This window comes from Nymphalis io, chromosome 4, assembly GCF_905147045.1.
Source record: "Nymphalis io chromosome 4, ilAglIoxx1.1, whole genome shotgun sequence".
NCBI lineage: Eukaryota > Metazoa > Arthropoda > Insecta > Lepidoptera > Nymphalidae > Nymphalis > Nymphalis io.
In genome coordinates, this window is record NC_065891.1 from 14,583,403 (window position 1) to 14,727,120 (window position 143,718).

The 143,718-nt window shown below is 41.0% G+C and overlaps 1 protein-coding gene across 2 annotated transcripts; it reads left to right on the forward strand.

Moving 5' to 3' along the window:
• The first annotated feature begins 70,170 nt into the window (after positions 1-70,170).
• On the forward strand, positions 70,171-109,821 carry LOC126781607 (fat-like cadherin-related tumor suppressor homolog). 2 transcript variants are annotated; one of them, XM_050506525.1, is made up of 37 exons: positions 70,171-70,507; positions 84,391-84,440; positions 87,232-90,306; positions 90,382-90,661; positions 90,739-90,845; positions 90,943-91,153; positions 91,227-91,417; positions 91,567-91,716; positions 91,859-92,020; positions 92,107-92,311; positions 92,415-92,554; positions 92,638-92,879; positions 92,955-93,386; positions 93,462-93,684; positions 93,769-93,870; positions 93,945-94,169; positions 94,381-94,908; positions 94,987-95,265; positions 95,342-95,474; positions 95,552-95,776; positions 95,861-95,884; positions 98,707-98,943; positions 99,227-99,436; positions 99,748-100,157; positions 100,274-100,730; positions 100,819-101,133; positions 101,223-101,381; positions 101,639-101,928; positions 101,997-102,255; positions 102,539-102,708; positions 103,243-103,464; positions 103,548-106,082; positions 106,157-106,772; positions 107,591-108,067; positions 108,152-108,463; positions 108,544-108,654; positions 108,733-109,821. In XM_050506525.1, exons 3-37 carry the CDS (start codon positions 87,247-87,249, stop codon positions 108,873-108,875), a joined length of 13,842 nt encoding a protein of 4,613 aa, XP_050362482.1. In that variant the 5' UTR covers positions 70,171-70,507; positions 84,391-84,440; positions 87,232-87,246; the 3' UTR covers positions 108,876-109,821. The 2 variants fall into 2 exon arrangements, with proteins under 2 accessions (XP_050362482.1, XP_050362483.1); XM_050506526.1 differs by lacking the exon at positions 70,171-70,507 and adding an exon at positions 71,398-71,409.
• The last annotated feature ends 33,897 nt before the right edge of the window (positions 109,822-143,718 follow it).

Here is a 143,718-nt window from a genome sequence, read left to right on the forward strand (position 1 = left end):
ATAGATCGACGTACCGCACCGTACCGTTTACACATGTTCTAAGGTCGACCGATACTGATTACTTTATATGAGACCCTTTCTCGAGACTACCTCCGATATACAGAATAAATAACATCTCGGTCTCAGGATTCTGAAGATCAGCGTTTTTTTACAAATTCAAAGAGCTATGAATTGAAAATACTTAGTTATGACACTATCATCTGTCACTATAGCAGTCAGTATTTATAATGTACAAATGAACAAATTATAAAGAAATTTTGCTCACGAGCTCCCTACACGCAGAAGTTATGTTAAGCGACTGTCGCGTATGCGATGTACGCGAAATGCGTATTATTTCTTGTGTACGATCGTGAAACTAAAATTAATCAGTCCAATCTGTCTCGGATCATAATCTTGTAGATCGCTTATAACAAGAAAATGTAATTAAGAGACAATGAAGTAAAAATTTTTTTTTTAATGGAACGTTTCAATACATTGTATAAAAAATATAATAAAGATAAAAAACAATTTCAGAATTCAAGATTTAACAAAAGCAAAAGAGATCTATTTACTAATATATATGATACTCACAAAAAATAAATAAATAAATTCAAACATATTTTTAAATGTTCCCTCATCAATGTCTAGAGACATTTTAAAATATTTTCGTAAAGGTGGTTCCCTTAACCACCTTGTGGAAACACTTGACTGAAAGTTTCCGATTTAAATGAATAATTAATAAAAACAAATATAAGTTTCTATATTTCAAAAATTGGAGTCAATTTTACACGTAAGTCGGGTCGTTAGCTACGTGTGTTTGCACCCTCGAGTTTTCATAAAATAACGAACCTCATTTCCCATTTTAGAGTTGGTCTGCTCTTGCTGAAAATAAATATTAATTAGCATTGTTAGAGCTGTTTGCAAGGAACAAGGAGTAAAGTACATATATTCCGTATAAGACCAAATTCCTAACGAGGAATTTCCCCGGGGCTTCATTAAATTACAAATATACGTTTACATCTTTTTTTACAATCGAGTCAATCAAAAGAAGAAAGTCATCAGACTTCAGACTCATCATCAGAAGTTTTAAGCATGAGCTTGAATTCTAAAATATAACAAAAACTTGAAGATGCATTTGCGTGCGTTATAAAGTAGCGACTAATTGGATGATACCACACATTGAAAATAAAAAGTCACAGTCGGTCCTCTCGAATAAGAATTATTATTGCATTAATTGAAAAAAAAAATTGTTGGAAGGGAAAGAAAAATAAAATTGATAAATAGGAACAAGATGTTGACTTTTATTTTCATTTTATTTAGTAATAAAATCTATTCATAATATTAGGCCAAGCACAATAAGCCTTTGTTTTTTTAAACAAAAATTGATTAAATGCTCTGGTGCATAAACTGCCCATGAAATGGCTGCGCCTTAGAAAGGAAATATTTATCAAGGAAATACCAGCAATAATAGGCAAGGATACAAATAAACAATTCGCATACTTATGAATTCCTTACAACGACACTTAAAGACACAGTTGTTGTTCATTATTATTTATTAGCTGAGTAAAGTTTAACACAAACAGTTTGCAGAGCTCGCTTAGCGGGTAACTAAACAAGTAAGTTCTTGACAAATCCTCCGTATAGTCTCCGGCACCGCAACAATCTGTCACAGGCGGGGAAACGAGGGCGTTGCGGAGGTCGGCTGTGATTTACAATCGGACACTTACAGGAATGTCGTCGACACTCGACTTAACATGCACTTGCATATGCGCATGTTCAATGCTTTGCGATTGCGACAACAGTGGCACGGTGGTTAATCTTGTTTCTTAGCATAATTGCATTAGCAGAGCGCGGTGTGAGCAGTTTTGTGTATGTGTGTGTTCAGGACTGATTCGTTCGCCGAATATATCAATTGCTTCTGTTGATTTAATGTATTTCTACACTATAGTTCGTGTTTTACTAAGCAATTCTCCGTTGAATTATTTGTAAGAGTTGAAAATTTTAATATGTATCAGTATGTCAAGTGCCCTCGAGACACAATATTTTAAAGAGTATTGTGTACGTTGTGTAAAACTATATCAATAAATTTGTGTTACGGTAACAGGAGTGCCGAGGAAGCAAAATCGAAATGATATTATTATCATATTGAGGTTTATTCAATGATTTAAAAACACGATATTTTAAACATTTCGGTCTTACTTTTGGCAAAACACATTATAATTACTTGATAATAATTACTTTAAAGCAAGTTAATGTTACAGTTTTACAATTATTTTGTATAAATTCGCTCCTGTTAAATATTTATCTACATAAGATATCAAAAAAATTAGGTACTTAAGTATAAATAAATTACAATAAATAGAACACTCTCCAACCATATTGCCATATATAAACTCAAAAATCCAGTAGGAACTACATAATATTACTTTGGGACACGTTGGATATTGTAGGCAAGTCCAGTGTAGGATTTGTAGCGGCCAGGACGCCGCAGCTCTTTGACATGGTAATCGAGTGCCATCGAGCGCACATCACATGCGCTCTTGCCGTCGCGCTATTAATTGCATTACTATGTGTACGTGACGTCGCCTTTATTGCCGCAGTTATGCTAATCAGAGGCGCCAAAGGCATATTTGAGTAGACATGAATTAAACGTCGAACGATTTTTCGTTTATCTGTATAATTCATGACCTATCTTCGTGTCAGAAAACATCGAGTTACGTCTAGGAGCAGACGATATAAGACATTTAGATCCAATCTGACCCTTGTCTGCTGTCACAGCGTGGTTTTAATGTAGGCAAAGGTTAAATTTAATTTCATGTACTGAATGAATAGATACCAACATTCAAATTAAACAAATTAAAGTAATATCACGTTTATTACGAAACAATACACGTGTGTATATGTATATGCCACGACAGTCGACTGCAATTTTTATATGCATTAAAACGAGCCGCGCCCTCGGTGACCTTCACGTGGACCCCGGAGTATGCGGAATTACAATAAAGACATAAAAATTATCTTATCAATCAAATTAATTTTAAGTGACTGTTGATTATTATTAAAAACCTGGTGACTGCCGTTGGTATAGTGATTAGCTCTTAAGCTCCGGGCCGAACCAATAAAGTTATTTACAAGTTATTGACTTTATTAGTTATTTTATGGCTCCCGCGCCTCGGAGAAGTCGGAAAGCTTCTTGTCGAGATGTGATTATAATACATCCTTTCTGAGGTAAGGTATTCCATTTAATAGTAAACTTGATTGGTGATTGATAAAAAATAGTATTTACTGAATTTCTCGCCGGCCTCTATTCGATAGAATCTAATTACGATTTATTTGTAACTTTAAATTTGATTTATTTTGCTTATTAGAGCCTACTTGAATAAATTATATTTTTATAGTTTATAACGTCTAGTTAAAGTTGAATATTTTAGAAGTACGCTCTGTGAGGCGAGACCTTTTCGAGACAACACTATCAAGTGTGAAAACATAACATTGTTGAACATAATTTTCGTGGCCCTAAAGTCCTTGGCGTAATTTAGTGGCGGTTATCACGGCGAGGGGACTTCCAGTGAAGTATGTGGCCTCAGAACTACGCACTCGGCTCAGTTTGTAGTTGCGCCCGCAACACCGCAGCTACACGCCCTTCAGGAGCGATTGCGGATGCTTTAAATATTTATGACGTGAGACTTGAAAATTTGTGGTTTCGTTCTGTCGCTTGGGTACAAGGCCTTTGATATCTCGGAGACACATTTTAAGCGATAACTATTTAGCTCATTTAGGAGACACGATGTATTCCTATATAAGAGTATAGTAATCGAAAAAAAAGTTTTATTTTGTGTAATACATGCAAACGTGCTGGACGCTTACCTGATGGAAAGAGTCTACCACCGGCCGTGGACATCTGTAACGACGTTATTGCTAAATGAATATTTTATTATTTACGACTCGACTCGACTTTGCTAAAGTAGGGACCACAGTTATTAATAGCCCATGGAGTCAGAGTCGACCCGCACACCGTGCACGAACAGAGAATATAACATAGGTAGGCCGAAAACTAAAATACACAATAGAATATTCTTGTTATTTTGTTGTTTCAAACTTGCTACCTTCGCGGCTTCCTTACATTTGCACGAGAACACGTTAAAATAAACCGTTAAAATAAAAGAAAACGCGTTAAAATAAATTTGTATAAGACTCGAAGATTTAACTAGCATTTCGCATTCCTCTCTCGGTAGTTCTCTTTAATACAATGAATTTGCTTCCGTTTTTATTTCAGTGAAACGTGTATTGTACTACAATGGAGCGGCACGGAACAATAGCGTTAATTATATTTATATTGTGTTTAGAACCTGAAGAGAAATTTAACAAAAACGAAAAATAATAATTAAACAGAAGACAAATACAAACAAGGTGAGCTTTGACGTACACTTTGGTTTTGAGCGAGTGAGTTGTTTGTAGGGTTTTGAGATTCATCCCCGCAATCCTGTATCCCTGCAATAATATAATATTTGTTGAGGCCAAAGCATAGAATAACTAACGCGCAGTGTACAGTAACAGAGCTTGCGCTGGACCACGGAGCGCTGTTGTGATGCAACGTTCTCTGATGCAATTAGGGCCAATCAACTCGATGTAGCGCCGCGCCGATTTACATTCTAGTGTCACATTAGCCTCGACTCATTCACTCTGAATGCGAAATCACCTATGATGATCATGTTAAAACATTACTTAGTTGAAAAATGTAATTCAATATTTCCGTTAATAATTTATGAATAATGAATAATCTTGAAAACATATATTTGCCATTTTTGAATTGGGCTTAGTTAACTTAAGGCCTAAGGTCAGCCTTCCTGCCAGTTTTCATTTTGCAATCTTCAATGCTGCCATTGAAGATTGCAAATATATATATAAATTCCAAGATATACGTATAATTTGTCCTATCTTGCAATAAAACGACGTTGTCGGTTACATTCCGAAGAGATTGGATAAACTAGATATAAAAAAAGAAATTGGAACTAACGGTGTAACTGACACATAATGGTATACATACAAACGACAGTCCATTGATACGCTATTGTGTCTATGTGTGATTAATATGTATAAATAATAAATACAGATAAAAAGTGATATTAAATACCTAGTAACGTTTCTGAAAAAGTATGTTTCTGTAATAACCGTGGGTCTCTGTATCCCCGTACGAGGCTTTTGAAGTTTGCCTGCCACATGTCGGTCTCTTCTGAGAGAGACGTTGCCTGCCAGCATTGTTGAAATGTCGAGTTTCACGAAACATTAAAACCATAGCTTTATTCTCGACAACTGGTAACATTGGATTTTTTTTTTGTTTTGCCTTTCATCAAACCAGAAACTCACTAGACCTGAATTAGACGAATTCCAAAGTTGGTGCTGGTAACTTTAATAGCATTACGACTTCAAATAAGAATTTTTAAATTAGTATAACACTTAAAAAGTACAGATCTTGCAAAAATTTTGAAGCGTATTAATGTAACTTACGCAAAGTTAGTACGAAGAAGAATAATAAATGAGATGAATTATTCTTTCGAGTTTAAAATAATGTGGTCATTCAGATATCTCTTTGAGTGAGACAACTGAGACTTTGCATACTCGGAACTCAGAGTTTTGAGGCTCATGCGGAATCTAAAGGAGGTCTGAGATTTCTCAAAGGAATAAATCTTTTCTTTTGGGTACTATTGACGTATATATAGTACATGCCTGCAGGGATCTATGTACCTGCTTTCCTTAAAGTTGCTAGAAATATTTTATAAGAAATATAATATAGCCAAAGGAAATAACAGGGACGAGGTACGAGTCTTGAAATTACATTAAGAAACGATAGTGAAGTTGAATGAGAAGTAGTCCCTAAAGGTCACGATTCAGGGCGAGTGAAATTGAGGATTTAACTAAATATTTACAATCTAAAATTAGCTACAGCTGTACTGATCATAACCGCGTCGAAGGTAGAGGAACGAATGCAAGCATTTCAACGTTAAATTGCAACTACAGTTCTCTGGGCCAAAAAACAACATCCCTTTTGTCACCATTTTAACTTTTACTCCAAAATTTAAGTTTTAAAACTGTAATCTAAAAACAAAATAAAAAAGTATTTGAAAATATGTTTGTTGTCTTCTAATAATAAAGATTTCAAATTCAGATTCAGGTGAAAATTACACAACTGGTTGGTTGACAAATATTTTTATTTTATAATCAAATTCCTGCGATAAATGTCAAATATATTTATTAATAAATGTTATTAAATAAAATATAACAATATAACGAAATATTATAATAGTGTATTGGTTTTACAATTGAACGATACATATTTTTTTAATATTTAGTTAATTTTAGCTTAAAATAAGTTTTTAATGTTTCAGTTAACTGATGAATGCCACAATTATGTTATTAATACATTCACTATTTCGTTCGCAGTTGTTAGTGTGGAAACCTACATTATAGTCTATCTGCTATGTATTCTTCTCGGTAGAATCTTCATTCCGAATCAATTATAGCTTTATATTAATCTTGTTTTATTTTTTGACGATTGACGATTCAAAAGGTAATAGTGTCCAATCGACGTATTTTCTTAAACATTGTTTGATAAAAAGAGAGGGAGATTTCAAATTTAAATATTTCAAATCTCCAAATATTTAAATTAAAATAACAATTTAATTTAATTACCAAAAATTCAGGTAACTTAATCTGTTTATATAGTATATACTAGAGAGATTGCTCTATGTAATAGGAATACGCAACCTACGCAGCATCGAACGCAGCGGGTGATGGATGATCGCTCCACGTTATGCGACTTCTTTACGTGTGATGAATCCTCTCGTAATCCAATACTGTCACCATCGAATATTATTTGCATCAATAACACGTCTTGATAAATGAACTCCATACTCGTGGTTTTGTATTACACGAAGAAAAATGATTTCTGATTTCCTGTGCAATGAATCGATTAGAAAGTATTCCAACTTAAACATAAAAGTAATAAAAGTGAAATGAGCTTGTGCGTAAAGCCTGACCGCCTGCAATGAACACATATAAGAAAATATAAGACGCTCGGGAGACGATGTTATCGTGAGCATGACAATCGCTTCTTGCCAATGTGTATCACATTTCAGTAACAGCCAGTGAAGGTCCCGCTGCTGGGCTAAGCCCTCTCTTTTTTTGAGAAGTAGGTATGACATTTGTTTTTTTTAATCTACAGTAAAAAATTTCTTGAACCGCTACATTCTAAATATCGTATTTGATCGATTCGTCGCTAGTGTTATAAAAAAAATATGATAACAAATATAATCTCAAAATGAAATATCTAAATGCCCCATAATAGGTTTAAATCTATAAATATCGAAAAACAGGGTTCTTACACTCCACAAACACCCTGTCTGTTCTTAAACTAAAGTCGCAAGTGCGATCAAAGCTCCGGCTGTGAATGAATGAATGTTAAATTATAGTATTTAAATGATTAATTAGTCCGATCTATTTCATGAGTGTTTAATCACGTTTCGAAGGATAGCTCGTCCGCGCAAACTTTGCCAATTACATTAATAACTCCTCGCCGATCCCGCTCATAAAACTAAGAACTGAATTCATAAATACGACTTGACTCCGCAGCTGCATCTTTTATGGGAGCCCAAGCTGGGATTCGAATCGGATTTGTAAGAGAAGTTCATTTAGAAAAGTATTATTCGTTGTTTATAAATTACGAAGCTTACGAAGTTTTGCAACTTTTTAATTTGGAATGAAACAAAATGATTATTTACAATCATTAAAACAAATAAATCCAATATTATTTAAATTTTATAAAAAAATGTACATGAATTAGTTTTTCGAATCGAATTACTTATGTTTCGTTCTCATATTTTGTCACATTATTTTTATATAATTATAACGCATCATAAATTTTAACGATTTCACAAATTAACGTTGCATAAAAAATAATTTCCATTTACGGTTTTAATATCGTCGTTGATATATTTACGTAGGAAGTCGTTTTGTTTATAATCATTCTATTAAATAATATAATAACTGTTAAATTATTATTTAATAAGATTTTCTTAAGAAAATAAAACATGATCCAATACACCCGGTGATACACAACAGCTCGTCATTCTACGTGCCCTAACCTGTTTGTTTGTGTTTGCTCCCATTGATCGGCTGTCAGCCGATCAATGGGAGCAAACACTATTAGTGCTCGGAAACAAACACTGCAAGTCACGCCATAAAAAATGTGTAACGTTGTAAGCACGTCTTAAGTAGGTCGCTGAATTCCATTCGGGCTATTAACGTTATAGTTCTCGTGACGCTCCGTGAGCGCCTTGTACCAAACACAGGCAGAACGTGCAATTCGTTCGCGTTCGCGTTCGATGCATGAAGTAAATGTTCGAAGACTTTGCTTACACTTTTCTTAAAGAAGCTTATAATTGTGTCATATAAATAAATCTAAGATAACAATGTCTCGTATATACTTACATTGTGTTTCGCCTTGACCAAATCTCGTCTCCCGTGTTTTCCCGCTGTCGGTGTAGGGGTGTGCAGTTACGGTGTAGTTTTAATAAAACGCCCCTTATATTATTTTTCAATTTTAGTGCATAGTTTAGAAATCGATATATTTTTTTAAATATTATTCTTGTTTGTATTTATATTTTGTTGTATGACACTTGCACACAGCCTTTATTATATAAATTTAAACATGTTAATGTATACATATATTAATATATATGCATAAGCTGACCCAGTCTTACTATACAATTATCTATATAAATTGTAATTAATCTAAATTAAAATATTCGTATGTTATTATGAGTAGAAAATCACCGTCCCCGTACCAGGCTGGTCTTAATTGAGGTGAATTACGGTCGTAAACTGTTCATTGGAATATCGCGTGTAATGTCATATATTTTTAACATATGATAATGTCGTATGTTCGTGAAACGATATTGTTAGGCGACCAGCTAAAGATATAGTTGTGTGAAGGGTTATTAATCAATACATCAAAATAAACTTTACCGAATACTTTAAAACGGATCAACTTTGGGTCCCTTTCTATTTTTATTCTAAATATCTTTGTTACTGTGTTAAAAGTATTTGTGAAACGTATTCTTTGGTTATGACAACCCCGCGAACCCCTGACAACGTCTATGCAAAATTTCATTAGGGTCGGTTGAGTATCGTAGACGTGAAATAATAACAAACAAACAAACATATAAACTCTTACTTTCTCATTTATAGTACTAGTTAGGATTTTAATATTTAATTATATTATATTTTGTTTGTATTATTTGCCGTTTATGAATTAAAATATACATTATATTAGCACAGTGAGTATATCTTGACCTATCTCTAAGACAGATTACATTAATTCTTTATCTTTATTCAATCTTATATCTGTTATTGGCTTTGTGCAAGCCCATAGCCCGTAGGTAGGTACCACCCACTAATCCAATATTCTAACGCCAAACGGCAATTTACTTAGTATTGTTGTGTTCTGGTTAGAAAGATGAGTGAGCCAGTGTAACTACAGTCAAAATTTACATAACATCTTAGATTCCAAGGTCTATGGGCGGTTACGTTTCTAACGGCTATATTTCTTACTTGTCTATGGGCGGTTGTACTATTATTAGGAATCTAATATTTTAAAAAACATTAACCACACAGACAAGTAGTTAATAAAAATTTAAACAAATAATAAAATGAGGAATATTGTTTTATTTCCAAATTGAGAACAATCACTGTTGCGTGTCAGTAAAGCTGACTTCGCACGTGGGTACACTCAGTGCATTAACTGGAAAAGATAATTCAGTGTAAAGGCATTTTGACTTTTACAACACTAATGAGATAATCTGAGCCGTCATTGACGTTCTGTCGCTCGCACCCCTGTCTATATCTGGTACACTGAAGTTGGCCATATGTAAAGCCAGCTTTAAGTGCTGGACGTGAAAGTGAGCGAACCATTTAAAATTGCATTTCGTTGTAACGAGACCGCGCGCGTTTTTGAGTCGACGAATCCTGTTTGCGAAGTTTAAATTAGCTTCCAGTTGCGTTTATTTCAAGCGACTCCTTGGAGTTGCCACAACAAACGTAATATTTAAACTTTCAATCCAATCGCGGAAGAAGACAAAACTAATTTAAATGAACGCCCCGAAAACAATATCTCAAGATTTTTTGCGGAGTGCAAAAGTTTTGTGAATCGAATTTAAATTCAATTTCACTAACTAGCGGAGTTTGTGCGGACTTTTTATGGAGGTTGACGGTGATTTAACTGCTTATAGACTGCGAATGGGCGTAGTCGCTACCGACGCAAACGGTGTTGTGAAAGGATCTGATTTATACATGTCTTACGAATGTCCCTTTACGTTTTCACTAATATATATAGTATATATATAAGTATCAAATTATTAATTGGGAAGAACTAACTAGTAACTCATCCTTTTTGTATAATATAAAGCATAAGTGTGATTTAATACACAAAAAAGTGAGAGAGAGTGGTCACCGCGTTAGATTCGGGCACTAGTAGAAATACAAACCACTTCTTACAAAGCGCCGCCAACAACGGGATTGAAAATGTCTTGTCATGTCACCACACAGGCTTATACGGCAGTATTGCTGCTAACTGGTGATTGGATGACGGCCCCCAAATGAAGCTCGACAAATCCCTAAAACTGGTCTATACTTTGTATAATTATCATCGTAAAACCTATCAGGAATACGGTATGTTATAAATAGTTACTTCAAGCTCATTCAATGTACACTTACCAAGCTCTATAAAATATAGTTACTTTAGCGACTTTGTATAATGACTATCGATGATAATATTATTTTAATATTCTGCAAACTAAGTTAAAATGAAATTTGTTCTTTATTAAATAAATTTCAAATTCGTAGCAATATGTTACAAGGAAATTAGGTTATGTAATGAAGGCGCTTATGTTCGCTTAACCATTTTTGTGTTATAAACATTATAACATCAAAGTGTATTTACAAAAGTGTCATTATGTTTATTAAGATCTGGTTCGTTCTCGTCTGAAGGTGACTTACTCGTATATCGCAACTAGCGACCCGCCGTGGCTCGCTCGCGTAACGCTGAGCTGACAGACGAGCACAGTCCCGGACTTTCATTTACAACTGTCTGAGAGACAATTCCAATTCCTCCGTACATTATTTTGAACGGACTTATTAATCGATGAACTCATATATTTATAATACTAATAATATATGCCTTTATTGCAGTTAAAATAAGAAAAACTAAACTTAGCCTTATAAATAATCGTTTAGTAATCGTAACTAATTGAAGCCTCTTCCCAAAATTCTATTAATAAAGATAGGAATCGAATTATGATCTTTGTTAACGAAGTGCAAAGCACCCCGAGCGCGGTTTTCGATATTAACGTAGACACATAACTTTTGATTAAGTTAAAACACGTGAGCAGTCGATGACGCTGCGTAATTTAATAATTCGTATGCGCTGTTACAGATAGTTTGAAGACATAAATAATTATAAGCACCTCCCAGTTATTGAACGGCTCATACCGTGGAAGCGAAATTAAATTCCGGTGCGGGAGGAGTCGTGGCGTCGAGTCGATATTAAAATATTCATCGCGCCGTGGGCATCGCGAGTTGTTCGAGTTCGGGCTGTCGAAACGACACGCACTGGGTCACTGCGCTTATTTTTTATATTGGTGACCTTTAAATTCTGATATTTTAAATATATTTTCATGTAGTACAGTTAAATTTAAAAAAATCGACACTATTAAAACCACCAGAATTCAATAAATCTTCGGATCAATTTGAATCAATAAATCGAATTCTTAAAGTATTCTAAATACACAAATGCCTATATATATATATATATATATATATATATATATATATATGTATGATCGGTTAAACGCCTTATAAAAGGCCTAAATAAAATAATACCTTTACGCCCGACCGCCTTGTGCTCGTGACCACGACAGATGCAACTCTGTCAAAGTGTCGCGCAAAATAAAATATAATGAATAATATAAATACGATAAAAACTTTCCCGAATCCTATATACAAACTGCACAACACGCGCCGTGAAAGTCATAAATGTCATTGCTGGCAAAAGGCAGACTTCGAAAAGTGTTTCCTGAAGTTTAATTTTTAAACTTTAAGCGCGAGTAGGTAGCGTGTTTCGTATCCACTGACGATCATGATATGTGTGCTACTATAATTATAAAAAGTTGAATTTTAAGAACAACGCATATGGAAGTGAACCAATCTTAGTAAATGTTACAAATTTTGCCGGGTCATGATGAGATAATGAAGATCAGATGGCAATCAGTGCGATCTCTGGCTCAGTGCCAGCCACGTTAGCCGGTAACATTCCAGAGGTCAACTCGAAGCCGGTCAGGGCCGGCCGCAGTAGCTTATTTATTAAACGCTTGCTTTGAGCAGCGGGTCAACAACAAAAACTGAATTAGGTCGGTACCGGCAGCTCAGCTTTAAGATGTTAAGCGAATTTACTTTAGGGCATATTTTTGTCACAAATTTATTTTCGTCTTATTTCACTCTTTACGATTCTCATCAAATTTAAATCATTCGTAACAGGAAAAGTGGCCGCCTCGATAAAAGGGGCCCATGTTGGAGGACCAATCAGAAAGCATTTTAATTTGCAAAACATCTCGAATGTTCAAAGAGAATTAGACTTTATTATCTTGCTTATAATAAACGTATTTGACTTGAGCTTTTTAATTTGGTACGTTTATTTTTTATAATTAAGATAAATTTAGTTGAGCTTATTATTTAGAGCACACAACTGGTTTAACTCAACTTTAATACATTCTCAGCTCCGTTCTGAACGTATTCATTGATATTTGCTCTTCTCTCCGCAACGCTCTCGGGTAACTTTTTGGTTCCAAGTGAATTCAATATAAAAGTTTAAAGGCATAAAACATTCTAATACATATTTTAACGAAGAATAAAAACGGAAATTTCATACGTAAGCCTGAATTACTCGATGCATATAATTATAACTGTAAAGAAAAATAATATAATTCTATAGCTAATAAATCGAAACTGGATAGCAATCGCTTTACCGATAGAATGGAACATTGCCAGCGCGAAGTTCAAGTGCAGGCGTCGGTTGAAGATTGAAATGTTTAAAAAAAGATAAATACCAACATTTGAATACATTAACTGGAATGTTCTGTTTTATTTTCTTTTATTAATTTAATAAATCAAACACAGCTAGGACACATGCGGTATTTGCTTGAATTGTGGTCTAATATCGCAGAGTGTAGGACAACAAGCATTAATCTAAACTATTGAGCACACTGCAGCGCTGAAACTAAGACTAAATGAAATTCCACGCATCGCCCGTTCGTGCTGATTCGTGATACACGACGCAATCTCCTTCCCGAATATCTTCACCGTTTTGTAAACTTTATGAGATTAGACCTAACAAGAGCAATGCAACTAAACCCGCTGATTTATAAGTCAATAACTATGATAACTTTTGATTACATTTGACCCCCTTGTTTCGCTCACTTTCGATATAAAAATCAACCATTAGCTACGTTTTTCACTGAAACTTTTCGGAATAAGTTTGAACGAATTCAGTATGAAGTAAAGGAGCTAGTCCCCAAATATTGAAATTATTATAACGAGACAGAAGCACCGTCAGCGCCTTGTGCGATATGTATTATGTAGGAATAGTGCGACTCCAGCTTTAGAATCAGACACATTGAATATTTTTCTTTAAAACAAATCACAAAGAGAAACGATAGTCGAGCGTGAAGCGTGAATTTTTGCATGAATTGCTCGCCAGTATTGCATAAGTTTTGATCTAAAACTTTAAAGAATACTCCCAAGTAACGAGTCAGTCGGAAGGAAGACGGAGCCTTGTTTGAAAGAACCGACTTTATCATAGAACTTCACGACTTCACATGTCATCAGGAGTTTCATATTACATCATACATGAACAATATTTATTTCTGCTCTACTTAAATCTTTTATAAGCACGTTTACAGCTTTTATAAGATAAAATCTAAGATAGAGATATTTGATAATCCCTGGGGAACCTTTTAATATTCCGGAAACTGCGTCCTCCATATTATTATAAGATGACCGGCTCGTGTATTATGTAAGTCAAATTCATATAAAAAGTCAGTACATTCCGATGTTTGTCACATTATTTATCCATATTGTTTTTTAATTGTCTTAAAACAGCTTAAAACTCTTGTTTAAAAAAAAAGATCTTTTGAGAGTTATATACAAATACAATAATTAATTAATTATACCTTTAACTTTAAATATTTTAAACATTAAATATATTAAACCACTCCACTCCTTATTCATAATGTGTATTTTAGACAAAAATAATTACACTTCACATTGTTTAGCCTTTTGCCATCTTCAAAGATGTTATGATAATTGGAGAAATGAACAAAGCTCTTTGGGTGTTTTTAAAGCAAATTTCATCGCAAGCAACGTAACGTAACGTAACTCAATAAACGTCACACGTTCCCTTATATTATTCCACAGATTTTCCTGGCAAATGAACATAACGAGTTCGGTTCAAGTTATTGTCGTCCTTGTGTTCGTCTAATCTGCTGTCGGGGTGTAAATCGAGTTGAGATGCGTACGAAGGGCCGAAGTAGAAGGAGCACCTGTTGAGTGTCCGTGACTGTCACTGTCTCATCCCACGTCACGCGTCGCGAGTCTTCCTCACAAGTTGCTTATCACGTCCCAAGTCCTTTGATACTGTACACTAAATTTATTTACTTAATTCTCGTATCAACGAACCACCAATCATTTGTAACTAAACTAACGGAGTGTTCATGTTATAATTACTTTAATTCAAATTGTGTCAGTCTATTAAGTAATTCGTATATAAACTTACCCTGTCTTACCTTCGTTTTATATTTAAGCTCTGATTGTTTCAGGCCAAAGACACGCACACATAGACACACAAACTCTCATTCTTTCTAATTAATAATGTTAGTTACGACGCATCTACATACGACATACGTCTAAGCCATAAGAGTAATAGATTTAAGAGGAAGTAATCGTTGTAATGCAAATTTAAATGTAATTGCAGGTTTTAATTATGAACTTAAGCGTCTTATTATGAATTAAAAAATATTTAAACTTAACCGAGAAATTAATGCATTACGACACGATGTGTCCAGTTTTGAATTATTTTATTTACCTTTTTTAAGTAACACTGATGTTTTCTTTGGATGAGTTAAGAAAACATCAGTTTGAGATCAAATTTTACGTTTATGCGTAACGTTTCAAAGTAAAACTTTTTTAACGATAAGGCTCTTATTTGTTTATAATTATAATTTATATTTTTTATGCCTTACTGAGTGATAATTGTACAACCATTTCTGTAACACTGTTGACAAACACTGTTAACAAGTAAATAAATAAAATCTTACATTAACTGCAAATAAAGTTGTTTAAAATAATGATATTTACTTATTATTTATAAAGTACATGTAATAAATAATCAGACATACATTTTTATTTTTTTATTTTATTACATTTGACAAAAAATAAATTACTCGCTTACCATCGTCGGTTTTTTCAGGTCGGGGTATTCGCTTTTCCGAAACGGTACCGCCGTTTTACTTTGACCATTAATAAGTATATGTAAAATTGATTAAAGGAAATCTTTTGCAAACTGTAAGGGATTCATATCCATAATTGTCTATCTCACAGAGACGAGGCTGTTGTTGAGACGATCTCGACACGTGACGTGACACCTGAAGAGCCTGACTTGTGCCGCGGTGCGCTGAACTACATACAACAAGTACAGCTAGCAACTTCTCGCTTCCCATTACAATACAGTCGCTGGCAGAACGCCAACTCACCGACATTTCCTTCAATGAACGATAAAAGGCAAATTTATCGTTTGAAAGTATTGTGTCACGAATACATAATTTTTCCTTCTACATTGTAAATCTATTTTATTCATTTCGCCCGTCCACGAAGATAGTCAGTGGAACACTTGGATATAGTAAATGAAAACTAAAATAGTTTTTAATAAAATTATTCGATGAACAATAAAAATCTTTTTCGTTTTGATGTAATATTATATATGACCAAATAAAGCTATCAAATAGAGCTGTTATTACCCCTCCGGGCTTATCACGATCGTACAAATTACACGAAGTAGTAATTAATCCATTTGTAATTAAACAAGTCGTAGTTTGCAGTTACAAAATTTCTAATTACCCAGATTAAGTTACCGATGTTATCGATAGCACGCCAGCCGACTCAAAACACTTCTCACTTTTTAAATTGTAACAAAACTGCACAACTAAATTGAAAAAATAATTACACTTTCATTACATAATCTATCTCACGATCTTTGAGGGTAGTAAAGGAAATACGCTTTGACGGATTGTTTCTTTACTTAACTTATAAAATCGGAAGCAAGTCTTCTATAGAAGAAAGGTCTTAAATATGCAGATTTTTTCATGACATAACTGTACTGTAAAACTGGATTTAAAATAATTATTTATTAATATGTTATAATAATTATTAGCAATTCGAGTAATTAATGTCCGTATTATAGTATGACGTAATAGATAATATTCAGTCTCAATTTATTTCTCGTTCTTCCGGTTATAAACGACCCTTATAAGTTTATGTCGAAAATTATACCAATTATATTTACTTTCAATAACGTTAGATATATTTGTTAATCACCAACGACGCCATACCTGTGGACAATTATATTTCTGAATATCGATAGTTAGAAGTACAAAGTGATAATAAGTTATATTTAACAGATTTATAGGAATAAGTACCTCATATATATGCGTTAAATAACTAATTATGACAATTAATTGCTTTTTCGACCCCATTTGGGGTGAAGTTATCCCAAACTTTCGCTTTCAAATTCAACCATTTGGTTAAATATTAAAGCACCATAATCGAATTTCGCGAGGGCTGTTTCGAAGGAAAATATAATCAGGCGAATATTCAGCGGGTGACGCATTCGTCAATTGGGGATAACAGTACGTAACAATAGGGTCGCATCCCTCGCATAAAAAACTCATTTCGTGACAAATAGATGTCGGTTGGGCTGGAAGATGTGGGCAATTTGAAAACGCGACCGAGCGACCTTCCCCAACCGACACCGCTACGGAATGTAAATATCTTCTTCTGTAATCAGAGCCAGTTTTATACATATAATTCGAATTCCACAGAAAGTCGTCATAAAAGCAGGAAGTAGTAATACAAAAATACGCCTGTGTAAAGATCCGGGTCTATATTTTATCGCCAGTCTCTTGGCGAACCATCAAAAATCACGTCACATAAAACGGTATGTTGTGAGCCTTTAACGGCGCAAAGCTGACGAAAAAGATTTCGCTGTCGAAGGAAATAAATTACATTTAGTAATTCCTTTTCCCGAATGATCTCATTCCTTTCCTAAAAGCTTAAAAATTGTTTCTATTTATCACATATATACCAAGCTTTAATAGTGCCCCAGGAAACATTATTGTACATAATTGAACAAAACGCGTATGGAATCTAAATGATCCGTACAGAGTACCCCAGGATGAGAGAAATCTTTCACTTTAACATCATAAAAATGAGAAGAAATTGCTTTTTAAATGTTAACATAGAATTATTATTATTATTAAAAGAAAATAGTAAATGGATAGTTTAAAAATATCATTAAAATAGAAAAACATTCAAGCTCGCTAACAGCTAGCGCGCGCTATTACATATCAACGCAACGATCCCAAATATATTATCCCAAATATAATATTGTAAAGAAGAGTCGCTCCAACAATCAATTACATAGTGTTAAACTCAACGCTACGACCAACGCGTATATAATTTAGAATAACCTAATATTTATTGAAGTTAATTTGATTATAAATTTTGTTATATGTTATTTAATTTCGTGATATGATTTTTACAACTACCGACATTATAATGATTTAACTTTTGTATAAAAAGCGATGTATTTACAATGAACGATCATAATTATTGTTGAACTCGAGCAGGGTGGTCACTCTGCCTGTTTAATAAATATTGTTTATAACAACACAACACTTCTTTCGCTATCCTGGCCTACCTTCTGTTTCAATAGGCTTTTAATTTTTATTTTATATTAGGTATTATAAAACCCAACGTGGAAATCCTTGGGGGAGGCCTTTGTCCAGCAGTGGACGTCTTTCGGCTGGTGATGATGATGTGATGTGATTATAAAACAGATTGACGTGAATTTAATAAGAGTTCGTAACATTTAAATAAAAATGATAGTCGAAATTGCTAATAATTAATGTTGTAGGACTTAGCGAAAAATCTAGATAACCGTGATATTACCATTAAAATCTGAGTCTGATGCTGTCTAAAAGTCCAACTAGTAAGACTCCTTTAATTATTTTTACGCTTTATAGAAACTGCTTTTTGATTGTTATAAAATAAATATCTAATCTATTTAGAATCAAAATTTTCTTTCAATAGTTTTCAAGTGGTATCTATCGGTCGTGCCGTTTGTTCTCTAAGATCCTCAAAAGCGCATACGCTGAGATAATGCTCTTTAAACTTGAATGTTTTGTGACCCGAGAAGCTGAAACTCTGAATACGAAGCTAACGTAGATAAAGCGTTGAGGATATTCTCAGAATCCGGGTTTACGACCTTTCCCGGGAAAGATAATAAGACGTTTCGGATGCTTTATAAAGTTGTTTTCAAAAGGATATATATTGTGCCTCGTCTGACAATCGGATACATGATATTTTATAGCCTTCCAAAACACCAACCCATTCTCCATCTTTATTTTTAAATGCTTAATAGTTACCTTGACACATTGTCTATATTTTATGTAAAATTACTTAAAACTATCGCTCTATATCGGTAGTCGGCGCTGAATGTAAACACTTTCGCGATATATTTGATCATTCTGTCAACATCAACACTTTACGGGATCCTCGTGAACAAATTATTCAATTCAAAAGTGATATTATAATAATATATAGGAACAAATACCGTGGACGGTAACTCATTTTTTTTTCTCAGGATTATAACTATGTATACTTTCTACAAGTCGATCAAATATTTTTCGCAAAATTGTTTAGCATAAATACAAACATAATATGTAAATAAGGGGGTTTGTCTCGATGAATTTTGAATATTTCAAAAACCATTTAGGTAATATTATAAGATATAAATATATACTGTTGAAGTCATTAAGTAAGTAATTCACCTGATGTGTGAAATTTGAATATTGCTGACGTAATATAAGTAAACTGCGAATGATCATTATGTATGTAGAGGGGCCGCTTGGATGCTCATTGAAATTCATGAAGATGTCAACAAAGCGAACGCTAATCGAGACCACTCCGCGTTCTTCGATCCAGGAACAATTACTACTGACGGAACTTTGTGGTTCAACGAATTTAAATGCAGTAGAATAGCGAAGGGAACGATGCTATATGTATGCTCACTAGTCTAATATCACTAAGTCGCGTGATCTTCAATAATAAGCGTGGCATTTACAAAGTTGTAGTTAATTCTTAAGGTCATATAAGCTTAATCACTGATTATTAAAATTAAAAAAAAAAAAATCTTATTTAAGCTACCTTTCTATGAGCCTTCAAATTAGGCATTAATTAAATTAATTGGGAATTTATTTTATAAAACGATCGACTGCTGTTGTCGGCAAGCAAAAAGCTTCCAAGATTTAAATAAAAAACTGTATCTATGTTTTATAAAGTTGGCGTTTCTTTTCCAAGTACATTTTACAAATTAACACAATTGAAATATTACGTATAGGTAGAAATATAAGTATGTTTGTCTACTCACTTTTTCGTGTTTGTTAATATAGTTTCATTTATGGTTTATACAAATAAACCTGACCACGCATCGTAACAAAGATAGTTAAAAGTGTAACACTTACATATATAGACAACACAATTATCGTCAGAAAGACGCTGCATGTAGCAGTTTGATAGCGCCGCTGTGGGCTGCCTGGCTGTCTGCCCCTCGTCGACTCGGCGCTGGCTCGCCGGGGGTTGGCAGCTGAGCGCTAATAAGGCCGATAATGGCTTTTACTTTAACGTTGTTTTCTCGCTTAGAAGTAATATGCTATGAAGCGTCCACTAATTATCTAAGTTTCGCAGCCAAATTGTCCCTTGTACCTAACTAGATATTATGGTACTTTCAGCTTTAGCACCATTTTATTGTACTCAACAAAACATTAATATTTGTATTAAGTTTTACTTAAGGTTTTCTTTCTCGGAAGTAACTTTTGAATGTTTCGCTTCAATGACGGTCATTCTGAATAATATGTTTCCAAATCGTCGATAGCCATCCAGATATTGTTTTAGCGCAATATGTTTTACTCGAAGCAATCGGCTATCTAATTGGAAATTTTGTATTCATTGCAAATTCATACACAGAAGGCCTCGCGCATCCTATTGAGATTGCTTCATTCTGTATTCATATCTAAACTTCTCACTGGTCCCTTGTTACTTAAGGAAATGAAAAAAGTTGACAATTCCGGCGTGGCCAGCTTGCTAACTTGTCCATACGAATGTTTACGGGAACCAGTACGTACCGCTGGCGAGGCTCACCGCGGGTGCGCTCGCAAAGTTTTTTAATATCCGCGGCGACTCGACTATTGTTCTATAAACATCTCACTATTTATGGACCAGTTATTACAATGCAGAACGGCTTCCGAAACGGGCTATTCAAATAAATAGTACTTCAATTTTTTCTTGAAAATAGTGTTTAAAAAGGCTTTCAAGCGTATAAATGATGAGACCATTATGTGTTGTTAAGTTATTTATAAAGCATAATTGCGCTTAACCTTGCGCGAGTCTGTTCCTGACTGAATACGTTAAAATAATAAGTGCATTATTAAAGTTTATTATTCAATAAAAAAACATGACGAAATTCAACTTGCTTTTATCTTCTTTTATTTTATGGTAACGCGAATCATTAGAGCCGAAATGTGAACTGTGCACCGGTAAGTAGGTCAACTGGCGTGCTTGTGCAAATGACGTTTAAGAACATAAGCGCTACATTTTATATTTATGCGGAGAAGCATGATATCGAAGAGGATGAAAAATAAACTGAAAAAATTACGTGAATCCAAATGCGTGTGCTACAAACGATCGTGACGTGTTCACGCATATTTTAATAGCCTTATAAAATCGGCCTTGACTATTGTGTCGTGTTTTATTTAATCACTATTTAACCCCGTTTCCTAAGTTACAATACATTGTTGGTGCTAAAATCAATAATGTACGATTTCACGTTTTCTTTGTCTATTGACGAGCCGGTTGGCGTGGTTGGTAAATACTTGCCTTTTCACGCCGAAGGTTGTGGGTTCGATTCCCACCCAGGACAGACATTTGTGTGCATGAACATGTCTGTTTGTCCTGAGCCTGGGTGTAATTTTCTATATAGTTATGTATTTACAAAAGAAAAGTAGTATATGTAGTATATCAGTTGTCTGGTTCCCATAGCACAAGCTTTGTACAAGCTTAATTTGGGATCAGATGGCCGTGTGTGAAAAAGTCCCAGGATATTATTATTAGAATATTATTCAAAAGGAAATGACGCCTGTAAGTGGAAATAGCTTTTTTCACTCTTCAAGCGAGGGAGCAGTGAGACAGCGCGCAGCGCGTAGTGCCGCGGGGTCCGCTAACAATATGGTCTCAATTTAACAAAATTAGACAAAATCTGAGGTGCCCAGCATTTCATTATCATTACAGCGTTGAACCCCAGGTCAACAATTTATGCTCATATCTTAAATATTTTACATCGGATTGTTTCATATTATAAAATTGTGAAAAATACATAAAATGCAATCAGGATGTTCTATGAACCCGGAACGTGATAGTTCTCAATTGTTCTTTCGTCCTCCACATTTTTCTGTTTGTTCTTCTTTCCTCTTGTTTCATTTCCTTCCTATTTATTCTCCTTTACCTCTCCTATCGCCATTGTATTGATACTTTTTGGAGACATAATATGAAAAATTCAATTTCGAAAACTTTCTACCGGGAAAGTTAACTAAAGCAAACCCGCGCGTCGACTATATTTCCTTTTAATGACATGCCATCAATAAAACTTGCGAACACATCAAAGTCGAGCAGCGATAATCCCTCTAACCTGTTGCAGACCGTCGCGGGCAAACGCCTGCATTTACATCGACACGAGTTATCAATAGTAATTGCTCTCGAGAAACTGAAATGCTGCGAAATGAATCGCCGCAATACCACAATTTAAATGGTTTCTGTTCGCTTCACTGAAAAAATAAACACAGAAAAACTCGTTTGGGAAAAACGATTTCAATTCGCTTTTAATTTTCGTACCGAGTGTACTTCGCCGAGGTTCGCTCCAAATATTATTTTCAATGTTTATATGTTTCAATGAATCGGACATCGCAATAAAATCTAGAAATGTAAAATATACGGGATAATTCCTTAGTTATTGAGCCTCACATAAGGAAAATTTGGTATTATTTACAATTAATAGCTTTTTGTTATTTCATAACAGCGATTAACACAATTTAATCAAACATAAAGTGTACAACTTTAAGTTTTTTATTACGGCTATGTATAAACGGACACTTTCAGACACTGTTATACTTGTTGCTTGTATTGTACTTGTATTGTTCATACCATGAATATATGTAGATCGAATATTGAATGTTAAATTATTGAAAACAAACGAAATGACTTCCTCGAGTTTACGATTGCGAGCGGACACTGGACGCGCGCGGACGCATGCGGACGCCCCGCAGCGCTGTCAACTAACATGCTTATCGCGCGGGTTTATGATAATTGCTAAAGCATTTCGCAATTTTTCTTTTATATTTAAAGCCAAATAGTATTACAATAATAAAACAGTGTCTGCTACATAATCGTAACCCTGAGGTACGCGTAACATTCATGAGGTGTCATCAACGAGCTTCGTAACAAAAATGTTTTACGACTCAATAAAACTGGAACACTTGAGTGCAGTGTGTCGATGGCGTAGTAAAACTTGTGAAATTGAAGCAACACTCGTTGTTACGGCACAGGACATGCGTTAGTAATGCGCCCGCAGTCACGGCGGATTAATTGTGAGGTGTCGTCACGTCTAACTGTATATATTCGCGTTTATTCGCTGTATTTATTTGCTGTGTATATTTCGCGTTTGAACTCTACTATCACTTACCAAATATACAAAAAAATATATATTCGTATTGACATAGATTAGAAGTTTGCGACTATCTGACTCCCTAAACCGATTCTGATCAATATATTGAATATGTGAGTACATATGTTCTTACTAGAACTTAATTTAAAGTTAAGACAAAACGTATTTGAACGTATAGCGATAAGGAATAGCGAAGTGTAGGCTGATGGGGTAACAAGTCAGATCAATTCTACCTGCCGGTGCGGTGGATACGTCTGAATTAGTAATAGTAAGCGAGTTGTACTATGGGCTAAGAAAGTCGTTTTAGCCATAATATAATCGAAGTACTAATACATTAAAATAAGCTAATATTTTAAGTTTATTTTTTTGGCATATATAAGTGGTGTACTCTTAGTACAGCGAAAGTATTAAATGGCATTGCAATTGGAAATTTACAATCAACCTCTTTACTTATAAGACCATCAATTATCTCTCCACCTTCACCTACTCCGCTAGTATGAGGTGCACAAGGTGTCACGTGTTCTCTTCTTATATGTTATTGTAAAATAAAATTATACAAATATGATTATAATCAATAAGATAAGGTTATTTTAAAATCGATCGGCGTCAGCCGACCACACGATTTAATCCGAATAAACGAAATTCATGAAAAAATATATTGTGAACAACCGATTTAGATTTTCTGAAAATTCGGTAACTATACGGTATATCAGAAGAAAAAATATGAGATTACCTTACCTTTGGGGACCTAGTGAGAATTAAGCTTAAATCGGTCTAACATTTTTTTGAGACATAGTTAAACATACAGGAAATAATTTAGATAGATTATGAGAATATACAAACACCCACACCAACCAGTTACTTCATATAATATGTATACAATCATAAAATATCTTTTATTATTATCATAGTGGAATGCTACGAATGAACACTTTCTTTTTATTGTATTTCTGAACAAAATATAACGGAATCACGACAAAAGAGGAAACTCGGGGGCAAAAGTCCGTTATTATTCCATTAGTAACATTTCTATGTCATCAAGACATTATGCGGTGTCCCCTCGGTATCCCCTCCACTCCCCGGCCGTAACTCTACCCGGCTCGTGTATATTACTCGGCTAGCATGAAAACCCTGTCGAAATTGATACCAAGTTTTTCGTGTAAGCCTCTAAGATTCTATTTGCTTTCCACCCTTTAACGCCCTCTGGGATCGACCCAAAGTCTATACGCTCAACGAAAACATTATTTATACCCATACCTCCGATGAGTTTCAAAACAACTAAATTTAATTACATTTTAATCTAAAGTAAACAAAATAATGAATTTCATCTAATCGCTACTTCCATTACGGGTGAGCGACATCGCGCCATCCGAAGAAGTGCATTAGAGATCAGTGTGGAAGTTAGCGGAACGATATTACGAGTAGTAAAGGCAAGATACGGCGTGTACGTGGAAATAAATGGGCGCACAACAAAATATATTCGTAAAGTAATCAGTATCGAGAGGCGAACGCTCCGGGACCATCGATAACTTACTGTCTGCTAACTCAATCCTATTTATTTTATGGCGCGGAGCAGATAAAGAGAAATTACGTGGAGTAAAAAACATTACAATGTAAGGAATTAGTTTTCCTCAGTTCTTCTGCACAGCAGGCGCGCAGCCCCTCTAGATACACATCGTCTTCTCGTAGCTGAGGCTCCACGCGAGCACACATCGGGGACTTGTTCAGGATGATATTGTTTGACGAGCAAACAGGCCTTTGTAACGATCGAATATGTCTCCGTGCTCAAACGATAACTTTGATATTTCTAATTTAGTTTATTCTTGACTGGAAACAAAACACTTATTAATTTTAAAATAAATGTTAAACTGTCATGAGAGTTATTGATATTTTTTTTAATAATTAATTATATTTATTTACATGATAAACGCTACTTGGTACATTACACGATATAATAAGCCGTACAATGTATGACAATGTCTAAATTATTTGACAGTAAATTTTTAAGTCGATTGTTTTTACGCCTTATTTGTTAGTTATTCATAGTCGGGGACAATCAACCATTGGATAATTGTTTGATTCCTCGTACTCACTCGTCAATCATTAGGTTTATTAAATTAAAGATTAAAATTAACTACATATTCGTTAAGCCGAGATGGCCTAGTATAAGCCGAGATGGCCTAGTGGTTAGAACGCGTGCATCTTAACCGATGATCGTGGGTTCAAACCCGGGCAAGCACCACTGAATTTTCATGTGCTTAATTTGTGTTTATAATTCATCTCGTGCTTGACGGTGAAGGAAAACATCGTGAGGAAACCTGCATGTGTCTAATTTCAAATTATGCCACATGTGTATTCTACCAACCCGCATTGGAGCAGCGTGGTGGAATAAGCTCCAAACCTTCTCCTCAAAAGGGAGAGGAGGCCTTAGCCCAGCAGTGGGACATTAACAGGCTAACTAACTAACTAACTAACATATTCGTTAGTACTATAATTTATATAAAGAAATATATAGTGTAAATAAGTAATTACAGATCCCATTTGCAAGTAATGCAATGGGTTTGATTTAAATTTGAAGTTTAAATTTCAACAAATGTCAACGGTTTGAAGTCCTCAGAGTAATATTAAGTGTTATTGTAACGATTTCCGTGTCTCTGTGTGATTATATCAATATTATGTAAGTGTGAAACTATTTTTATTTTACTGCGAGGAAAAACATTCACATATTAAAGTGAATGTTTTTCCTCGCATTTGGGGTGTTAGTATATTACTTACAAATATGTAAATACTATATACACACACGACACTAAAAATGTTAGACAAATATTTTAAATATGTATTCCATTTATTTTCATTACGGCTTCGTTGTATATTTAGGAGGAAATTACCCAAATCGGCAACAATCATCCGAAACGGAGCTGACGGTAAGCTCACATTCGTACCGAAGTTTCCTTTGTAAATGAACACAAGCACGAGAGCCTAAACAAAATGCGCTGCTAATCCTTTTGTTGAAGTACGTAGGTGCCAACTCGCCGCCCTTCTATTTTGAACTTTATTACACTATAAAAAGGTGAAAATTAACAAATATTGTACATCGCACGCGTTGGTACTTTGCCAAATGAGAGAACATTAACTATAACACCCGGCCCCACTATCTTACATAATAAAACTTTATACCATGTTTGGTGACATTATTCGGAACTCTATTCAATACTTACTGATCATTATAAGCGATTCCCGACTTTATCATTTTTAAATAATGAGATTTCCACCGGTGTTGATTTACTGTATTATATTTAAAATAACAACATAAAATTAATACAGACCTCGATAATAATGGAATTGTTTGTAGATTATTGAAATGTATGAAATATAGTGTAACATTTAAAACTGGGTTCTGTAATTGGATACGTTTCTATTAATGTCTTCGTGTGGTATTTATTAATTAAATATTTAGTAACCGTATCCAAATAGCTTATCAATTATTAAATTCTTAACAATTGCTACATTTAATTTGGAAGACAGCCCTGGTTTTAATTACAGAAGTTGGAATCAATAAGGATGGGAATTTGATCTTAATACCGGATCTCGACGATCAGTTTTCAGATAATTTCACCCTGGAGCAAACTCGAAGAGCGAGGCTTTTAAAGTCTAAATAGATAAAGTTGAGCTAAGTGTGAGCTTTGTGCACGATAAGCAGCGCTGAGTGCACAACTCGGTACGAGGATGTCAGAACCGAAAATCCGCGTTGTTGTTTCTATATTATTACTCACATTTCCCTCCAGGCCACTCATAGCTTTGCTGAAAGGCTATAAACAAAATGTTTTTGTTTTTGAAACAATGCGTTTATTAAGAAGGCCGGGGGTCGCGACGTTTTTTTAATACAATATTCATCATTATTTATACCATTATTAATTACTTAATAACGTATTATATTACGGCTTTTTAATCGTGAAGAAATTTGAATACGTTTAGGTAACACATTACAAAGTCGCAGGTAGTAGGTCGATGATTCCAAGAACATCAAACGAATTACGATCGCCATTGACGGTGAACTAAAGAAATGTCATGGAACAACATAACTGGGCGTAATGATAAAATTGTATCGTTATTCTCTTCGGAGAAATAGATCGGCATGTAGACGTATGGCGGGACCAGCCATAGTAAGTAGACCAATGCAATATATACTCTATTCCCTTACAATTAAAGCGATATTCATGTAACTCATGAATACTACGTCGCAATGGTATAATGAGACAACATGTGACGAGGCTAGAGGTCTTAAAAGGCGGTTCCCGCATCCATACTTTACATTATGTTTCTCAATCAAAATAAATTTACTTTTATAATAACTGTACGACTAAAGTTGATTAGTTTTTTCTTAAACAACGGACACGGTAACGAGTTCTGTTCATTTTGAAGGTGCTTTAGTAAACTATTAACTAAACATTACTTTATATCAAATATTTCATATCGCAATGAAATGTAATGTATGCGTATGGATGCTACGTACGACAGAAAGAATTAAAATTTTTAATTAAAGTTCGAAAATACGAGATATAACGCCAACATTTTACCAACGCGAGTCCCTTACTACGTCCATGACTTTCTAATAAGCTCCAACGCGGTCCCCTCGCGAGGAGTCACTTAATTGCTTTCATTTCGTTTATTGGTGTGCGACATTGCCTTTACGAGCGGTTCCACCCTCTCGCGTGTCGCGACCTACTGAGGGCACTTGAGAACCCTCTTAGAGGTAAAGCGGCAATGATACTGCTGAACGTTGAAAGATCACGTTCAATGATATTCGATCTAACGCTGACTTTATCGAGTCGTTATGCAAGATTTACCATTATATTTATATAATAAATTATATTTTGTACAACTTTGTTTCGACATAACACATAATATGATAATATGAGTAAACAGCAAACACATAGCGAACGTCATGTCACTAACGAAATGCAATACATGTCTAATAGCTAACTTATTATAGTTAGCTAGGCTAAATAACCCGTGGATTCGATTCCTTGCTAGAGTCTATTAAAAGGTATCGTTTTTGTCTGGTAAGGAATTGTCAGAAGTAGGCCAGCGTTAGGAAGCGGCGTTAGGGTTGCACTCCCGTGCCTCTGAAATCTCGCAAAACCGTTTGTTGTAATGACTTATCTCTATACAGTCGTAGTTATTGAAGTAAGCTTTACAATAAAACGTTTTTGTATCATCACTATTTTAACTCTACCGTCGCTTCGGAGAGCAGTCTCCAACGAGAAGAAACGGTAAGAATTCGCGTAGTTTTTTTTTTATAAATCATATTTACAATTTGGTTATGTCTACAATAATTATTATTGTTCCCGATTAGTCCTGCGCTGGAACCCGAGCTTAAGTCCGAGCATATTTCCAATCCAAAAAGTAATTATTTTTAATGCGTATTAATATTATTGATTAATTCTGACGTAACAAGTTTTTAAATTTAGAAAATGGTATTTTTTTATATTTTCCGGTACTTAATTTCATATGCGTATACAATTGCCCCAAAACATTCTCTGTACCTTACGCAATCGGATAGCAGTAGGTACAAGCTTATTTTTATTTCTAGTATTAAATATAAGTTCGAGGTAATATATTTGAACTGTGTTTGTCTCCTGTGCAAGTGCTATTATACTGCACATGTGTGCGTGTGTGGCTGTGATTTGGTCAGGGCATTATTTAAAACCGGATTTTATCATAACAACATATCTTACAAATCAGGAAATATCCTAAAGTTGTTCCCGTCTTAAGTTCACTACTTCATCGATAAAGTATACAACACAGCGTGACCAGACGATCTAGGTCACGTTAGTTGCCAACTGAGAGAGCACAAAATAGTTTCATAAAATAAGTTTTCCACGAGACATCCTGAGCCCAGACATGAATCTGATAATATCTCTAACTAGCACGATATGTCACGCTCATTAATATTATGAGTAAATATATTTTGTTGTTTTTCATATTCACAATTACTACAAAACCTTTCTCAAAATGGACATATCGTGCTGATAGCTTATTGTTTCAAAAGAGCTGTGTGTTTATTTGATGTATGTTGTATGAGGTGTGGTAAGCTGTGTAGATTTTGTTCGTTGAATTCATTCATTGACTTTTGTGACGAAGCTTATATTCATTGTGTCGAGTCTGTATCTATTATTATACATTTATTATTTCAATTGAATCCACATTTTAGTTCAAGACAGTGTTTATATTTATTTTTCGATTTATATTGATATATTTCATCTCAATATTTTAATTATACGTAAGAAGAAAGTTAAATAAAGATCAACAAAAATATTTATTTTTATTGAAATATTGTTTTATTTTGCTTATTTTTTTTACTTTTTGGTAAAGTTAATTGAACTTTTGTTTACTTTGTTCGTTTGGATTGATAATAATCTAAATTACTTCGTCATCTAATGTATCTAAAATATTTATAATTGGAAATTGTTTTAGTTTATAAATTATTTAATGGTGTTTTTATGTTATATAATTACAGTTATGTAATAAAGATTATATATAATAGAAGTTTCTTTATGTAAAAATTTAACTTCCTTTTATCTAAAAATTTTAAAAAAGTGACGTAATTTATGTCGATGTGCTTGGAACAAACAAGAGCATCAAAACATTACTTCCTAATGGAACATTCATTAAAAATACTCGTAATCATTTTGTAAATTTGTTTTTTTATTTGCTATCGTAGTTCCGATACATCAAGAGTTTTGTTATGAGATTACACGAAAAAAATGAATAACGCATGCGTTACGATGTCGTAAATAATAGATGATAAATTTGCGGAGTTTGGTCGGAAAGATCAATTGACAAGGTATTAATCTATTGTTATAATATTAATTATATATGTAATCTACTTCCAGTAAACTTTTGTAAGGCCTGCGTTTAATACATTCACTCATAAAAGAAATTTTATAATTTCTTATGTTATAAAAAAATCTTTATAGGCAAAAACTTATAAATTACTTACTCCTTACAACTCCGTAGCGTATCCCACGCAGTAGTTGCAACGATGTAACGATGCAACTGAAGAGGAAAGTCCGGACCCGGAAGGTTGTTACAGCTCAATACTACAAGCCTTAAATGGCCTCAAAAATAAAGACAATACAGTGTTCAAGGCGCTCAATGAAATCATATTTACCCTCGGGGGCAGCGACTATGGCTTTTTTCAAAGAGGCATATGTATATTAGTTCAATTTTATTATTACTAATCATATTATTAGTTATAAATCAATCAATTATTTTAAGCATCGCTACTACAGGTTATAATTTGAACATAGGTGTTAAGGTATGTATACTGGGTCTAATGTATTACGGCATTTTTTAAATTTTATTTTAAGTTATTTATATTAAAACAATTAAAATTAAATACAATCACTAAATTAGTAAATAGTACAAATTTTATTTTTAGAAGTACTAGAAAAATCAACATGCAATTAAAACCTAGGAACTAAAAAAAATAGAACGCACAAGACAGTGAAGAACAAATAGATTAATGTTAGAAAATGTTTTATATGTAACTATTGGGTATCGCCTGGAACATTATTATTTAGAAACTTACTTGAGTGAGATAAATGGTGGTTCATTAAAACTTTTGGGTATTTGTAGTTGCTACTGACAAGTGGCGGGCTATTTCAAAATTAAATTAATTTAAATGTTTCACGCTATATGGACAAAAGAAAATCTCAGTTATTCTGCGAATTTATTATTTTTTACATCGCAGGTGCAACAGATGCTCCTATTAAAAATTTACATTTCATAAAGCAGCAACTTTTTATCTCTACTCATGACGACACTGAGCTAATCCCACGCGAGCGAACGTCAGCTGTATTCAGTTAGTTAAAATTGTATCCATTATTTTTGTCACCGTTCTTAATTTTCGACGCACATACAATATAATCTAATGTTACAACTCGAAAAGAAATATTAGACACTGATGCTTCACATCGTCAGGCGCTCTAATTAAGTATTACTGCGCCAGTGAAAGACATGACGATAATATCAGAACAGCCACCGTCTCCGAGCAATGTGGCCGATGACAGCTCGACTAACATCGTGTCGTCGGAACCTGTCGTTTCTACTTCATTAAAATATAGTTGTAAGAGTAATATGACTGATTTGTTAATTAAATCCACTTGTCTCGCTCAACTGATACAAACAAGTGAGATGTTTGAAACTAACTGTATCTAATCCTCTCAAAAAACTCAGTACGTTTAAAGACTTCACTAGAACTGATTTCCCTAACGGCAGGTAATCAGGGGTAATCGTTTTCTTCGTATTAACGAGATCCGTCAACTCTAGTTGATTTAGCGGGAAGCCGATCGTATTCCGTATTCCATATATCGCAGGGCGTATGTAAATGCGGCGTGGCATGCGGCCATTACGCCGGCTCGGAACAGCGGCTCGGTGCGGGCGCATTTTTCACGCTAAGCCGCTGCAGTGGCTCGCCCAACACCGACACCCAACAGCGGTACATTATGACAGCACCGTTTAATGCCGTTTAATGTACAACTATGCCCATCGGTTAGGGCGCTATTCGTATTGTCAACATCTTGTAAGCCTTTGATTAAAAAGCTGCGAGTCTTAAGCTTTATGCTTACATTATAGTTATACTATAACTAGTAAAATTAAAGCAATTCTATCGCCTACCGGTGGTACCGCCAACCAGCAATAATTATAATTTTTGCGATTCAGTTGGAAGGGTGAGTGAGCCAGTAACTAGTACAGAGAAAATTGGCATTGTAAGGATTGATTAATATTTCTTGCAACTTACACTTCCTATGTCTATTAGCGGTGGTAAAAACTTACCATCAGGTGACCGGTACCATCAGCCCCTCTGAGATAATTTAGAAGAAGTTATAGTGACTTACTTAGAATAGGTCGAATTTTTTTCGAATAACTGCGAATGCATCGTCGTATTGCAACATATTTAAAAAGAAAGGTCGTAATTTAAACTTTAAAATTTTATCAAAATAGCTTTAAATAATTACATAGGTCTTTAGCATTATAGCTTACGATAAGCAGACGGTCAACTTGTTAAAATATTATTAGTAGATATTTTTTATTTAAGGAAGACAGATAATTATATGAACACAACTCGCAACATCTTTTACCGCTGTTTTTCTTCTTATATATATTTTGTCTTTTATTTTTATTTAAATATTATTGTCTTGAACGTTTAGTGAGCTTAATGTCGTATTCGTAATGTTGTACACACCTATGTATATACTAAGAATATCAGTGAGTATTAAAACATTTACTGTATATTAGTTCGCTAATGTACATTGTAAGTATACAATTTAAAATAAATAAAACTTGATTCTAGCTATGTACATACTTCTTGTGTGTACCGTTCCTTACGACATTCCTCATGCTGGACCATTATGTTATATCCCTTATGACAATTATTACTGACATTCAACATTAACGGTAGAATTATCGATTAGTAGGTGGTACCTACCAAACAGTCCTTCCGTCCTGTGTGCACTTAAGTACTAAATAGTGAAATATAATAAAAAAACAAAATCAATCTATTTTATTAAAAAATATCCATAACATTCGCGTTGAGATACGGCAAACAATTTATGATACACGTTACGTTATGTTTTCAAAGTGAACCTGACCGGTGTCGGTGCCGTGTTTTAATAAGCGATCCATCTTGGCACTGACGCACCGTTTGACATTTCCAGCAGAATAACGAGGGATCGCGATATAAGCTGCCGACAGTCTATCTGCAGGTATCGAGGCTAAATAGACCAGCCCGAAATGAGCCGCGTGGTTGCCAACCAGGACGATGCTTAAGTCGACGTTTATTAAGATTTAGGTCGGGTTTTATAACTAAAAGGTTTTTATAAAGAAAGTTCAATTACCATTTTAGTTATGAACTATATTATACAAATAAGCCTAATGGTAGTTGCAAAATATGTCATAAGCAGGTAGACAAACCCTATTAAAACACAGTCATCTTAGCTAACATGAACAAGTAATAAATAGGATAATAATTAAGAGTGTGTGATTTTATGAAACCGTAGCGAAGTTCATCATCAAATAACTATTGACTGACTGGCAAACGGTGTAACTAAATAAGACCACGCGGTGCTGTGACACGGGTAACTAGTTGCTCGACACACGCGGCGGCGCTCGTCACACGCTCGCGCCCCAGAGGAAATCAGCGCGCCAGCCAATCTGCCGCTTCCGCGTCAATTCTACTCCTCTCTACTATGTCACACACACGTCAACTAATGCCACTCGCGACATGATATTCCGTACATTATGCTACCGCGTCCACTTCTGCAACGCGGTCTACCGGAATTATTCACCACGCGTCTCCGTCTGCATCAGAGCGGTCGAGTCTGTGGTGTCGTTGGAAATATTTATTCTAGTTCATAAAGATACAATATATAAAATATCGAATACGTTTCATTTTGATAGAGCTTTCAAAGCTTAAAACATTTAAGTTAACTTATATAATAATATTTGTTAGAGCGAATAAGCGTCTCGAATTTATATGCAACAAAATGTATATAAAAGAATGTGCCTCCACATAAACCTTCTGCAAAATGTATATTTTGTAGTTTATGATAGTGTGCCAGTGAATGTGTCTGCTGCATTCCGACCGCTACACGCAGTAGTAAACACAGGCCGAAACTTGGACAATATTTTCCGATGAAGAATAAATTACTTTAAATAAATAATTTGTTTATTTTTCAATGTATAAATATATTATGTTATACTTATTACATATGTAATATATACATTGCTTTTACTATTTTAAAAATATACATATTTCCATGTTCAGCACAACACACCGATGTGTCTGATACCGGAAATGTTAATGCTCTTATTTATTTGATACGCTGTACAAAGACGAATTGCATCTCGAAGCAACGCCTCCCTTATAATAAAAATTGCCTCCGTCACACTCCGGTCTATAAACCATCTCTAATGTAGATAATTAAATGAGCTACAGGAAATCCTTACTGATGGAAACGAGGGTTTTAATGTTAAGCGACTCGTATAATGTCCGTTAAACGCTAAAGTTGAAGTTTCAAACTTTATACTAATACACTAAAACTCACTTTTATATAATAGATAAATAAAGTACTAATTTTTGAAGAAAAATAGGTTATTCTTCAAAAATTAGTAATTTTGACAAGTGTACCTTTATTTATTAGAATTAATTAATATTCTCGACATTTCTGTTCGCGCAATACCCCGTGGCTGTCGTTTAGAATACAAACGGCACGAGATAGCGACGGGACGAGCGCAGGAATCGCGTCGTAAGGTCATCATTTGAGTTTGGTATATAATATACAAGTTCCATAAACACGTCGCCGCGCGGCGCGCGCTTAATACTTCAGTTGAGTAACGGCCATTATCACAAGCACCGCTAGCGTAAGCCGTCGCACACGACTAACTACAATAAGCCCCGGTTTTCAGTCAGTGGCGCGAGTTCCGCCCCCGAGAGAGACATTAAAGCGAAGCACGGAAGTTAGGAGTGCAATAAAATTTGCAGAGCTTTGAATTTGATACAGCACTCAGTGCCGTCATTGAAATTGTTTTCTAGAGCATGTCCGACAATTATTCTCCAACTAAACGACAGCTTTAATTTCGTTTTGAAATGCAAAGTTCTAAGATACCTTTCGTTGATGTTAGAATGTATATGTAATTCGAATTTTAGTAGATTAAGCCATATCGTGCCTTAACCTACAAATACATATTGAAATAAAATGAACACGTCTTCTTCTAGCTAATAACAAGGTCAGATAGCTGATTGTAGATTTATCAGGAACAGAAGAGAAATAGAATTGAAAAAAAAGTCTAAAGTCAATGACTGAGAAAAGGGCTCGTCTGTCGGATTAAATAGCCATTTGCGGTGATCCATCCCCGCTGTCACATGTCACTGCCTGCCATCAATGTCGCCGTATTTGCCACAGGTTTTTGTCGTCAATTACTTGATTGCTCCTCTTAAAACCCACGCATATTTTTGTAAAAAATCTGTCATAATTGTAATATTTTTATAATAATACTAAAAAAATATCATTATACATTCATCGTAGCACCCAAGTCTATTTTCTCGACTCAGCGCCGAATGCAACAATTTATTTACTGACATGTATTTATTATACACCATGAAAAACTTTGCAGTGCAAGCCACATTATACCATGCTTCTAAAGACTCTAAAGGACATATTAATTAATTTTAGTTTCGGAGACAAACCGTACTTTTTTAACGATTTAATTATAATATTTTGTTAATTATTACATAAAACTAAAATAAAGTATCTCCTTCAGACATCACCAAGATTGCTTGAGAGCGCTTAGATTTTTAAAAGTGCTAGAACATCGAGGGGTATTTTAAGAGACACAAGACGACTAACGTTTTAGTAAAGACGACAGGCAGAGAGTGACGCAGGTGAACTTTGAAATTTACTATTGATCGCTTGTATAAAGATCAGGTCAAATAATGTTTTAAAATTATTTTTACGAAAATTTGAAAAGCATCCTGAGTTACATAAATTACAAACGCTTATTATACTTTCGTATCTCGAAAAGCACAAAAACTCCTGTCCTGTGCCTGAACTTCTCTGTTCGCGTCAGATTTACCGAATTTAAAAAAGCAATACCACTTTATGTGATCAAGAGTAAGCAACAATAAGTAGTTTTTGTTTTTCAGCGTTTTTAGTGTAGAAGTCGACCCGAGGGAATATACACCAGAGAACGGGCAGTAGCGTCTCTCTGAGTAATATGACTAACTTACTGCAATCGCCAATCCGTCTGCCAAGCGTGGCGCTTATGGCATATCCCCTCAATGATTCGCGTAACTAAACCACGACCCCTAGTCCCCGGCAGCCCTGCTATTCCTAACCTCGGTAACAGCTGTAGTAACGGCGGAGCAGGGGGTGTTAAGAATCCCCGGCAGATTTCGTGTTACCAACACCGACGGCCTCTGGCCCTGGCAACATATAACACGCGTAACTGCGGACCGACGAGAAGATCATCGAACTGGAGGAAGAACTGAGCAGGTTACACTGGGATATCGTCAGATTATCCGAAGTCCGAAGACAGGGGAAGGATACGATGATCCTGGAATCCGGTAACCTTCTCTATTTGCAATTGGGCGATCAACTGTCTCAAGGTGGTGTCGGGTTCATAGTCCACAAGTCCCTCGTTAACAACGTTGTGAAAATCGAGAGCGTGTCGACTAGGGTGGCGTACCTTATACTCAGAATCACCGGTATTCTTTGAAGGTCATACAGGTATACGCGCCGACTTCGACACACTCCGACGATGAGGTTGAGGTCATGTATGAGGATTTATCTAAAGCCATACATACCAATAAGACTCATTTCACTGTTGTAATGGGGGACTTTAACACGAAACTGGGCAAACGATTCGGTGATGAGTTAAAGGTGGTACCACATGGAATTGACCGCAACCCTCGGGGACAGATGTTGGCCGACTTTATGGAGAAAGAGGGACTCTTTATGATGAACTCCTTTTTCAAGAAGCCAGGTCAACGTAAATGGACCTGGGTGAGCCCTGATGGGAAAACCAAGAACGAGATAGACTTCATCTTGTCGACGAGAAGACAAATATTTAATAACGTCTCCGTGATCAATGCAGTCAAAACTGGGAGTGATCACAGACTAGTAAGAGGCTCATTAAATATCAATGTTAAACTCCAGAGGTCCCGACCATCACCTCTTCAAATCCGAAATCCCGAAGCCCTTCGAAGATTCTGACGGCCCCAGCTGATGCTGCCAGCTATCGGCTGATCAACAGACAGATTTCAAAGTCTCTGACTCGCGACACTCGCCAATTTAATACAATGCGCATTAAAGGGGCCATCGAGCGGAACAAAGGCTCTAAAGTGTTCGCCAGATATCTGTCTGTTGGGCAGAGTCAACTGATAAGGCTGAAAACTGAGGATGGCAGAATAGTCATGTCAAGATCTGAGCTGTTGGAAGAGGTTGAGAAGTTCTACGGTCAGCTATACACGTCAGCTCAATCACCTGTCAGTAGTCATGCTGCAGATCCCAAGCAAGACTAACCCGACAACTAACCCGACTAACCCGATTTCAGTGTAGTACTGAAGATTTTCAGGACGTCAGTCTTTTGGAGATTAGAATGGCTCTTGAACAACTCAAAAACAACAAGCCACCTGGTGATGATGGTATTACAGCCGAGCTTCTGAAGGCGGGTGGTACACCGATCCTCAGGGCTCTTCAGAGGCTTTAGCACCATAGACTATATATATATATATATATATATATATATATATATATATATATATATATATATATATATATATATATATATATATATATATATATAATAAGTTATACTGAAGACTGAGGAGTATAACCAGCCACTTTGCTTAGCGTTTGTGGATTATGAGAAAGCCTTTGATTCGATCCAAACCTGGGCCGTGCTGACTTCTCTTCAAAGGTGCCATATTGATTATCGGTATATCAGGGTGTTAAAGTGCTTGTACGAGAACGCCACCATGTCGATTCGAGTCCAGGATCAGAACTCAAAACCTATCCAGACAGGGAGACGTGATATCTCCGAAACTGTTTACCCAAGGGAAGGTGGGGTCCCGGCGGCCACTTCCGGGGGGTTCGAGGGCCCTTCCGTCCGGCGGGTCAGTGTATTTTTTCTTTTGGCAACCACTTGGGAAAACACGCCTCCACACTTTACCCACGTGGCAATACGTCGCTCGCTTCACGTCTCTTTTCCATTTTTTTCCCAAATGGTAGCGCAATAAAACAGAAATAACGGTCGTACAGCGGTGCACACAGCGAGCCTCAAACAGCGAGGGTATGGTGGGGATACCCTCGCTGTTTGAGGTCGAGTTCTCTAACATCCGTGGACTCCACACTAACCTCAACGCTGTCCACCACCATCTCGAGACAGCACGGCCAGCAATGTTGTTTCTCACGGAGACACAAATACTCCGTCCTGCCGATACCAGCTACCTTAATTATCCCGGCTACACGCTTGAAGAATCCTTCAAAGCGAAAGCCGGAGTATGCTTGTTCGTCAGGACGGATGTTTGCTGTCACCGACTGCGCTGCTTGGAGGACCCCTCCTTCTCCATGTTGGTGGTACGTGTGGACCTGGTTCGTCAGAGCCGAGTCTACGTGTGCCTCTACAGATCCCACAATGGTGACTTGGAGACAAGACGATTATTTGACCATCTTAGTCGGGTGGCAGATGCTGCGCAAGAGCAATTTCCTAACGCGGAATTGGTGTTTTTGGGGGATTTTAATGCTCACCACGAATCATGGTTAAAATCCCTCAAAACTGACCATTCTGGAAGGACTGCTCATGCTTTTGCTCTCACACATGACTTGACCCAGCTGGTTGATCAGCCCACCAGGATCCCAGACATTGATCGGCAAGCACCTACTCTACTGGGCCTTCTGTTGACTTCTCACCCGGTGGAATATCAGGTTGTGGTTCAGGCTCCTCTTGGCTCTTCGGATCACAGCCTTATATCTACCAGAGTGCCACAGGCCAAGCTGCCGCCACTAGCGGTATGCAAACGTCGCGTTTGGCACTATAAGTCGGCAGATTGGGACGGTATGCGCGATTACTATGCGTCGGTCACTTGGAAGGAACGTTGCTTCAGTGGGAATGACCCGACAACTAGTGCCGTTGCTGTTGCTGACGAGGTCATGTTGGGAATGGAATACTACATTCCAAGCTCAGATCTCGTCAGTAGGGGTACGCGTAACCGTTGGTTCACTCGTGAATGTGCCGATGCTGTATCATCTAAGCAGGCGGCATATCGCAAGTGGATCAACGGCTGCATTAGCTGGGCATCTAACATTGACTCACTGAAAGCAAACTACAATAAAAATTCCAAGTCCTGTAGAAAGGCATACACGAGAGCGGATGCACAGCGCATTGTACAGATTGGTCATGACCTTGTTTCGCATCCTAGGGGCTCCCGTAGCTTCTGGCGTCTGACGAAGTCTGTGCAAAACAATTTCTGCCAACCTTCGCTGCCACCGCTAAGAAATCCGGACGGATCGCTAGCTCACAGTCCGCAGGAGACAGCCGATCTCCTGGCTAAACTCTTTGCCGACAATTCCGTCATCGATGATTGTAGTGTGCTGCCACCTGCAATACCTTCATGTGGCCATACAATGCATGACATCACAATCAGGCAACGTGATGTGCGTGCGGAGCTGCAATCACTTGATGTACGGAAAGCTAGCGGTCCCGATGGAATACCAGCCATAGTGCCGAAAAAGTGCGCAGCAGAGCTGTCTCCTGTGTTAACGTGCCTGTTCCAACTTTCTCTCTCTTCGGGATGTGTGCCGGAGGCTTGGAGAAGAGCTAATGTGCAAGCGGTTCCCAAAAAAGGGGATCGGTCTGACCCGGCAAATTATCGGCCAATTGCTATCACCTCAGTACTTTGTAAGGTGATGGAACGGATTTTAAACAACCAACTGAACCTAGAAGATCACTGTTTAATTAATGATCGTCAGTACGGGTTTCAACCAAAACGGTCCACAGGTGATCTTCTAGCGTACGTAACACACCTCTGGGGTGAAGCTATCGACAATCATGGAGAATCGTTGACTGTCAGCCTCGATATCTCCAAGGCTTTCGACAGGGTCTGGCACAGAAGTCTTCTCTCCAAGCTGCCGGCATATGGTCTGCCTGCTCTGCTATGCACCTGGATAGCCAGCTTCCTACACAAGCGTAGCCTTCGTGTTTTAGTTGATGGTTGCGCTTCACAATTCTTTGTAGTGAATGCTGGGGTCCCCCAGGGATCTGTGCTATCTCCCACACTCTTTCTTTTGCATATCAATGATATGCTCTCTCTTGGGAACATACATTGCTATGCAGACGATAGTACAGTGCATGGTGGATACCACGGACGCGCAGTGGCTGGGCGAGCGGAAATTGAGGAGAGGCGGAAGGATCTTGTCATTGAACTCGATAGGACGTTAGAGCTCATCGCCAAATGGGGCTCTGATAATTTTTTTGAGTTTACTACCACTACCACTTACCATCAGGTGGAGTAGTCATTGCCCTCCCGGCGAATATAAAAAAAAAAAAAAGAAAAACGTTCTGCACTAGCCGCCTTCGCCTTGCTGGCCCGCAAGATGCCTCTTCACGCCTCGTTTGAAGGAACCCGGGTTGTAAGAGGAGGGGAACACGTGAGCTGGTAAGGAATTCCATTTTTTGGAAGTGCGACAAAGAAAGGAGTTGCCAAATTTCTTTGTTCGCGATGGAATTGATGTCACAGTTAGGCGGTGACATCGAGAACCAGCTCGCGTGGACTTAAGAAGGAAGGGAGAAGCAGGAATTAGAGAGAATAATTCCTCAGAGCACTCGCCGTGATACAATCGATAGAAAGCGCTCAGTGCTGCTATCTCACGACGCAATTGTAAAGGTTCAAGGGTGTTTGTGACCTTTACGTCGCCAATAATGCGTACGGCACGTCGCTGCAACCGGTCCAAGGCCTCAAGTAGGTACTTAGCGGAGCCATCCCAAAGGTGCGAGCAATATTCCACGCAAGACCGTACCTGTGTTTTGTACAGCAGGCACAGTTGTTGTGGCGTGAAAAAGCGCCGCACCTTGTTCAGAACTCCGAGTTAATTCCTATTCTATAAAAAAAAAAAAAAAAAGTTTCCGTGAAGCTGTTTTTATAACAGCCTCGATGTAATCCCTTGGACTAAGGTCGCAGCGAACGTCAATCCCCAGCATGGCGATTTTGCTTTGCATCACCAGCGGAGTACCACAGAGGGAGGGAAGAGGGGAAAATGTTGACTTTTTCGCCGTGAGAGCGCATACCTGTGTTTTCTTGGCATTAAACTCAACAAGATTATCAGAGCCCCATTTGGCGATGAGATCTAACGTCCTATCGAGTTCAATGACAAGATTCTCCCGCCTCTCCTCAGTTTCCGCCCGCCCAGCCACTGCGCGTCCGTGGTATCCACCATGCACTGTACTATAATCTGCATAGCAATGTATGTTCCCAAGGGAGAGCATATCATTGATATGCAAAAGAAAGAGTGTGGGAGATAGCACAGATCCCTGGGGGACCCCAGCATTCACTACATAGAATTGTGAAGCGCAACCATCTACTAAAACACGAAGGCTACGCTTGTGTAGGAAGCTGGCAATCCAGGTGCATAGCTGACCAGGCAGACCATATGCCGGCAGCTTGGAGAGAAGACTTCTGTGCCAGACCCTGTCGAAACCCTTGGAGATATCGAGGCTGACAACCAACGATTCTCCATGCTTGTCGATAGCTTCACCCCAGAGGTGCGTTACGTACGCTAGAAGATCACCTGTGGACCGTTTTGGTCGAAACCCGTATTGACGATCATTAATTAAAGAGTGATCTTCTAGGTAATGGATCAGTTGGTTGTTTAAAATCCGTTCCATCACCTTACAAAGTACTGAGGTGATAGCAATTGGCCGATAATTTGCCGGGTCAGACCGATCCCCTTTTTTGGGAACCGCTTGCACATTAGCTCTTCTCCAAGCCTCCGGCACACATCCCGAAGAGAGAGAAAGTCGGAACAGGCGCGTTAACACAGGAGACAGCTCCGCTGCGCACTTCTTCAGCACTATGGCTGGTATTCCATCGGGACCGCTAGCTTTCCGTACATCAAGTGATTGCAGCTCCGCACGCACATCACGTTGCCTGATTTTAGTGTCAGGCATCGTATGGCCACATGCAGGTATTGTAGGTGGCAGTGCACTACAATCATCGATGACGGAATTGTTGGCAAAGAGTTTAGCCAGGAGATCAGCTTGCTCTTGCGGGCTGTGAGCTAGCGATCCGTCCGGATTTCTGAGCGGTGGCAGCGAAGGTTGGCAGAAATTGTTTTGCACAGACTTGGTCAGACGCCAGAAGCTACGGGAGCCCCTAGGATGCGAAACAAGGTCATGACCAATCTGTACAATGCGCTGTGCATCCGCTCTCGTGTATGCCTTTCTACAGGACTTGGAATTTTTATTATAGTTTGCTTTCAGTGAGTCAATGTTAGATGCCCCGCTAATGCAGCCGTTGATCCACTTGCGATATGCCGCCTGCTTAGATGATACAGCATCGGCACATTCACGAGTGAACCAACGGTTACGCGTACTCCTACTGACGAGATCTGAGCTAGGAATGTAGTATTCCATTCTCAGCATGATCTCGCCAGCAACAGCAGCGGCACTAGCTGTCGGGTCATTCCCACTGAAGCAACGTTTCTTCCAAAGGACCGACGCATAGTAATCGCGCATACCGTCCCAATCCGCCGACTTATAGTGCCAAACGCGACGTTTGCATACCGCTAGTGGCAGCAGCTTGGCCTGTGGCACTCTGGTAGAAATAAGGCGTTGATCCGAAGAGCCAAGACGAGCCTGAACCACAACCTGATATTCCACCGGGTGAGAAGTCAGCAGAAGGTCCAGTAGAGAAGGTGCTTGCCCATCAATGTCTGGGATCCTGGTGGGCTGATCAACCAGTTGGGTCAAGTCATGTGTGAGAGCAAAAGCATGAGCAGTCCTTCCAGCATGGTCAGTTTTGAGGGATTTCAACCAGAATTCGTGGTGAGCATTAAAATCCCCCAAAAACACCAATTCCGCGTTAGGAAATTGCTCTTGCGCAGCATCTGCCACCCGACTAAGATGGTCAAATAATCGGCTTGTCTCCAAGTCACCATTGTGAGATCTGTAGAGGCACACGTAGACTCGGCTCTGACGAACCAGGTCCACACGTACCACCAACATGGAGAAGGAGGGGTCCTCCAAGCAGCGCAGTCGGTGACAGCAAACATCCGTCCTGACGAACAAGCATACTCCGGCTTTCGCTTTGAAGGATTCTTCAAGCGTGTAGCCGGGATAATTAAGGTAGCTGGTATCGGCAGGACGGAGTATTTGTGTCTCCGTGAGAAACAACATTGCTGGCCGTGCTGTCTCGAGATGGTGGTGGACAGCGTTGAGGTTAGTGTGAAATCCTCGGATGTTAGAGAACTCGACCTCAAACAGCGAGGGTATGGTGGGGGTGTGCACCGCTGTACGACCGTTATTTCTGTTTTGTTGCGCCATTTGGGAAAAATAAAATGGAAAAGAGACGCGAAACGAGCGATGTATTGCCACGATAGGGATGGGCAAAGTGTGGAGGCGTGTTTCCCCAAGTGGTTGCCAAAAGGAAAAATACACTGACCCGTCGGACGGAAGGGCCCCCGAACCCCCCCGGAAGTGGCCGCCGGGACCCCACCTACCTGTCACCAACCGGCACGACGGTCCACCCCGAGATTATGCGTGGCCTGGTGGGGCAGCCTCACGAGCTGGTTAGGCACGCTCGGGCCCCTGTACTACGCCACGGGCGGCCAGCGGAACAGCCGTTTCTTCGGGTCTCCCTGTCCGGCAGGTCAATACAGTTTCCCCCGGCATTGGTTCAACAGCCGTCTCCAATTGGACCAACACCCATCGCGGCAATACTCGCTCGGGCTCTGGCTGTACGCTGGCTGACCTCGAAACGCGGCTGCAAGCCACTTCACGAGTTTTTCACCATGCGTAAGGTGGTAACAAGCCAGGCGGATGTTAGCATCCTACCACCAGATGAGCAGATGGTCGCTCAGATATCCCTTAGTCGCCTCTTACGACACCCATGGGAAAGAGAGGGGCAGTGAAATGTATTCTTTCTACGTCACTGCACGGATAATATTTTCCCGTCTGTACTGGCCGTCGTCGCGTTTGGACTCTACTACCACTTACCATCAGGTGGAGTAGAGTCATTTGCCCTCCCGGCGAATATAAAAAAAAAAAAAAATACCACGGTAGAATGCGCAAGCAATCCCTCGGTACTCCTCGTAATGATGGAGAGGGTACCGCTCACTTATAGTAGGTGTTCCGATGTTCAGGACTCATTCGGCACCTTGGACACCGGCGAGTCTCACGTACCGAGTCCCACTGTGCCCGCGGGGGAAACATGTAAAGCGTTTTTCCAGCAAAAAAAGGCTGGCCTATATACAATATATAAATTATGACAACTTTTTATCTTAACCACTATCGAAACCTCTTCTTTGATTCCAATTTATATTTATATAAAATTATACACATTCAACCAAGCTATCGACATAATTCCTACCCCATCGACGCGTAAATATTTTTCATGAATGCGCTGTCGGGAGGCGTGGGCGAAGTGGCGGTGAGAGGGCGGAGGGCGAAGCTCCTCAATTATGCACATTAAGTCGCGCGTCGATGGCCTGCGTCAGCGTTACGACGTGCCTTGTTGTCCATTACATTAAGTTTAATAGACCCGAAACAACGCGCTATTAGCCTTTCTCTCGCCGAACTCCCCGAAAAATATTACTTCTCAAACTGGACTGTTTAATTTAATTTATTTCTTTATATAGGTCTTCTTAGTTTCAGCGAGAAGATAATTATATATGATAGATAAAAGAGAGATAATTGCGGCTACTACGACAGTAACTGTGCTTGAAATCAAATGAGCTTTAATCATAAACATGTAATCGTTGTTTATATCAGCCATTTTATTTTGCAAGCGCTTCAAGTAACACGAGTGAACAGTTTGAAAGTTTACAGTTGAGAACGTGAGTACGTGCGTACAATTATCTTGTTGTGGAGGTCACGGTGGCGCTCGCGATTCATAGCGCGTGACGTCACATATACACATATATTGTTACAATAAAGGAACTTTGGATAAGAATCATTCGTTCATTCGTCATCAGTCATCATTATTTATTTTCACATATTTTACAGTTTATTTATTAACGAAAACAATGTTTGAATAGTAATTTAACATGTGAGCAACTTATAACTCAGAGCACGAACCTACTTCGTCTCTGTCTCTATTCCGATGGGGGTATTAAATCACTGGTAAGTACCTGCAGACACCGGGGATTCACACCTCAACCACATTCAATTACACTCAACCGCACTCAACCACACCTATTTTCCAAAGCTCTCATACGAAAGTAGTAAATTAGGTCGCAGGTATTAACTGAGGGCTCTACATCCCAGGCCTTAATGGCCGTAGTATAACGAGCGTAGAGAGTCTAAATCTCGATAAGATTTTAGTAGCGCCGCATCGCCGGAGCGCCGCACTAACTTCCGCCTTCACCCTCGAAGCCTCGAACAACTGCAACGGAGCGACTTTGCTAAATAATTGTACTGGTTTTTGAAAATGGGTTCCTTGATCCCATTTACGAGTGGGCAAACAAGAAACTGAGAAGTATTTTATTCATCCTCATTATCACGCGTCGGAATAAAAACGTAATATGTATCACTATGATTCCATGAAAAATAATATATCGCGAATGTACACGCACTAATCGCATCGGAGAATAGCGACATTATGCGTTATCACCAGCCGAGGCTTCGCGTTGTAGCGACTTGCGAGGAAAGCAAATTATGGAGATTACCTACGGGCCGCGAGCGCTCGAGTGCGCGCGGTGGAGTCGGCTCGTTGTTCGTTAGTGTAGCCCTGACCGTGGTGCTATTTTTGCCGTCATTGATTTCCGCCGCGTCCTTGCCGCTCACTACTGACTGAATAATTTGCATGATGCTATAACACTATCTCTAATTCCTGACACACATTCGTGTTTGCCGACTTATGATTTGATAATGTGCCGCTTGAGGCTAACGGAATAGTCTAGAACTTTAAAGAAGGCTAAAATAATTGTTAACTGTTTCAGGCGGAAAATATTTATATGTTATGATTTCTGAAGACCTCAACGATTAGACAGAGTTCTATATTTCTCTTTTGCCCTCAAACCTGACCGCCGTGAAGAAGCTATAGATGCTCGAGCATCCCCTCTCCGTACCCCCACTCCGCCTCTGCTCATTTCACCGTGATGCCTTGTTAGCCTTTGACCCAGCTCTATGAAGGATACAAATAATGGAACATTTATATGAGGCATAGTATTATGTACGTTTTACAGATGTGGTGTCGTGAAAGAGTTATGAAATCAAATTCTAAATGTGCAAAGAAACTGGACGAGGATCGTTTCGTTAAAAAGAAAATAAAGGCAATTAGAATCGCAGTATAACGTAACGTAACATGACGCAACGTAAGTAATAGGAACACAACATCTAGAGGACGATTCAATTTAGATGTAAATTATTTGCGCACAAATAAACCCAACATTACATACACATTTAAGCTACGGAATTGAGAGTAGGTATGATATGTATGTATAATATTATGGAACCGAAATAGCGCAGTACTTATACTTAAAACATGTGAATCTTAACCGAAGATTGCGGATTCAAAACCAGGCAAGCACATAAACTTGTTTATTCATCTGGGGAAGACAATATATGTATCGTAAAGAAACCTCGATGTGTCGAAAATATGTATATGAGTATTTACAAGCAGGAATAGGAGCAGCGTGGTGAAATAAGCTCAAACTTGAGAAGTCACCATGCATCTTCACCAAATTCATCATCAACCGGTGCTCAACTGGCGGATGTTGCACAGGAGACCAATTTTGTCAGTGAACCTGTGCCCACCACCAGTGGCGTAAAAAAACGTAAAAAATGGAGTATGGAAATGAATAAGTTCATCCTACGTACCTATCTATATCTTACAAATTTAGAATCAGACACAAATTCATATCTTTCTTCATTACATATAAAATTTTTAGATAAATATCCACATATGGAAGTAAGCAGACAGAGAATTGGTGACCAACGTAGAGCTATTATACAAAAGAAATTATTATCACAAGAAACCATTGATCAGATTTACGATGAAGTTAGAACAGAATTGCAAGTAATCCAAACTCAGATACAACAAAACGCCACAAATCTTAAAACATCCCTTAACACACTAACAGTAAAACGTATGAAATGGACAAATGAACGCAATGAAGAAATTATTAGGATTTATTTCAAAATAACACAATTACAAACTAATAAGACCGCTTATAGAAAACGTTTGTATGAACAGTTTATAAACTTATACCCAGAGTTTACACACATTACAGAGAAAGATTAGCGGATAAACGAAGGGCAATAATAAATAATAAATATATTAAACAAGATAGATTAACACTGATTAAACAACAAGTAGCAGATGAATTACATTATACACACACACTAACGGAAGACACAGATAATGAACATTTACAAACAATAGAACAAAGTAATATTACACACTACGATGCATTCAAATCTAATTCAGAAACAAACTCACAAGCTAGGAAAATGCAAAACACTACAGTTACATGCACTGATTCCGTTACATTAACCCCTATCGATGAACAAAACGTAGAAAGTATCACCCACGATCATGATATGACCTTAGAAGTAAACACTGAAACAGAGAACACATTCGTTCATGCTCTAGAACATTTTTGTGATACTGAACCAACTAGCATACCATACATTCCTAAACAAAGGACTTCTAAAAAGGTTTCATTAATAATGAAATACATAGATACGATGATACTGACAAAATTTGTAAACACTGATACTGATTTTATCACTCTAAAGACAATAATTTACTGTGCAGCATGGACAGCAGCTAAATGTAATGGGGCAAGAATGACATTCTTAACACAAAACAGCCATCAAAACAAATCATACAGAAAACCTAGCTGGCAAAGAAGATTAGAAAATAAAATAAGGAAGTTGCGAGTCAATATAGGCGGGTTAACACAATTTATTAGAGGAAATAGAAGTCGAAAAGTAGTAGCTGCAGTAGAACTCATAAAGACACAATATCAATCACACGCACAATATGAAAATACAAACACGCATATAGAACAATTCTTAGATACCTTAAAACAGAAACTCAATGCAGCAGCTAGTAGACTTAAGAGATATTTGACGTGTACTGCCCGTAAAATAGAAAACAAAACATTTAACTAACTAACAATGAAAACATGAAAAAATTGACTAACAATGAAAAAATTTTCTATAGAAATTTATTATCTAACTGCAAAGATAATGAGCAAAGTCTAGAAATACCTCCCCCTGAAATATTTCTACAATTCTGGGCTAAGACATGGGAAAACCCCATAGAACATAATGAACATGCAGACTGGGTTAACGAAATAACTACACATATTCCAGAGATGGAGTTCAACTTCATACCAATAGAAACATTTATAGATGTCATCAAACGAATGCACAATTGGAAATCCCCAGGCTCAGACAATATTCACAACTATTGGTACAAGAAATTTAGTAGCACACACTCATACATACATAGGTACTTAAATACATTCATTCAATCACCACATTTACTACCGAAATATATAACTCATGGAATCACATACTTAGTATCTAAAGATAAACATGATAACACAAATCCAGATAAATACCGACCAATAACTTGCTTACAAACCATATATAAAATTTTATCAGCTTGCATAAGTGAAGAAATATACAAACAGAAAAAATAGCCAAGGTTGTAAGGGCAGCTTACTTTTGATGTAATCATTTTAAATAGTGCGGTAAAATCAAAAACAGATATCCATACTATGTTTATTGATTATCAAAAAGCCTTTGATTCAGTCCCGCATAGCTGGTTATTGTATGTCTTAAAATTGTATAAAATAAACCCAACCCTTATATCATTTCTTAAAAATTCGATGCAAAACTGGCAAACTGTATTAAAAATAAAACAATCGTCCATGAAATCTCTAACTACTGAACCAATCCGTATCCAACGAGGAATTTTTCAAGGAGACGCTCTGAGCCCCCTCTGGTTTTGCTTGGCCTTAAATCCTCTTTCACTCTTGTTAAATAAAACCAATACAGGATTCACACTTTACGGTAATAACACTCAATATAACTTATCACACCTCATGTACATGGACGATATAAAACTCTACTCCACTGACAAAAACACGCTGCTTGAGTTAGCAAGCATTACGGAACAGTTCTCAAAAGATATTCATATGAAATTCGGAGTTGACAAGTGCAAAATTCTGTCTATCTCGAAAGGAAAAATCCTTAATAATAGCTACACACTCGAAACTGGTGAACAAATTGAACCAATGGATGAACTAAGCACATATAAATACCTTGGTTTTAAACAATCTAGGCAAATACTACAAACTACGATAAAACAAGAACTGCTTACAAAATTCTCGCACCGATTAAATCTCGTATTAAAGACACACCTTAACTCTAAAAACACAATAAAAGCTATTAACACATTTGCCATACCCTTACTTACGTACTCTTTCGGAATAATACAATGGTCAAAAAGTGACATAAAAAATTGCAGCGAACTATAAGCACTCACTTCACTAAATATAGGAAACATCATCCAAAATCTTGTATTCAAAGGCTCACGCTACCACGCAAAGAAGGAGGAAGGGGAATAATAGACATACACAATTTACACAATAAGCAGATACTCTCACTCAGAGCATACTTCCATGATAAATCCGAACACTCACCTCTACATAGACACGCCATAGAAATAGACAAAAAATTTACAACATTAAACCTACATGACAAAAACACTCAAGTAAACGAATATATCATAAGTACACAACAACAAATGTTGGCATGGGCTGAAAAAACACTGCGTGGGAGGCACCGAGCCTATTTGAACCATCCCCACGTCGACAAAGAGAAGTCGAACGAATGGCTCAAACGAGGTGAACTGTTCCCTGAGACCGAAGGTTTTATGCTCGCCATTCAAGACCAAATAATTGCAACTCGTAACTATAGGAAGTACATAATGAAGAATAATAATCAACCTACTGACTTATGTAGACAATGTAACGCAGCCTCTGAAACTATTCAGCACATAACGGGGGCTTGCAAATCTCTCGCACAGACCGATTATAAGCATCGACATGATCAAGTGGCTGCAATCATACACCAACATTTAGCATACAAATATAAACTTATAACAGAAATGAATCCATATTACAAATATAAACCGGAAAGTGTATTAGACACTAGAAACCACAAAATCTACTGGGATATAACAATAATAACTGACAAAACTATCTGTTATAATAGACCAGATATTACCGTTCATGATAAAATCAATAGAATCGTTTATCTTATCGATATAGCCGTTCCTAATTCACATAACATACAAACCACAATATCTGAAAAGTTAAGTAAATATCAAGATCTCGCCATAGAAATTAAAACGCAATGGAAAGCACAAACAGCACACATAGTCCCAATAGTCCTATCATCCACAGGTATCGTGCCAAAATCCTTGACACAAAGTCTGATCCCAAATTAAGCTTGTACAGAGCTTGTATTATGGAAACCAGACAACTGATATACTACATATAATATTTTTCTTCTATAATACATACTTATATAGATAATTACACCCAGACTCAGGACAAACAGACATGTTCATGCACAAAAATATCTGTCCTGGGTGGGAATCGAACCCACAACCTTCGGCGTGAAAGGCAAGCATCCACCAACCACGCCAACCGGCTCGTCAAAATTATTTCACATTTTTGGGCGAGTATTGTTTATAAGGCTGAGTTGTTGATTTTAAGGAAACTACACATAAGTGTATGTTATATCTTCTTCATTATAGAGTAATGCTAAGTGTAGACATTTTTATATAGTCGTGTTGCCTGACTTCGAAGATCTTAAGCACAAATGGATATCCGTGGCTCTCCCGCGTCCCGCGTCACGCCGCGAGAGTTAAGAGATCACAACATCCGCCTTACTAACGAGCGACATTTCAACTTGAGCATACAAACACCAGACAAACATTCGCAATTTTAAAAGTTCAGCGCCCTGGTATTTACATAAATTCATTAAATTTTTATCAATCATAATCATATTTTCTTTGTAGACATATAAGCGAGTAGTAAGTTACATTCAATTCGAAATCAGTTGTCACGTTATTGATAAAAGCGCTACCTTGTACGTAAAAGTAAATTATATGTGTAAGAGCCCCTGCGAACCTGCCATAGTAGATTGCAATTTAAATCATCCACGTTGTTTTTGTGTTCGAGTAACATACCCACATCATTAAAACATAATATTATGTCAATATTTTTATAAGTCTGACGGATAAAAGTTAGACATTATAATACACAACAACCTTGTTGTTACCGTCAAAGATTACCGTTACTATAATTCCATGTTTCATATTAATTAGAGTACTCTTTTGTGCGTTGTGAGTTTGATTTTTCCAGCGTTTTATCGTTTATATCTGAAAGTTTTCTTAAGAATTTTATACCAGGCTTTATTCTCTGAATTATTCCAAGCTCGCTAGCACTGTAGCAAAAGATTGAACCTTTTTGCCCTTTGATTTTCAAAGGGAACCTTCCATTTTACGACGACTATATCTCACATAACTATTCAGTATTTGAGCTATTCAGCGTCGATTCAAATCGAACCATTCACCTTTTATATTGGTATAAATGTTTTCCATTGCTATGACGGCGGTAGAAATAGGTCATATTTCCACACAATTGCTGTTATTACCGCATTGTTCGTCGTGAAAGTTCCCTACGCACGCACGGGGACGCGTAGAAACGTGGGTAAGAACGTGCCCGCTCATCAAACGTGCCGCTAGCAGCTGCCGCGATGCAACCGTTATTCTTATCGGCCTCTCTCGACCGATCAAAATCTGCCCTGACACACTAATACAATACCTGCAAACTAACTAATATGAGCATATACACATGTACACGCACACTTACGCCTTGAGCTTGATGTAGATGCGGGTCGATCCGAGTGGAATAATAAATTAAGTCAACAGTTAAGTGTAGTCGCGTGTAGTGACGCTACGCAAGCTAACCCATGAGAGGCGGGAGGTACTCGTACCATATGGTTAATATGAAATTCAATTAGCAGCGACGCTAATTACACTGGAATAGTTTGCTTCATAAATTTTTAACCGTTTTATTTTATCGTGAACTTGCGAATTAAATTCTAGAAGTGAACTACTAAATTATGATGTCACAGACCAAAATAAAATGTTTTTAAAATGCTGATTTTTAGGTAGCCTCATATTGTATTCGTTGCAATCACTATCTTCATTTACTTTTCTATTTTTTTTTTTTATATGCTCCGGGATGGCAAATGACTACTCCACCTGATGGTAAGTGGTAGTAGAGTCCAAACGCGACGACGGCCAGTACAGTCGGGAAGAATGTTCTGTACTAGCCGTCCCCGCCTTGCCGGCCCGCAAGATGCCTCTTCACGCCTCGTTTGAAGGAACCCGTATTATCAACGTTAGTATCTTACTCTTTAAGGCTTAAAAATAATTTCTATTATGATTTATTGTCCGTAGTAACTAACCACCTGACTAAGTGCTGGGAAGAAAACTACGTCCCTCAGGATATGCGAGATGCTAACATTGTCACTCTTTAAAAAGGCAAAGGCGATCGTGGCGACTGCAACTGTTACCGCGGAATATCTCTTCTTAGCATCGTCGGTAAAGCCTTTGCCAGGGCTATTTTAGGCAAACTACAAAGGCTCGCCGACCGCGTATACCCTGAGGCACAATGTGGTTTTAGGTCCCAACGGTCAACTGTCGACATGATATTTTCAGTCAGACAGCTATAAGAAAAGTGTAGGGAGCAACATACCCCCCTAGTCATTGCATTTGAAGACCTAAACAAGGCTTTTGACTCCGTGAGCAGAGAAGGGTTGTACTCGGTTCTTGTCAGAATTGGATGCCCTCCAAAACTCCTAAGGATAGTGCAATCGTTCCACGAAGATATGGAAGTCACCGTCCTGCACAACGGCAACACATCCACGCCATTCGACGTACGCCGTGGTGTTCGTCAAGGTTGTGCACTGGCCCCCACCTTGTTCGGAATATTCTTCTCGGTGCTTCTGAAGGTTGCTTTTGGAGATGAACAGCAAGGCGTCCACTTACACACGCGAACCGATGGTAGGCTGTACAACATCTCAATGCTCAAGTCCAAACGCCACAGAGAGGACCTATTTGTAGATAGTCTCCTCTTCGCTGACGACGCTGTCTTCGTTGCTCATGACCAAGCTCAACTCCAGAGTCTAATGGATAAATTTGCCAGAGCGTGCGACCTCTTTTCAATGTCCATAAATTGCAACAAGACCGTTATTTTAGCGCAAGGATGTTTAAAGCAACCAGTCATCTTGCTTAACGGCGCACCTTTACAGGTGGTTAACAAATTTTGCTACCTTGGGTCGCATTTGTCGAGCAATCTCTCGCTTGATGCAGAGATTGACTTCCGCATCGACAAAGCAGCCTCTACGATGCCGCTTGAATCATCTGTCAAAGATGCAGAGGCCTATATATAACTAAAACACGATTAAATTGGCTCAACGCATATGCACATCTGTGTATTTAATTTGTTATATAAAATCAAGTAATATCATTGTATCAGATAACAAGTAAGGTTTGAGAGATGTAATGTACAAAGTTATCTCGGAGCTGATCGAGTATAAAATACTTGTTACCTCGTGTCGTGGCTTACGCTTTGGCGCGATGTGAAATGTTATTTCATCTGAATAATATTAAACGTTGCTACCTCCGTCTTGTCTCCTCTATCACTATCTTCATTTAACTTACACACTTGCATTTAATTAAATAACCTTCGCCTAATGACTTTAAAGCGTTAGAAAATCGGCTTAACCAAGTACTTCAACTTCCCGAAGCGCCCGACGGAGTGGAAGCAATACTCTTAAGATGTACCTACTTAGTATAATTATGTTAACTTTTTACGAGTATGAAAAGTCAGTAGAGAGTCACTTATCGTTGAGGTGTTCTAGTGGGATGAGATAAATCTAGGTACATAATAACAATTAAAGACAGAATAGTCTGTACACAAACGATTTTCTTTTTTATAACGACGAAGACTCCCAGAAAATATTATTAATCCTGTCTGTGCAATTTTAAATGTTTATATTTATGCCAAACGTCTGAAAGCATTCAAAATAAATAAATAATAATATTATTATTTATAACAAATATGAATATGGCCAAGCTCGGTTCACGTGTGTTGAGATTTCATTAAAACATAAGCCTTCTTCTTGTATCAAAGATCCAATTAACTTAATTTTACAATTTCGATACACTATTTATTCTGGATGTAATTGAGAATATATTATTTTAACATTAATTTTATTACAACCAAAAGAGGTAAAATATAAGCCCAGAATAATATTATGTAATTTCAACATTTATAAAAAAATCATCATATATGAATTTGTTTGAACAGCTGCATTAATTTAGGCTTTTATTACGAGATGTTGATCAACTCCGGCGCCCACGCCTCGCTGCGTTCATTGAACCTCGCCAATTAGCGCGAGTTAGCGATATGCGCTCGGTGGTCCCTCCACTGAAGATCTGTACAATGAAGTACAGAGAACGTTAGGCTTCTATGGCAACATACAACAGACAATTAAGTAATTCAGCTAACATCACAACAATTACAGCTGTTAAAATAGCAAGTACTATTTTATTTGTGTTAGGGTTTTGTGCATGCCGTCTGAGCAAGTACCACCTACACACCATTTCTTGTAATATCGTAAGACGCAAGAACTGTCGTCGGTGTCGTTCTATATACAAACATTAGCAAGCAAAATGTTTATCCAAAAATAGTATCCATAGAATCCAACCTCTAAAAATACTACAAGTACGAGTATGACGATAAGTTACCGAGACTCGGTAAGTGAATACAGAAAAGTTGCGGGGCGAAGCGAAAGCTTGCAAATGCAGGAACGATAGAAAGCACAAAGTGCTGCCGAGAAGCAATTTGCAACAAGAGCAGTGCATTAAACATTAAACGCACTCTCGCGACTTATGAAACGCCCGTAATGATATGTCTGTTGCAAGCGGAGTCGCGCCGCGCCGCTCGCCGCTCGCTAGCGACAAACGAGTGAGAAGCGCAACTCTACCGTGAGTGGAATAGGAAACTTTAACTTCCTCTGAGCTTGAGTCATTATTACATTCCATATAACGAATAAACTGAGTGTAACGCTCACAACTTTGAAAATCTTGTTTGTATAAATCATGGGATGAAACCCAATTTTTACTTCGAATAATAATTTTCTTGACAACAGTGTTAATGCAGTTGACATAAATTTTGAAATAACAATTAGTCTAGTTACTGGTGGTAGGGCTTTGTGCAAGCTCGTCTGGGTAGGTACCACCCACTCATCAGATATTCTACCGCAAAACAGCAATACTTGATATTGTTGTGTTCCGGTTTGAAGGGTGAGTGAGCCAGTGTAATTACAGGCACAAGGGACATAAAATCTTAGTTCCCAAGGTTGGTGGCGCATTGGATATGTAAGCGATGGTTGACATTTCTTACAATGCTAATGTCTAAGAGCGTTGGTGACCACTTACCATCAGGTGGCCCATATGCTCGTCCGCCTTCCTATTATATAAAAAAAAAAAAAGTCATTAAAATTTGATGAATGAAAATCCGATTAGACTGAAAAATAGCCAAACTATATATTTAATTTATAAATTTACGAAGCTAACATAAATTTAGAAATGTCACAGCTGGACTAAGACCTCCTCTCAGTTTTAGAAGGCGGTTAGGAACTTATTCCACCACGCTTCCGAGCAGGAAATTAATTATAAACAAAAATTAGGGACATGAAAATTAAGTGGTGCTTGCTAGGTTTTATATCTGCGATCGCCGGTTATGGTTCGCACGTTCTAATCACTGGCGTGGGTGTATCTAATGGAATATAAATTAATAAAAGTAAATTCGTTGGCTCCACTTCCTGCGTACTCTATCTATCACTGACTTCTATTTTAATGTTTACAATGTAAACATGTACTTCTGATATATATGGTGTATATACAAAAGAAAGGTCAAACAATGCTCAGCAAACTTAGAGACTTAGAGACTTAGAGACTTGAAAGCTGGAGGCGACCTTCGATCTTTAGATAGAGCCCCATTAATACAAAAAGTGTAGTTTTTATTTTTAAGGATTTAGGCGTTAATCTCTCAATCTTCGTTCTATATTCAATAGAACTACTCAAAGTTTTATTATTTTCATCAGAATAAGAAAAATAACAATAATAATGACGATTCTCGATAAGGCAAACAGGTCGCCTTAAACGCAAAATACTTTTTAATATCCGCGTGCGATACCGCGACGGGTGCTAGTGCATTATAAAAGTAAAAAAAGTGACTAACATTTTAATTAGTTATGGAACCTCCAGTTCCCGAGATACGGCAAGTTTCCTCTTCACAGTGATGGATAGTAATGGTCCTTTACAAATTCCGTCGCCTGCAAAGCGGACGGAGCGTGAATCAGACGTCTTTTAGCTCCGCAGTGAGTTACGAGGTGTTTGGTTTGTCATTACCGGCGAGTGAGTTCAAATCGGTCGCCGTGAGCCGCGGCTTCCGAGACTATTTATATCATTCTGTAGCGGTTCTAGACGCACTCGTATGCGGTAGCTCCGGAATAATCGCGATTATACTCTTATAGTACTATTGATATTCAGATAAGCTGTCTATCAACTAACGACTAAAGTTCTTGCGGTGAACACAACATGGTCCTAGTTTTGGCTATTAATAATGTCATATAGAAGCATTTCATATATTTAATATTATTCACCTGTTTCATAACGTCTGTTGATATAGCATCACCGTATGCAACATTACACTCCTTCAATATCAACTCCATCGTATGACTTGTATACATACTCGCATATCGACAAATTTATAACAAACTACCGACTTTTATTTTATTAAGGCTTTCTTAACCGGAACTTTAATATTTATTTGATATATTTCAATATGTGAACGTTACATATAACGAGTGGTATAACGCAATGTTTTGGTTTCACTTTCATTTATTTGTTGTAAGCCGTTTTACAGGAATTACGAATATAATTACCAAAGTCATATATGTGGCCTTTGACTTAGATTTTTTTATATCATTTTATATAGTATAATAGTTAGGCGGATGGGCAAATGGGCCACCTTTTTGTAGGATCGCACATAAACACTGGCGCTGTAAGAAATATTAACCATTCCCTACATCGCCACCAACCTCGGGAACTAAAATGTAAAATGTTACGTTTCCTAGTACCTGTAATTACACTTGGTAACTCACCCTTCAAACTGGAACACAACAATAGTAAGTAGTAAGTTTGGCGGTAGAATATACGATAAGTGGATGGTACCTACCCAGACGGACTTAACTTGAAAACAATATTTTTTGCAGTCAATATTTTATAAAGAACAGATTCCCATTACTTTATTTTACTTCATTTTAATTAATAATTTGTTCGTTTCAAGTTTCAAGGTTTCGTTAAGTAGACGAAGCATTCGTATGCAAATCATGCATTTGTATTAGCTTCTGCTCATACATAACTAGATCAGAACTCATCCAATTAGCGTTCGACCTGATATTGTACTGGTTGCCTCAATTACCATCAATTAACGATGCACAACCACTAGAGCGCTCTTCAATACCCACCCCCCGCACTCCGAGGCAATGAAAACAAAACGCACATCGCTGTATTCTTATAATCTAAGAGAATTCTTCTCGTCAGTGATGTACTGTATCCGCGTAACTCGCTGCGACCATGAACGCTCCGAGACCGAGACCGTCAGCTTCTCAAGTAACAGATGTTACATATTTATAAACAACATTACAGAATATTAATTAGTTGACGTGTACAATTATACACGAGGTAATTACTTTTTATTACTTCGGTAATATTACTCATGGTAATCATTTACGCTGTGTACGAGATTCGTTTGTTCTTTGGATTGCTATTTCTGTAATCACTCGTGTTTGCTTAATATCAAAATTCTTACAAGGAACATGTTCCTTCCGCGGCAATAATAATACAAGTACTTTTGTCACTTGTAGTTTACTTTTAAAGAGATAGATTCAATGAATAGAAAGTAAATTGCACTTGTTATGAAGCACCGGTCTTACTTTTAGCACTTGGTTCGTTAAAGATTATAAAGAAAAGTCAAAGTGTATTTCCTCTCCAACTTCCTTTTCACAAAACGATCAATACACCAAATATTTTAGTAATATTAAATAGATCTATGATAAAATAAACAAAGCGATTACTTATAAATGTTGTTATTTTAAATTGTATTGAACTGACTTGAAATGAAAAAGGTGATTAATTTACATAAAAGGTTAGCTCACTGAACTAGTTTATACAGTTAAGTGAAACACAGTAGTTCATTTCTGAACTTGGTGCCGACTTCAGGCAGTTGAGTAGTTACGAACCCTCTTATAAAAAACAGTTTTGTCATATTATAATTACATTTTCTGTTAATATTTAAGTCGGTTTAATTATGTTTTTAAAGTTACTTATTAGTTCCTTTCCGTTTATGCAAATCGTGTTTCACGCCAACACCGAATATGATAATACACAATTCGATTTACATGTCACATTCTGCAATATATTGGACGGTTATTGTTTGAAACTAGAAACATTGAACCCCGACTAAACAGGCGTACGGTAATAGGTATTATTAATTATTCAGATATGGATTAGCCCTCGAGCACATCGAGAGGCGAGTCATATAACATGTTAGAATAATAAACGCATCGCACTCGTAGCCCTGACAAATATATTTAATATTCATTTGCATCAATACTCGTACAGGTTTGTGCATTTCATTCGTATAAGTATTCTCGCAAATGTAAGTTATGAAAAAAAAAATTAAAACAATATACACACGTATTTGTGCATTTGTAAATAAACTTCTGTACTACATAGATTAGTGCCAAACGTGGCTGTGTGTATCTTTAGACACAAGCATACTTCCTTTTGCCTCAGGACTTCTGGGAGTTATTTTCGATGAAACCGACATCACAGCGATCCCTTTCGGCCGCTCTCCCTTTCACTCCTCTCGCGTTGCACTTATTAACAGAGCGGTGTCTATAATTACGTCGTCAACGCGTGTTACTGGCTCCGGCACACGTGTCGCGGCCCGCGCCACGCATCTTCACCGCATGACATATTGTTACTTTTAATCACGCATCCAAATCTGAAATGAATTTAATAATTTGTGCATACAACATTCGAAATAACTTAAGCTTTTAGTGCATTGACACGGCCGTACCGTGGAGCCGTCTGATCTAGTAAATATCGATTCGATTCCTAAACCCGAGCAGTGTTCCGGAGCGCAATGCTAAGGGCAACAAAAACTTTCATTAAGCCGATTCTTACAAATAACGAAAGTAGGTTGCCGTCGACGATATCGTCTTTATAGAACACTCCGATATAACAACACGGCGAGTTATAGTGTTACAATCTTATTTACTTTGCACTGTTTGTTAGATAAAGTTACAACCCCAAACCAAACTACATTCTGGTGGGTTTATGATATTAAACAACGATTATTCTTATATTCTCGGAGCGAGGGACGGTGATCGTCGTCCTAGCGTCCTCGCGCTCGGCGCTCGGGCTAAGCGCGTGGCGGCGGGCGGTCACGCGAGGCGCCGCGGCCGTACATTACAAATCTAGCCTAATTGCACACGTCCGCTCTACTTCTACAATTGTACACACGCCCAATTACCGACATCATCATGCTCGCTATTGTTTTTGCTAAATATTTGTCAGTTTTGCTTCCCGGAAGTAGCGTGAAGGAGTGACATTAATTGTGGTTGAAACAGTTGTAGTTTTACGTGTCCTTTTTACACAAATGTTTCTTCCAACATAAAGAACATATTCATTACTTCCCAAGTTACAAGTAAATCAAGAAACCAAATTATTGACTTCACCTCCATTACGTTTTTAGCCCACGAGGTGTTAAGCCAGGGGATAAGTAAGTTATACTTTACCCGATAATATTATTAGGAAAATCGTTTGTTACGGCCCGAAGGCGCAGCTGTGGGCCGGCTCGGTCAATATTACATTATATAGCGGATCAATGGCAAAAAATACTTTCAGAACATGCAGAGTTAGCATCTGAAGCAAAGAAATATTTATGTTTTAATTAAACACCGTTAAGATTAAAACTACTCCACGACCGTTAAAAGAGATTATAAGAATAAATATGACTACACCTATCAGTTTCGTATATTTATATGGAAACTTCAATTTAATTTAATCTTGTAAAATGACGACTATAAAGTATATTTTGATTTATAAAGATAATGCCCTGCCTGACTGACTCTGTCAACACACAGCTCCGTCCGATCGATTCGTAATGTAGGAACGTACTAAGATAAATGTTTCCGTAAACGTTATAAAAACGTGTCCCGCTGAAAACGCATTACTTTATATTTTAGTTTTCCGCGGGCAAGCAGTGACTTGTAGTGCTACAAGTCAGTAAAGTAAATAAATTATGACTTTATATGTACTTATAAATTATAAAACCTTACCTATATATATGCTTTTTAAAATGAATCATTACCATATTTGATCTCGACATCAGATTTGTTCCGAAATCATAAGCGGCAGGTAGGAGATAACACAGATACCCCCGACGTGCGTCTGAAATAAATTCCATTTCGGGCCCTGTATGTCTTTAGTCAGCGCAATCACTCGAGCGCCGCCGTCAGACGTGTTACTGAAGTACGAGCAGTTTCTTTCATTTTAATGTTCGTTGCAGATCGAAGTGAAGCATCGTTGATCTCTCTGCATGGTCATTTGGCAATGTACGTCGTGCGAACGATTCATTCGCAACACGCGAAGCAAATCCTGAAGTTGCAAGATTTGGGATTTCGTGATCAACGAGCGTGACCGGCGCTGACGCGTCGCACTTTTTGTCCAACTTTTATTGCTTCTCCAAGTTTAAGCTTTTTGTAATCGCCCACTTCGAGTTTATACGCCAAAGGGTAAGTTAAGTTACTTGGAGCGCCTCGAGTTTTACTGAAGTGATAAAGTTTATACATGTTTATATTTTAGTATCATGGGGAAGCAATTACTCTATCGATGTGAAAAATACAGGAATAGAAATTTTTCTTTACTCGCTGCCTCCGAGTAGCACACAGAGGGAGTTGTTGACTTAGTTGAACTATAGTATCGGTTATTTTATTTTTCACTAAGAATATTATTTTTTCATTTTATTAAGTTATAAATATTTATTTACATAATAAAAATACCTTCTGTACAAATCATGACTGCGTAGTATGGTGACCCGAATGCTAGCAGTATTTCCTGTTTGCATCGCAATGCCGATCCTCTGAGCTAAAAACGAACCATCGCCCTGTCACCAGTAGTGGAAATAAGACGCCGAGTTATTAAGTTAAAACAACACGTTAACTACCAACCCATGAATCCCTTACTACGACACGATATAAATTATAAACACAAATCAAATACGTAAGAACTCAGTAAGGCTCGCCCGCTCGCTTAAGATCCACGTTCTACCCACTAGGCCATCTCGACTTAAGACTAACTATACCGGATATAATGCTGGTATACCTACAATATGTAGACAATACAAAGGACTTGCAAAAAGCAACAACTTAGATATACCGATTGCATTATTATTAAAAAAAAAAACAATTCGTAAAATAAACTTATCTTATTGTTAGAATCGATAGGATTTTATTTGTATTTTTAGATTTTTTGTTTATTTTGTTTTTAAAATGTTATTGCTTATTATAAGAAGTTTGTTGGTTTTACTTCTTTAATTATCTTTTTCAACTTGTAATGTTTTTATTTTAAATTTTATTGTATTTATAATATTACCTGATACTTAGTTATATAAGATGGATGCTGCGGTTTCCTATAATGGAGGGAGCACATGGACACTACTAGTGTAACGTAAGTTAGTGACGTGTATTCCTTATTGGAGGTCCTAATAAAATAGAACAAAACTATGAAGCTAGCTAAATAGTACAGCAACGCGGCCTCATACTGATTATGTCTCTGTTTTTTTTCACTTACTCAAAGTTCGTACAACTCGCCGGTTTGTTTCATCTCAGTAACGGGCCCGCTATTTCAGAAGCTAATGACAGTACTACACGTGAGGCTGCGAGCAGCGCGCCACAAACAGCGTGTATCCAATGTAAAGTAACTCAATCCTTCTCTTCGTGTATTTATATCACTTGTTTATATATTGTAATGTATACCATTACGACTGATACACTGAGTACAAGACACACTCCAAACCCCAGTTTATATAAAGCTTCAAATCGCTTTCAATTTGTTTTACATATATATTTCTATCCTATCCCGACGAATTACAATATAAAATCTAGCTTATTTAATTTTTAACTTTGTTAATTCATCATTTAATTATTTTTTAAGAAATATTAATAAACAAGGTATACTAATATATATTCAACACAAGATATAGCGTGGAGTTTGTATATTCTATTTTGTTATATAATCTGTATATATCCTGTCGTATTTAATTAATATAATCTGTAATGTGATTGGTGGAGAAGAGTTGCTACTGACATTGAAATATAATATTTATCTTTTAGAGTTAACCCAGAATAATTACGAAGTGCAATTATCCTGCAATGTACTATACGGTCACTTTAAGCGGACTTGGTAATATAAGCAGATTATATGTTAGTTAATGAAGAGATTTTTTGTGCATATACTTATATAAAGTTTTTAATTAAAGTGGAAATATGTGGAGTAGCTATTGTATTAAACAAGGGGAGCTTCTAAGCTTCTCGCGCTGCTAGGAAGAAATGGAACCGCTTAGAGAAATAGGATATTTAATTTAAACTATTTAATATGGAAGATATATCAGACAACGGAGGGCGATGAACTCTGAGTAAGTGGGTAAATCAAATAAATTAAATATGAATATCAGAGTGGGTGCGGTGTTTGATATTTACTTCACGCGGCGGTAATCACTCGCCACACTAAACCTACTTAGCTTTATTACCTACGAGCATCGATAGCGCGATTGTACACGCCCGTTTATTACACGGCGGTAGTTCAACGAATCGGTAGATAATGGTCGACGGAATGCGTCTGCTATCTCTTGATAAGATAAATGATAAGGCGCCGGCGTTCCCAATTCCTACTTATTAAAATAAAACAAAATGGTAACGTCTGTCGATCACAATCAAACATTGAAATAAATAACTGTTTTATAAAAATATATAAATAATGTTCGCTATAAAGGCTACTTTCTGTTTCCGAACAAAGTTTTATAATAATTTTTCTTCTGTCTTACCTTTGGTTGTAAAAGCATTTTATTCAATGTCGTCTTTTCCAACAAAAAACGGCTCTTTTTTAATTTATAAATCAAAGACGAACAAATGGCCAACCTGATGACTATACTATACTAACTATTGTTTACACCGCCAATGCGCCGCAAACCTTTGGGACAAAGAATTTACGTTGTGCCTGAAGTTATACTGACTTGCCATTAAGATTTATTTATTTATTTTATTTATTTATTTATTTGGGAAACAAACAATTTTAAAAACACTGTAATATAAAACAAAAATCACAAATCAATCAAGTTTCCACTTAAAGCAAGATGTCAAAAGTGGTCGCACTTTTCTATTCTACCGCCAGGACGACACCACCAGTAAAATTTTCTAAACTTTTTTTAAGCTATCTTTTCAAATACATTTATTTATAATCCCTATTATTCAAATAACCAATAGAGCAACAGAAGCGTTAGCTAGCTAAGAAAGCGCAAGTAAAATTTTCATAAAAACAGTATTTATTTGACTAGCACTCACTTACGCCTGAGTATTTGATGAAGTAAACGTCGCGAGTCGGAGCTAGCTCTGAGCTGAGGAAGTTTGCCGAGTACTCGACACGCGAAGGCATCAACTATGATAATATTATTTATGCGACTTGCGTATCCCTTGCCACCGAATATCCTATATACTAGTTTACGATGTTACGAAAAATAAAGTGCGTTTTTCAGCTTCTTATTATTTATGTATGTATATTTATGTGCAAAGTTGTTTGGCGAGGTAATCTTTTTAAAGTATATATATACATCCTTATTGAAACGATTGTAATGAGTTCAGTAAGTAAGTTGGTGGTCAAGTAAGGTCAAGTTGGAGAGGGGTTGGCTATTCTGTTGATCCTAGATGATGCGGCAGATAACTACAGTTTGAATCGATCACACTAGCAGAAGTTGCTTACATTCCTTCAACATAAAGAAAAAGCTGATGCTCTCCAAATAGCTGCACAGATATTCGTTAATAAGAACATTTTTGTCAATTCATCTTTCTAACAAAAAAATACTAATCATAATCGGTTTATTCTTTGAGGAGCTACAACGAGTTTGTCGTTGATACACACGTAACGATAACACCTCGCTTTTTGTATCGGGAGTTAAAAACAACTCATGACAATTACAAGATGTTAATACGTATAATATTAGTGTCTTTTGACGCAGGCGACACTTGCTTTCAAGTAAAAAAATATAAACGATAATGGGCCTAATGAGTCAAAACACCTGCATCTTATGCAAGGATTGTGGGTTCAAGCGCGGCCAGCACCACTGAACTGTCATGTGCGTAATTTGTGTTTATAATCGTTTTCGTGCTCGGCGTGAAGGAAAATATCGCGTGGAAACCTGTATGTGTTGAATGTTTTACTCGTAGTAGAGCTTTGTGCAAGCTCGTCTGTGTAGGTACCACCCACTCATCAGATATTCTACCGCAAAACAGCAGTACTTGGTATTGTTGTGTTCCGGTTTGAAGGGTGAGTGAGCTAGTGTAATTACAGGCACAAGGGACATAACATCTTAGTTCCCAAGGTTGGTGGCGGATTGGTGATGTAAGCGATGGTTAATATTTCTTACAATGCCAATGTCTATGGGCGTCGGTGACCACTTACCATCAGGTGGCCCATATGCTCGTCCGCCTTCCTATTTTATAAAAAAGAAAAAACTGTCGCATGTGTATTCCACCAATCTGCATTGGGGCAAGCGTGATAGAATGAGCTCCCAACCTTCGGCTCACGGGAGAGGTGGCACATTTACAGGCTGTTACTTTACGTTTTATGTTTTTGAAATGTTTCAGCCCGTATGATTTTGGCATTTAAAAAACAACTAAAATAAATCTGTGAAAAATGTGACCTGGAGGTGGAATATCGCTCAGAATTTGGGTACTAAATTAAATTTGATATTTTGGGATGTTCGGCTACTTGCCGAGTTGGACAATGTTGCTAACCATCAACATTGAACATAAATTCGCCAATATCCACGGAAACCTAATTTAAAGAAGTATTTCATTTCAGTTACCTTCCGGTCAGCATATTAATAAACCAAAAATTTCCACAATTATAATTTTTAGTTAAAATAAATTAATAAATTACAGTAACCAAAATTTAATTTATTATATATTTTGTTTATGGATGTGTAAACATCTTTGCGCTCGGTAGGCGGTAGGGGCTAACTGAGACTTCGAGCTTCAGATGAGTAAACGCAAGATTTCGAGCGTCAGATGACTTCAGCGTAAAATTTGTTATTGCAAGTGCGTTAAATGTGCGTGAGATCGATACATGAGTTCACTTGCTTACACATCAATTCCCGAGAGTACTTTGGCACTCACACCATTTGTTATATATAATCTCATTAAATAATATAATGTGCGCGGTCTTATTTGACCGGTCAAAAAATAGTTTGGTGTACGAGTTGCGCGTAGTGCGTTCTGCGACTTAGTCTGGCGTCTAGATATGTGAATATACATATATAATATTTTGTCATGTAGGTATTGTGTTTAAATTACGTAATAAGTCGATTACCGTTTCTCCACTGCTTGCTTGTGTACTGTTAACTATTGAAGTGAAAAAAAAAATACAATTTTATATTACTCATTCAGGATAATAAGGAAATATTTGATAAGTTTGATAATTCCATTTCTCGTTCCATGAACGATTACGAGTACAAGTGTTGACTATCTCTGTTATGATGTTACGCAGAGTTGTTTTATTCATAACGTTACATATTAAATGACTAATACACTATAGCTCATACCTCACTATAACAATGTTTTTTTTACTAGTTTTAGGCTCTGTTTTCAGTGCTCAGTAATCTGTAATATAAATAATAATATAGCAATAGTCGGGTCAGCCGATTTAAAATAACCCCCTCCCTATTGTTATCGAACAGAAGGCTTCAAATATTTTATGTAGGATACATAACGTATATATTTAATAGCCCTTATATTTTTTTTATTGAATAGGGAGGTGGACTAGCATATGGGTCACCTGATGGTAAATGGTGACATTTCTGACATGACACAAACATTTCTCTAACAATGCCAATGTATAGACATTGGCATTGTCAGAGGAATGTTAACCATCGTTGCGCCACCAACCTTGAGAACTAAGATGCTCTGTCCCTTGTGCCTGTAATTAAACTGGCTCACTTAACCCTTTACGCCAAAGCACAACAATATCAAGTACTGCTGTTTTGCAGTAGAATATCTGATGAGTGGGTAGTACATACCCAAACGAGCTTGCACGAAGTAACAACACCTGCCACCACTAAAAACATTAACTGAGACGAAATAAACCGAAATAGATATTATTTAAATTTAAAAGTTACCAAAATCACACATACGCCTCGCAGCCGGCGCGGATGCTGTAGATAATAAGGTAAGAGCATCTGAAATGCTCAGCCGTGAGAACGGTTGAAATCGCATTGGTTTTTTGAGGCCGTCTGCCATCTGTCCAATTTATTTACGTACTCGTTCCCGCATCTACCTACCTGTAGCTACCCGCGGCTCGGGGGTCGCGTTTGGCCGGCCCACTTGCCGTTTAGCAAAAATGCGAGCAGATAACAATGCCTCCGAGACATTTTATTTATCAGCCGCGAAATTATGCTTTATTGATCATCATTTGTGCACTAAGACTTAGATCGTAGTAAATGAAACGTTTGCACAATGTCCGGGATGTAATAAGCGATCGCTTCAATAATAAAACTAAAAAAAAAAAGAAATGAAGGGTTCGTGAAAGCAATAAATTAACTCGGCTATCTTCCCTAAGCTCAAGTGCGTGATAAAGGTTGGAGCGAAAATGTCTGCAAATTTCCTAAAAACCACAGTCACGCCGGCGAGAGATTTAGCTACTGAGCGAACTTCAAGTAGCAATTACTTGTAGCTTACGATTTTTATTTTTAACTAGTAAATAGTACCTGTTTAAGTACATTAAATATTATCACATACCTTATTTGGTAAAAATATGTTCTCTATAAACGTTTAAAAATATAAACTAAGTATCATCGGAACGAGAGAATGTCTTAAACTAATCACTATCGGCCTTGGGTCCTTCTAAATGTTGTTTAGCACGTGATTAGTAAAACAATGCTGTGACTTCTTCTTTCGAATGTCAATAATGACAGGTACGGAGAAACAAAACATACAATGAAACAGAATACTCGCTGTGTATATCATATACCTAAAGCAAGTTGAAATTGAGCTTAATGTGTAAATATTTATTGAGTGTAAACTCCACATCCACAAAGTCACGCGACGCACCCGCAATATTTTGTGTTAAATTAATATTGTATGTATTGATTATATATACTAATTAATAATATTATTTGATTCTTATTATTTAATAAGTAACTAAATTATTATAAGGAAGAAGGTTCCTTTGTCACGAGTATTTTCTTAAATAGACTTGAAGATTCGATCTTTAGAAGTAGAATAAAATCAATATTTGCCTTTGAGTTAAGCAATAGTTTAGAGCTGGTTATAGTTCCAAGCAAAAACACAAACATGTGATGAGGTGCTAATAAAGTATATTATAATGTTGAAGTACGTGAGATAAGGAATGTCTTAAGTTTCATTGTTTTTAATGAGCTCTATGAGGAATTGCGACTGTGTGTCACCCGTTGTTATTAATATTAATCGTGAATCAGTCTCCTTCCAGATAACGAGTGGCACCACGACGCCGCGAGTCGGCGCTCGGCTCACTCGCGTCGACGTTTCAATAGAAAGAATTGATTACTAACCGATTTGTCGCCGTATCGTCTTACATCTGCTAATGTAAAGTCAACATCGCCGAATGTGACATTTAATATATTACATTAAATAGAACATTAGTCGCGTCTGGTTTCATGTCTGATTAAAGGGGAAAATTTGTTGACGCAACTATAAGATGTTCAAAATTTAAATACAAAATCTATTGGAGTGAAATTTGATCCAAAATGACAAAACCCTACTTATGAGCAGGCTTAAAACAAAATTGCTTAACTTGTATTTGATTTCGCAGTGGTAATCCGGTTAAAAGCTAAAAATAAAATATTGTGTGTATAAATGCCTTATACTTTCTAGGGTTGACATTATCAAAATAATAAAATGTTGTCATCATAACTTTATTCGTCTTCCAACTGCTATAGGTTTTAGAGATAAAACTGTTTAATGAATTATTTGTAAACTCAAAACCTGTTAATAACAATTAACAGTTTTTGTAAACTTATATGGGATTCATATCCCATAATGTTTGCATCTTAAAACAATCGCTATCGCTATTTTTCGTTTTATCTTATCGCCTGGGAACACAACTAATTCTGCTTTATTCAAATTATTCTTATACATACATTGTATTAACAATAATAATATGTATATTAACAAATACAACTTTTTAATAATTATGTCTAAAAAAATATCTTTAATTTTATATCCCATTGAGATTTTTTTCAAACTTTAGATAACCTATACTTATTGTACTTTGGATTTCAATAACATTTATGCAATCTGCTGGTCCAAACCAATTTCTTCCGATGCGTAATAGCATAGATGAATATTGCTTAAGGGCGCGGCGTAAAGACAACACTGGACGATTCAGAAGTTCTCGTAAAAGTTTATTGGATTAAAAATATTTTCATTTGATATGATAGTTGCGAGCAGACCAAATTAAAACATATTGAAATCCAAATAATTTAATTTGTCAGACCCTCTGCCGCTCTCAATACAACTTATGTGAGTTGTACTGAGAGTGGCTGGGGGGGGAGGATTTATGAACGTTAATAGTTTCCATTAGATTTGTATTTATTGCACTGATAACAAAGTTTGTTGGTTAAAAATCTTTAACAGACATATTACTTATGTCCGGTTTGAGTCCCGTACAGTAGAAAAGAGCCACCCCGTCTAAGGACGGGTGTCGTAAGTGCCGACTAAGAAACTTTTTCATCAGTCGAGCACGACGATTGTGTTAATTTAACCAAAGCTGTTAAGTATACCAAGTTGAAATCAACAAAACCACGATCACACGGCAAGGATTTCCTTGACCTTATCTACATTCTGAAATTATGTTAATGACACGTTGTGGCAAGCTATTGCTTCTTTCAAATTATATTGGAATATAAGGACGATTGAGCGAGAGTCGCGCTCCCTACTCTCTGTCATTGTTTATTAGTTGGTACATCAGGGAATCGGGTGCAGTCGGGCGGAAACATGCAGCGAACCGTGATACGACTGCTCAGGATCTCGTCCGCAGAGCTGCAGCCCCGAACCGTGGCATATGGCAATCGTGTGAGTGAAAGTGATCAAATTATTACAATATTCAAAGCAATTAAAGTACACAAAAACGTCGTTTATGGAGCAATAGTATCTCACATAATATTTGAGTCTAAACATTTTACTAGTTCGGGAGAAATTTCGTCATATCCGTCTTACTTAAGATCGGCGCCCACTCACTGTGAGCGACGGTGACTGGAACCCACCTGTGATAATGCAGCGAGTGCCATTCAAAGGCCTGTTAAATGTGTATTATTTCTATCCGACTCACGCCTGCCTACTCGCCGTCCATTCAACATTCGCCTACGAAAACCTCGTCTCGTACGCAATGCGAAAATCATTGCCTTGCTCATTCCGAACATCTTGTACTTATTTTACTATTGTAATAGTCTCTTGTGGAAAACAATTAGACTTACTTAAGTTTGACTAACATTTTTAATATTTAAATTGTAAAAAAAAATCGATTATTGTTTCGTTTTTAATTCATCGTATAAGATGTAAAATTGTTTTTAAAATTTTGTACAATTGCGATGCAATTTGCCTTTCACAAAACTGCACGAGGAGCCAACCAGCCTACTCACGATATGAGAGCGGGCAAAAAGCAAGTTTATAGGGCAAGCTGCGGGGCAGGTCTCTTCGCCCCGCGCGCCCGCCCGCTACCCGCGCCGCCGCTGCCGCGAGCGGTGCAGTCCAGTCAGCCGATGTACGTCTGTTGTGGTATACGTGTTGCCGTTCGCTCTACACCCCCCCCTCCCCCGCTCTCAACAGACGCGATCTTATCCTCGACTGAGTAAGGTCGTCGTTACTTGTAAAAACTTAACAACTTGGAAGTGTTCACTAAAGTGCTCGGTGAATGAAGGTGAAAAATCAATGTGTATTGGTTTAAAGTGTATTGGTTTTACGGCAGTACTAGCCGGTTCTGTGTACAGTGCCGGGCGGCCCTGCGGCCTGTCAGTCGCCTGTGCTTTCTAAACGAACCCGAGAGCAACGGTTGTGACGGTTCAATTTCGAAAACGGATATTTAAAGTGAATTAATCTGGCTTTATACAGGTAAGCCAATAGCATGCAGATGTATCGTTTTAATTTGAGAGGCTTATATACAAGGCCGCAACAGTTTTTATACAAATCAACATATTATACATCAGGGTAACATATTTTAGTTACAACATTTTACTTCCTTAAATTAAAAGTAGAAATAAGAAATCCTTCTTCACCAACAAATATCAAATCACCGATTAAACTTTTTAGCTATGACAAACTTCCAAAAGCTGAGGAAATATAAAATTAGAGTAGTAACTGTTTTCAAGTAATGATCAGCCTACAGTAAAGGTACATAAAATATCCATGACTCAATATCCAAACTTGTTGAAACTTGTAAGAATTTAGTGTTTTTAAAATTTTTAAATCGGCGACCAGCAACATACATTAAAATAGTTTAGGCTTATATGAACTTGAATTGGCCATAATTATTGTAATCAGTCTAGAGAAAAGTAATTGATTTGTTTTTATAATTGCTAAGCCGTGGAAAGCGCGTCATGCGATTTGAGACTGCTAGCTAACGAGAATTGATTACCAAGAGGCAGTGTCAAGCACGAGCAGGAGTGAACTAGGTTAGGTGGAGTAATCAAATGCCAGAGTTTGTGTCAGCGTTATCGGCTATTATCGCTCTTTGCCAAGCTGTTCTAGCTAAGTCGATCAAATTTCAGTTCTTTTAGATTACAAGAAAACGTTGACCTAATGAATCACATTCCATAAGTATTCACTTTAACCATTTGAAAGTTTTAGCGTTCTGAAACTTTCCTTATTTAAAATTAGATAAATAAGAAATAAGTTTCAAAGGTAAGGAATAGATACACTTTGCCAGTTTAACATTGAAACATATTATTATTTTCAGATTACAAAATTGTTCATAAGGAATTCAGAGCTGGTAGAAGAAATGTTGATAATTAATGGTTCGAAAAATCTTACATTTTACATTTTTGTTATGGTCATCCTAAGGCGTTACACGTAGCGTAGCTCACACTTGATAAAACTGCCAAAGATTATTATTGGTAATCTTTTTTATCAATGTTCATAATTAAATAGGCTGTAACCTTATTTTAAAGATATTCAACATTTTTTTTATCAACGTAATTTTTCTTATAATCTACATATATCTATTCCGAGGATACGCATTTAATATATTTTGAAATAGATTATTATAATCAATTTTCAAAGCAGCATACGTGACGATCGTCTTTATTTGTGCTCAAAGACAAAGGTCGATTTAGTTAATAAAGTCAATTATATACAAGACGCGGCATGTACTGGCTCTTGAAACAACGACATGCCACATGCATTTGAGGAGCGTTGCAAATTTAAAAACGACGTCTAGAAGATTTATGTTCTGTACCCACATGTCCTATTATTTTTTGTTGTAAACGGTTAAACGTATCGATTTTCTTCTAAAAATAATTATGTATATTAATTAATACAAGAAGCAAACATAAATTTTCTACCTCTGTTACCTGACTATACTAGCTTAATTCTACCGACTGACTCCGTATACATTTAACAACCGTTAGACCGTGACACTGTTAAATTAAAAAAAAAACTTATCGAAAAAGCTTTTGGTTAAAATAATCCCGTTGAGTTTCCTTCGCAGATTTTTCTTAAATAATTTTGCGAACCGAAGGCCGTTTGTTAAGGCCTGTAAGTAGTAACAGCCTGTGAATGTCCCACTGCTGGGCTAAGGACTCCTTTCTTTGAGGCCTGATATGTATAATATTCGTGGATAAAGAGCGGATAAAAAATAATGTTATACAAGTCATACCAAAATGTTTTTCAATCAATTTTGTTTATTCTTCCGTATACATGAAATACTTATTCATCTGATATGCTTTAAACTTGAAAATCATCGTAATTGATAATTTGAAATGAAAGCTAATTGATAAATATAGCAATAATCGCGCTTTTTTATTGTCTCTAGGAAAACTTGTAAAGATACAACATTAACAAATTCCACTTTTTATGGGGTATTTGAAGATTACAAATGTCCGCAGATCAATCAGTCGAATGAATAAGTCATAATAACTACTTTTAATATTAATAAGTTTTAAAAATGTATAAGAAGTGTTCTGTAGATTGATTATCGTAATGTGCGACACTGTATTTATTGCAATAAATGTTTGTGTTTCGTAACATCTCTAAAACAAAAACAAATTAAAACTTAATCCATTACAGATTAAGGTCTGTTTTTGTTTAAATAAAATATAGTACTTATATTATAAGCAATCTACTATAGACTTAACATTTACTATTTATATTTAATCAGACCCTGGAATTTACTTCGATAAGTGGCAAGAATTTCGAAGGACGCCCTGCAGTTGCATGTAATCAAACACAAGGGCAGCCATACAAAGCCGCCCACTGTCCATAAATAACGTGCTTAGTAAAAAGCTCCCTTTATTAGATACCATATGGTGTTTTGTTAGGAGGAATTGAATTTCCTCGTAGAATTATACAAAGAATAGTAATCGTTCTTATCAAGGGTTCAGAATAAGAATATTGGATTTTAGTTAACGAGTAACGATATTATCATTTACAAAAGTATCGTTGGATGTTATTGGCCTTATTTGTGGATATTATCTTACCCTACTATTTAAATGTTAGTGCAATGATAGATAAACTTTACTTTATATTTAAAGTAATGGACTTGCAGTTGCCAGTGCCCGTATAACGAAGTGAGTTCCTACCTGGTACCATCTACTTTATCTACTATTCTACCGAAAAGCAATACTTCGTTTTGTTGATTTCCGGTTTATAAAGTGAGTAAATCTGTGAATATGAAATAACAACATCTTAGTTACCGTAATCGCGATGATTGTTTAAGGAATAGCCACCGGGAATGGCGAAAACTTACCGCCAGGTGGTCTTTTTGCCCATCCATATTGCTTTGTTACGTTTAATATGTTAAGACCTAGAAGTAAAGGAAGACAACGAAGAAATTCTTCTATTCTATTTTAGATACGGACTAAACACATTTCTCAAGCGTTTGATTAATCGGTAAATGTAAAATTCATTCAAATGCAATAGGTGCCATCCTATCAGCCAATATTTATCAGTTTAAAACTCAAACCAATTCACTAAGTCTTTTCAAATCACTTGTCGAACACTCGAGATACATATATTGATAGTCCTGACCTTACTTTAATCATATACTCTTTCTTGGAACAAAAATATATAAAAACGGCTACATGCCCATTAGCAAAGAAAACTCCGCAAAGAAAATACTGGAAACACTTACATCAAAGAGAATTGCCACAAAAGCATCCAAGTTTCAGGTGAATTACATTATTTAAATAAAATAGACAATTCAAACGGAGGGATATGCAGCAGCTGTTTTCGGCGACTTTTTGAAGTAAAAACTAACCTTGAGCCGATCTAATTTATTTACCCTTTGCTTTGATCATTGAACAAGACAAACGTACTCACTTATATACTCGTACAAATATATTGTGTATATTAGAGATATTAAGACGATTCCATCTCATTACAAGTAGATTTATTCTTAGCAAAACTGTACGGAGATTTTTATCACTGATACTCATGAATTAAAGTTAAGTATTATTTAAAGGATATAAGTTGAGTAATTATTAATATTTATATACAATAATGATGTTAAAATAAAATATTAGAAATAAATTATATATAATAGCGAAGGGAAAATAACGACAAAATATAATAAAGTCACTGTTATAAGTGAACACAACTATGTGAATCTATATCATAAACATTTAACAATTATTGTGAAAATGTACTTCGTATTCGCCTGCCTTTAAACAGTAAAATTAAGAAGGGAGGAAATTAAGAATTTCCGCACTAACGGTCAGTATTCAGTTCAACAGATGTTCATAACAACAGGCTAGTGTTCAAAGAACAAGTTGATCATCTCCCCCTCTTCCCTTCCTCGTCCCGATCGCGCTCGGCGCGGGCGCCCGCAGCTCGGCACCACCTTGTCGTTAGGTTGTATATACTCAAAAAAGATTTCAATTGAGCTCATTGTTTATTTTAATGAGGTCTCCAGGCGGTCCTATCTGTGACACACCGTTTCATGATCTTAACGATCTTAGACTAAAGTTACCGGGGAATCCCGGACAACCATTGCTCAATGTTTTTGACACGCAGTAAATTATAAAAAAATCATATTAATTTTAAACATGTGTGCAAATAAAAAATACCTGAAATTACTTATTATACATAACACTTTTTGGATAAATATGCTTGGATTTAAGCTCGGATTTATTTATATATTTTAAAAAGAGCAACTGCTCTAACAACCGTCATTGTGGTTCCTTACCGTTTCTTCTCGCTAGAGGCTTGTAAATAATATCAAGCGACGCGTTACATAGAATTGATCGCTTGTTTGGTTGACGCTCGTCGTTCTAAAATATACAAATGCTATTGATTATACGCATATCCATGTTAGTAATTATATACATAAGACAGTATTTTTAGTTATAAAATATTACTAAAAATATAAGAACCAAACACGCGGACCTGCAATATGTGCTCGTATTAGTAGTGATGATGATGTCCTCCTGACCCATTTCGGCCACAACCGATCTCAAGAGAGATTAGCTATTTGTGGAGGACATATTATAGTGCACAAGTGTGTGCGCAAACACAGATGCTCTGTCTATTTCGTCAATCCCTAAACCGGACCGAGGAATCTGCGGCCTTATATCTAAAATTGCAATGCCACTTAATGTTTTCATTTACCAAAAAAATCAATTAATATGCTGACTTAAATTGCTATGTATCAATGACTTTCTCTAATAAACAAAATCTATAAATGACATAAAGTAATATGTATTCACTTACGCGTTTGGGTATTCAATATTCATGTAATAACACTTAATGCGTATAATAGAAGGGAATTTGATTATGCATGCAACCCAGCGAAAGCGGTTTAACTCAGGTAGGTGATGTTAAAGAGCTCAATATGGCGGCGGCCATGCAAGTTTAAGCACACCAGCGTATACAGTCGCCTATATGTATTGAGGGTGAGCTTGTGTGCGTAAGAGCAGCTGTGACCCCGCTCACTCCGCCTGCACCCCCCGTCGCCTGCGCCGACCCTACGGGATGTTTACCGCATACCTGAGCCTTGCCAGTCCATCTTCTGCTCGTCTCTAGTCACAATAATAATAATATAGACAGAAAGAAATACCTCTCGTCGAGATAGATGTAACGGTTGTAGCATTTATCTCGGCAACATGAATCAGTGAGCTACTTAGCGCGTATCTCTATTGGAGGCGCGGTGCGACGCGAAGGTTAGGCCGATGACCGGCGCCCGCGGCCGCCTGCCCGAACCGCTGACATCATCAACGATTCTTCGTAAAAAGCCAGTACAGTAAATTGACTAATATCATAATATGATTACTGATGTTGTGTGGCGCCAATCGCTTGTGAAATAATTTTTGAAAATATTTAAATTTAATCTAATTTCGACCCAATATCGTCGGCGATAAGCAACAAAAAGTATAAGATTAATAATCGTTCACAATAAATAACTTAGAATATACTTATTTATGCGCCCCAACTGTAATTATTTTATACGATTTACATGGAGATACTAATTTATAAGCCATAATATGCAGATGCAAAATCTAAAGAAAAATTTAAAACTAAAGAGGATATGAAAAATGGGGCCTTTTCGCAGATCAGCAATATTTTGAAAAAATATTTAATAGTAATTTCAGATATAAAGCCAAAGTGCCATAAAAAACGTAAACCGCCATTATTGTAATATGATAATTATAAATTTGCATGTTATGCAAATCGGCTTATAAAGTAAACAGTAGGCAGACAAACAATTGACATAACAATCTTTTAAAGCACAAGACGGTTTTTATATTAGTGCTAAATGCTTTTAATGGGGCATTATTAATAAGGCTAAGGATTTTTATACATAATTGTTGAGCGAAGTAACCTACCGCTCATGAAGACCTCATAACACATTTGCACAAGATCAAGATTTGCCGACACACTTGATACTAGAATCAAGTCGCCAGTTTAGACAGAGCACTTTTCATTATATGATGCCTGAGTTTTGGATACAAATACTAAATTTCATGACATACTTGCGGTGGTGGCTCAACGTGTCCCGTAGCTTGATATTAAATCGTAGGCCATAATGTACTAAGTACATTTGCACTATACTAGTACATAGAAAATGACTCGTCTCCAGATTATAGAACAGGGATAAGTAACTACGTTACAAAAAAGGGTTCATTGGTAAAAAAGACAAATAGTCGTCGTCTTTAAATTATCTATACGTATAAATAAAGCTGAAGTGTGATTTCAAAATAACTGCCTCTTTTACAGTTTATATGGCTATTTGCGATTTACCAAAACAAGCATTTTTTAAATGTATGTCTTGTCTTTATGTCTGTTTGTCCAGGCTAATCTATTAAACGGCTAAAAATTACAAATTGAAATAACTGAATTATTACAAGATGTATTTCAAGGTACCTTTCAATGTACCTCAACATAACCCTCAATTCCTACAGATTTATTTTAGGATATGCTCGAGGAGAGGTAGTTTTCATTCCAATAATCCATAAGCATATATCATTCGAATTTTAAAGTATATAGTTCCCTCTTAAATGGTAGTGGTGGTTTTCATGGGGAAGCCCATGAAAATCGTTGAACATGGCCGGCACTGAATTTAGTGAGAACTGTTATCACGTGGAATTTTTAAGTTGCATACTTCAGAGTGAGCACTGCGAGTAACTCAGTAATTTTAGCCACAAAAAGAATCTGCAAACGTCGTTTTTTTGTGTTATATGTAGGCGGACGGTTAAATGGGCCACCTGATGTTAAGTGATCACCATCGCCCGTAGAAATTTGCGATGTATGTAATATTAACCATTCCTTACATCGCCAATGCGCCATCAACCTTGGAAACGAAGATGTCCCTTGTGCCTGTAGTTACACTGGCTCACTCATATTTCAAACCGGAACGCAACAATACTAAGTATTGCTGTTTAGCGGTAGAATATCTGATGAGTGGTTGGTATCTACCCAGACGGGCTTACACAAAGCTCTACCACCGTTCATAAAGAGGTGCTTCGATTATTCATTATTAATAAAGTTTTCTTTGACTTGAATAGTTTTGTTTAATCTGAGTTTGATAGAAAAAAAAAATATATTTAAAGTGTTGCCTTTATCCAACGGCGTGGATGGATGACAGAGATATTTAAGCAACAGAATCGTAGATGGAAAAACATGTATCAAATAATTTTTTTTTCAACCCGTTTGATTAAATATAATAAGTACACTACAGGAATTCACAGTAAGTTTACAAGTTGATGATTTTTAAAAGAATAATTATCGCTCTAAAATAAAAAAAAAACCCTTAATATACTTTTTTCTAACCAGAATGACATTTCATGCTTCTAGCAATAAAATCACAGACCAATCCAAATTCCAAACAATCATTTATCCTTTACTTATACTTAAGTGCGGGCAACTGCTAGTTATGTAATAAAGTTGATTGCAAAAAATGAGAGCAACACTTAGATTTATATTTTATTTTACAAAACTTTAAAAGAAAAATAGCTTGTCAAAGGTTACTAGTAATATAATATTGTAATATGTGCTGTCTTGCATTTAATCCGGCAACTAATAAAAAAATAATTTCCGTTCAATAATTCGACATTACTGACTTTTTGTAAATAAATGTTTGAAATTATTTGGACTTGAATTCAGTTAGCAACGCGCGATTTTAGTTAGTGGCTCCATATTAGTCACGAGTGGCTGCACAAACGACGTTTTTAGGAACAAAAGCTGAGAGTGCGGCCGGTAACTCAGACTAGAGATGCGCATACGCATATTGCACGGTTATAATTATCGTTATAGCTATATATTATTTAACTTTACTGTATGTATAGTGTATTTCTCTCGTATTAATTACTACTCCGTACCGCTCAAACGATTAAGCTGAAATTTTGCAAACTGGTTTTATCTCGGTGACAAAACAATCTATTAGGTATATTATTTATGTTAATTTGTTTAATGTAAAAAAACGTAATGAAAGTGTTAATTATTTAGTTTTATTTTATCACTTCATATCTGCAACTTACATAGCACTTTGTTACATTTGAAATGTTTGCTAATATTTTTTTTGTTTGTTAACAAGTGTTTTAAAACTTCTTACGTACTTACGTTTAAAAGACAGTTTTACTTATCATTATTATATAATGATGTCAGAAAACAACTAAAACAAACGGGTGTGCCTTTCAATGAGCAATATAACAATAAAGATTTGTGTTGTGAGAAGCGAGAGCGTGCCGCCGTCCGCATGCGTGTGAGTCACGCGTGACGTCACTAGCGCACTGCGCCTGAGCGAGCATTAACTATCGACGTCACGCGGTTTGCGTTTAATACAAAAAGCATTTGAATCTAAGTTAATGCGTCATTTCATGTTAACTTATGCGTACAACGCTCCAGTGCTCGCGGGTCACTAAGTCGGTGTAATATAGTCAGCTGATCGCAATCGATTGACGATTATTTATCTATACCTATAATAAATATCTTATGTCATCGTTTTACATTAAAAAATATGTATTATTTTTCTATTTGAACTTATAATTTTTTTTTATATGCGCCGGGATGGCAAATGACTCTACTCCACCTGATGGTAAGTGGTAGTAGAGTTCTAACGCGACGACGGCCAGTACAGTCGGGAAGAATCTTCTGTACTAGCCGTCCCCGCCTTGCCGGCCCACAAGATGCCTCTTCACGCCTCGTTTGAAGGAACCCGGGTTGTAAGAGGAGGGGAACACGTGAGCTGGTAAGGAATTCCATTTTTTGGAAGTACGTCAAAGAAAGGAGTTGCCAAATTTCTTTGTGCGCGATGGAATTGATGTCACAGTTAGGCGGTGACATCGAGAACCAGCTCGCGTGGTTCTTAAGTCTACTTGGAAGGGAGAAGCAGGAATTAGAGAGAATAATTCCTCAGAGCACTCGCCGTGATACAGTCGATAGAAAGCGCTCAGTCCTGCTATCTCACGACACAATTGTAAAGGTTCAAGGGTGTTTGTGACCTTTACGTCGCCAATAATGCGTCGCACGTTGCTGCAACCGGTCCAAGGCCTCCAGTAGGTACTTAGCGGAGCCATCCCAAAGGTGCGAGCAATATTCAACGCAAGACCGTACCTGTGTTTTGTATAACAGGCACAGTTGTTGTGGCGTGAAAAAACGCCGCATCTTGTTGAGAACTCCGAGCTTCCGTGAAGCTGTTTTTATAATAGCCTCGATGTAATCCCTTGGACTAAGGTCGCAGCGAACGTCCATCCCCAGCATGGCGATTTTGCTTTGTATCATCAGCGGTGTGTCACAGAGGGAGGGAAGACGGGAAAATGGTGACTTTTTCGCTGTGAGAGCGCATACCTGTGTTTTCTTGGCATTAAACTCAACAAGATTATCAGAACCCCATTTGGCGATGAGCTTTAACGTCCTATCGAGTTCAATGACAAGATTCTCCCGCGTCTCCTCAGTTTCCGCTCACCTAGCCACTGCGCGTCCGTGGTATCCACCATGCACTGTACTATCATCTGCATAGCAATGTATGTTCCCAAGAGAGAGCATATCATTGATATGCAAAAGAAAGAGTGTGGGAGATAGCACAGATCCCTGGGGGACCCCAGCATTCACTATATAGAATTGTGAAGCGCAACCATCAACTAAAACATGAAGGCTACGCTTGTGTAGGAAGCTGGCAATCCAGGTGCATAGCTGAGCAGGCAGACCATATGCCGGTAGCTTGGAGAGAAGTCTTCTGTGCCAGACCCTGTCGAAAGCCTTGGAGATATCGAGGCTGACAGCCAACGATTCTCCATGCTTGTCGATAACTTCACCCCAGAGGTGTGTTACGTACGCCAGAAGATCACCTGTGAACCGTTTTGGTCGAAACCCGTACTGACGATCATTAATCAGACAGTGATCTTCTTGGTAACGGATCAGTTGGTTGTTTAGAATCCGGTCCATCACATTACAAAGTAGTAAGGTGATAGCTATTGGTCGGTAATTTGCCGGGTCAGACCGATCCCCTTTTTTGGGAACCGCTTGCACATTAGCTCTTCTCCAAGCCCCCGGCACACATCCCGAAGAGAGAGAAAGTTGGAACAGGCGCGTTAACACAGGAGACAGCTCCGCCGCGCACTTCTTTAGCACTATTGGCTGGTATTCCATCGGGACCGCTAGCTTTCCGTATATCAAGTGATTGCAGCGCCGCACGCACATCACGTTGCCTGATTTTGATGTCAGGCATCGTGTGGCCACATGAAGGTATCGTTGGTGGCAGCGCACTACAATCATCGATAACGGAGTTATCGGCAAAGAGTTTAGCCAGGAGATCGGCTGTCTCCTGCGGACTGTGAGCTAGCGATCCGTCCGGATTTCTGAGCGGTGGCAGCGAAGGTTGGCAGAAATTGTTTTGCACAGACTTGGTTAGACGCCAGAAGCTACGGGAGCCCCCAGGATGCGAAATAAGGTCATGACCAATCTGTACAATGCGCTGTGCATCCGCTCTCGTGTATGCATTCCTACAGGACTTGGAATTTTTATTGTAGTTTGCTTTCAGTGAGTCAATGTTAGATGCCCCGCTAACGCAGCCGTTGATCCACGCGCGATATGCCGCCTGCTTAGATGATACAGCATCGGCACATTCACGAGTGAACCAACGGTTACGCGTACCCCTACTGATGAGATCTGAGCTAGGAATGTAGTATTCCATTCCTGACATGATCTCATCAGCAACAGCAGCGGCACTAGCAGTCGGGTCATTCCCACTGAAGCAACGTTCCTTCCAAGGGACTGACGCATAGTAATCGCGCATACCGTCCCAATCTGCTGACTTATAGTGCCAAACGCGACGTTTGCATACCGCTGGTGGCGGCAGCTTAACTGTGGCACTTTGGTAGATATAAGGCCGTGATCCGAAGAATCAAGTGGAGCTTGAACCACAAACTGATATTCCACCCTCCCGGACAGAAGGGCCCCCGAAAATATCCCCGACTAAGGGATATCTGGTCGCTCAGATATCCCTTAGTCGCTTCTTACGACAACCATGGGAAAGAGAGGGGCAGTGAAATGTATTCTTTCTCCGTCACTGCACGGATAAGATTGTAAATCGAAATATAACATTGATAACATTGTAAATCGAAATATCTAAACAAAATTATTGGTTAAAAAAACCTTATGACTGCGCAAGAGATTATAGTGCACAAGTATGTGTCTGCGGTTTCCTGATAAAGAGATCTATGTTATGGCATCCAGACATTTATCATCATCATCCGTTACACGCAAATACTGTAAGATTTTGTTCTTTACTTTGTTGATACAGTGTGTTTTCTTAAGAACATCGGACAGCTTGGTTCACTACCACTGAAATGTTTAAAAATGTCACTTTGAAAAAATGCAACAAATTTTAACTGTTCTAACATCGGAAGTGTTATGAACAGTGGTAATATGTCAATACACTTCATTGGAGTTATCATAATAATTTTAATGTAGGCTACACAGTGGCCGAAGAATCGGATTATTCAGCACGAAATGAATAATCCGGTCACCACTACGATTATCTGCGCCCGACATCACTGAGATGCAGGCAGCCTGAACGGGAGACCTATTCAAACCACAAGCGTCAATACCATATTAAGTACGCTTCTATTTAGGCAAACTATATGAAACTTTCTTTAATTTAAGTAAATGTATAATTTAAGAAAAAAAACCAAATTGTTATAAATATAAATGAAAAAAAAAAATACATCCGAGCTCACTGTGTAATTAGTAAAGATTCGCCATTAGCAGTAGTGACGTTATATTACGCTAATGATTGTTCACAGTAACAATACTTTTAATTTGAAATACGGACATATTTAGTAAACTAAAGAGTTGAAGACACGACTCGTCCCCGCGAGCGGGACCACAACAATAAATTCGTTCCTGTACTCTCGCTTGTTGAGTGATTAATCTTCGCCGCAGAACATTCGTGATACATATTATATGAAAATAAGATGTCGTTAACAATGCAGACTACCTGCTTTAAAAATGTTAGAGCTCGAATAACAAGAGCACTTCAGTCGTCCTGCAACCCGCATTACGCTTAATCCTCCGAATAAAAGGAGATGTATTATGAAAAGACTTCCTTTCTTTTGAAATGAAGACAAGAGTGGCGAGCGAGGCCCGGAGACATACCCGAGAGAAGAGACGCGCTTTCATTGTTGAGGTTCCTTGTTCGCGTTCGCATTCGAGCGTTGAACTAAATAACCTGACGTTTTCAGGTACGCGTCTTGTAATGTCTGACTCACTCATAAAAAACATACGAGATACAAGCCGACGACATCTCGCGCCCTGACATCGCACGTGTACAATTATATTGCGATAAGTATTGAACAAAGAAATCTATTCGCCCGCACTGCACATAGACGTCCTATAAAGTAAACTGTTTCAAGTCGGTGCCAGCCCAAAAAGTTAACTAATACGTTTCACATAGTACTCACTTACATATAAACCACTTCACCGGGCTGACGCGGTCTGTTAATCAATAATAAAGGTTTGATAGTGAAGGTCTCGGCCCCGACTTCGAATAATTTTAAAGTACATTTAAGCTTTTTTAATAAGAAACCTTATTTGAGTTATTATTTTTATCTTATTATTGCAAAAAATAAATAATGGTACCGAGAAGTAGTACGGGATGAGGAAGCTGTTGTAAACATAACATAATCAAACTGTTGGGTGCTGCTATATACTTGAGTGACAACATTAGATGGCGTTACAATTTACAATTTAAACTCAAGTAAAGTTCATTAAATCCTGTGATGAACTGAAACATGATCTATTTATTTATATTTCAACTGCACAGCAGCTTATAGTGCACAATTGTGTCCGCAAAACTTTTATCCCTCACACTCAGAGTCTAAACTCTGGCAACCTCATACGACCGTAAGATTAATTTTTAAGCATTACGTTCTTTTCGATTGACGGCAGAAACATTTTTGACGGTGAAATCCACTATCCAATAACCCGGAAGTATGCAGCCTTATAAGCTAGCTTCTAGACCGACGACTTTAGTGTAATAGATGTGTGTATATCGTTACTAGTATCGTTGTGACGATCAAAAGCTGAACTCCAATGCTAGTGTAGCCGAACCCCATCCTCTTTGCACTCTTAACAACTGGGAGGAAAAGAGGGTGGAAACTGACCCGTTTTACGCACAATTAAAAGGCCACTGAAGTGAAATAATAGATGTTTTCATCCGCGAGGGAGGCGGAAGTCGTTGACGTCGTTTAGGTTCGGAGTGTTATAACAAATTAAGAAAGGCTAACGACGTTTTAATACTTATTAATTAATTGGGTGCAAACTTTTTCTTAACTTACCTTATATTTTGGAAAAAAACATGATTAAGATTAAATAATACTATCGACTTATAGTAAACATCTTTTACTATTTTATAGGACGAACATATGTTTTGCTTTTCAGAAATATTCAAATCCATCTAAACCAATTTTATTATTTTACCTTAAGTGAAAACATTAATAGTGTGTATCGTACATGTGCACTTTATAATATGGATCTTCTTCAACGCATCAGGAGAAAAGCATATCGGGACTAATTTGAGTTTGATAGCATGTACGACTGTACTTAATTGAAATATAATTAATTATACCCACTTTTAAAATTGTATACATTATTAATATGAACTTATTCCTTGTCACTGACATCAGATACTTACCAGTACATAAGAAACATCACCACACATTTTACACTACTTATATATATAGTGCAATATAGATATGGAGGATACGATATCTTCTAGAATTATTATCATCATCTCGCTCATTTAATATTATAAGATAACAGTATACAGAGACCGTTGTGTTTTGCAGGTTCGCGAGAAGTGAGCGCCGCGTCCGCGTCCTCACAACTCACACATGAGGTAAGATTTGGTAGGAAACATTGTTCATATTTTTATATTATATTATATTATAGAATAGGAAGGTAGAGGAACATATGGGCCACCTGATGGTAAGTGGTCCCCAACGCCCATAGACATTGTTAACCCCTCTCTGTCCCATGGGTGTCGTAAGAGGCGACTAAGGGATATCTGAGCGACCATCTGCTCATCTGGTGGTAGGATGATAAACATCCGCCTGGCTTGTTACCACCGTACGCATGGTGAAAAACTCGTGAAGTGGCTTGTAGCCGCCTTTCGAGGTCAGCCAGCGTACAGCCAGTGCCCGAGCGAGCATTGCCGCGATGGATGTTGGTCCAGTGGAGACGGCTGTTAAACCAATGCCGGGGGAAACTGTATTGACCTGCCGGACAGGGAGAACCGAAGAAACGGCTGTTCCGCTGGCCGTCCGTGGCATAGTACAGGGGCCCGAGCTTGCCTAACCAGCTCGCGAGGCTGCCCCACCGGGCCACGCATAATCTCGGGATGGATCGTCGTGCCGGTTGGTGACCGGAAGTTGGGGTTCCGGCGGCCACTTCCGAGGGGGTTCGGGAGCCCTTCCGTCCGGCGGGTCAGTGTATTTTCCCTTTTGGCAACCACTTAGGGAAACACGCCTCCACACTTTGCCCATTCCTATACTGGCAATACGTCGCTCGCTTCACGTCTCTTTTCCATTTTTTTCCTTCAAACGAGGCGTGAAGAGGCATCTTGCGGGCCGGCAAGGCGAAGGCGGCTAGTGCAGAACATTCTTCCCGTCTGTACTGGCCGTCGTCGCGTATGGACTCTACTACCACTTACCATCAGGTGGAGTAGTCATTTGCCCTCTCGGCGAATATAAAAAAATAAATAACCATCGCTTACATAGCCAATGCACCACCAACCTTGGGAACTAAGATGTTATATCCCTTGTGCCTGTAATTACACTGGCTCGCTCACCCTTCAAACCGGAACACAAAAATACCAAGTACTGCTGTTTTGCTGCAGAATATCAGATGAGTGGGTGGTACCTACCCTAGACGAGCTTGCACAAAACTCTACCACTAGTGAATATATAATAAGCGAGAGTGCCTTTTAATATCCTGAAAACACGTGCTATTTGTTATGATCATGTGCAGTAAACGATTTCGTATGTACACGTACACAAGTAGGTTAACTCTATTTTCCTTACTCTCATCCGCTCCCGTTGGGCTAGCGACTCTGATACGACCAAAAAGACCCAGGGCTTAGATCTTACTCGCACTCGGCCACTTGTGGCCACAGTCAATTTTCAAACTATGAGAAATTTCACAGTAACCGATAAACGCAGATTATTTTTATGGATTCGACCCGAGATTTGAACCCAGTATCTTGGGTCTATGGTCGGCATCGGCGCTTATCCACTTAGGTAGTCTCCATCATAATAAAAATAAAAATGTTTCGTTTTTAGGAGACTTAACAAAGAAAAAACAACAATTCGGATTTTTTTGATGTTCTCGTAGTCGCTTTCTTAGCTTATTGTTAACGAATTTTAGTAATTATTTTTAATGGAATAGATTATATTATGGTTTAAAGGTGACGTAGCCTCACACTGAAGACTCGACTAATTTGCAATTCTTACTTTTGAGATATTATGATATTGTATTGTTTGCTAATGGCTCTTAATTACTTTTTGAAATTGACAGTAAAACATACAAAGTTGACATAACAAATAATTTGGATTTGGACCTTAAATAAAATGTTTAAAGTTTACCGTACTATAATTATAAACATAAGCGTTATAAGTTGATATTGACAGCGGAAATCCAAGTGTAACAATTTTCTTTGGTATCGCTTTAGCTGCGGCGGAATTATTCTTTATCACCCCTAGTAAGCGTTATGTAAAAAAAGATTAATAAACTTACAAATACATTTTTTTTATATATATTTTTATTTAATAAACATTCCTGTGTAATTTATCGATTCGATTCGCTTCTTCGCGTTATAATGTGCGACCTAACCGGTGGTAACCGGTGCTAACCGGTAAATATATAAAAAATACTCGTACGAGCTACAAATAAACTTAAAGAGTAAGAGAGAGTTGTCATAAATCTCTGCTGCACTGTTAAGCATTTATCAAATGTGCACAGAAAGGTGCGTAAAGCTTTAAAGATAATAAGTCGTGATAACGAACGAGGGAACGATAAGCTACGAGCGTGATAAGCGGAAGTCATCGACCGAATTTCGCCCCTTGAGTAAGAAACCTTCTTAAGTAATAATTAAATGTGCCTCCCGTACTTGTATGTTAATGAAAATGAAAAAATATGCAATAAATAACTTATTTTCGTAATATTTGCACCATACTACTAATCCTAATAAAATAAGCGGTGAGCTTAGAGAGTCGTTATGAGATGATGTATAAGAAAAGTATTAGAATCAGAGCACAGTTTGCTCAGAAAAGTCGTTTATTTATAAAAAAATATTATATGTTCTGGACATTTTTGTTTAAATGGTCGATAAAACTGTCAAAAATCTAGTTATTGTTGCCATGCTAAATTTTGTATGAGAATGTCTTATAAAACGTCTAAGGCGAAGTAAAACCACAGACAACTTCACGTAAAAATAATAATATGTACAATATTGGTGTATAATTTTAATCACTGCTTAAAAATAACTAAAGAGATTAAATAAAAAAAAAATTCTTATACATGTTCCTCAACAAAAGTATTAAGCGTTGGATTATAACATTATAATTTAGAAGATAATAATGCATGTGAAATAATTGGTTATTAATTTCATCAAAACTATTTTATATTTCCAGAATAAAGAAGGCGACATGCAGAGCGCGCGTGCGCTGCTGGTCCTGGCGGTGCTGTACGGCGTGCGCGGCGCCGGCCCAGGCCCACCCACATCTCTCGCAGCGCCGCAGCCGGTATTGCAGTTCGACTACTCACTGTACAACGTGAGCATACCGGAAAACAGCCCACCGAGGACTTACGCATCCCAGCCACCTGCCGCTGATCCTTTGGGCTTGCGTTTACCTGGTCCCGAAGCACGGGTTCGCTTTCGTATTAGACACGGTGATCGCGACAAATTCTTTAAAGCGGAAGAACATGTCGTAGGCGATTATTGTTTCCTTTCCATTCGTACACGCGCTGGCCTCTCTGATGTTTTAAACCGGGAGCGACGAGACAATTATAGATTGGAGATACGAGCCACTGCGCAACTTCCTAATGGTCGACAGCTTGAAGCCGATACGGTGATAATTGTAGAGGTGACGGACGAAAATGACCTTAGTCCTCTGTTCTATCCGACTGAGTATGAAGCAATAGTTCAAGAAGATGCACCGTTACATTCTAGTATTGTACGTGTTTCCGCCGAAGATGCTGATCTTGGAATTAACGGCGAAATATATTACAGTCTTGCAGAACCAACCGATCGGTTCGCCGTACACCCTACAAGCGGGGTAGTAACTGTAACACGAGTCTTATCAGTTGTGGAAAGTTCACGCTACGAGATAACTGTGCTAGCGCATGACCGAGCATCTTTGATCACTCGCGGTGACAACGCTCCCGCAGCTCGAGCGTCCTTAGTAATACGTGTTATTCAAGCAAATCTGCACGCGCCTGAATTGCGAGTTCGTCATCTACCTGAACTTATAGAAAACTCGACAGCTGAAATATACGCAATTGTAGAAGTTAAAGATCAAGATACTGGAGAGCATGGCCGCATTATTGGCCTAGAAATAGTCGATGGTGATCCAGATGGTCACTTTCGGGTACGAAACTCAGCGCAGCAAGGAGAGTATGATATTGTAGTGCATGCTCTTCTTGATAGGGAGAGCGCGCCTCATGGCTATAATCTAACACTTCGTGCAACAGACGCGGGAAAGCCGCCCCGGTCTTCGTATTTAACATTACCAGTGTTATTGACAGATACAAATGATAACGCGCCAATCTTTAGTCGTGAAATATACGAAGCAACCGTGCCTGAGACTGCTCCACCAAACACACCTGTTATTCGGCTAAAGGTAAGCGATCGAGATGAAGGCCGAAATGCAAGAGTATATATTGAAATAGTCGGTGGTAATGAAGGTGGCGAATTTGTGATTAATGCCGACACTGGTGTTCTCTACACTGCAGTAGACCTAGACGCTGAAGAAAAATCTTTATATACACTTACTGTATCTGCTATAGATCAAGGCAATGCCGGAACACGCAAACAATCTTCGGCGAAAGTGAAAATTGCAATAGTAGATGCTAATGACAATGACCCTGTCTTCGAACGAGAAGAAATAGAAGTGACCTTGGTGGAGAATGGTCCTACCGGTGCAATCGTCGCTCGAGTTATTGCACGCGATGCCGATTCCGGTGAAAATGCTTACATATCATATAGCATTGCCAACTTACAACCGGTTCCTTTTGAGGTTGATCATTTTTCTGGCGCAGTAAGAACTACTAGGCTACTTGACTATGAAAGCATGCGCCGTGAATATGTTTTACAAATTCGTGCCAGCGATTGGGGGTTACCTTATCGTCGCCAAGCGGAAATGAGACTAACAGTACGACTTGAAGATGTCAATGACAACCGTCCTCAGTTTGAACGTGTTGATTGTGTTGGGTATCTATCACGACGTTTATCTATTGGATCTGAAATTGTAACACTTTCTGCAATTGACTTTGACTCTGGGGATGTAGTTTCATATCGTATTATTGGAGGTAATGAAGATAATTGCTTCTCTCTTGATTCTAGCACTGGAGTCCTTGTGCTCTCTTGCGATCTTAGTGACATAAGAACTGAAACACGTGTGCTAAATGTCACTGCAACCGATGGAACGCATTTTGCGGATGCATCTACTTTAACATTACACTTAGTCAGCGGTAGTGGCAGTGGAAGTGGAGGCGGCATTGAATCCAACTCATTAGAATGTCGTGATACGTCTATAGCACGTCGCCTAACTGAGCTATTAGCAGCTGCTGAAAGAAGCAATGCACCCATAGATTTTGCAGAAGATTTCCCTCTAGCTTCTTCTCGTTACGGAGAAAATTTACATTACCCAGAGTTTATTGATTTTCCGGTGGAAGTAAAAGTTAATGAATCTGTCGCATTGGGTACATCCTTAGTTCGGCTTAAGGCTCGTGATAGAGATCTTGGATACAATGGCCTCTTAGTATATGCCATTTCAGGTGGCGACGCTGATTCAGCATTTCGTATTGACCCAGATTCGGGAGAGCTCAAAGTTATCGGTTATCTCGATAGAGAACGAGAAAGTGAATATTATTTAAACGTAACCGTGTATGATCTTGGTCACCCACAACGCACTGCTTCTCGACTTCTACCTATTACAGTACTTGATGTTAATGATAACCCTCCAAGATTTGAGAAGACACTCGCGAGCTTTAGAGTAACAGAGAATGCTATCAATGGAACAGCAATATTTCATGCGAATGCAACTGATCGTGATGGTGGTGAATATGGGCACGTCACGTATAGCCTAAGCGGAGGAGGTGAAGGCGAGTTTTGTATCGAACGCGAAACTGGGGTGATGTCTGTTTGTGCACCTCTTGATAGAGAACGACGTGCACTCTACGAACTTACGGTACGAGCTACGGATGGGGGTGGTTTGCGTGCTGAGGCATTAGTGCGCGTTGCTGTAGATGATGTAAATGATAATACCCCACGATTTGCTTTACCAGCATATAGTGCTCGTATACGTGAAGATGTACCAAACGGTACTTTAGTTGCAGTACTTGAGGCGTTTGATCCTGACTTAGGAGCTGGAGGAATTGTCACTTATTCTTTGCCTGATCAATCACCTGACGACATTGTTTTCACAGTTGATAGCACTTCTGGTACGCTACGGACAGCTAAGCGATTAGATTTCGAAGAAAGACAGGTAACTATTAATGATTCGTTTTAGTATTTAAATTGAATCTTAAAACGTATACTTTTTTATATTACGAACTTATAGGTTTACGGCGTCACAGTGCGTGCAACAGATGGTGGACGACCGGCATTGTGGGCAGAAGCTACGCTCATTGTAGAGGTCGTTGACGTTGATGAAAATGCTCACGCGCCTGTTTTTGCTGAGCGACAAGCATTCGCAGCAACGGTGTCAGAGGACGCATCTCCAGGCACTATAGTCATCACTGCGACAGCTACTGATGCCGATCCACCCGGTCGTGATTCTCGTCTTGCATACTACATTGTCGCCGGCTCCGGCATGGCACTATTCTCGATTGATGATTCAGGTACATAAATTACAATAATTTACTGTTATTCTTTCATTGTTTACGTTAAAATTTACGTTTCTTGCTTATTTTTGCAGGTGTAATTAGAACACAAACACCACTCGATCGAGAAACAACACCGCATTATTGGCTAACGATATGTGCACAAGATCATGGCTTGGTACCGCGTCACGCTTGCGTTCAGGTAAGCAATGTGTTCTTGTTGTAAATAATGAAATATTACAAGTGAAAGACCAACACTTATATAAAAGTTACAAATCGAAATGTTCCCCAATGAACAGGTTTACATTGAGGTAGAAGATGTAAACGATATGGCACCGTGGCCCGAGCAGGCAGAGTACGTCGTCACCGTCGCGGAGCACTGTGCTGCTGGTACACACGTGGCCCGCGTTCACGCGATCGACTCCGACGCTTCTCCCGTCCCTGCCAAGTTGCGATACTCGATTATCGCCGGTAACCCAGATGGACTCTTCTCCATAGATGAAGAAACAGGTGAACCTACTATACTTCTGTCGTTTTATTTTGTGTTAATAAATGTATAACGTAAAACGTGTTACTCCGATAGGTGAAATCACGACAACGGGTCGCACGCTCGACCGCGAGGCGGCGGCGGCGCACGCGCTGGAGGTGGCGGTGGCGGACGGCGCGCTGGCGGGCGCGGCGCGCGTGCGCGTCTCGCTGCTCGACCTCAACGACCACGCGCCGGCCTTCACGCAACGCTTCTACGATGTGCACGTGCCTGCACAACCCACGCAGGTTCGATGATATCATAACGGATACAATAGCGACATTACGACGTCATCAAATCAATAAAAAAATATCTTAATTATGTTTCACTAACCTAAGTATTTTATGTGATCACATTCACCCAGTCGATTACCGTGACCTGTTAATAAACTTTTTAGGATGATGAAGCAGCTTCCTTTGAAGCTGAAGAGAACAGCTCGGAAGCGGAGAGCGAGGCGGAGGCCGAGGACGAAGATGAAGGATCTGGTGTGCATCTTGTCTGGGATACGTGGGAAAAAGCTGATCCTGAAGGGACCTATATCACCACGGTAAAATATTACTTTGTAAATAAACAATATTAAATATATTTAATGGAAATCACTTATTGCTAATTGAAAGTACGATTATACCAATCGAGCTGAGTAAATGTCGTCGTGATTGAGTGTTCACCTTTAAAACTAACTCGTGCAGGTGGCAGCTCTCGACAGCGACGCCGGAGAAAATGGAACAGTTCTATACAGCGCTCGCGCGCGTGGTGTCGCTCGAGGCCTGCTGCGAGTGCACGCGCACTCCGGACGAATATACGCCTTGCCTCGTTTGCCTCTCACCGCGCACGCCACCTACGATCTGACTGTAATTATAAATTTGACAATATTTATCAACAGAGATGTTAGTCTATTTACGTGTTCGTCGTAACGTGGCCGCGGTCCCGCCGCCAGGTGCGAGCGTGCGACGGCGGCGCCGAGGCGCGCTGCAGCGCGGCGCGCGCGCGCGTGCGCGGGGCGGCGCCGGGCGGCGGGCGCGCGCCGCGCGTGCGCGCCGTGCCGCCGCTGCAGGCCGCCGAGCTCGACGCGCCCGGCTTCCTGCTGGCGCTCCTGCAGGCCTCCGACCCCGATGGCGACGCCCTCTACTACGACATCGTCGGTCAGGCGTTCACTATTAATTTGTCTTGTGATACGTAATGCTTTATGTTCATTGCTAAATGATCGTTTTGCCTGTATTATATGACATATCTCTTCAATTTTAGACGGTGATCCCGGACATCAGTTCTATGTGGGTCGCGAGGATGGTAGCCTAGTCTTGGCGCGACGCTTGCTCTGGGAAGAACGTTCTCGATACTCGCTCAACGTATCCGTGAGCGATGGATCGAACACGGTTTATACGACGGTATGGTGATAATTTTTTTTTTTTACGACCTGATAGTATTCGCATTCGTAGAAGTACGTACAATTTTAATAATATTTTTTTAGATAAACATTACCGTAATCAATGATGCCAACGAAGGCGGCGTTACGTTCTCACGAAGCGAGTACGTCGTGGAGGTTTCGGAATCTGCGCGTGCGGGCGAGGCGCTCGTGACACTGCAGGCGTCGGCGGGTGCCGCAGCGCGACTCCTCTACGGGTTGCACGCCGCGCGCGCCCCGAGAGATCTATCGCTCTTTCGCCTGAACGAGCTCACCGGCGTCCTGGAACTCGCTCGTCCGCTCGATAGGTACTTTTGATATATTCTTACCGAGCATGGTTCATGCGAGGAGTACCGACTACAATATATATTATTTCGAGACAGAGAGACTTCAGCCACCCACGAACTGACAGTGTGGGCTCGGGACCAGGCGCCCCGCGCCTCCGTGGCCTTCGCGCGCGTGACGGTGCGCGTGCACGACGCCGACGAGCACGCGCCCGAGTGGGGCCGCCGCCTGTGGGAGGCGCGGCTGGCGCGCGGCGCGGCGCCCGGCGCGCTGGTGGCGCCGCTGCGGGCCGCCGACCGCGACGCGGGCGACGCGGCGCGCGTGACGTACGCGCTGGTGGGCGGCGACGCGGCCGGCCTGTTCGCGGCGGACGCGGCGCTGGGCGACGTGCGGCTCGCGCGCGCGCTGCCGGCCGCCGGGCCCCGCGACTACACGCTGCACGTGCGCGCCTCCAACCCGCCGCCCTCCGCGCGCTCGTCCACGTTGCCGCTGCACGTGATCATCGTCGAGCCCGATGACGCGCCACCTAGGTGAATTATCGGTATCTTGTCGACGAGAGTAATTCACGTTGCACATGGTACTCTATTATAATTTTTTTTCGACAGGTTTCTCTCAGACGACGTAGTATGCGAGGTATACGAAAACGAGCCCGCGGGGACGGTCGTCGCCACCTTGGAAGCGCGCAGTTCTTCCGCCGTCTGGTACACACTGCAAGGCGGAGAAGGTCAATTCAATTTGAATCCGGCCGCTGGGGTGTTGTCTCTCGCTATCCCGTTGGACTATGAAAAGCGAGAGATCTACAACGTCACCATCGTCGCCCTCAATATGGTTAAATTATTTTCAGTGCTATACATTTCCTACTACATTATTTAAATTTGATCTTGAGTACTCACGTGTTTGTCTCATAAACAGGGGGGCGGCAGTGCGAAAGCTCACGTAACGGTACACGTACTGGATCGAAACGAGTTCCCACCGGTTCTTCTTCGTCGAGAATATCGCGGACGCGTGTCAGAGGTTGGAATGCGTTTCCATTCGCAATACTGAGCTTATTTAGTACTAGAATCGTCTAAGTATAACGGCAACAACAGGCGGCCGGCGCGGGCGCGCTGGTGGCGGACGCGGAGGGCGCGGCGGGCGCGCCGCTGGTGCTCGCCACGGCGGACGGCGACTCGCCCGCCAACCGCCAGCGCGCCTACGAGGTGCTGGAGCCCGCCGCCGCCGCGCTGTTCCGCCTCGACCCCACCACCGGGGCGCTGCAGCTCGCCGCTCCGATCGACTATGAACAGCAGCAGATCCACAGATTCACAGTTAAAGTACGCCCTGAAACTTAACCCGGTTTCTTCTGATTTCGAGATTTATTTTAAAAGAAAAAGTATGTCACTTAAATATTGGTGATAAAGTAAATTCATGAAAATTGTTTAATTAATAACGGGTGGTTTGAGTACGCTTGCTATGCTAGTCCGATGTAACAAACTTTAGAGACATTATAATTTGTTTAGACAAGACTGACATATTTTTTTACAGGTCGTCGATATGGGTAATCCAAGGTTGCCTTCGGACAGCGTCGCCCGAGTGACGATCGAAGTTATAAACGTAAATGACTGCCCTCCCACGTTCGCACAGGCGTCGTACGAATCGATAGTTTTGCTGCCGACGGCGAGCGGTGTAAGCGTGCTCACATTGTCTGCGAGTGATCCCGACGACCCGAATTCGCTCGCTTCGCTCAAGTTCGACATTATCGATGGAGATTCACGAGGCGCCTTCGCGTTGTCGCCCACTGGCGAGCTCAGCGTAGTGGAGCCGAGCGCGCTCGCCGGATCGCATCGACTGCGAGTGCGCGTGTCGGACGGACTCTACTCGAGCACGGCTCGGGTCGAGATACGCGTGCGCGAACCGGATAATTCGGGGCTCGCCTTTCAGAAAGCGGACTACTACGGCTCTGTGGTCGAAAATTCCACCAAACCTGCCACTATCATCGTTCTCAACGTACTCGGAGCCGCATTGAACGAGCACGTCGAATTTCGAATACTGAACCCGGTCCAAGGATTCGAGGTACTATTTCTTGTAACTTTTCGAAATATACTACCGTAACGGGACACGTACATAAATGAAGGCGAGCGACTCGAACAGGTGGGCACGACGTCCGGCGCGGTGCGCAGCACGGGGCTGGCGCTGGACCGCGAGCGGCGCGACGCGTACACGCTGCTGCTGCAGGCGCGCAGCGCGGACGGCGCGGGCGGCGGCCGCGTGGCGCACGCGCGCCTGCACGTGTCCGTCACCGACGTCAACGACAACTGCCCCGTGTTCGTGGAGCGCCCCTACGTGGCCGCCGTGCTGGCCGGCGCCGAGCCGGGCTCGCCCGTCGTGCGCGTGCGGGCCGTCGACGTCGATGCGAACGACAACGGCGAGGTGATCATATTAGAAAAGAGGTCGTCGAGTGTTCCCGCGGGAACGTCGACGCTCACTGGAGCAATATCGTTCGCAGGTTCGATACGAGATGAAGCGCGGTCACGGTGAGCTCTTTCGCGTCGACCGACGCACCGGCCAGATTACTTTGAAACAAACCCTGGACGCCCACAATCAACTGTACACGTTGGTGATCGCCGCGTTCGACGGAGGTGAGTGGCGCCTCCGGCTGGGGCGGCGGGGCGGCGGGGCGGCGTGCAGGGCGGGGTGTACAGTCTCGTGCGCGCAGGGACGCCGGCGTGCGGCGCGGAGGCGGAGGTGGCGGTGCGCGTGTGGGGCGGCGGCGCGGCGCCGGCGTGGCCCGCGGCGCAGGCGGCGCGCGCCGTGCGCGAGGACGTGCCGCCCGGCTCCGCGCTGGGCGCGCCGCTGCAGGCGCGCTCGCCGCTCGCCCGCCGCCTCATCTACACGCTGCACGACGGCGCCGCAGACCTCTTCGAGATCCACTTCGACACCGGTGAGTCCCCTCTCGTGGCCGCTTCCTCCTGGATAGCTGCGATCCGCGGTCCTAGCGTACTAACGTGTCGATTTTGTCCCGCAGCGCCCGACAGAGGGAGTGGTCCGTGTGAGTATTGGCCGCGAGTCACGTAATCGTTTTGTGTTTATCGTGTCGTGGGGCGATACGGCTTTTGAGACGCATCGCCCGACGATACGCGCTCCTTGCTAGAGGTAGAGAACCTCGAATTCTCGCCGTTTTCTCATTTCACACCTCGTTTATATTTTGAATGCATGACTTTGTGTATTACATGTATGAAATAATAACGATGCATAAGCGTATTGTAGTAAGCGTATTGCTCCTTTAGAATGAAAAATGACACACAACTTCTAAAAAAGTACGTGTTTAATACTTCGAATAATTAAATGACATTGCTACATTCGTGCAAAGTTAACTTCAGATTTAACATTCGTTTAAAATAAATTTCTGAATTCAAAGTCACGACTATAATATGTTCCTCAAAGCAAATTTAAAAAGGATTAAAATTTGCGGAAACTGATTACTGGGAATTTATTTGCTATTATCTATACAAATAATTAGAATTATAGTGAAGTAAATATATAGTCAATTAGTTATAGTAAAGCCTCCTTATATACTATATTAGGTGTAGTATTTCCATTTGCTAGAACAACGACATCTTCGGCATTACTTACACGTAAACATGTTACATATAGTTGGTCCCATGGGCAACTTTATTAAACTCTGAAACTAAGGAATGTATAACGTTAAAAATAAAAAGTAATAATCTATAAAATTCAAAACAAAAATATTACTTATGAAGTTAAGACTAATAGAACAAAATTATAACCGAGTTAATAATTGCAACCTAAAGGCCCAAAGTATTTAAAATTACCAATATAAATTTTAATAATGACATTAAAGGAAAAAATCTAAACAATACGAAACCACAACAGAGTAACGACAACTTAATTTGAACGAAACGCGATGCTAATATAACGGCAGAAGGTCACTCGACGCCGAAAAATCTGGACACCGCGATTCAGCAATTGACGTATTTAGCCGCCGCACATTTATTGGCCACGACCGCAACATATATTATTATTTTAACAACAAAAATACCATACATTTTTTTAACTTTTGATAGATTCCACCGATTTTGATGAAATAAAGACTAAAAGGAATGAACACTTTTTATAATAATGCAGTTATTACAATTTGTAATTTTTAGCCGTTTCCAAGATTAGCCCGGATTCTGCTTGAGACAAGCAAAAATAAAATAAAATTGTTGTATTGCGAATTATCAGCAAATAGCCATATTAACAACTACACACAACTACAGACAGACACTTCGATTTTATGTATTTGTATGTGGATATATAATATTAAATAAATTAATACCATGCATCGCTCTTCGTATCTGGTTTTATAACGCCTTATGGTCTTGATGGATTCACAGGATGTGGGCCAGCTGTGACAAAATCCGGAATACGTTCGATAGCATACTAGACTATTATACATGTTAAGCTGCTGTTAAGTTTCGGACAGAGCAATATTTATACTGTAGTAGTAGTAGTAGATGCTATTTAATCTATATGTGATTGTTTATTTTTCTTTCATTATTTTTGTTACTAACATAAACCGTGTTGTTATTGGCTCTGTTGAATAAATAATTTGTATAGATTGCACACGATCTCTTCTGCAAGACGAAGGACGTTTCGATATTTATTGCATTAACTCAAAAGAGAAATCCATAGATCATTAATTATACTGTGACGTCTCCGCGTCATTCAGTCCACGCGTATGCTGCGGGGCTAAGTCTACTCGCCAATATGAGAGACCAAAAGTTAGTTACTAATAGGCCAAATTATAAAAAATATGTAAAATGTTATGTTCATTTCCGTAACCGTAACCGTAACAGCCTGTGAATGTCCCACTGCTGGGCTAAAGGCCTCCTCTCCTCTTTTTGAGGAGAAGGTTTGGAGCTTATTCCACCACGCTGCTCCAATGCGGGTTGGTAGAATTCACATGTGGCAGAACTTCAGTGAAATTAGACACATGCAGGTTTCCTCACGATGTTTTCCTTCACCGTAAAGCACGAGATGAATTATATAAAAAGCCGAGATGGCCCTGTGGTAAGAACGCGTGAATCTTAAGCGATGATCGTGGGTTCAAACCCGGGCAAGCACCACTGAATTTTCATGTGCTTAATTTGTGATTGTGATGTTCATTTCATTCCGAGCGAAAGGATTTGAACCGTAAAATAAAGTGCCATTCATAATATCCAGCACTAGCGGTTCATACATGGGTTGATGTTGATCGTACAAAAAATATTATCTACATTATAAGCGTCGAAAAATCTTTTCTTATTTTTCCTCTTGAGCTGGGAGACAAAAACACGAATAGAGTAAAGTGATAACTACTCTTTAAATTCATACGAGATTCAGAAATTTCCATTCGATTATAATATAAAATTCATAAAGTAGCCTTTCGCACTTACTGGCTGAGACGTTCAGTTTTAAAGTTGTAAATTATGTTGGCATACGTGTTTATTATCGCAAAGCATAAATTGACAATGTCCTTTAATGTTCGATTCAAGGTTACCTAACTTTCATTCTAAGGTCGTTTTTAATTTGAAATAGAAAATATTTCGCTTCTTAAGTACATAATCCGCTAGCTTATGTCACTAATATAGTTTCATTAAAATTATTCACTCGCTGTATATTTTGCAACACTACACCATAATCTCTCCGGCCCCTCCCTCACAATCATTTCATCGCATCAGTTTCGTTACACCGTAAACGAATCTATTGCAGCGCGCATCGTCTCAAACAAATAAATGTAACGTCGCTTGCACTCGTTATTCATATGGCGCTTCAACCCATCAAACCGAGTAGTGTATGGACTACGATGGCATCGGATTTGTGACGCAGGCTCGTTGGTGGCGCGCGCGGCGCTCGACTACGAGACGGCGCGCGAACACGCGCTGACGGTGCGCGCCACGGACGGCGTGACCGGCGCCTACGCCGACCTGGCGCTCTCGCTCACCGTGCTGGACGTCAACGACTGCGCGCCCGAGTTCGACGACGACGAGTACCGCGCCACGGTGTCCGAGGCGGCGGCGGTCGGCGACCTCGTCTTGCGAGTGCACGCGTCGGACGCCGATAGCGGTATGAAACTTATGTTTTGAACTAAATCATTCTTGTTTATTTTTACAAAAATGCTAAATATTACGTGACTTATCCTTTGAAGTAATTTTATACGAAAAATTGTATTTTAATATTTTTTTATGAATCGCTTAAAGCTTCTAAAACTATTTTAGATTGTTCTTGGACAAAACTTTAGGACTTTTTAAAAATCATAATAGCCAGAGCAGAGCCGCTACCCCATTATTCTTTTATTTTACCGGCAGATTATAAACTGAGGTTTTTAAAAGCTCTGCATTGACTTAAGGTGCCAACGGCGAAGTGACGTACTCTTTGTCTTCGTGGGGACCCGAGAGGAGCGAGGAGGAGGCGCCGTTTACAATCGACGCGGCGTCCGGTGACGTGCGCGTGTCGTCGCCGCTAGACCGCGAGCGCCGCGCCGCGCACCACCTGCTGCTTACCGCGACTGACTCGGGCCGACCGCGAATGCTCACCACCGCACATCTTTTTATTAACGGTAAGTCTTGTGTAAAAATAAATGAATACTCATTACTAATATATAAGTGTTTACGCCGAACTAATATCGGGAGATCAAACGGTAAATGAAACTAAGGAAGAGCTTTCCACTGTTCACACTAAAATTTATTTTGTCTGATCGTTTAAACCACATCACTTTCACATTATATATATTCAGTAGCGAATCTAGACAGCGCGATTCAGGAAATTGACAGATTTTATTACCGCCATCTGTCGCTACCGTGTAGTCATACAATCTATTTATTATACAATAAGTCCACTATTCTAACGTTTCATCGTCGCTCGACGCAGTGGAGGACGTGAACGACTGCGCGCCGCGCATGGAGCGGACGGTGGTCGCGGCGCTGGTGTCGGAGGAGGCGGCGCGGGGCACGGCGCTGGCGCGCGTGGCGGCGTGGGACGCGGACGAGCGCGACGCGGCGCGGCTGGCGTACGCGCTGCAGGGCGCGCCGGGCGAGCGCGGCGCGCTGGCCGTGCACGCGCGCACGGGCGTGCTGTCGCTGCTGGACGCGCGCGCCTGGCCCGCGCTGGCCGGCTCGCCGCGCTCCCTCAACGTGTCCGTGTCGGATGGCGCGCACGCTGCCTTCGCGAGGGTCAAACTCTCACTCGCACCCGCCAATCGGGCTCCACCACATTTCCCTCACCTCGTACACGAGGCACGCTCCTTAGAGAATCAACCCCCTCCGCTTCTTCTGACTACGGTTAGTATTCGTTATGTCTCGTGACGCCGCCGTCGTGTGAGTCCGAGTCGTGCAGAACAAAACTGATATCTAAAGTTAAATTTTATTAAATGACAAAAATATCTTCGTGATTGTAGGTGAAAGCGTACGACGACGATGCAGGAGAGTACGGGACTGTCACATATTCCATACCATCGGCTAAACTACGCGAGACGTTCACGATAGATCCGACCAGCGGAGCTCTGGCGACTCGAGTGCCGTTAGACCGCGAGAAGCGTGCCGAGTGGGAAGTGCCGGTGACGGCGAGCGACGGCGGCGGTCTGCTGCGACACACCACCGTGCGCGTGCGCGTCGCAGATCTCAACGACAACCCGCCCGCCTTCCCTCTGCGGGAGTACCGGGCAACCGTACGGCACGACCGCGCACCTCTAGTTCCCTTCCTCACGCTAACGGCTTACGACGCGGACGCAGGAGATAACGCGCGCCTGACCTACTCAGTCTACGAAGGAGAGTTGCGAACGGACGCCGCGGGCCTATTCGCCGTCGACCCACTCACCGGTGCCCTGTCCTTCGCTCGCAACGCGTCAGCTTTCGGTGAGACTCCGAAGTCAGAAATAATAAAACAAATTCTAATGCAAGTTGTAAGCGTTACATAGTCGTTTTCTCCTCGCGCGTGCTCTAGCGTCGCGCACGGTGCAGGTGTGGGTGCGCGCGCGCGACGGCGGCGGGCTGGCGGGCGAGGCGGGCGTGGCCGTGCGCGTGCTGGCGGCGGGCGAGCGCGCGCCGCGCCTCGTGCCGCCGCCGCCCGACCTGTTCCTGCCCGAGGACGCGGCGCCCGGCACGCTCATCGCGGAGCTGCGCGCGCCGGCCGGCCCGCTGCCCGCGCTGCGCCTGGCGCCCACGCACGTCCCGCGGGACCTGTTCGCGCTGGACGCCGCCGGCCGCCTCGTGCTCGCCGCGCCCCTGGACCGCGAGACTGCCCAGGAACATGTCATAGGTTAGCTCTACTGTTATCGTATACTTTCAGTTGTTACTCTCATCTCTGTGGGGAATATTGTTATTTTTATATTTTTAATATTCTTATAGGGATCATAGCGGAGGGAACGGGGAGTCCGGCTCCGGCGACGATGGTGCTTACGCGACTGCACGTTTTGGACGTGAACGAACACGCGCCGAGTTTCCACTCGCAACCTTACGTCGTGCATCTCGCTGAAAACACGCCGCCGCATTCCAGTGTCTTACAACGTAACGTCCTTTTTTAGTAAATTATTAGTAATATTCTAGTAATATTTGAACTCCACGCAGTATAGAAATACGTACATATACATAGATATTCTAAAAAACATCACATCGTTTTAAACATAACTACACGGCGTTAATTGAACCAAAATAATTAAAAATTAAATTATCACTCTACAAATAGATCTCGATCCAAACTGATTGCACCAAAAAGATTCTTGTCACTGACTTCAATTCCTACATGCGCGTATCGAATCCGCTAGTGATGGCGGACGATCCGGACTCGGGCTCCAACGGCGAGATCAAATTCTCTCTGGGCGACGGCGACGCAGACGACAGCGGGCAGGGCGTCCCGTTCGCCGTGGACGCGCACAGCGGCTGGGTGACGACGACGGCGGCGCTGGACCGCGAGGCGCGCGCCGAGTACCGCCTGGCGCTGCTCGCCGCCGACGCGGGCGCGCTGCGCCGCTCCGCGCGCGGCACGCTCGTCGTGCGCCTCGTCGACTACAACGACTGTCCGCCGCGCTTCACGCAGGACACCTACTCGACCGAGGTTTGGACTCCGTTCGATCGTTGCCGGCCCGTGGAGGTCCGCAGACGGCTGATGCGACCGTGTCGCAGGTGCGCGAGGACGCCGCGGCCGGCACGGTGGTGACGCGGCTGGCGGTGCACGACGACGACGTGGCGGGCGCGCCGCTCAGCTACTTCGTGGCGGCGGGCGACCCTCGCGCGCGCTTCCAGGTGCGCACGTCGGGCGAAGTGTTCGTGGCGCGCGCTCTCGACCGCGAGTCCGAGCCCGCTTACTCTCTCTCCATCGCCGCCACCGACGGCAAGTTCACGGCTTACACCGCGGTACACATTGCCGTACTCGATGTCAATGGTGATTATATTCAATTACAGAATAATATATACTTTATTATACACTACAAAGATAATTGTATATATATAAAGAATATGTAACGAAATAATTGTATTATTTCTTTAATGTTTTCCAAGCTTGCCTTCATACTGGCATTTAAGTTTCGATAATAGTTTATATGTGATAGTTATAAAATTTTACAAATGTCGTTAAAAAAAGTATTTGATGTTTTAAAAAAGAATTATTTAGTATAAAAGTTATTATTCATTACCGAGTGTATAAAAGTCCCTATTTCGACACGCAGACAATCCGCCTTACTGCGTGCGCCACCGCTACCGCGTCCGCCTGCCCGAGGACGCGGCGCGCGGGACGCGTCTCATGACTCTGCTGACTCGCGACGAGGACGAGGCTCCCAACGCACGCCTCCGTTTCTTCCTCACTGGTGATCACGCTGAAAACTTTTCTATAAACAAGGTCATTATACAATTTTTTTTTGTTATAGGTAGCCGGGCTGGCAAACAGACCATTCGATCCACCAAGTGATCACCACCGCACATAGACATAGGCGATGTAAGAAATAACATTGCCAAAGTGTTACCAACCTTGGGAACAAAGGTGCTGATGCTATGTGCCTTTGGCCTGCTAACGACTGGACAACATATAAAATAAAATATTAAGTATTGCTGTTTAGCGGTAGAATATTTTATGAGTGGGTGGTACACACCCAGACGGGCTTGCACAAAGCTTAAATTATAGATCATACAAGTTTTAAAATCAAATTGAAAATTTTCTGATATACTTTTGATAGTAATGATAAGTTAAAAATAATATCACAATTTAAGAAAGAAAAATATTATTTATATGAAAGGAAGTAAATAATACGTTTACTTAAATCAACTTATAGAAAATACACTGACAACTAATGGGTTATATACAGGAGTTTCCGTTTACAACCAACCAACATAAAATTATTACTTGTATTAGACTACATAATTATTGTTTTTATAGGAAACTGGCGTCGTAAGTGTGGCGGCTGCTTTAGATAGAGAAACTCTTGCCATTTACCGTTTAACAGCACACGCGCAAGATCGCGAACGATCCGAGTGGGCATGCAGCTCTGAACTAGAAGTCGCTATAGACGACGTCAACGACAATGCACCACGATTTTCCGCGTCGATATATAGCGTCACTTTACCTGAAGATGCCGAGCTCGGAACTCTCGTCGCGAAGGTACTAGTGTATAAATTTTACTTAATATTGAACTCCTCTTTCATATGTCTGTCTATCTTAAGACTAAAAGTTAACCGTTCTAGGTGCACGCTACGGACGACGACTTAGGAGAGAACCGACTAGTGCGATATTCGTTCGTGGACGAAGTAAACGATGCGTTCGAATTAGCAAGCGACAGCGGTATAATCACCCTCCGCTCGCCGCTCGACAGAGAAACGCAAGCCGAGCACCGCCTGGTGGTGCGCGCCACGGACGGCGGCCGCCCGCCGCGCTCGGCCACGGCCAGCGTGCGCCTCACCGTCGCCGACGTCAACGACAACCCGCCCGAGTTCGAGTTCGAGCAGTACCGCGCCGTCGTGCCCGAAGTCGACGCGCCCGGCACGGAGCTTCTGCGCGTGCGCGCCACCTCGCGCGACACCGGCGTCAACGCTGATGTTTATTACTCGTTAGTCGGTGGCGACGATCGTGAAGACTTTGCGATACAGCGAACTAGCGGCGTCGTCACCATCGCGCGTCCACTCGACTATGAGCGTAGAAAGGAATACTTTTTAACGGTTCAAGCCGTCGATGGTGGATCTCCTCCGCTTAGCGATCATGCTACAATTAATATAACCATTACTGATAGCAATGACAACGCACCTGTGTTTTCACAGGCTTCGTACGGAGCTCGGGTACGGGAGGATGCAAGTATTGGATTTCACATCGTACAAGTCATAGCCGATGACGCAGATGCCGGTGCGAATGGTCGCGTCGCTTATTCGATAGCACGTGGCGATCGCGATGGAAGTTTTAGTATCGATCCTGATACTGGATACATTTCAGTTTCGGCAGCGCTAGACCGAGAAACAAATCCAGCTTATGTGCTGGAAGTACGTGCTAAAGACCGTGGAGTGCCAGCTCTCGAGGCCACTGCTGTGGTCAATGTTGAAGTTTTAGATGCCAACGACAACCCTCCCCTTTTCGAGCAGAGCAACTACACAGCAATTGTGCAAGAAGATAAACCTCTCGGACATACTCTCCTCAAGTTTGTTGTCCAAGACGCAGATTCACCGCCGAATGCTGCTCCTTACACTTTTGATTTTCAATCTGGAAATGAAATGGGTGCTTTTCGACTAGAACAAGATGGCTACCTACGATCAGCGACGCGTTTTAACCATCGTATCAAAGATCGCTATGTACTACAAGTGCGAGTGTTTGACAACGGCACGCCGCCACTTTTCTCCGACGCATGGGTATACATAAAAGTGATTGAGGAGTCTCAATATCCACCCGTTGTAACTCCTCTAGAAGTCATCGTCAATTCTTATCTTGACGAATTCCCCGGCGGTGTTATCGGTCGCGTCTTCTCATCTGATCGCGACGCATACGATTCGGTTTCCTACGCATTGGTTCCAGTTGACGGAGCACCCTATCCTGCGAATGATTTATTTGAAATAGACCCTCACGATGGCACACTACGTGCCGCACCCAGACTCGACGTAGGAGATTACCGTCTTAATATTACAGTCAACGATGGAAAGTTTATTGGCTATGCGATCGTTAAAATCATGGTTTTATTAATATCGGATGAAATGCTTGCACAAGCTGTCGTCGTTCGATTTCGTGAAGTAACAGACCGTGATTTCGTTCTTAGTCATAGAAAAGGATTCATCCGAGCCGTAAGCGAGGCGACCGACTGCGAACCGAGTGACGTAGTCATTGTTAGTGTACAACCCTTTGGAGAAGATATTGGAAACGAACCGAGCAGAACCCGACGCCAAGTAGCACAAGATTTGGATGTAGCTTTTGCGGTGCGAGCACCTGGCACTGATGGATTTTTACTGGCGGACTCATTACGCCGACGATTACACGCACATCTGGAGCGTTTAGAAGAACGGACTCGATTAGTTATAGAGGAACTAGTACGTGCCGTTTGCGGTGGTTGCGTACACGGGACATGCACCGAAAGAGTTGAATTGCGAGCCACAACCACTCGTGCGGTAGCTACCGACGTTTTTTCTTTAGTGGCACCACCGTACAAACTTCGCGGCGAATGTTCCTGCACGCGAGGTTACACTGGTGATCGATGCGAGCGCCCGTATACAGAATCTACAGATATCGTTAACCCGACATGCCATTGCGACTCCTCAACCTGCGATCCAAGTGTGGGACAATGTTGCGAAGGCGACGACTGTCGTCCACCCGTTAACGTCGCACATTTATCTGGCGACGGCTACCTCGCATATCGATTAGAACGGGGCGTCGTCGAAGGATCGCGGCTACTAGACGACGAGTTAATAATAAGTTTTCGGTTTCGTACTCGAAGACCGCGCGGCACTCTCCTGTACGCGGCGGGACGGGTAGACTTCGCAATTTTAGAAATAGTAGAGGGATACGTACAATTTCGTATGGAGCTAGGGGCCGGCGAAGCGAAGGTCCGCGCCGGCGGGCCCGTGGCGGACGGCGCGTGGCACGACGTGCGCCTGGAGCGGCGCGGCGCGGGCGCGCGCCTGGCCGTGGACCGCCGCGCCGCGCGCGCGCAGGCGCCGCCGCGCGCCGCCGTGCTGGACGCGCGCGCCGACCGCGTGCTGCTCGGCGCCGCGCTGCAGCGCCACGCGCACGCGCTGGCGCCCGAGCAGGTACGCCTCGGCCAGGCCAGCGGACGCCCGCACGCGATTACATTCTATCGTTCATTTAAAATATTCCTCCGCAGGTCACTTACGGCTTTCACGGCTGTATTACGGATATAAAATTGAGCGGTGCGTTTTTACCGCTGGAGGAAGGCGGCACGTCCGACGACGGACGGGCACAGCTGGTGCGTCGGGTGCGCGTGCGCGTGGCGGCCACTTGCCCTCCCCTCCCGCCGCCCGGACCCTGTGCCGCCCAGCCGTGCTACAACGGTGGCACGTGTAGAGAAATACCAGACCTTCTGGAAGATCCGGCGAGCACGGCGGAGGCCTACGAGTGCTCGTGTCACGCGCGGTTCCTAGGCCGGCGGTGCGAAGTAGATAGCGACCCGTGTGCGTCCCAACCTTGCCTGCACGGCGGGTTCTGCACCGCCGAGGGCTCGGGCTCGTTCCGCTGCGCGTGCGCGGCGGGGCTGTCGGGCGCGCGGTGCGAGCGCGGCCGCTGGTGCGCCGCCGGCGTGTGCGCGCACGGCGGCTCGTGCGAGGAGGGCGAGTGGGGCCCGTCGTGCCGGTGCCGCGGGTACTACGGCCCGCGCTGCCAGTACGACGTCGATGAGTGCGTGGGCGAGCCTTGCCTCAACGGCGCGACTTGTCTCAACGAGCCGGGTTCTTTCCGATGCCTTTGTCCGCCCGATAAGACAGGTTAGTTTTTCAATGTCACTGATTTATTAATTGTTGTGCTCAGTGCTCGGCTTATTACAGACAGTTTGTAATATTGTTTGAAGTGTATGGTTACTGCTCCGCTCTTTGTGCTCGAAGACAGAAAATCTAGTTATAGCTTATAACCTCTTAAATAATCAATTTTTAGTTTGGACTGCTAGATCCTAAAAAATATCAAATCAAGGCCACTTATATGGGTGACGAATTTATTTTGATTTCTGACAAAATACACGTATTCGTAACAAAACCATCATCATTTCTCTCAAAAGTTCTTGAGCGTCTTTTGTTTTGACAACTCAATATTTTCGAGTCTTCCCACAGCCTGCTAAATGCATTTAGATCAAGCTGTTGTACGGTCACTCCAGACTTATGACATCATATTACCTACCTATGGATAAATTGCAAATTATGTAGTGAAAACTAAAAAGTAACCATTTTTATGGTTAAAAACAGGAAAAAAATAACGACAACTGTGATTAAGTTCATAGTCACAAAGAATAATTATTAAAATAAATAACAAACTATTATAATTTTATACGTCACGTTATAAAAAAACGTTGTAAAAATATTACCAATTACAATTTTCAATTCGACCCAGTTGTTTTATATCTCTTTACTTCAAAAACAGCACGAGATAAATTTTTATTTTACTCGTACGAAGTCGAAACGGACAGCTAGTTATATATAATTATACTTTTTACACAATATAGTATCTTTATATTACGCATGACAATTATTTTGATTTTGACTATTAATTGCTAATTGGTAGAAAATTGCTATAACTTTTACAATAAATACAGGTATGAACTGCGGTAACCCGTTGTACTCGGACGCAGTAGTAGCAGGCGAAGCTGCAGGTGGCGGCCGCGCCCTTCGCGAGCTGTGGTCGTGGGCTCTGCAAGAACGCTGGCCACTCGGCGTCGCAGTCGCTGCGCTGCTTTTACTATCAGCCTTAATACTGCTGCCCTTCTTGTTGCGACGCACGAGACGCCCCCGAGTTCCCCCCGCGCCGCTCAACAGCGCCATCGAAAAACTTCCGCCGCGCGCTTCCAAGCTCTCTAATTTAGAGGCGGTGCGTCGCGGCCGACCCGCTTCATGTGCGGAGCCGCCGCCACTCAACAACATCGACACTCTTCGCTCGTACGGCTCTGCCGGCGACGAACTCGAGGGCATCCCTCCCGATTATCTCCGCAACCTCAACATAGACCCGGTCGATCGGAAACCCTGGTCGGAACAGATGCATCTGCACACATTTGTCGATAATAAAATTTATAACGGTAAGACCTACTCCTTTTCAAGATCAGATCCGATGTCAATCGCAGTAGCGATCGAAAGGAACTAAATTAACTGTTCGCTCGCAGATCTGAAAGGATGCAACACGCGAGTCCGCGTCCCGTCCCCGGCGGCGGCGCGGCGCGGCGCGGGCGAGCCGCACCTCGTGGGCGGCTACCACTGGGACTGCTCCGACTGGTGCGGCGGCGGCGGCGCGCTGCCCGGCATCAGCGAGGTGGCGGGCTCCGAGCGCCCCGACTCGTCTTCACCCCCCTCGCCGCCCTCGCCGCGCTCCCCGCGATCCCCACGATCCGCGCGTTTGTCGCCGCGGAGGACCCTTCCCCTTCCTCTCGATACCGATTCGGCGACAGATGACCATGAGCCTTTACGGTTTACGGACGGTGAGTACTTATTCTAGACTCGATACCCGTGACTTTACGATTCGATTTCAATTAATCGAGTACCGTGGCCCATCCCCCAGCCTCATCGTATTTGCTGAACGTGGACGAGTACTCCCCGGCCGGAGACGAGGGGACGCTGCGCGCCCGTACGATTCGCGAACCAGACGCCCACAGCCTCATCACGATGCTCGGTGAGCACTCGAAAGGCAGCGGAACGGTGCAAGTAATAAGACACAACACGGAAAAAATGTTTTTTGTAATTATTCCAGAGGAGCGGCATTCACTGCTAGGCGACGAAGGATCGTGCAGCGACCTGTCCGCCAACCTGTGCGAGATAGAGGACTCGGAGGCGGAGGAGGCGAGCGCGCCGCCCGCAGTGCCGCCGCCGCCGGCGCGCCACACGGACGTGTGACGGCGGCGCGCGGCCCGCCAGCCGCCCGCGCCCCGCGCGCGCCCCTCGCCCCCCTCGCGCGGCCTCTAGCGCGAGCTCGGCGAGTGCGTCGGCGCACACTCGCAGGACCGGACCGATTGACGTTCAGTGCTTCGTATTCGCTGTACCTCCGTCATCGTGGGGACAGTGATCATCAAATTTATTGTAGACAAATTATAACTGACTTCGAAATAGTGTATAACACATAAATGTGTGTAATAACACTTTAAACGGTGTCGTTTAAAGTGTTACTTAATATTTTTCTAAAATATGGGAATTTATCGAATAACATATTACGTTGTAACCACTTGAAAGCTGACTTCCGCACTATATAGTGGACGACGATGTATTCGTTTGGAAAAATTGTAATAAGATCGATGTTCAGTGTTTTGCGTTAGGTGTACGTGACGCAGATATTAGTATAATTGTACACTGAGTAGTTAGACATTTGGCCTTCCGCCGCCGCGCATGCGCCGCCGAGCTATGCGTAAACTTGTGACTATGTATAAACTTGTAAATATGTATCTAATGTAAGAGGAACCGATGTTGTATTTATGTATATAATGTAGGCGTGGCCGTGAGGACGAGTGTGGGCGGCGCCACGGTGGCGGGCCGTATCGTTTTGTACGATTAAAAATATGGTGCTCCGACTATAATTTCATATCATGACTTTAAAGTATGCATTTACAAACCTCTCTCCTTCTAGGTTAGCCGTTATCTTAAGGAATCTATTTTTATATGTGTACAGTAAGTAGCGTAGAGCGGCCGCCGGCGAACCTGACTGACTGCAAACGATCGCCGCGCGGTGCGCATCAATTTTGTTACTAAAATTGTTCACAAATTTGAACGATTAATAATTTATTTAACTATTGTTATAAGTTTTGACACAACTAATGAAGCGAATAAAAGTACAAGTAATACTTAAAACTACATGTGTTTCATTATCCTTTAGTCTATAAATAATTTAATTGGTAAAATAAACCGCTTCGCCTTCGTCATAATCTAAAATCTAGTTTAACGGGATAAAGGCTGTGATAAAGGTTATAGAAATAACAAATATTCACAACACACTCATCTTTTCGTATTTATGATATGAATGTGATTATTATTAATCTAGGAATTAAAGAAAAACAATTTTTTTTTAAATGATTGTTTTGGTTATGGTAATTCACAAATCTACACACGCGATAGCGTGTCAAGCCAAGTTCAAACTAACAGAACTACCGAGCAGCACCCTGTGTAATATAACACGAACCATTTGGAGCCACTTTTGACCCCTGCGTAACTCAAAAACTATTTCACGTAAACTTGTCAAATTTGGTTCAAATATTGAGACTTGCGAGATATATATGTAATCCAAATTTCATAAACATACAAACGGTTATTTAGATATTAACGTCCAAAAATCGTCATTTGTATCACTAACTGACCTATACATCAAAGCTCTAACCCAGTTCCAGATGACCTAGAAAGTTCAAATTTGGCACCCAGGTTGGGTGAATACAAAGGAATAAATCAGAAACTAGTAAATTTTTATCATTTTATTATAATTTTTCAATTAATTTCTATTAGGAACACTTACTATAACAATATACATATAAATATTATAGCCGTCGCTAGTTCTAAAGCTGTAAGTTTTCATTTTATTCTTCCGAAAATTTGGCTTGCTGGTAGAAACTAGCCATCGAACATAGGGCTCTTCCATGACTATTTTAGTAGGTACTTAATAATAATTTGTATATGAGAACTAGCTAAGTCTAGACCTTAGGCTTTAATATATTATCCTAAGTTATAAGAAGAAATGATATTTTAAGTTTTTATAAAATATTTTATGTTGTTATAAAGAAATTTCAGGACTGACCATTGAACTTGGCTCTCATTTCACATTTATGTTTTCAATGGGTAGCCATATTAACTTCAAAATGGGCAGTTATTTTGCAATTACAGACAGATCCTTCAACTTCATTTATATGAATAGATAAATAGTAAACATCAGTATTATAGTTAATATCTTTAAGGTGTCTAACCTAATACCTACATATCGACAATTATATACAGCTATGTATAACTCTCGTATTATATACCGTAGGTGATGTGTTCTGACCCCCATCTCTATAACTTTAAAGCTACGTCCAGTAACCGAAATGAATCAGCTTACTCAACTCAGTAGCAGCCCGGAGTCTGAAAGTTGGAAGTGTGTACACTAACGTGCCTCGGAAAGCACGTAAAGCCGTTGGGTACTGCGCCTGAACTCTTTCCGGTCGTGTCGGATTGCCGTCCTATCAGATTATGAGAGTTAACGAATAGAGAGTGCACCTGTGTTTGCGCACTCACTTGTGCACTATAATATCTCCTGCGTAGTTGGCTAATCTCCCTTCAGATTAGCCACCGTAGCCGAAATCGATCTGGAGGACATTATAATACTTTTTGTATATATGGAATTATGATTTATCACCTTTTTGAATATAGGGAAGTATGCCTTATATACTTATCGTAACTGATAATGTCAATGTGTCAAAAACAAAATGTCAATGACAATGTATGAAAGTGAAACTGTCAAAGTCTATGTGTCAAAGTCAACGTGTCAAAGTTAATCTGTGAATATCAATCAGCCATAGTCAATGTGTCAAAGTCAATCTGTCAGTGTCAAAGTCAATCTGTCAAACTGTCAATGTCAATGTATCAAAGTCAATGTTTCAAACTCAATCTGTCATCTGTCAATATCAACAATCAAAGCCAACGTGTCCAACTCAATCTGTAAATGACAATCAATCAAAGTCAATCTGTCTATGTCAATGTGTCAAACTGTCAATCTATCAAAGTCAATGTGTCAAAATCAGTATCTCAGTGTCAACTGTCAAAGCCAATGTGTCATACTCAATCTGTAAATGTCGATTTGTCAAAGTCAATCTGTCAATGTCGATGTATCAAAGTCAATCTGTCAAAGTCAATGTTCTGTCAAATTCTAAGGTCTGGAGTTTTGTGGCCAGTGTCTGGTCGCCAATGAGCATAGCACGACGATCCACTGAATTCAAAGCTTCAAGCTGGTACTTAGCAGAGCCGTCCCATAAATGGCTGCAGTACTCCATGCACGATCTGACTTGGGCTTGATATAGAGTCAGAAGCTGTTCCGGTGTGAAGTAATGCTTGGCCTTATTGAGAATTTCAAGTTTTTTGCCAGCAGTTTTAGCTTTGGATTCAATGTATTGTCCAAAGTTGAGTTTGGATATTAATGTAACTCCTAGAAGCTCTATACTGTCGGTGATGGGTACAGATACACTTCGGAAAGTCGGAGTCAGATGGAATGGACTCCTCTTGGCGGTGAACAAACACGCTCGAGTCTTGGTAGGATTAAATTTGACTTGGTTATCATCTCCCCAATTCGATACCTCTTCCAATGCCAATTGATATGTTCTACCAAGGCCTCCCTGTGCTCACGAGTTTCTGCTGCTTTAGCTCTACGTCACAGTGCTGTCGTCTACGTACCCAAAGATACCGGGTTTCAGCAGATCGTTTATATGCAGCAGGAAGAGTGTAGCGGAGAAAATTGATCCCTGAGGAACACCGGCATTAATCGCTATTAGATCAGACGAGAAGCCATCTAGGACAACTCGAAATGATCGTCCACTCAGGAAATCTGATATCCAGTTGCAAAGGCCAACAGGTATCCCGTAGCTAGGAAGCTTGCTCAGAAGTCCCTTATGCCAGACCCGGTAATCTGTCTATCACTCCATCCATACAAAATAGCACATAACCACATTAACCTTAGTTAATCTATTACTTATTGTCCGATTTATTTTAGATGGGTCGAACTCTGGGACAACATTAGAACTTGAAAAGTGTTCCTTACTGTAACTACCATTTATACTCTGAATAATATCGGTAAATTTTGAAATTAACTCACTCGCTGAATCCATCCACCTTCCACCAGTTCAAGATCGATTTCATGTTGCTGGTCTCAGTGAATGATGTCACTCCCTGCCGACATTATACGTTCTTTGACCGCTACAACGGTCTTGGTCCTGGCTCCGGGATCGACAGCGACTTCAACTTCGATTTCTCCCACTTATCTTCTTTGTCGATTGCGGCGCAGTGGCGTGCAAACAGTTCTGCTACAGGCCACCCTGCTTCGATGTATTTTGGCAATGCTTAACCCTGGAGATATTGACTGACGATTTTGTTCCATTGAATCGTTCATTATTCTTACTGAAATATTTAAAAATATTTGGACATAATTTGTTACATAACAACACGATAAAAGGTACGCAACAGATTTGCGCGTGAAGAGCGATCCCAATTCTGAATTTATTAGCATCTACTATTCTTTTTTTAAAATAAAACCAGACATACACGTCACTAAGTATATTCATTTTTGTAAACCACATTATAATATTATACATTAATACAGTAAATATAAAGATAGTACAATAACCTCACTTTTAGTTGTTTTTGCTACATAAATGTAATGTAAATCATACCTTTCTTAAAATTACATAGCTTACATAGTTATGATGAGCTGGCTGCCTTCTCTAGCAGATCCTTCTAAGCATATAACGGCGGCTGCACACCATGATCGTGCGTCGGAATCACGTTTAACGGGATTAAACTCTGGCCAACTCACGTTTTTGTTCTCATTTGGAGATTTCAATGTTTGAATCAACGCTTGCATTTGTTGATTCTGCATTTCAAACAGTTTTTTTTTTTTATATGTCCGGGATGGCAAATGACTCTACTCCACCTGATGGTAAGTGGTAGTAGAGTCCAAACCCGACGACGGCCAGTACAGTCGCGAAGAATGTTCTGTTCTAGCCGTCACCGCCTTGCCGGCCCGCAAGATGCCTCTTCACGCCTCGTTTGAAGGAACCCGGGTTGTAAGAGGAGGGGAACACGTGAGCTGGTCAATGAATGAGTCGCCATTGCGAGTCATTATGGTTGGTACCGTGAGTAGATTCATTTTCACGATTTGATCCCACTTCTGATGTCGGAGGGGACATCAGGTCTTTGATCATTATCGTCAAACATCATGTGGGCGTGCAGTGGGTTATCGTGAAATGATCAACTTTAACTTAATATAATCACACTTTATTACACTTTACAATTAATATCACACACGAAGTACTTTATGGAACAGTAACACAGTTCCGTGACCTCACTCGACCGATGCTTTGCAGAGAGTGTTCTGCCCGGACCCGAGCCATACCATCATGACTCTGTCGAATGCACACTGAAGTTCTGCCGAACCACACCAGAGTCGAGTTCACAACCGTTCGTGCGCCTTTCGTTCCATTGAGTGTCCGTACGATTGACCGGATGCGACATACAATTGATTACGCCTTATGTTTAAAAGTTTATAATGCATTATTCCTTACGTGACAAAAGTCTTAACACAGTGATGTGAGTGACATCGAAAAATTGACTTTGACATATTGACAAATTGACATTTGACACTGACAGCTTGACTTCGACAGATTAACTTTGACACTGACAGATTGAAATTGACAGATTGCCATTGACAGTTAGGCTTTGACGTATAAACTTTATCACATTGACATTGACAAATTGAGTTTGACAGATTGACTTTGACACATTGACATTAACACATTGACTTAGACAGATTGACTTTGACAGATTGACTTGACACATTGACAAATTGGCATTTGACACTGGCAGCTTGACTTTGACACTGACAGATTGACTTCGGAAAATTGACTTTGACTTATTGACAATTTGACATTTGGCAGTGATAGATTGACTACGAAAAATTGACTTTGATATATTGACAATTTGACATTTGACAGTGACAGATTGACATCGAAAGATTGACTTTAATACATTGACTTTGACAGATTGACTTTGACACTTTGACTTCGAAAAATTGACTTTGACCAGATTGACTTCGAAAAATTGACTTTGACATATTGACAATTTGACATCTGACAGTGACAGATTGACTTCGAAAAATTGGCTGACATATTGACAAATTAACAAAGACAGATTGACTTAGGCACATTGACATTGACAGATTGACTTTGACATCTACAAATTCATTTCGACACATTGACTTACACAGATTGACTTCGAAAAATTGACTTTGACATATTGACAATTTGACATCTGACAGTGACAGATTGACTTCGAAAAATTGCCTGACATATTGACAAATTAACAAAGACAGATTGACTTTGGCACATTGACATTGACAGATTGACTTTGACATCTACAAATTCATTTCGACACATTGACTTAGACAGATTGACTTCGAAAAATATACATTGACCAGATTGACTTTGACACATTGACTTAGAAAAATTGACTTTGACCAGATTGACTTCGAAAAATTGGCTTTGACATATGGACAATATGACATTCGACAGTGACAGATTGACTTTGATACATTGAATTTGACAGATTGACTTAGACAGATTGACTTCGAAAATTTGACTTTGACCAGATTGACTTCGAAAAATTGACTTTGACCAGAATCCACTTTGACACATTGACTTAGACTGATTGACTTTGACACATTGACTTAGACAGATTGACTTCGAAAAATTGCCTTTGACCTGATTGACTTCGAAAAATTGAAATTTATTTATTTATTTTATTTTATTTATTTATTTATTTGAGAAACATACAGCATAATATAATACATAAACATTTGCACTTTTACATTCAAACATGGAGCAAAGCCAGCAAAGTTTGCACTTTTACATTCTAATATGAAAAGTATTTAAATTGTAATTTATAAAGCAGAACAAATAAAAATATAGGAATATTAATCACAATTACAGTTTTTTAAGGCTTCTAAGAACTTAAATAAATTTTCCTTAAAGATATCTATTTATTATAATATTTTTTTAATCTTTCTACTCATGTTGCTATAATTATGTGTTAATGTATTTTTAAAACAAATATTGTAATTGTTGTGGCTACTTTAAAAAGCTTCACATGTTAGCTATTTTCACTAAATTGTTTTACATTTGTCATTAAAACATGTAGTAGCTACTAGTGGTCCTTAAAATAAATAAAATAAAAAATAAAAAAAAAATTATAATTGTCACATGCTCTTACCAAAAAGCGATTTTTAGCATAGTTCGTTCTACACATTGAGACATAAAAGGTATGTTTTAAACGGGCAATGGAATGTGAACACTTGAAATAAGTATTGTTGACTAGGTACATTGAATCGACAAAATTATTTACAATTTTATAAAGAAAAACCTGATCTTTGCATTCCCTGCGTTTCTCAAGCGACAAAATATTAAGCTTATTAGTAGTATTGGACCCAAATTTACGCGTTAATCTTCTAATAAATTTATCCTGTACATTTTCGATAGCCATAATATACTTAGAGTATTGTGGATTCCAAACCGTTGAAGCGAATTCCAAATTAGATCTTACATATGAATTATACAGCACATTAAATGTATTGATATTTTTAAAGTCTCTTCCCTGGCGAAATATGAAACCCAACATACTGTAAGCTTTTGTGATAATTTTGTTCACATGTCTGTCAAATTATAAATTAGAATCTAGAAGCACTCCATAGCTAAAAGAACAACATCGAGAAACTCAACAAGATTAGATTCAACTGATTTTTTATTCACGAATCCATGTTGTTGGGTAATGAGCAGAGGTTTTATTAAAGGAAAAAAGTATCGCAAATAATCTTCTCAAATAATTTAGGTATGATTGACAACATTGAAATTCCACGATAATTTTTGACATTATGCTTATCTCCATTTTTAAAAATGAGAACAATAAGGGATTTTTTCCAAACAGGTGGTATTATGCCCGAATATATGGATTTGTTAAAAAGTAGATGTAAAGGAATTGATAAAGGTTTACTGCATTGTTTTAAAAATATAGGAGGTAATCCATCAGGGCCACTGCCTTTAGATGAGTCGAGTTTTGAGAGATATCTTTCAACGGTACGGCGTGATACATTAATAGTACTAATTAAGGACTGAATACCATGCTTGTTTAAAGTATCAATATCGGGTTGATTCACAACATTTACTTCAAAAACTGATTTAAAGAAGTTGCTAAATAGATTAGAGATGGAAGGACCGTCGGAGCCAACAGTATTATCATGAAACATGGTGTCAGGTATGTAATTACTACCTTTCTTTGATTTTATAAAAGAACAAAATTTCCGGGAACTGTGATGAATATTATCTTCAGCCCTAGCGATAAAGACATCATAACACTTTCTTTCCATTAATTTAGTTCTGTGTCGAAGGTCAGCAAATTTGTCATAGTCACTAATATGACCATAAATTTTCCATCGTTTATGTACTTGTAATTTCTTTTTAATCAATTTCATTAAAGACTTATTAAACCATACAGGATATTTATTGATATCGTATACTGTTTTACTAACTATTAAATAAAACTTATCTACTGCGTTAATTATATCACATGTTTCGAATTGTTTCACCCAATCAATATTATTTAACTCATTGTTAATTGCGTTGTAGTTAGCAACATAAAAGCGACGAACAATTCGAAGAGCATAACGTAAATTAGAATCATTCAACATAATATCCATCAACACAGAAAAAGTCGGATGATGAGCGTCTTCAGGCAAAGATAATGGTGTAGCTCTTTCGACCAAACAACTACAGTTAGACAGAACGAGATCCAATAGTCTATTATTACCATTAAAAATCCCATTATACTGACACCAGCCAGAGAAGCAAATAAAAGCAAATAGTTGCATAAGTAAATTATTTTCGGATGGGTTTTGGATAGCTAATGTATTTTCAGAGTTATGTGACCATACAATATCTCCTTACTGGTGGTAGGGCTTTGTGCAAGCTCGTCTGGGTAGGTACCACCCACTCATCAGATATTCTACCGCAAAACAGCAATACTTGATATTGTTGTGTTCCGGTTTGAAAGGTGAGTGAGCCAGTGTAATTACAGGCACAAGGGACATAAAATCTTAGTTCCCAAGGTTGGTGGCGCATTGGCTATGTAAGCGATGGTTGACATTTCTTACAATGCCAATGTCTAAGGGCGTTTGGTGACCACTTACCATCAGGTGGCCCATATGCTCGTCCGCCTTCCCATTCTAAAAAAAAAAAAAAAAAAAAATGTTGAAGTCTCCTACAACAATATATTTATCGAAAGGGTTATTTAAATTTAAATCTGATAAGAACTCAAAAAATGTGGTTTCAGAATCGCACTGGTGATGATTTTGAGGGAAATAACAACAGAAAAGCCGTACTTTTTGTTTACTTGAACCATGTCCGACCACTATATCATTACCTGGAAGAGACAATGGTGTCCTCGAGTGTTGCATGTCGACATAGATGCCACCACGTACTGCTATAAGTGTACCACCACCCTTACTTACCCCTAGAAGTTCACAGTCACGATCATTCCGGTACACGTTATAGCGTGAATCGAAGAGTTCTTCATCAAAGATATTAGGAAGTAACCAGGTCTCACTTAGACAAATTACGTCATAATTGGATTTTAACAAATTAGAATAGAACTGTAAAGTTTTAGTGCGCAATCCTCTAACATTTTGGTAATAAATATTTAAGTACATAGTAATATATAATTTAGATTATAATTATTGTGAGTAATAATATTAAAGAGATAAAACTTTTCAATGCAGCTAGATGCCAGATAAGAATTATAACATACCTTTAAGTCCATAAAACAATACCATATCAGCCTAATTTTCTTAAAAAATATAATTAAAATATTAACTATAAAACTACTATATATTATATTAACTATAAAAATATGAAACTACAAAAAAAAATCTTAAAAAACTGAATAAAGTAACATACTTTAATAAACCAACAAATTAATGACGCTTATAAAATTTTGTTAAATCACTCCTGAGAAGTAATGTGAATAACTGGTGAGTTGTTGGTCTTACGAACCATAACAGTTCAATTTCGAACCCAGCAGAATAAGTAACCTTTCTCTTTGCGTTTACGTCGTGCTTCATTCAAAAGAGCTTCGTTGTAAGTGGACAGGTAGTCATTTATGTTAGGATTATTCCTGCCTGAAAAACCAATGTCACATGCCTTCAGATACTTTAACTTCCTTAACGATGGAAGAAAATCATCCTTTTTGTAACGTGCTTGCATTTTTAAAATAATGGGACGTGATTTATTTTCAGACGAGTCATTCCTTACTGCTACCCTTATTACAAAATCAACATCGGTATTAAAATTTATGGGGTAACCACTTTTTTCAGCAAGGGTTTTAATAATATGGACTAAGTTTTCACCCTTATTTTGTGGAATCCCATTTATTTGAATGTTAGAGCGACGCAACCACTGTTCATTTCTGTTAGTATTTTCCGATAATTCTCTAAAATTAAGTTTCAACTCTGTAAGTTCTGTTCCAAAATTGTCTATTTTAGTAACTTCTTTATCTAAATCATTCATTCGATCTACAACAGAATGAATGGAAGACTCGATCGTATTAATTTTTGTAGACCAAAAAGTAACAGATTCTGAGAGCTTTTTAAATTTGTCAGTAATGAAAGATTTGAATGACTCCATTGTGGAAAGGTCATCAAAATGTGCAATCAACGATTTTACATCTATGATTTGGGCTTGATTAGTATTTATTTTATCAGAGATCGTATTTAATTTTGGACTTATGTTATTGGCAGTTTTCTTAGATATTTTACAAACTGGACATTTCCATTTATCTTTATTCACAGGCAGAATCTTTTTAAAATCGCTTTCATTTATACCAACACATGAGTAATGATACATACTTTGACAAGCCGTACATCTAATCATTTCTTCTGGTCTTACAATCTCCGAACAATGTTTACAATCCATTTTGCTTAAATATTATTATCACAAAAATGTAGGTAGAAAAAAGCTAAGAGTAACTTTGCTTAACAGACCGATAGTTGAATTGCAGTCAAGCCAGCGACCAAAAGGTCATAAGCGCCGGGAAATACGCGTCGCTTACGCGTTCACTTCAAACACTGCACACTGCTGTTGCAATTTAACAAATAAATTTGAAATTTGTAGTTTTAATTTGTATAATTCACATTTAGATATAATTTAACACATAAATTATTGTCATTAACACAAACTTTAACTATTTTCAAAAGTTCACTCCCGATTATCGACTTATACACTGTTATAGAATAATTATTTGCTAAGCGATTACACACAGCTGTTTACTAGTCGACAGACCGTACCGTACTTCGTATGTATTGACATATTGACAATTTGACATTTGACAGTGACAGATTGACATCGAAAGATTGACTTTGACACATTGACTTAGACAGATTGACTTTGACCAGATTGACTTTGACACATTCACTTAGACAGATTGACTTTGACAGATTGACTTCGAAAAAATGACTGACCAGATTGACTTTGATACATTGACATTGACAGATTGACAATTTGACATTTCACAGTGACAGATTGACATCGAAAGATTGACTTTGACAGATTGACTTTGACACATTGACTTACGACAGAATAACTTCGAAAAATTGACTGACCAGATTGACTTCGAAAAATTGACTTTGACATATTGACAATTTAACATTTGACATCGAAAGATTGACTTTGATACATTGACTTTGACATATTGACTTTGACACATTGACTTAGACAGATTGGCTTCGAAAAATTGACTTTGACATATTGATTTTGACACGTTGACTTGACAGATTGGCTTCGAAAAATTGACTTTGACCAGATTGACTTTGAATCGAAGCCTGATCATTGCCGTTTTTCCGTTTTTCTATTATTCAATTTAATTATCGACTATTGCTATAAGGGTTAAGAATTAAGTTTGGTTTTGACACAACGGTATATCATATCGGTTCGGTTCGGTTACGATCCGAATAAATATAGATTAGTCATAGTTTGATCGGAATTGAATCGGGAACGTATCGTAATCGTTATAAATTAGTAGAATTTGGCCTCTTGTTTGTTTAATTGTAATGTTAGAAGCAACTTTTAATTCTATTTTTATTTCATTTTTGTCGACTACATCATAGTTACTCATAATTTTTATCCTTTGTTTTTAAAATATTAACATGGGGTATAAGTTTGACCTATAAGTAAAGAATACTTCAATATCGAATTCGATACAACAATATATAATTACGTAGATCAGCGCTATCGCCCTGAATACTTATATTAACTATACCCGATTCCAGCGAATGAATAACCGTGCCACCGAATCCTACCGTAGGTTTATCATCACCATAATCTCATTTTTTAAAATTTCTCATATCGATATTAAATCACTCCCTAAGTCAACAAATCCGATTTTTCTAATGTTACTATTTTTATATCTTATGTATTTATCTACATTATTTCGAAATTTTTGGTTTATTAAAAGAAAGTATTACTTTTTTTCAGCTTTTTTTATTCCTAAGGTATTCGATATCCAAGTGTCCTAACATTAAAAATTTTATGCATTTTTTAAGGGTTTTTGACTTTTAAAAGCAGAATGACTCATCTTCACGATTGTAATACTTAATAAATAAAGTTGTGTTGCTACAAATATTCGTTTTTATAAAACATTTATATTACTTTTATTATATTTGAAAAAAATAGTTTTAATTGATTTATTTTGTAAATACGCTAATACTTTATCTGGATTATCACATTGTCTGCTTATGTAATATATATAATAAGCCGAGATGGCCCTGTGGTAAGAACGCGTGAATCTTAACCGATGATCGTGGGTTCAAACCCGGGCAAGCACCACTGAATTTTCATGTGCTTAATTTGTGATTATAATTCATCTCGTGCTTTACGGTGAAGGAAAACATCGTGAGGAAACCTGCATGTGTCTAATTTCACTGAAATTCTGCCACATGTGAATTCTACCAACCCGCATTGGAGCAGCGTGGTGGAATAAGCTCCAAACCTTCTCCTCAAAAAGAGGAGAGGAGGCCTTTAGCCCAGCAGTGGGACATTCACAGGCTGTTACTAAAAAAAAACTGCTTATGTACCTTAATTGAATCGACCTATCTTCTATTCCATGTAAAAGACATTCTACGGCTCTTTTCCCTTTAATGTCAAAACGATATATTAGTGCTACTTTTTCGTAAAAGTAATCCCCTAAAGAATTGTCAATTTTGCTTTCTTATCTAACGTATCCGATAACATCTGACCATAATTTCAATCCGACTTGAACGCATTTAAAAATTTAGTTTGCCACTCTGCCTACGTAAACAAAACTATTAATTGGTAATCTCTCATACCATTTTTTGTTTTTTTTTTTTGGTACACCGCTTAGTTTTAGTAACGCATGATGTATAATCTGTCTATCACTCCATCCATACAAAATAGCACATGACCACATTAACCTTAGTTAACCTATTACTTATTGTCCGATTTATTTTAGATGGGTCGAACTCTGGGACAACATTAGAACTTGAAAAGTGTTCCTTACTGTAACTACCATTTATACTCTGAATAATATCGGTTAATTTTGAAATTAACTCACTCGCTGAATCCATCCACCTTCCACGAGTTCGAGATCGATTTCATGTTGCTGGTCTCCGTGAATGATGTCACTCTCTGCCGACATTACACGTTCTTTGACCGCTACAATGGTCTCGGTCCCGGCTCCGGCAGCGACTTCAACTTCGATTTCTCCCGCTTATCTTCTTTGTCGATTGCGGCGCATTGGCGTGCAAACAGTTCTGCTACAGGCCACTCTGCTTCGATGTATTTTGGCAATGCTTAACCCTGGAGATCTTGACTAACAATTTTGTTCCATTGAATCTTTCATTATTTATTCATAATTTATTACATAACAACACGATGAAAGGTACGCAACAGATTTGCGCGTGAAGAGCGATTCTGACCTGCGACCAATTCTGAATTTGTTAGCATCTACTATTCTTTTTTTAAAATAAAACCAGACATACACGTCACTAAGTATATTCATTTATGTAAACCACATTATAACATTATATCTTAATACAGTGAATATAAAGATAGTACAATAATCTCACCTTTAGTTGATTTTGCTACCAATGCACCAAACGAACTGCGAGCAAATCAATTTACACCGCCCTTTTTAAAACACTTAACCCTACTTTAAATTATAATTTATTTGACTACCCGTCTTGTTGATATTCTTACATTTTAATAAAAATAGTCCAATCAAAACCATATTTATGTAAATCATACCTTTCTTAAAATTACATAGCTTACAACTCGTCCATCCTGACAAACTTCTCACGTCCTCGTAAGCAAAATTATAAAAAAATATCTATTACATATTTATCTTTAATATTGTTTAACTATAAACACAGTTTGAAAATTATACCAAATCAATTAAGTACAGCATAAATTATAAAAAAAAGAACAAAGTTACTTAAATGTTAAAGTACATATATCAAACTAAATCACATATGGTAAGTTCATATACATCTGGTATCGCGTATCATGTTACATTACAACATTTTACATTATAAATCACATTGTATCCATCATATCGTATCGTATATCATATCATATCATATCCTTCTAAATCATAGACTTATATGATATCTCATCGTGAAATATAATATTCATCTGTTGTTTATTATTCAGAGTACAAACAATAATATTATATCAAATATACTTACTTTTCATTACTATTACCACTGTTATGACTATTATTATCACTACTACTTTTTTATTATCATCGTTAACACTTTAAACTTAACCGTGGATATATACGTTCTACAGAATATATACCTTCAAATACTGATTACCCATGCGTTTAGTTATTGGAGTATCACCTATGAAATACCTATCATTTGGAAAAACTTTCAATATTCTGTAAGAACCAGAGCACTGTGATATTATTATTTTTTTTACTTTTTCCTGAGCAAGTAACAGATTTTTTAATTCTTACTAGTTTACCTACACAAAATCGTCGTGGCTTATATCTTGATTTATAAAATTACTGTTTTTTATTTTTCCCGATTGTTAATTATTTGTATCATCTTTATTCCTATCATTATCCAAAACCGACGTTAACTTACTATCTGACATTCCTGTTAATTTTACGCCAAACAATACTTCTGCTGATAAATAACTAATACTTTTATTAATCGTGTTATTAAAACCCTATTGCACATTTAACATTATAATATTGAATACGTTCAAAGTAATAAGAACGCGGCCGATGCTTTATCTAGATTTCCAACGGGAGAAGGGAAACTACAAGTAGAGGAGAAAACTTACGTTAATTTCATGCAATTTTTTTTACCTATAACACGGAAGACAGTAGTAGAACATCAGAATAAGGATAACATACTTAAGAAAGTAATTTTATACTTACAATCCGGGTGGTCCAAGGCGTGCGACGATGAAGATCTTAAGCCATATTTTGTACGTCGTAATAAATTGTATTTAGATGGGTGTATAATTTGGGGATACCGCTTAGTAATACCTAAATCATTAACATCTGAGTTGCTAAAGGAAATACACGTTGGTCATTTAGGTATAGTAAAGATGAAGAGCATTGCACGTAGTTACGTTTGGTGGCCCGGTATCGACGCCGACATTGAACGCACTTGTAATGAGTGTGTTACTTGTGCGATGGAAAACGCAGCACCAGCGAAAGCTCCGATCAAGCCATGGCCTTTTATTCCGGAGCCATGGTCAAGAATACACATTGACTTCTTAGGACCGCTAAACGGTAAAACATTTTTAGTTTTAATAGACTCCACATTGAAATGGTTAGAAATTTAAACCTATGTATGGTGGTCTCTCGCAATTAAACGCTTAACTGAACGGACGTCTTTTATTGTGCTCAGTAATTATCCTCAAATAATTATCAATAATATTATATATTATTCACATACTCATCACTATGAAACTTGAATAGCAATCTTTGAGAAACATTAAACGTTCCAAAGAACTATTTTCAGTGAAAATTTTGGTTTATTAAAAGAAAGCGATGTTTAACATTTTTTACAATGCCAATGTTTATGGGCGTTGGTGACCGCTTACCACCAGGTGGCCCATAAACTCGTCCGCTCACCTATTATATAAAAAAATATCTATGTGAATTATTCTAAGCTTATTAATATTTATTTGCCGTAATATGCTTTTGATCGAACAATGTATTTTATTTAATGGATGATTAATCAATGACTATTCGATGATTGTTGTCCATTGTGACTGTTCGTAGCATCACAATACATGAAAGAAAACTAGCCATCTTTATATCGCGCGATCTGTTAAAAGTCGCTTTAGTAGAAGGGGGAAAACGAGCAGGGGCTCACCTGATGGAAAGTGACTACTACCGACCATGGACATCTGCAAAACGCGAGGGCTTGCGGGTGCGTTGCCGACCTTTAAGGAATGAGTATGCTCTTTGAGGTTGCTATGTCATATTGGTTCGGAAAAGTTGCATTTCCAAATAACTATGTACCAAAATATTTATTACAAAAATGTTAGAGGATTGCCCACAAAAACTTTACAGTTCTATTCTAATTTGTTAAATTCCAATTATGATGTAATTTGTCTAAGTGAATATCTTTGATGAAGAACTCTTAGATTCATGCTATAACGTGTACCGGAATGATCGTGACTGTGCACTTCTAGGGGTAAGTAAGGGTGGTGCAACCAAATTCTTAATATGTCAAAGTCAATCTGTCAGTGTCAAATGTCAGATTGTCAATATGTCAAAGTCAATCTGTCAATGTCAATGAGTCAATCTGTCGGTATATAAATCCATCTGGCATAGTCAATCTGTCAGTGTCAAATGTCAAATTTTCAATATGTCAAAGTCAATCTGTCAATGATAATGTGTCAAAGTCAATCTGTCAAATTCAATGTCTCAAGTCAATCAATCTGTCAATGTCAAAGTGTCAAAGTCAATCTGTAATTTTCAAATGTCAAATTACCAATATGTCAAAGTCAATCTTCCGAATTCAAAGTCAATTTGTAAATGTCAATCTGTCAAATGTCAATGTGTCAAAGTCAATCTGTCCATATCAATGTCTCAAAGTTAATCAATCTGTCATCTGTCAATGTCAATTGTCAAAGTCAATGTGTCAAACTTAATCTGTCATCTGTCAATATCAACAATCAAAGTCAATCTATCAAAGTCAATGTGTCAAACTCAATCTGTCATCTGTCAAAGTCAATCTTATTTACAATCATTAATGAGCTTCAACTTGAGTATTCGCAGTTTCAGATAATGGTTTTTCTCCAGTAAAAACCCAAACATTTTTTACATGGCAAGAAGTCAATATCTGGATAAATACTGCTTCTTTCATAGGTAGCAATTTGTGATGTTTTTGATATAGTTTCCTTTTTTACGCAAGTTATATCATATCAACAGCCAATCATTGTCCACTGCTGAACATAGGCTTCTTCCAAGGTGCGTCAAAGCTCCCTGTCCTCCACCTTTCGCATCCAGTTGGTGCCCGCCACCTTCTTAAGGTTATCGGTCCACCTGGCTGGAGGGCGCCCTACGTTGCGCTTGCCGATCCGCGGTCTCCACTCTAGGACTCGTCTGCTCCAACGGCCATCGGTCCTACGACATACGTGGCCAGCCCACTACCACTTCAGTCTGCTAATTTTGCAAGCTATGTCGGTGACCCCGGTTCTTTTCCGGATAATCTCATTTCTGATCTTCTCACTGACCTGGGGATAATGACCGACTTGTTACACTTTCAATTGGTGGAACCAATACATTTTCATGATACTGAGATTGCTCCAATATATACCGGCACTGAGTTAATACACGATTTCTAAGTTATTCAAATTCGTCTGTTTTATTTCGTCGAGCCAGTTATTCCCGTACATGGTCCATTATCGAGTCTGATTATTACTTAAGAATTGATGAAGATAATTAATGAATCAGAAATATTAATTAACAACGGAATTAAAAATAACTGCAACTTGAGGAGTTACACGTTGGCAGAGTGAATTTGGAATAAGTACACATATTTCAACGGTGTTAAGTATTTTTAGGAGGCGGACGTTGTAATAGTAAAGTAAAACTTTTTGTAGAACAGTAGAATATCGGTGGAATTCGTGGAATGATTTATTGAAAAACGGTACAAGTATATATACAAAAAGTGGAATAAAAATTAACCAATAGGAATACAAGAAAAATATAAGTTGTAAAAATGTAAAAATAATAACAAATGCGCGCGTCTACATTAAAAGTAGGGATTTTGATTGGCGCGTAAAAACCTGTTTTGCGTCTTACTCCCGCGCTTAATTCCCCACTACCGATGCGCGGCTGATTCTACAAATACTCGTTTTACCGCGGCGTCGCGTTCAGTCAGTTAACACTAAACCTACCAGAATGGTCAAATGACCGCTTTTTAAACTTTAATCAAAACTGTTATATAACTGCTTTTTTAAATTATATACTTTTTCTATATTACATGTGTAAGCCCTTAAGCAGCTTATTAAAATGTATGTCAAGTTCAATGGACCACATTTGTTTTTAATTGCCTTATTTTTGGTTTCATTAAAACATAAGTATAATTATTTGTTTATGTAAGTCAAAATTTTTGGATTTGTTTTTTATTTGAATGTTACATTAGTTTGAAAAAGATAGGATAATAAACTGAGTAGCCTTGGCAAAGTCTGTGATTTTATTTAGTACTAGCCCCTGGCTTCACTCGCACTTAAGTATAAAGAAATAATAATACTTAAGTGCGAGTGAAATAATATTTACTTCACTCGCTCGGATAATGATTGTTAGGAAGTCTGTGATTTTAAATTAAAAACCATGAAATGCCATTATGGTTAGAAAAAATTAAGGTAAAGGGTTTTTTATTTTTATATTGATGATTACTCTTTTAATAATCATCAGTGACTGATCATAACTTACTTACTGTAAATCCTTGTAGTTTCACTTAATATATTTTACAGTGACTTAAATGATTTGAAGAAAACAATATTTTATACAAATCTTCCGATCTATGATAATATATGATTATGTTGCTTAAATACCCCGACATCTATCCACACTGTTGGATATAGTTAATATTCTAAATGATCAAGCATACCAATATTTTTTTTATTCTATTCAATCAAACTCAGGTTAAACAAAACTATTCAACTCACTGTAACCTTTATTTATAATTAATAATCGAAGCATCTCTTTGTAAACGGTGGTAGGGAATGATTAATATTTCTTACATAGCCAATCTCTAAGGACAGTGGTGACCATTTAACATCAGGTGGCCCATTTGTCCATATCTAAGGTTTTTACATAAGCAACATAGGTGGTGGACCTCTGACTCCGAAACTAATATAAATAGTAATATTAGTCAGCGATTCTGATATTACAATTTATATACATCTTATTTATATCAAAAAACGATGTTAGCGGTATTTCCTTTTTGGGCTAATATTACTTAGTTACTCGCAGAGCTCACTCTGGAGCATGCAACATAAAAACTGTCCATGTGAATAACACTTCTCATTTCAATTCAATCAGTGGCGGCCATGTTCAACGACAGGCAATGGGACTTTTGACTGTCATGGGGAAGCACACTTTAAGAGGGAACTATATACTTTCAAATTCAAATGATATATTCTCATGGATGGAATTCTTGGAATGAAAACTACCTCTCATCGAGCACATCCTAAAATTAATCTGTAGGAAGTAGGCAAAGTAAGGAATGAGTATGTCAGGGGATCGTTCAAGGTAACACCAATTGTTGAAAAAGAAATGTCGACTGCGCTGGTTCGGCCATATGCTGAGACATGACGATGACCATCTCATCAGGAAAGCCTTGAATATCCCGGACTTACCGCGGGGAAGAGGGCGACCGCCCGCAACCTGGTGGTCAAACATGCAAAAAGTGGCCCAGAAAGAGAATCTGAGTACACCGACAAGCCAAAATAGAGCTCTCTGACGCAGACGTATAAGGAGACCCGACCCCAGCTGAACTGGGAAGAGGGTTTGGACAAAGAGAAGAGGAATTGAGAGTCATGTTGAGATCATCAATGAAGTGGTGCACATAGCAATAATGGAATACTTTTTTTTATATTTGCCGAGAAGGCAAATGACTACTCCACCTGATGGTAAGTGGTAGTAGAGTCCAAACCCGACGACGGCCAGTACGGTCGGGAAGAATGTTCACTAGCCGCCCCTGCCTTGCGAGCCCGCAAGTGATGTTATCCCGGTGTATTATTGAAGTTATATTTGTCGACGTAAAATCATAAAACTCTTTCCTAAATCTAAATTATGTTAATATTACTAAATTAATTTACAAGTTTATTTTACTAAGTAATGTTATGATTAAAATGTATGATTTGACTAAGTAATATTAAAAAGAAGGTGTAATGGTTGAGTAGTCTTTTAAGAGACGAACTCCTTATTTGTTAAAAAGTTAATCTTTAAATTAAAAATTCGATTGTAAAACTATTATCTGGATTTATAAAAAAAACAACACATCATTGTTTAGTTATTTTGATTACATTTAAGTAAATAAGTTGCATTATTCTAGACATCATAAAACGGTAAGTTCCGTTAACACCGTTAGTTTTTATAAAGATGTTTGAAGCAGTGTTTAAATAATTCTTAAAAATTGTTTCATAATTTAATAAATTAAAATTGTGTTGCAATAAAATTGTTAACTTTAATTTCATTATTTTAAAGTGACTGCAGTTTTTTACATGTTTTATTAATAGTTTTACATTCTAAAACTCTAAGTAATGTTTAAATAATTCTTAGAAATTGTTTTATAATTTAATCAGTTAAAATGATGTTGCGTTAAAACTGTTAACTTAAATTCATTATTTAAAAGGGAGTGTATTAACTGAGTGACGGCCATCTTGAGAGGATAGCCGTCGCTGAGCGCCGCAGGCGATAGTTGCTAGAGTGGTGAACAGGAATTCGAGGATTTACTTTCTGCGTAACGTCGAGGCAAGGTGTGGATTCACTGTGTGAGTACAACTCAGATTTTATTATGCATAAGGAGGGTGAGGTTAGCAATGCTGACAACACCGTTCCTAACGATTCGGTTGGGGATTCTAATCCGTTATATTATAATAATCGATATAGACACATTACATACTTATTACATATATTACATACGTATTTACAAATATGCTGGAAAATTATTAAAAAAAAAAGTGTTTTTAATAAAAATAATAATAATATTTGCAACGAAGCTTACAGTAAATTGTAACGTAATGTGGCTTACATTCACGTTACAGTTACATTTGTTTAAAATAAAAACGACGAATATCTAATTTAAATTTCTAGCTTCAATCAAAAAAAAAATACTTAAATAATACCGCTAACATTGACTTATGCGATTGAATTATCCATTATGCATTCTTGACATGATAGAAATATTATGATTTACTATCTTTGAGATGATCGTTGACATTTGTCTAGGGATTCACTTAACTTTCGGTTTATGACTCGTAATGTTATCTATTTTATTTAAAACTCTTAATATTGTTCAAGTGTTGTTACCGTAAAAAAAAAAAGCTGTGGCCCTGTGGTAAGTTTTTTTTTGGAAACATAACTGGGATAGTCTGTGTAAGTCTTTTGAATTATAAAAAACATAGTAATAAAAACGTAATTGGATTCTAACTGGAATTATTTCTTAATTTCAACCATTATTTTCAATGGTTACACTATTGTGGATTATTTTCTTTAATTTTATTCTACTATTCTTATCAATGGCTGTTTTCAATGTTTCAATTTTTTATTTTTATTTTTAATGTTACAATATTTTGAAGGCTTAATTTGGATTTTTACTCTTAAGAATTATTCTAAAGATTATTTAAGGAATATATATTGTCAAGATGTCTTTATGGATTTTTGAACGCTTTAAAGAGTGTTTAAAATTACTGGACTTTGGTATGTAGTTTATACATATTTAATATCACCGCTGTGTTGGAACTGAGCATGATTAAATTATACTTTTATTATCTTTATATTATATTAAAAAAAAATCTCATTCAATGTCATGTTTAAGTAATTCGATTCACGTTAAAATATTGTTAATTTCGTTCAAATAGTAAATTTTGTTATTTTATATTCAAAGATTAAACTTTAGGTAGGTAGATAGGTAGGTAGGTAGGTAGGTAGGTAGGTAGGTAGGTAGGTAGGTAGGTAGGTAGGTAGGTAGGTAGGTAGGTAGGTAGGTAGGTAGGTAGGTAGGTAGGTAGGTAGGTAGGTAGGTAGGTAGGTAGGTAGGTAGGTAGGTAGGTAGGTAGGTAGGTAGGTAGGTAGGTAGGTAGGTAGGTAGGTAGGTAGGTAGGTAGGTAGGTAGGTAGGTAGGTAGGTAGGTAGGTAGGTAGGTAGGTAGGTAGGTAGGTAGGTAGGTAGGTAGGTAGGTAGGTAGGTAGGTAGGTAGGTAGGTAGGTAGGTAGGTAGGTAGGTAGGTAGGTAGGTAGGTAGGTAGGTAGGTAGGTAGGTAGGTAGGTAGGTAGGTAGGTAGGTAGGTAGGTAGGTAGGTAGGTAGGTAGGTAGGTAGGTAGGTAGGTAGGTAGGTAGGTAGGTAGGTAGGTAGGTAGGTAGGTAGGTAGGTAGGTAGGTAGGTAGGTAGGTAGGTAGGAAGGTAGGTAGGTAGGTAGGTAGGTAGGTAGGTAGGTAGGTAGGTAGGTAGGTAGGTAGGTAGGTAGGTAGGTAGGTAGGTAGGTAGGTAGGTAGGTAGGTAGGTAGGTAGGTAGGTAGGTAGGTAGGTAGGTAGGTAGGTAGGTAGGTAGGTAGGTAGGTAGGTAGGTAGGTAGGTAGGTAGGTAGGTAGGTAGGTAGGTAGGTAGGTAGGTAGGTAGGTAGGTAGGTAGGTAGGTAGGTAGGTAGGTAGGTAGGTAGGTAGGTAGGTAGGTAGGTAGGTAGGTAGGTAGGTAGGTAGGTAGGTAGGTAGGTAGGTAGGTAGGTAGGTAGGTAGGTAGGTAGGTAGGTAGGTAGGTAGGTTAGGTTAGGTTAGGTTAGGTTAGGTTAGGTTAGGTTAGGTTAGGTTAGGTTAGGTTAGGTTAGGTTAGGTTAGGTTAGGTTGGGGTGCATGTCAGTCACCTCCACGTGGTGCACCCTGGGCAACGGGGTCGACCAGCAATCCGATGTTTTTCCGGAATGCTTGTCGATCGCGGCTGAGACTGACGCGGCGGAAGTGTCGCGGGCCGCTCCTGGGACTTCTCTGTTGCGCAGAGTTGACCAGCGAGCGGCTCCGTGGCAAATAGGAGGACTCCGGGGTACTTTTGGGCCGCCGGAGAGAGAGAGGAGGAGTTGGTCTCCGGAGTCCTTTCGGGCTGCCAGAGACAGGAGTAGAGGAGTAGAGGAGGAGGGAGAGGCGGGTTCGTCCAGTTTCGGTGTCGATGCTGGGCGGACAGACTTCGGTCACCGCCTTCTCGAACTCGTTTCCCCATCCAGGCGCCAGCCTGTGGTGGGACCGAGGGCCTTGCCTTCACCGGCCGGGTCGAGAGGAGAAAACCTCAATAAAAAACAACAGGTGGGTCGCTCACCCAAAGCGACGGCCGCAGGTGGGGTCGCGGTGGTGTGCTAACGCGTTCCCGTAACCCCGCCACCATGCGGTGAGAAGGAAACGAGGAGGTTTTAGTGGGTAGGACGATGGCCTTCTGCCCCGTGAGTCCCACATACCCGTCCCGGTCGTGTCCGGGCGGCAGGCGTAAATGCCTTTCCTCCTCGAAAAAAAAAAAAAAAAAAAAAAAAAAAAAAAAAGGTTAGGTTAGGTTAGGTTAGGTTAGGTTAGGTTGGGGTGCAACCCGCCTCTCCCTCCTCCTCTACTCCTCTACTCCTGTCTCCGGCAGCCCGAAAGGACTCCGGAGACCAACTCCTCCTCTCACTCTCCGGCGGCCCAAAAGTACCCCGGAGTCCTCCTATTTGCCACGGAGCCGCTCGCTGGTCAACTCTGCGCAACAGAGAAGTCTCCGGAGCGGCCCGCGACACTTTCGCCGCGTCAGTCTCAGCCGCGATCGACAAGCATTCCGGAAAAACATCGGATTGCTGGTCGACCCCGTTGCCCAGGGTGCACCACGTGGAGGTGACTGACATGCACCCCAACCTTTTTTTTTTTTTTTTTTTTTTTTTTTTTTTTTTTTTTTTTTTTTTTTTTTTTTTTTTTCGGGGAGGAAAGGCATTTACGCCTGCCGCCCGGTCCGGGGGGACCGGGACGGGTATGTGGGACTCACGGGGCAGACGGCCCCGTCCTACCCACTAAAACCTCCCCGGATTTCCGCCTCTCCGCAAGGCGGCGGGGTCACGGGAACGTTGTGACTTACAACCGCAACCCCGCCAGCGGTCGTCGCCATAAGGCGACCCATCTCGGAAACGCGCCAGGATGTTAGGGCGCGCCTCCCTCCTCTCTGTGCCTCCATCCTGTTACGTGACGGACTCCCCCGAGTCCGCCACTGGAGGCTGGGCGTCAGGGCTTGAAGCCCCGCGGCGGATCAACAGACTGGCTCCGCCGCCAACCACACCTTAACTCTGCGGCAGCGTCCGGCCTGCGAAGGCACGTCGCCGTCGAAGAGGTCTCCTTCTTCGTTGCGGGAGCGAGTCCACGTCGTCCTCCCGCTCCCGCTCTGCCTCCTCCTTTTGCGACATGACGCATGCGCTGAACCGGGACACTGCCGCCCAGATCTTTTCGCTTCCGGCCATCTTCTCGACGACGGCCGGAAGCGACAGGTCTCCACCTACGGCCGTGGATAGGACCGCGCGAGGCTCCGCCCAAGTGACGACGCTTCCGGCCGTCGTCGAGAAGATGGCCGGAAGCGAAGAGATCTGGGCGGCAGTGTCACGGTTCAGCGCATGTGTCATGTCGCAAAAGGAGGAGGCAGAGCGGGAGCGGGAGGACGACGTGGACTCGCTCCCGCAACGAAGAAGGAGACCTCTTCGACGGCGACGTGCCTTCGCAGGCCGGACGCTGCCGCAGAGTTAAGGTGTGGTTGGCGGCGGAGCCAGTCTGTTGATCCGCCGCGGGGCTTCAAGCCCTGACACCCAGCCTCCAGTGGCGGACTCGGGGGAGTCCGTCACGTAACAGGACGGAGGCACAGAGAGGAGGGAGGCGCGCCCCAACATCCTGGCGCGCTCTCGAGATGGGTCGCCTTATGGCGACGACCGCTGGCGGGGTTGCGGTTGTAAGTCACAACGTTCCCGTGACCCCACCGCCTTGCGGAGAGGCGGAAATCCGGGGAGGTTTTAGTGGGTAGGACGGTGGCCCTCTGCCCCGTGAGTCCCACATACCCGTCCCGGTCCCCCCGGACCGGGCGGCAGGCGTAAATGCCTTTCCTCCCCGAAAAAAAAAAAAAAAAAAAAAAAAAAAAAAAAAAAAAAAAAAAAAAAAAAAAAAAAAGGTTAGGTTGGGGTGCATGTCAGTCACCTCCACGTGGTGCACCCTGGGCAACGGGGTCGACCAGCAATCCGATGTTTTTCCGGAATGCTTGTCGATCGCGGCTGAGACTGACGCGGCGGAAGTGTCGCGGGCCGCTCCTGGGACTTCTCTGTTGCGCAGAGTGGACCAGCGAGCGGCTTCGTGGCAAATAGGAGGACTCCGGGGTCCTTTTGGGCCGCCGGAGAGAGGAGGAGTTGGTCTCTGGAGTCCTTTCGGGCTGCCGGAGACAGGAGTAGAGGAGTAGAGGAGGAGGGAGAGGCGGGTTCGTCCAGTTTCGGTGTCGATGCTGGGCGGACAGACTTCGGTCACCGCCTTCTCAAACTCGTTTCCCCATCCAGGCGCCAGCCTGCGGTGGGACCGAGGGCCTTGCCTTCACCGGCCGGGTCGAGAGGAGAAAACCTCAATAAAAAACAACAGGTGGGTCGCTCACCCAAAGCGACGGCCGCAGGTGGGGTCGCGGTGGTGTGCTAACGCGTTCCCGTAACCCCGCCACCATGCGGTGAGAAGGAAACGAGGAGGTTTTAGTGGGTAGGACGATGGCCTTCTGCCCCGTGAGTCCCACATACCCGTCCCGGTCGTGTCCGGGCGGCAGGCGTAAATGCCTTTCCTCCTCGAAAAAAAAAAAAAAAAAAAAAAAAAAAAAAAAAAAAAAAAAAAAAAAAAGGTTAGGTTAGGTTAGGTTGGGGTGCATGTCAGTCACCTCCACGTGGTGCACCCTGGGCAACGGGGTCGACCAGCAATCCGATGTTTTTCCGGAATGCTTGTCGATCGCGGCTGAGACTGACGCGGCGGAAGTATCGCGGGCCGCTCCTGGGACTTCTCTGTTGCGCAGAGTTGACCAGCGAGCGGCTCCGTGGCAAATAGGAGGACTCCGGGGTCCTTTTGGGCCGCCGGAGAGAGAGAGGAGGAGTTGGTCTCCGGAGTCCTTTCGGGCTGCCGGAGACAGGAGTAGAGGAGTAGAGGAGGAGGGAGAGGCGGGTTCGTCCAGTTTCGGTGTCGATGCTGGGCGGACAGACTTCGGTCACCGCCTTCTCAAACTCGTTTCCCCATCCAGGCGCCAGCCTGTGGTGGGACCGAGGGCCTTGCCTTCACCGGCCGGGTCGAGAGGAGAAAACCTCAATAAAAAACAACAGGTGGGTCGCTCACCCAAAGCGACGGCCGCAGGTGGGGTCGCGGTGGTGTGCTAACGCGTTCCCGTAACCCCGCCACCATGCGGTGAGAAGGAAACGAGGAGGTTTTAGTGGGTAGGACGATGGCCTTCTGCCCCGTGAGTCCCACATACCCGTCCCGGTCGTGTCCGGGCGGCAGGCGTAAATGCCTTTCCTCCTCGAAAAAAAAAAAAAAAAAAAAAAAAAAAAAAAAAAAAAAAAAAAAAAGGTTAGGTTAGGTTAGGTTGGGGTGCATGTCAGTTGGGGTGCATGTCAGTCACCTCCACGTGGTGCACCCTGGGCAACGGGGTCGACCGGCAATCCGATGTTTTTCCGGAATGCTTGTCGATCGCGGCTGAGACTGACGCGGCGGAAGTGTCGCGGGCCGCTCCTGGGACTTCTCTGTTGCGCAGAGTTGACCAGCGAGCGGCTCCGTGGCAAATAGGAGGACTCCGGGGTCCTTTTGGGCCGCCGGAGAGAGAGAGAGAGGAGGAGTTGGTCTCCGGAGTCCTTTCGGGCTGCCGGAGACAGGAGTAGAGGAGGAGGGAGAGGCGGGTTCGTCCAGTTTCGGTGTCGATGCTGGGCGGACAGACTTCGGTCACCGCCTTCTCGAACTCGTTTCCCCATCCAGGCGCCAGCCTGTGGTGGGACCGAGGGCCTTGCCTTCACCGGCCGGGTCGAGAGGAGAAAACCTCAATAAAAAACAACAGGTGGGTCGCTCACCTAAAGCGACGGCCGCAGGTGGGGTCGCGGTGGTGTGCTAACGCGTTCCCGTAACCCCGCCACCATGCGGTGAGAAGGAAACGAGGAGGTTTTAGTGGGTAGGACGATGGCCTTCTGCCCTGTGAGTCCCACATACCCGACCCGGTCGTGTCCGGGCGGCAGGCGTAAATGCCTTTCCTCCTCGAAAAAAAAAAAAAAAAAAAAAAAAAAAAAAAAAAAAAAAAAAAAAAAAAAAAAGGTTAGGTTAGGTTAGGTTAGGTTAGCTTGGGGTGCATGTCAGTCACCTCCACGTGGTGCACCCTGGGCAACGGGGTCGACCGGCAATCAATTGTTTTTCCGGAATGCTTGTCGATCGCGGCTGAGACTGACGCGGCGGAAGTGTCGCGGGCCGCTCCTGGGACTTCTCTGTTGCGCAGAGTTGACCAGCGAGCGGCTCCGTGGCAAATAGGAGGATTCCGGGGTCCTTTTGGGCCGCCGGAGAGAGAGAGAGGAGGAGTTGGTCTCCGGAGTCCTTTCGGGCTGCCGGAGACAGGAGTAGACGAGTAGAGGAGGAGGGAGAGGCGGGTTCGTCCAGTTTCGGTGTCGATGCTGGGCTGACAGACTTCGGTCACCGCCTTCTCGAACTCGTTTCCCCATCCAGGCGCCAGCCTGTGGTGGGACCGAGGGCCTTGCCTTCACCGGCCGGGTCGAGAGGAGAAAACCTCAATAAAAAAACAACAGGTGGGTCGCTCACCTAAAGCGACGGCCGCAGGTGGGGTCGCGGTGGTGTGCTAACGCGTTCCCGTAACCCCGCCACCATGCGGTGAGAAGGAAACGAGGAGGTTTTAGTGGGTAGGACGATGGCCTTCTGCCCCGTGAGTCCCACATACCCGTCCCGGTCGTGTCCGGGCGGCAGGCGTAAATGCCTTTCCTCCTCGAAAAAAAAAAAAAAAAAAAAAAAAAAAAAAAAAAAAAAAAAAAAAAAAAAAAAAGGTTAGGTTAGGTTAGGTTAGGTTAGGTTAGGTTAGGTTAGGTTAGGTTAGGTTAGGTTTTGTCGTGCGGTGTTCCGCAGGGGTCGGTACTAGGACCGCTCCTGTGGTGCATCGGCTACGACTGGGTGCTGCGCGGGGCCACGTTGCGGGGGGTCAGCGTCACGTGCTACGCTGACGACACCCTCGTGTCGGCCCGCGGCAGTTCATATCGGGAGGCGGCCTATCGCGCCACGGCTGGGGTGGCGCACGTGGTCCACCGAATCCGCGCGCTGGGCCTCGAGGTGGCCCTACACAAATCCGAGGCCCTCGTCTTTCACGGGCCTCGGAAAGCGCCACCTCTGGGGGCGGCGATAACGGTGGGCGGAACTTCCATCGCCGTCGGGTCGACGATGAAATACCTGGGACTCGTGCTCGACGGCAGGTGGAAGTTCGAAGAGCACTTCCGGCGCTTGGCTCCAAAGTTGGTGGCTGCAGCCGGGGCGCTAGGGAGGATCCTCCCGAACGTGGGTGGGCCAGGAGGTGCCTGCAGGCGCTTGTACACCGGCGTCGTGCGCTCGATGGCGCTCTACGGGGCGCCGATATGGGCGGACGCTCTGAGCGCCCGTAACGTCGCCTCGCTGCGACGTCCGCAGCGAGCGATGGCGCTCAGAGCGGCTCGGGCGTACCGCACGGTGTCGTACACCGCGGCGTGCCTGCTCGCCGGAAGCCCGCCATGGGACCTCGAGGCCGAGGCTAACTCGAGGGTCTATTGGCGGATCAAGGCGTTAATGAGAGCGGAGGAGAGCCGGCCCCACCCACGTGAGGTTCGGACGTGGCGAGAGGAGGCCCACGAGAGGGTATTCGTCGAGTGGTCGGAGAGACTGGGTGTCCCGGGTGCTAGCCGGGACCTCGTTGCGGCCATTCGGCCGGTGCTGAGGAAGTGGGTCGAGCGCAAGCACGGCCCACCCACGTATCACCTCACACAGCTTTTGACCGGCCACGGTTGTTTCGGCCGGTACCTGTGTGAGGTGGTCGGTAGGGAGCCGACGGTGGAGTGCCACCATTGTGGCGGAGGAGCCGTGGATACGGCGGAACACACGCGCGTAGAGTGCCCGGCTTGGGCGGAGCCTCGCGCGGTCCTATCCACGGCCGTAGGTGGAGACCTGTCGCTTCCGGCCGTCGTCGAGAAGATGGCCGGAAGCGAAGAGATCTGGGCGGCAGTGTCCCGGTTCAGCGCATGCGTCATGTCGCAAAAGGAGGAGGCAGAGCGGGAGCGGGAGGACGACGTGGACTCGCTCCCGCAACGAAGAAGGAGACCTCTTCGACGGCGACGTGCCTTCGCAGGCCGGACGCTGCCGCAGAGTTAAAGTGTGGTTGGCGGCGGAGTCAGTCTGTTGATCCGCCGCGGGGCTTAAAGCCCTGACGCCCAGCCTCCAGTGGCGGACTCGGGGGAGTCCGTCACGTAACAGGACGGAGGCACAGAGAGGAGGGAGGCGCGCCCTAACATCCTGGCGCGCTCTCGAGATGGGTCGCCTTATGGCGACGACCGCTGGCGGGGTTGCGGTTGTAAGTCACAACGTTCCCGTGACCCCGCCGCCTTGCGGAGAGGCGGAAATCCGGGGAGGTTTTAGTGGGTAGGACGGGGCCGTCTGCCCCGTGAGTCCCACATACCCGTCCCGGTCCCCCCGGACCGGGCGGCAGGCGTAAATGCCTTTCCTCCCCGAAAAAAAAAAAAAAAAAAAAAAAAAAAAAAAAAAAAAAAAAAGGTTAGGTTAGGTTAGGTTAGGTTAGGTTGGGAGGAATGGCTGGAGACGCTCAACGGCGATCCGTGGGGGCGTCCGTATCGGGTCGTGAGACAAAAGCTCCGACCCTGGGCTCCTCCGCTGACCAGCAGTCTCCAGCCGCAGCTCTTGGCGAGGGTTGTGGACACGCTCTTCCCCGAGCGGGGAGAGTTCGTGCCACCGGCCATGGTGCCGCCCGCGAGCAGGCCCCAAGAGGAGGACGACGGGTCACCGGTGACTCCGATCACCGAGGCGGAATTGCAGGCGGCTGTCATCAGACTAGGGTCGAAAAAGACAGCCCCTGGGCCCGACGGAATCCCCGGTCGAGCCCTGAAGATCGCGTCGGAGGAACTCGGCGAGAGCATGCGGCGCCTCTTCACCGCATGCCTGTCTCAGGGTAGGTTCCCGCGACGGTGGAAAACGGGCACGCTCGTTCTGATCCGCAAGGACGGGCGTCCGTCCGATCAGCCGTCAGCCTACCGCCCGATCGTGTTGCTCGACGAGGTGAGCAAGCTCTTCGAGCGGGTGCTCGCTGCCCGTCTCGTCGGCAGTATGGAGCCGGGACTCGACGAGCGGCAATACGGGTTCCGTCCCGGCCGCTCGACGCTCGACGCGATCGCCAGGGTGAGGGGCCTGGCCGAGGAGGAGGTGTCTCGGGGCGGGGTGGTGTTGGCAGTGTCGCTGGATATTTCCAATGCCTTCAACACCCTGCCCTGGGAAACGGTGATGGAGGCCCTGCGGTTCCACGGTGTGCCGGGCTACCTGCGGCGTACCGTGGCCGATTACTTCTCGGGCAGGGCGGTGGCCTTCCCGACTGCGGACGGATGGGCCGTCAGGTCGTTGTCGTGCGGTGTTCCGCAGGGGTCGGTACTAGGACCGCTCCTGTGGTGCATCGGCTACGACTGGGTGCTGCGCGGGGCCACGTTGCGGGGGGTCAGCGTCACGTGCTACGCTGACGACACCCTCGTGTCGGCCCGCGGATGTTCATACCGGGAGGCGGCCTATCGCGCCACGGCTGGGGTGGCGCACGTAGTCCACCGAATCCGCGCGTTGGGCCTCGAGGTGGCCCTACACAAATCCGAGGCCCTCGTCTTTCACGGGCCTCGGAACGCGCCACCTCCGGGGGCGGCGATAACGGTGGGCGGAACTTCCATCGCCGTCGGGTCGACGATGAAGTACCTGGGACTCGTGCTCGACGGCAGGTGGAAGTTCGAAGAGCACTTCCGGCGCTTGGCCCCAAAGTTGGTGGCTGCAGCCGGGGCGCTAGGGAGGATCCTCCCGAACGTGGGTGGGCCAGGAGGTGCCTGCAGGCGCTTGTACACCGGCGTCGTGCGCTCGATGGCGCTCTACGGGGCACCGATATGGGCGGACGCTCTGAGCGCCCGTAACGTCGCCTCGCTGCGACGTCCGCAGCGAGCGATGGCGCTCAGAGCGGCTCGGGCGTACCGCACGGTGTCGTACACCGCGGCGTGCCTGCTCGCCGGAAGCCCGCCATGGGACCTCGAGGCCGAGGCTAACTCGAGGGTCTATTGGCGGATCAAGGCGGCAGTGAGAGCGGAGGAGAACCGGCCCCACCCACGTGAGGTTCGGACGTGGCGAGAGGAGGCCCGCGAGAGGGTATTTGCCGAGTGGTCGGAGAGACTGGGTGTCCCGGGTGCTAGCCGGGACCTCGTTGCGGCCATTCGGCCGGTGCTGAGGAAGTGGGTCGAGCGCAAGCACGGCCCACCCACGTATCACCTCACACAGCTTTTGACCGGCCACGGTTGTTTCGGCCGGTACCTGTGTGAGGTGGTCGGTAGGGAGCCGACGGTGGAGTGCCACCATTGTGGCGGAGGAGCCGTGGATACGGCGGAACACACGCGCGTAGAGTGCCCGGCTTGGGCGGAGCCTCGCGCGGTCCTATCCACGGCTGTAGGTGGGGACCTGTCGCTTCCGGCCGTCGTCGAGAAGATGGCCGGAAGCGAAGAGATCTGGGCGGCAGTGTCACGGTTCAGCGCATGTGTCATGTCGCAAAAGGAGGAGGCAGAGCGGGAGCGGGAGGACGACGTGGACTCGCTCCCGCAACGAAGAAGGAGACCTCTTCGACGGCGACGTGCCTTCGCAGGCCGGACGCTGCCGCAGAGTTAAGGTGTGGTTGTGAGGTGCGGCGGAGCCAGTCTGTTGATCCGCCGCGGGGCTTCAAGCCCTGACGCCCAGCCTCCAGTGGCGGACTCGGGGGAGTCCGTCACGTAACAGGACGGAGGCACAGAGAGGAGGGAGGCGCGCCCCAACATCCTGGCGCGCTCTCGAGATGGGTCGCCTTATGGCGACGACCGCTGGCGGGGTTGCGGTTGTAAGTCACAACGTTCCCGTGACCCCGCCGCCTTGCGGAGAGGCGGAAATCCGGGGAGGTTTTAGTGGGTAGGACGGTGGCCCTCTGCCCCGGGAGTCCCACATACCCGTCCCGGTCCCCCCGGACCGGGCGGCAGGCGTAAATGCCTTTCCTCCTCGAAAAAAAAAAAAAAAAAAAAAAAAAAAAAAGGTTAGGTTAGGTTAGGTTAGGTTAGGTTAGGTTAGGTTAGGTTAGGTTAGGTTAGGTTAGGTTAGGTTTGGGGTGCATGTCAGTCACCTCCACGTGGTGCACCCTGGGCAACGGGGTCGACCAGCAATCCGATGTTTTTCCGGAATGCTTGTCGATCGCGGCTGAGACTGACGCGGCGGAAGTGTCGCGGGCCGCTCCTGGGACTTCTCTGTTGCGCAGAGTTGACCAGCGAGCGGCTCCGTGGCAAATAGGAGGACTCCGGGGTCCTTTTGGGCCGCCGGAGAGAGAGAGGAGGAGTTGGTCTCCGGAGTCCTTTCGGGCTGCCGGAGACAGGAGTAGAGGAGTAGAGGAGGAGGGAGAGGCGGGTTCGTCCAGTTTCGGTGTCGATGCTGGGCGGACAGACTTCGGTCACCGCCTTCTCGAACTCGTTTCCCCATCCAGGCGCCAGCCTGTGGTGGGACCGAGGGCCTTGCCTTTACCGGCCGGGTCGAGAGGAGAAAACCTCAATAAAAAACAACAGGTGGGTCGCTCACCCAAAGCGACGGCCGCAGGTGGGGTCGCGGTGGTGTGCTAACGCGTTCCCGTAACCCCGCCACCATGCGGTGAGAAGGAAACGAGGAGGTTTTAGTGGGTAGGACGATGGCCTTCTGCCCCGTGAGTCCCACATACCCGTCCCGGTCGTGTCCGGGCGGCAGGCGTAAATGCCTTTCCTCCTCGAAAAAAAAAAAAAAAAAAAAAAAAAGGTTAGGTTAGGTTAGGTTAGGTTAGGTTAGGTTAGGTTAGGTTGGCCCTGCGCTGCCTCCAGGCCAATATCAACCACTCTGCCAGGGCTCAGGACCTCCTAGTCCAAAGCATGGCAGAGTGGCAGATCAACGTGGCGGTGGTATCGGAGCCATATTTCGTTCCCTCGCGGGACGACTGGGTCTCCGACCACGAACGGGTCGTGGCCATCGTCGCCCCTGCGGTCGCTGGCGCTCCGGCCATCGAGGGTGTGGCCAGGGGCAGGGGGTGCGTGCTGGCCGTCGTCGGCGGTGTGACGGTCGTCGCCGTCTACGCCTCGCCCAGTCGGAGTCTCGCCGAGTTTGAGCAGATGCTGGCAGAGGTCGGGACTCTGATCGGGCAAGCGGCGCCCGCACCGGTGTTGGTCGCGGGGGACTTCAACGCCAAATCAACGGCTTGGGGTTCTCCTGTGGCCGATGCCCGGGGTGAGGTGCTCGAGGAGTGGGCGGTCTCGTTGGAGCTGGCGGTCCTCAACAGTGGGTCGGAGAGCACGTGCGTGCGGCGGCAGGGCGAATCGATCGTGGACATTACGTTCGCGTCCAACGCCCTGGCCCGCCGTGCTCAAAACTGGAGGGTAGAGACTGGCGTGGAGACACTGTCGGATCACCGATATATTCGGTTCGATGTCTCTGCGTCGGCTCGTTGGGATGTTCGGCCCACTGTTGACGGAAGAACGGAAAGTCGTCCGCGTTGGTGCCTGGGTCGCCTCGACGGACAGTTGGCGAAGGAGGCGGCCATCGTCGAAGCTTGGGGGGCCGGTTCCGACCCGGTCCTCCGGATCGACCAGGAGGCCGACCGGATCGACGGCGCCCTGTCCCGGGTGTGCGACGCGGCGATGCCGAGGGCTAAGACACGCCCGCAACGTCGGTGGGTGTACTGGTGGCGTCCGGAGCTCCGTCGGCTGCGCAAGGCGTGCGTGGCGGCACGGCGCCGTTACGTTCGGTGTAGGAGACGAAGGGTCCGTGATGACGACGCGGAGGAGGTCTTCTACACCGGATATAGGACCGCCTGCCAGGCCCTACAGAAGGCCATAGCACAGGCCAAAGAGGCGGCGTGGGAGGAATGGCTGGAGACGCTAAACGGCGATCCGTGGGGGCGTCCGTATCGGGTCGTGAGACAAAAGCTCCGACCCTGGGCTCCTCCGCTGACCAGCAGTCTCCAGCCGCAGCTCTTGGCGAGGGTTGTGGACACGCTCTTCCCCGAGCGGGGAGAGTTCGTGCCACCGGCCATGGTGCCGCCCGCGAGCAGGCCCCAAGAGGAGGACGACGGGTCACCGGTGACTCCGATCACCGAGGCGGAACTGCAGACGGCTGTCATCAGACTAGGGTCGAAAAAGACAGCCCCTGGGCCCGACGGAATCCCCGGTCGAGCCCTGAAGATCGCGTCGGAGGAGCTCGGCGAGAGCATGCGGCGCCTCTTCACCGCATGCCTGGCTCAGGGTAGGTTCCCGCGACGGTGGAAAACGGGCACGCTCGTTCTGATCCGCAAGGACGGTTGTCCGTCCGATCAGCCGTCAGCCTACCGCCCGATCGTGTTGCTCGACGAGGTGAGCAAGCTCTTCGAGCGGGTGCTCGCTGCCCGTCTCGTCGGCAGTATGGAGCCGGGACT

Bases quoted from the DNA above. Each gene is read 5' to 3' on its own strand.
- LOC126781607 (XM_050506525.1), top strand. From the start codon at position 87,247: ATGCAGAGCGCGCGTGCGCTGCTGGTCCTGGCGGTGCTGTACGGCGTG. The intron at 92,555-92,637 runs GTATGGTGATAA...ATATTTTTTTAG, and splicing joins CGAACACGGTTTATACGACG to ATAAACATTACCGTAATCAA. The intron at 100,158-100,273 runs GTTAGTATTCGT...TCGTGATTGTAG, and splicing joins CTCCGCTTCTTCTGACTACG to GTGAAAGCGTACGACGACGA.